This window comes from Trachurus trachurus (assembly GCF_905171665.1).
Source record: "Trachurus trachurus genome assembly, chromosome: 4".
NCBI lineage: Eukaryota > Metazoa > Chordata > Actinopteri > Carangiformes > Carangidae > Trachurus > Trachurus trachurus.
The window spans coordinates 14,884,757-15,000,857 of record NC_139898.1 but is presented as its reverse complement, the minus strand read 5'-3'; the positions used below and the strand labels follow the sequence as shown (position 1 = coordinate 15,000,857).

General features: G+C 41.3%; 6 protein-coding genes across 18 annotated transcripts; 2 read left to right on the top strand and 4 right to left on the bottom strand.

Annotated features, from left to right (window-relative positions):
- Positions 1-1,777: 1,777 nt before the first annotated feature.
- Positions 1,778-10,568, bottom strand: lmx1a (LIM homeobox transcription factor 1, alpha; the record flags this gene model as incomplete). The annotated part of the gene is made up of 7 exons (XM_083969798.1): positions 1,778-1,920; positions 2,447-2,629; positions 3,251-3,335; positions 3,720-3,797; positions 4,189-4,373; positions 5,026-5,246; positions 10,390-10,568. The coding sequence occupies 7 exons, from the start codon at positions 10,566-10,568 to the stop codon at positions 1,778-1,780; spliced, it is 1,074 nt and encodes a 357-aa protein (XP_083825924.1).
- A 9,961-nt stretch (positions 10,569-20,529) lies between these two features.
- rxrgb (retinoid X receptor, gamma b) lies at positions 20,530-43,837 on the bottom strand. Of its 2 annotated transcripts, XM_083970166.1 has the most exons (11): positions 43,650-43,837; positions 36,557-36,706; positions 27,854-28,089; positions 24,586-24,730; positions 24,094-24,273; positions 23,685-23,845; positions 22,911-23,040; positions 22,384-22,516; positions 21,677-21,768; positions 21,331-21,436; positions 20,530-21,064 (listed from the first exon to the last, which is right to left on the bottom strand). In XM_083970166.1, the coding sequence occupies exons 2-11, from the start codon at positions 36,621-36,623 to the stop codon at positions 20,917-20,919; spliced, it is 1,398 nt and encodes a 465-aa protein (XP_083826292.1). In that variant the 5' UTR covers positions 36,624-36,706; positions 43,650-43,837; the 3' UTR covers positions 20,530-20,916. The 2 variants fall into 2 exon arrangements, with proteins under 2 accessions (XP_083826292.1, XP_083826293.1); XM_083970167.1 differs by lacking the exon at positions 36,557-36,706 and having other exon boundaries at positions 43,650-43,804.
- A 6,697-nt stretch (positions 43,838-50,534) lies between these two features.
- On the top strand, positions 50,535-82,782 carry atf6 (activating transcription factor 6). The gene is made up of 16 exons (XM_083970014.1): positions 50,535-50,754; positions 52,307-52,383; positions 52,760-52,838; positions 53,292-53,389; positions 54,043-54,166; positions 54,499-54,702; positions 56,321-56,490; positions 63,492-63,677; positions 63,846-63,937; positions 65,457-65,576; positions 67,498-67,593; positions 67,738-67,840; positions 68,731-68,795; positions 69,740-69,851; positions 74,477-74,561; positions 80,825-82,782. The coding sequence occupies exons 1-16, from the start codon at positions 50,655-50,657 to the stop codon at positions 81,019-81,021; spliced, it is 1,908 nt and encodes a 635-aa protein (XP_083826140.1). The 5' UTR covers positions 50,535-50,654; the 3' UTR covers positions 81,022-82,782.
- A 377-nt stretch (positions 82,783-83,159) lies between these two features.
- Positions 83,160-91,402, bottom strand: olfml2ba (olfactomedin-like 2Ba). Its single transcript, XM_083970813.1, has 8 exons — positions 90,992-91,402; positions 90,599-90,862; positions 90,276-90,383; positions 88,903-89,064; positions 86,586-86,811; positions 85,290-86,285; positions 84,280-84,456; positions 83,160-84,188 (listed from the first exon to the last, which is right to left on the bottom strand). The coding sequence occupies exons 1-8, from the start codon at positions 91,157-91,159 to the stop codon at positions 83,572-83,574; spliced, it is 2,718 nt and encodes a 905-aa protein (XP_083826939.1). The 5' UTR covers positions 91,160-91,402; the 3' UTR covers positions 83,160-83,571.
- A 332-nt stretch (positions 91,403-91,734) lies between these two features.
- On the bottom strand, positions 91,735-98,396 carry LOC310984854 (uncharacterized protein). Of its 12 annotated transcripts, none has more exons than XM_083970193.1 (13): positions 98,280-98,396; positions 97,559-97,680; positions 96,890-97,021; positions 96,579-96,710; positions 96,285-96,416; positions 96,010-96,120; positions 95,461-95,592; positions 95,162-95,293; positions 94,904-95,014; positions 94,561-94,743; positions 93,603-93,734; positions 93,225-93,365; positions 91,735-93,028 (listed from the first exon to the last, which is right to left on the bottom strand). In XM_083970193.1, exons 2-13 carry the CDS (start codon positions 97,608-97,610, stop codon positions 92,256-92,258), a joined length of 2,163 nt encoding a protein of 720 aa, XP_083826319.1. In that variant the 5' UTR covers positions 97,611-97,680; positions 98,280-98,396; the 3' UTR covers positions 91,735-92,255. The 12 variants fall into 12 exon arrangements, with proteins under 12 accessions (XP_083826319.1, XP_083826323.1, XP_083826327.1 ...); XM_083970197.1 differs by having other exon boundaries at positions 97,559-97,641; positions 98,280-98,378; XM_083970201.1 differs by lacking the exon at positions 94,561-94,743.
- A 16-nt stretch (positions 98,397-98,412) lies between these two features.
- On the top strand, positions 98,413-104,220 carry LOC310984855 (uncharacterized protein). The gene is made up of 8 exons (XM_083970205.1): positions 98,413-98,605; positions 100,790-100,912; positions 101,027-101,200; positions 101,522-101,629; positions 101,720-101,854; positions 101,969-102,109; positions 102,196-102,249; positions 102,343-104,220. Exons 1-8 carry the CDS (start codon positions 98,533-98,535, stop codon positions 103,125-103,127), a joined length of 1,593 nt encoding a protein of 530 aa, XP_083826331.1. The 5' UTR covers positions 98,413-98,532; the 3' UTR covers positions 103,128-104,220.
- The last annotated feature ends 11,881 nt before the right edge of the window (positions 104,221-116,101 follow it).

Sequence of the window (116,101 nt, the reverse complement as noted above, 5' to 3'; positions counted from 1 at the left end):
CACATTTAGTCCTAAATTAATTATATGTATTGTATAATGTTAATTGTATACATTTAAGTTGCTGCTGTGCCAGAATTGCAGCAGAAATATGTGCAGCAAATGGCCAACGGAGCATCTTCAGCAAAGCGTGTGCATCTGTCTTGGCGCTGCAACAGCATGAAGCCAATTATAGCGGTTAAAAGACAGAGGGTTTGTGGCCTATGGCTGGCATTAGGGGTGCAATAAATAACCAAACTGTTGACAGGAAACTGTTTGGCTACCGTCAGAATAATAATGAGGTTATTGCTACCCGCTGCGACCGTATGATCACGTTTTGATTATTTTTCTCATCCCACCCACTGCTGCTGGCAGCCATATATATACATGCCAACTGTGCACAGACTCGCGCACAAGACGGGAAAAGGCCCTGCAGGTGACCACGTTGGCTTCGTTCCCTGATATTCAAGTCTGGCTTTTCTCTCCTCATCTACCTCTGAAGAAACAAGGAAATGCATTATGATACTTGGGTCCCTCCAACAAAGAGTGTTGTAGTCCTCCTAACACATGAGCACGCACACATGCACATGCCAGTGGACACTTAGAACAGATACAGACACAGATACAAAGACAGACTCAAAGAAACACACACACAGTATAGTCTGCTGCACACTTCTTTAGCTCTGGTTGGCAGTAGCATACCACGGTGACAGACAGTTAGATTGTTCCTGACCATTGACTTGCGCTCTCTGCTCTGCAAGGTCTGATTTCATAGTGGGATATATGAGATGGGTCCAGGAGCGGGTTCATGGCTGGGGCAAGGAGGCACTCCATACAGTGGGGCTTCATATCTCTGTGTCACCCTGGGCATTCTCCCCTGACACAGCTTTCAGCCCCTCCGTTGTCTGGAACCCCCTCCCTGGGTTTTCTCAACCTCTCTTTCCCCAGGATTGGTGCATTCCAGCTGGGCACAGTGCCTGGGTGGTCGCCTCCCCTCCACCCTTTCCCCTTCCAGTCCGCTTTGACTGGAGGAAGGAAAAGGCAGAAAAATGCAGCGAGGGCCTTTGACCGTGAGGAGCACAATGTGAGCGTTGATGATGGCGGCGTGGATGTGATGCTTACCTGCCACTGACCCATACTGCTGTCATAGCCCAGTATTTTACAATCTGATGATCCACCTAACAGCCAGGGGAAGATGCCTCGCTGACCTGTCACCTAGATCGGACCGATAAGCACTGAGGATGGACTGACCCGGCTCTAACCCTCAGCATGAATACCCCATCTTCATCCAAACAGATGAGCCTGTGCTTTATACTCACTGCGCCACAATTTGCACAGTATTTGAACATTATTTATTGATCATTGTTGGTTCATTCAAGGTGAACAGCATACACACAATTGTGAGAATAAATACAAATACACACCCAAAGAGCTATTTACATTAGTAGATACAGTTATAATCTCATAATCTAACATTCAAACATAGCAAGAGAGAGGTCTGACAGTGTCATGCATACACAGGAGAGTTTAAAGAGCCTGTTTTGTACAGTGGGATTGTAAAGCATACGAGGCAGTTGTGGAATTATGTTTATATGGAGGTGTACACGATACTGTATATCCACTCTCTAATAGCCTGATAACCACTGATTTAGAGTATATTGCATGGTGTCACAGTACGTCCCATTCGCGGTATTTTTACGGCCACCTTCCTGTGCATTGTCCAATGAGATAAATGATGAGACCAGAGAGCAATGCAGGGTGAGGGAGACAAACTAGTCTTTACTGAGTCCAATCTTCACTCTCAGGAGGTGAAGTAAGAGTCCTGCATGGAGTAGAGACGATCAATGGGAGTAAGTAAAGAAGAATCACCCAGGGAGAGACAGTCGGTGTCGGCCACATGACACAGAGGGTCTCTGTCCACGTCACCATACAGGCCCTTAAAGCCTAAAAAACAGACAACAACACTTTTTTTTATAAACAACTTGTATATAATCTAATCATTTATTAGTCTTTTTTTAGTTTTTTTCAGGATTGGAGGGGAGTTTGAAAGAATAACGCTAGTTCCCTTCACAATTATTTTGAACAGTTGTTTTGAAAATTGCCTGAATTCATAAATATGAAATATCTGCTATATCACAAATTTTAAAGTTGTAAAATATTTTTAGGAATGTTTGGTGCCGTCATTTAGAGAAAAATTAGACGCATGTAAACTCAGGTAAAACACTGGCCTAAAAGTAGCAGTATGAGGATGAAGAGCAGCACCTATTGCCACAATGCTGAAACTGACTGGGATCCAATCTTTCTAAAAAATAAAGGGACTATTATGCATTTTTAAAATATAAAATCTCATGACCTGGGTTAGACTATTGCAATAAAACCATGTGTGTTTTTTTTCTTGGTTTCTCTTATCTCATTCATCAGTGCTGTGAATATGTAGCTCTCCGCTGACAGCAACATTAGAGGACTTTACCGTAGGGGTGCATGTGATCCCCTGGCATCTGAGGTGGGGTCAGACCCTGTCTGAAGGGGTCCATGTCATAATCCTGCTGCTCCAGTGTGGTGAGCCCCATCTGCTGCTGCTGCTGCTGCTGAATGTGGGAATAAGAGGACCCCAGCCGCTCCATCTCAGAGGTCAACCCACCACGGGAGGGTGCTGTGGGACACACAGGCAGACATAGGCCTACAGTTCACTGTTTGTATGTCTATGACTTCTGATGAGCTTCTCCTGTCACTATCAATGAACTTTTGTGGCTTTAAGAGGTACTTGGCGGATGTCTGTCAGAAATCTTTTACAGCTTGTTTTATTGATTTTGTTACATACATACAGAGCCTTTGTCATGGCTGCCCAAACCCTCTGGAAGGCCCTCCCTCTAAAAATCCATAACTCAGACTCACTGACTCATTTAAAAATCAGCTCAAAACCCACATTTTCAAGAATTCTTACAAGTCCTGAGACATACTGCATCTCAATTGGAATTATTTGTACTTAATATTTGTAATTTGTTTTTTATTATGTAAAGCCTCTTTGAGTGCCTTAGAAAAACGCTATATAAATCTTATGAAATTAATCTGTTACAAGAAAGACCACCTATATTATCTAATATCTTGAAACAATTTTAATGCCTATGTTGCATCTTTTTTCACTTCATAAATCAATTCCTAAGCATTGAGAATGATGAAGTACATCAAGTGTAACTTTTTAACCTAACATTAACAGTGCAGATATCACAAATAATGTTCTGGTATTGAAACACATATTTCAGCAATTTAATACCTGTATGATGTGATGGGTGATCACGGTGTTCCTGAGTCTGCTGCTGCTCCTGTTGCTGCTGCTGTCTTCTGGCCAGTTTCTTCATCTAAAAACACGCATCATAGACATTACAGCTAACTGTGCAACCAGGTCTATTGTAAAAATCCCTCTCTCTCTCTGCAGTCCCTCTGCCACCCAGGCATACGAGTGTGTTTGCGCAATTGCAAAGTATTAACAGCGAGGTAAGAGACATCTTTCAGTGAAGGAGGGAAACCACACATGAGCCCACTTTGTGAGGAAATATGGGGTTTAATCTACAGCAATCTCGCAGTGAGATGTCATCAGTTTCCTGTATGAGGAGATAACCAGGCTGATTTCCACTCTGGCATACAAATACAGTGCAGAAAGAGTCCTTTTATTAGTAGCGCATATGACCGTGTGTGTGTGTGTGTGTGTGTGTGTGTGTGTGTGTGTGTGTACTTTGTATTACTTTGGCTCTTTGGTTCTGGAACCAGACCTGCACAACCCGGACACTCAGGCCGGTCTCTGCTGCCAAGGTCTCCCTTACCTTGGATTAAGATTCAGGGAGGGGGAGAGAGAAAGGAAGAGTAGATTTAAAAAGGAAAATAGAAAGAGAAAGGAGGTCGGTTGAAGGTTATAAACATCAGTATGATGTCACCTGTCAACCACAAACAAGGATAAAACATTAAAATGTATTGTTTGAAAAAAAATTGGGTAAATTGTGCAATTTCTGAACTTCATAAAAATAGATAAATCAATAATTCTTGTTTAACTAAAAAAAAGAAAAGAAAACAAAGGACACCTCCTGTGAAGTTTCCATTCCTTCTATGCTCATTTCTAAGATTTGTCCACATTTTGCACTCAATAAAATCACAAACTTCTCTTTGAATCCACAGTAGCTCTAGATGCACTGGGTAAACACAGAGTAATAACTTTACCTTTCGGCAAGGCTTAGATGACACCTCAAAAGAGGCTTTAAACGTCCGTCTTTGTTGAGTGGTCAAGATAGTGCGAGGTCTTTTAGGACGTTTGCTTTCCAGGTCTTCTGATCTAATTCGTCTGCCGGTAACTCTCCCAGTCTCCTCTTCCTCTTCTTCTTCTTCCTCCTCATCCTCACTTTTACCTAATGGAATCACATGATCAAGATGTTCATTTTACTACAAGTAAGTCACATTAAAAAAATACAAATATTGAGAGAGGTTTAAAGGAAATATAAGATACAGACAATACATCATTAGCACACAAACCATGATCATTATATTTTTCTATATATTTGCCTAATCTGTGCTTCAGTTGGTTTCCTACATTTCCTGGAATAAATTCAATAACCTTGAATATCCTTAAACAAATTGCATTCTTAATAGATAGGGAAATGCATATAGTTACAGTTTACAGTATTATTAAAAGCATATTAATATTTATATAAAGAGTCTTTAAATAGCACAAAAACGATGTATGTGTGTGTGTGTGTGTGTGTGTGTGTGTGTGTGTGTGTGTGTGTGTGTGTGTGTGTGTGTGTGTGCGTGTGTGTGCGTGTGTGTGTGTGTGTGTTTACTTAATTTGACCTTTTTTACTTCACTGCCACACCATTTTAATTTAAATAATCCAAATGTAATATGAAAAAAACAACGGCAAACACACATACTAACACTGCTACAATGAAAGCCATGGTCTTGCAAGTCTCCAATATTGTATTGGCACTGAATTTGTTCTGTATTGTACATACGCACGCATACACACACACAGGCACACACACAAACACATATTGCCAGTACCTGTGTCGGAGGAGGTTGGGCTGGCCAGACACTGGTGGTAGTCCTCTCTGGCACACAGTAACTGTCCCTCCCTGAGGACGCAGTGGTCTCCTGTCTGCAGGCGACAGGAACAAACACTGCAGGTGAAGCAGCGCAGGTGGAACACAGCGGCCCCTGCGCGCATCACCAGCTCAGCAGGCGAGATGGCCTCAGCGCAGCCCCCACAGCGCACTGCAAACAGACTGGAGAGACGGGAAAGGGGGTGAGAGCGGGGGTGTAACTATTGGAGGAAACAGAGAGAACTGTGAGAGCTTGGTAAATAAGAGAGAGTGATGCTTTTGTTTAGCCGACTGGAGTTAAAGTAAAGCTATGGGACACTTGAAGACCCTTCACACCTCAGTAAGAAGGGACTCCATGAGAAAAAAAACATGCTTGGTTGACTTGGGGAATGTTGCTGAGTCGAGCTGTCACTCAAAACAACTGCCAGGCTGACTTCTCCCCTCTCCCCTTCCTCCCCCTGCCCCGGACACTCAGACACATACCCTTAGCATGGCGGGTGTGCATCTTAGCGCCTGGCAACCAGGACCAGTGAGCTTAGCCTCAGAGACTGTTGCCGTGGCTCCGGCTGCCATGTCCGAGGCTGTGCTCCTGGGGAGGCAAGAGAAAAGCACTCTGCAGGCCATGGCTCCAGGCTGAGGGGGGGAATCAGCTCTCCCGGTGGGAGAGGCTGAGCCGCCGGTCCCAGGAATTATCTGCGGAATTATCCCTAAGTCTGCTTAACCAGAGTGGGACAAAGACAGAGCCAGCCCCCAAGCAGCAGGACCATTGTCCTCTGGCTGGCACCTCCGCATTTTGGGTCTGTCACGCAGGATGATGCGTCATCATTCTGGAGCTGGCGTTTGTCTCCAGACCTGACTGGGTCACCAGACCAGTCAGCACAGAGGCATGAGAAAGTGACAGCTTTTTTTCTCCCTGTTTTTGTTTTCAGATGAAAATACTGAATTCAAGTTTTTTCTTGCTACTGTGTATTGGGAAAAAAAACTTGCAGCAGAGGTGATTAGTGTAGGCTAAAGTAAAAAGAAGCTCAACTTAATGTGCAACTTCATGCAAATATCTAACATAAGGAATACAGTAATATTGGCCTATTATTTCTTTTAAAAGCCACCTATGATCCACTTTAGATACAATGAACCACAGTTATTGTGAGTGACAATATTCAAGTAAAAGAAAAACTTTGGAATAAACATATTAGCTAAACAGTTTCATGTTAAATAAAACAAATATGGCATTTGACCTTCTTTTATCTAAAACTGGAATTCAGTGAGAAAACAAAGACTCAGACTACACATAAAGCAAACACCCAGGTTGAGACATCCCTGTCAAAAGCTCAGGAGCTGCAACATCCTGAAGCCAAACATTGCTGGGACCTCTTACTGTTGCTGTGGGGTCGCTAGGGAAACGGTAAAGCCCATTCCCAGAAGCTCAGGAGGGTCAGTCGGGCTGCTTGACCCATCCGAGCCGTCTGCCCCACGGCCTCAATGGTATGCACTTTAATATGGCCAACATACCGTCTGTGGTATGTGGATGCCTGTGGCAACAAAAGATGCAAGGAATATTTTGTAAAGGAAGCATGGCAGAGGAAACACTCAGAATATTTCTGAGTGACACTACTTGATTTAATTCCTCAATATGACGCTAATGGTGGATGTCAGCGGAGAAGAAGCTACGGGCATTAATGTTGTGAGATCATTGGTGTTTCGAGAATCGCTTTTCCATTATACTCCTTGACCAGTTTGTCTTATTATCCCTCGAACTTTTAAGCGTTGTTAATGCAAAGGTAAGAGTACCTCCAATACTTATGGAGCAGCTCAAGGTGTTTAATATTTCAGAGTTTCCGCTGACATGATTGGGCCAGAGGCCCTGCCAGCAGAGCGGGAACACTCAGTCACGCTGGATTTAGACACGGCAATTAGTGACAAGATCATTACAAAGAAGTCAGCAAAATCCTGTGCTCCTCCATACTTACAGACACAGTCGCTCTCAAGGTATATGCACTTCACAACATGATGAGTGTTTTCGCAGAAATACACACACACACAACACACAGACACTTTTCCTCAAAACGCTCCTCTCTCATTGTTCCTGCCTTGACTTCAGCACTGACCTTTGGCAGTCAGACACACAGACTGCTGGTCTGCTGGACAAGCAGAGCAACAGATCCTGTTTCTGGATCAGGTTAACCTGGATCCTTTGCTGAGCACACACGCCGACAGAAGCTGTGTATCAGATACAGATCCGCGGGTCAAGTGCACCGCCGGTCACACCGCTGATCTGACGACCAAGCTGCTGTCCAGTGCACCAGTCCACTGAACCGTTCAGCCAATCTGAATCCACTGACAGTCTAACCAGCCTAAACATCACATTGTCGGACAGCAATTTGCATACTGCTTCATTAAATTACACTAATGGCTTGTGTACAGTACATATTATGTGTCCTGTGGGCTGCTACAGGTCAGAATAACTAACCATATAAATTATATGTACGACACAATGATGTCAGAGGGAAAATAGTGCCAGCAGTTAATTACCATAATCAGCAATGACCATCACTCTCCGAACACAAATATTGAAAGACCTGTGTATTAAGTCACTAGAAAATAAATTTGCTCCAGCAGTTATCCACAAATATCATGGTTTTAATGAAACCGTTGTCATCTTATCACTGAGATTAATCAAATGTCAATAAATCATAAGTTCATATAATAATAATAATAATCATATAATCATAAGATCATAAAATAAGATTACAAGAAAATCTCATTTCTGCATTGTGATGTGGTCAGGAAAATCATTTACTTTGAAAACCTGTATTTATTCTATATTTTGCTTTGTTGGTGTTTATCTTTTAATACGTCAACTAACTTGGAGTAAGTTTGTTTCCTTCCTGCCTTGACCATATCTTTTTCTTCTGGTAAAAATTTACACATTCACAATAAGTTGTAATAATAACAAATATGCACAAATGATTCCACATTCTGGTACTAATTTCCGCCTCTTGGCCTCAACACTGAGGAAAATGCTGGAAGTACTGTCTTTTGCTTCCATGAGAAAACAAAACCTGATGGTCTGTCTGGCACCGGACAGGAACAAACGATTCATAGAGAAGATGCAGCGTGGTGCTAAGAGACAAATGCTGTCACAGTATGGAATAATCATCAGTTTTGGGAGGAGTAGAACACAGTTTATCAAAGTGAGAGAAAAACACAGTGATGCTTAAAAAACAATGTGTGTTGTAGGGTGCCATAACGTCAGGCAGGGGCAGTGAGGAGCGGGGTGGGGTGATGGAGACGTGAGACCACAGAGGTGGAGCTTTGGCACCCGGCCTCCTGCTAATTGGTCAGGTCAGATATCTCACGGTCGGTTGGGCGTCGTCCCATTGCTCGACACAGGGGCTGCTGTGAGCAGAGCTTTCCAGATGCCACGGCACATAACGCCAGGGCTCATGGAGCGCACCGTCCCCCAAAATAAGTTCACACCATCCCCGCTATCTCCCTTGTAAAGATGCGCCAGACCTTCTGACATATGGCTCTACTCTCCTAATTACCTTTCAGTCCTGCTTATCTCTCTGCGCTTTGGCCAAGAGTTATTATCTGATCATGCCATAAACAAAGTCAATTTTGTCATATCAAAAGAATAAGGGACTAAAAACTGACTAAATTCAACCTGTCTGCCAACAAATACTGAATTTGCAGAAACACATGGGCCTGCAGCAACAATGCAATGTAATTTTGTTTAACTGGGAATGTGACAGTGGCAGCACTTTTTGGAACAGCGAGTGTACTAAAAAACTTCTTGTTTCCCTGTCGGCTTGGCAGAACCACCATCACTAAATTGTTCAGATAGTGTGAGCTGCTACCTTTTAGGTTGTACAGTTTTTGTCTTGGCTCTTGTTTAGGTGAGAGCATGTTTTGGAAGACGAATGAGGGGATGAGGTGATGGGCTCATATGAGGGAGTGAGGCAATGGGTGATGGTTGGAGTTTTGGAGGGGTGGGAGGGTGTGTGTGTGTGTGTGAGTGTGTGTGGGGGGGGCAACCTCGTGGACGAGACCATATGTTGTCCCCAGCTTGCAGTTGCCACGCCAGTGGGTCTCGAAATTTTAACACATTTTGACAATGTGTCAGTTGAGCTCTACCCCTAGTTGTGTGCTGTATGTGTGTGTGAAGGTGTGATTGTGTTGTTTTGTGAGCGTGTGTGTGTGTGTGTGTGTGTGTGTGTGTGTGTGTGTGTGTGTGTGTGTGTGTGTGTGTGTGTGTGTGTGTGTGTGTGTGTGTGTGTATGGATGTACAGTATGCAATAGTGTTCTCACATTCCAGCTCCCTCGCCACCCCTTCCTCCTACAGTCACCTTGTTCTTAGCGCACTGTGCCAATTTCCCTGGAAGTCAGCTCATAATATACGCAGGCACACATACAATGACACAATAATTCCTTCGTACACAACAAGTACAACCACAAGATGTAGCCATACATGTATACAGTATGCACCACAATGCAGAATATACACATAAAGCTAATAAGAGAAATCACTCAACTCTGTCGCTCTGTTCTCTCTCTCTCTCTCTCTCTCTCTCTCTCTCTCTCTCTCTCTCTCTCTCTCTCTCTCACACACACACACACACACACACACACACACACACACACACACACACACACACACACACACACACACACACACACACACACACACACACACACATTCTTAGTCAAGGTCAGATGTGGACAAGGGTTCTGTTGTGAAAATTGCCTTAATATCACAGAATCACAGAATCATTTTGGACAGGAGGCCAAAAAATAAAATGAAACGAATAATACAAGACAAAACAAAATGGAAAATCCAGCCTATGAACAAAATGAAAAGCACCTTGCCATGAGATGTTATTCCTATATCCCTAGTCACTGCGGTGGAACATTTCTTAGGATATAACTTCAAATGGACTTTAATGCAAAAATGGTAAAATGTAAGTGGAGGATGTTGCTTGTTCTACTCTATGTAAGAAAAAAGTACCATTAGATGTTTATACCTGTGTAATATAGTATTATCTAATTGCACCAAATCCTGGTAGCCTATATCTGCAATTTATGAGTCTGGAGTTTGAAAGAGGACATGGGATTATTGTGACATATTGTGGATATTGAATACATGCAGTATTGTCACAAACTATGATTAACAAAATGAATATATACCAAGATAAAATGTATTGTATTAAAATGTCTTCATCACTTGCAATATAGCCACAACGTCACATGACTTTGGTGAATGCCCATAAAACCACTACTCTGAAAGTTTTCGACCTTTAAACATATTTAGTTGGAGGTGAGCACTCACTCAGCATAGTCCCGTTTGCAGTAAAGTTTGCGGTCCCGCAGAAAACAGGAGTTCCTGAGCGCGTCCCCGCACGCTGCGCACCGCACACAGCCCTCATGCCAGAGGCCGTCAGTGACTCTGAGCAGGAATCTGTCTGTGATCAGTCGGTGGCATCCGGCGCACACTGCCCTCTGATCCATATCTGCAGTGATGGGAAATCCTCTCATTACAACACTTTTCCAATCAGCAGGATGAGGATGCGGACGAAATACAGTGCAGGCTAATTTGGGATGTGACAAACTGAATGAAAAGTTTAATGAAGACTCAAAACACGACCCACCTCTTTAAAAAGTTTAAATTACATTTCTGAAAAGTGTCACATATACTGAATCAATTATTTTAATCGTGATTTAAACTAATCAAAGATTGAATATGTGTGGTCACCATGAATGCCGCGAAAAATACAACATCTCGAGATTTAAAGTAAAAAAAAAAGTTTAAATAGCAGTCTAAGGGTGATATAATTATGTCATAAATTTACATCGATTTACCCTTGTAGCCTATAACCGCTACATTCTGGAGACATAGTGATTTTAAGTTAACTCAAGTAAAATAAACATAATCCTGTTTAAACATGAAATTAAACCCAAGTTTAAAATAAATAAATAAATAAAATCTTACCTGTAAAATCCGAGTTTCCTGACGGCAGCCAAGTGTTTTAGATTTTAACTTCCAGTTGCTCTCAGAGCATCTCCGGCGTTCAAAGTCCCGCTGCAACTTGCTGCTCCGAGACTCAGAGAGCAGCGCATCAAAGTTTCTCCTCAGAGCTTCCGACGACCTCGCTCCAGTCCAGAGTTATTGACTATTTAGGGCTATCTATCAATTATCCTATTAGGAGTGGACGGGAAGGAGAGAGAGAGAGAGAGAGAGAGAGAGAGAGAGAGAGAGAGAGAGAGAGAGAGAGAGAGAGAGACTTCCTCCATGTGCAGGTGCAGGTTACCTCTCTTTCCCCCCTCCCTCTGTCACTGTCTGTCTCTGTCTCTCCCTCCCCTCCCCACGCTGAATGCCAGAGTTACCACAGACTCACACATGAAAGGATTTTTCTTTCTTCCCTTTAGAGAACAATGATAGTGTTCAAGAAATACAGTGCAGGTTAAAGGGTCATATTCATCCTCATAGGTCTACAGTTATTAGGGCTCTGATTAGTCGGGCAACAGTGTCCTGTCTTGCTGCCACTCATCAGTCATGGTAAAAGTCTTGATAACGTTTGTTGGATGGATGGATGGATGGATGGATGGATGGATGGATGCCCAGCACAGGTGTTTAATGCTGAGCTATGTTGAAAGGATTCAAAGCAAAAATGTAGCTAATGTCACAGTGTTTTTTACAAATCAAGTTCAGTGCCTTTTACTATGAAACAAAAGACCGGGGGAGAGATAGCTAGTCTGTTTCAGGAGAAAAATATGTAGAGACAGTGCTATTCACAGAATGGGCTTTATTGTAGCTACTGATCCTAACCAGTGCCCCATCCCAGAATAAGAAATGGAGGATGTGATGGTGGAAGTAGAAAAACAATAAGGCAATTAACCGAAAAGGTACAAAAACTGATGTTTTTTTGTTTTGTTTTTTTACCTTAATCTTGCTTGTGTCAGTTTACGCTTCATGAACTCTTCCCTATAAGAAATTATTTGGTCACATTTGGTGTTGATTATTTTGTTCTTCGAGTCAATTAAAAACATTTTGCTGAAATGTTACAGAAGCAGTCTTTTATTTACTGTACTCTATTCTGACTTTGAGATGTTTTGTCAGAGGGCTCTTTAAAGCCTTCTGACTCTCTCTGAACCTGACCAATCAGAGTACAGCGTTCTGAGGCACTTCACTTTGGTTCAGCCCATCCTGTTACAGTAGCCTGGTCCTGCTATATCAGTGTGAGTCTGTGAAAATAAGATGATTGACCTGTTCCAGTTTCATAAGCGAGACTGTTGCAGGAGACTACTGCCAGAAGTATTCAACTGAAGTCTGCAGTGGACTTCAGTTGAATATCCATGACTTTGGACTTCTTTTATGAAAAGACCTTTTTTGATTTGTGGACACTTACGGACTAAAGGAATACAAATAACTGAGGTACTGATTGTCAATCTCACTCTGAAACACTTGAAAGGTAGTGAGTTACCTGCCATCCGATTGCTGGTTATATTTTTAATTAGGCATAATTAATTTTCTTTTGAAATTAATAATTATACTTAAAGTTTGTGAACCAGCAGCCACAAAGTAATTGGCACCTCCTTGACCATGGTGTTTTAGGTGCATTACTCAAATGTGTTGAGTTGATCAGTTTTACCAAAAATGCAACCATAGCTCTGATGCCCACATTCCCTGAATTCATTTGTAAAATTCTTCTTCTCTTTTCATTGCTCCAACTCTCATTTGGTTCCATGTTCCATTCATCTTGCCATTTCTTTACCATTTCATTTGATTATACTTTTGACTTAAGTCTCTCCATGATTTACTGCCATACTTAGCTCAGAGATTTCTTTTTCTTCTTCTTCATATTTTACTTCCAGTTTCTTTCCTAAAAGGGAAACCTTTTTCCTGCCCTTTGTTTTAATTTGTTGTTTGCTGTGCAGTTTCTACCATGCAGGTGGGGGACACTTGATGTCAAATGGTCGTAGGAGTAAGGCCTGAACGCCCCCAATGAGAAAAGTGAAAGATAGCCTAACCCTTATCCTGAACCTGACAGATTAAACCTAAAACAAATCCTGTGTCTGTATTCTGACAAGGCTACATTTGAGTGAATGGAAAAATATAAGAATTACTTTTAAAAAGGAGCATGCCAATTGAGAAGAAACATTGATTGGACAAGACAGGGCTGCATCCACGGCAAGAGTCATGCTGTTGCAGAAACCAGGAGTGACAGGGCCATTACATAGGGGTGAAAAGTGATGAATAGGGGTCCACAGCCCAGTAGCCCCCCCCCCCCCCAAAAAAAAACCCGGTAGCCTAATCTTTCTATGACTATTATTCTAAATATAACCCTAATGCTGCTCTATCAAAACAAAGCCACAAAACAAGCAATATGCATGGAATGCACTTTATCTGCTAACGGCTAGCTTCTCTAGTTGTAGCAACTTTAGCAAAGACCACACCATAACAAACACCGCAGTCTATTTCTACACGCGCAAACCGCGATCAAAAAGCCACTCAGCCACAAATAATGCTCAGAACAGCACCAAACGCCATCCACAGTACAAACAGGATAGATATACTTTCTATGACAAACAGGGTCCCAGCACATAATACGAGCATCAAACATCTGTTAGCTTTGCCTGTTTTTTTATTGAAAAGAGACGAAAACAACTCACCCACTCTCCTCCAGAGTCCAGTCCTACATTATGCAGCAACTCTCCGCGTCCAGCATAAGGCACTGGCAAAACACGTCCGAGGCCGACTGGCACTGTCTGCTTGTTACTGCTGTAGGTAATCCGCTGCGTGGAGGCGATTACCGAGGGAGGGCTCTACCGCAGCTCAAGGATGAAAATTTGTGATTATTACTCCATGCAATGCAGTCAAAGTTCCTATGTATCTTTCTTGCCTATCAGTTTATAAAAGTTATTATCGAGTGTTCACAGGGAAATAGATATTTGCGGGAGAAAATCACGTAAACAAGCGCGAGATCAGGGCGACGTTTGTTGCCGGAAGAGACTGCCTGTAAAGCAGACATCAACACGTAATACATCCATGCATCAACACAGCTGAATTTATACAGTTTGAGAACAACTACTACTGGTTTCATTTCGATGGGCGCTCCTATCACTTTGAGACCGAATTTACCGAAGACGAGCTGAAGGAAATGGAGGAGAAAAGTGAAAGAGCCGGAGTCTAGATGTGCTGGGCATGGGGGGTCTGGGGGGTTCGAGCCATAGACATATGAAGAGTGTGGTCACAGCCTGCCAGTGGCTGCTGAATGTTTTGTGCTGCCAGTCGGACTCGGACGTGTTTTGCCAGTGCCTGGACCCTGTACTGGATGCGGAAAGTTGCTGCATAATGTATAACTGAAGGAGAATGGGTGAGTTGTGTTTTGGTCTCTTTTCAACAGAAACCAGGCAAAGCTAACAGATGTTTTATGCCTCGTATTATGTTTGCGCGTGGAGAAATAGACTGCACTTTTTGTTATGGTGCGGTCATTGCTAAAGTTGCTAAGCTATAGCGGTTAGCAGACTTCATCTCTGTAGGGGGGGTCTAACTCGGCGTCACAGTGCGTTGGACCATGGGTTTAACTTATGCCGAAATATCCCTTTAAGATGTTCACAGGTAATGAACTATCCTTTTTACAAAATTATGTACAACCTGAAATTTCTTGAGAAAAATATGTGCAATTTTAACAACTGGGTTGGACCCTCTGGCAGGCTGGGACATCCCTGGTTTAAACGGGATCATCCCTATGTTCCCCAGGTCCTATGTTCCTCACTTTGTATGGGACCGGGGAACATAGAACCCTTTTTCTAAAAAAATGTTCCCCGCTTTTCCCCAAAAGGACCCAGAGAACATGCAATTTTTCTACCCATACCTGGAAGTGACTTAGAGTGGCATATTTTGCCTACTTTTGAGTGAGAAGTTGAGTTGTGACTTTGAGTGAGAAGTGTAATTGTCCCATTGGTTGGGTTGAGGCAATGACGAAAGGAGTTGGTTACGTTTAGTAAAAAGACCAGGTACAGGCTAGACAGGCCAGATAGAGAGAGTCCAGAGAGTCCATCGACCAGCAACAGCGGGGAACATAGGACCATTTTTCAGAAAAAGGGTCCTACGTTCCCCAGTATGTAATGCGATCGGGGAACATAGGACCCTTTTTGGGAAAAACTGGGAACATAGGACCCTTTTTCAAAAAGAGGGTCCTATGTTCCCCTGATCGGGGAAGATAGGACCCGGGGAACGCTCCCGTTTAGACCTTGTCCACAAGAAAAAAGGAGCTTCACCCAAAACGATCTTTTTCTTGTTCATTTTGAAAAAAATATGCGTAAACACGCCATCAAGAAATATCTGCGTACACACAAAACAAAACACTGTAGTAGGCCTATACCACGCCTGTGTGGAGCGTGTGGCACTGTAACGCTCCCACACAAACACCAAAAACAGAGAAGACGGAAAGCTCCCCTGCTCAATTAAAATTCAACACAGTATAAGTCGATTAAATGTTGAATGAGAGTCGTGTCAATGCAAATATGACGATTGGTGATTTAGCTGCAGTGTCCGAGGGAGCCGATGGTAGTCGGCCATTGTTTATGTTACGTCCATAGACGGGGGTATGACATCATCGTTTCAGAAAAAGTGGTGATGAAAAATCGGAGGGGGGCCACTTAGGTATTTTTTCCAGGGGCCCAGGATTTCTAGCAATGCCACTGAGGAGTGATACTGGAGGCTGCAGGGCCAGTTTCCTGCTGGCAAATGGTAAAGTTGTTGGGCAACATGTGGATCAAGTGTTCAGGAGCAAGCAATTTGTCACTTCCTGATACCAGATTCAACAACTGAAGAGGAATATGTCATTACCTCCACCAGTAACCAGCATAGGACTGGCGACGAGTGACGACTGGCACAGCACAGGTGGATGCCAAAGACCTGCCTGTTGTGTACAGTAACAAAGGGAGCAGTGCATCTGGTGCTACACCAACTGAAGAGTCAGTTCGATCACGAAGAAATAGGAGACCACCACAGGAGGTCACCAGACACAGAGATTATTGTTTACTTAAAGTAATGGGGTTGTTGTAAAGTAGATAGTTTAACCTGGGAAGCATTTCTTTATCCATGCTTTGTGGGGGATTATACTGCTGTTAACATGATTTCTTCAAATTTTGGGGTCTGTTTTTGGAATATAATGAAGTGACTGCATGCCATTTACCTGCAAGATCAATAACTGGCTGTTTGTTTAGTGGGATTAGGTTCAGTTATGTGCAGTATGTACCACTCAGAAGAAGCTGCACCTCCATATTAGTCATCTTAAAATGTTGCTACAATGTTTTAGGTAACAGTCATGCTTAAGACAAGTCACAGGGTTTTATAATGGGTACTAAGTATATAGTAAGGGCAATATATGAAAATCTGGGAACTAAATCCTTACCAAGAAATTTCTTCACAATTGTCTTTAGGAATGTGCGTAATATCATGTCTTAAAATGTTGAAATTCAACTCCCGTGGGAAACCCCCTAAAAAACTACTCAAAGTTGGGGTACCCGTAACTGGATTTTTGAACATTCCGTAATGTTAAATTTGGCCTTAAGTTACTTGTGAGGGGTCAAACTAGGGGTTTTTCCATGATTCTGAGTTGATCGCAAACATTAGTTTTACACCCAAAACACTCCTTGGTGGAGAAAAAAACAGCCACACCCACTTTTCTTGTTCATCGGAACCCCCACTACCACCAATAGAATGTATTGCAGAGAAGCCATTCCTTATCATTGCAGAGGTTGTGTTACATAATACTACTAAATACTCAATATAATATAACTTGTATTCTATAGCCTTTTTTCTATAGGACATTATACAGACCCTCCAGGATTTTATGATGTCACAATTGCAACTATTAAAGGATAATTTCCGTTTTTTACAACCTGGACCTTATTTCTAGCATAAAATACAATCATTTTACTCACCCAGAAACTTTGGTGTCATTTGGAGTTGTTTTGACGAAATTAGCCCCAGTGGAGCGGCGCGTATATCCGTATAATGCGAGAGCACGGGGCACCCAATGCAGCCTCTAAATATCACATTATCCGCCGCAAAACTCGTTCATTTCGCCAATATTTTGTTATGATACACTAGTGCTATTCCCCTCCGAGCCCGTGGTGGCATGTTATCAACATGCTGCGCCTGTAGGTTGACTACTAACCTCCGACCTGGATGATGTCATCTCCGACCGCTGCCCGGCTCATTCTGATAATAATCATTCTGCTTCGGCATTCGGGTCCATTTTTATCTCAACTAGCCGGAGCTTTAGTGAGTCCAGGTTGAGGAGAGGAAGCCTGTGGAAGCTGAACTTCATCCAGCTGCTCATTTTGTTCTGACAAGTCAGAAACACGCAGAAACTAACCATAGCATTAGCCGTAGCAAGTTAGCCGCGCCGGGCAGCGGTCGGAGATGACATCATCCAGGTCGGAGGTTAGTAGTCAACCTACAGGCGCAGCATGTTGATAACATGCCACCACGGGCTCGGAGGGGAATATCACTAGTGTATCATAACAAAATATTGGCGAAATGAACGAGTTTTGCAGCGGATAATGTGTTATTTAGAGGCTGCATTGCGTGCCCCGTGTTCTCGCATTATACGGATATACGCGCCGCTCCACTGGGGCTAATTTCGTCAAAACAACTCCAAATGACACCAAAGTTTCTGGGTGAGTAAAATGATCTTATTTTATGCTAGAAATAAGGTCCAGGTTGTAAAAAACGGAAATTATCCTTTAATGCAAATTCAATCATGAATTCTTTGGCCTTGCCACTGCAACTTTTCAGCAAATTTGCTATCATGGACCGCTGTGGCTAGCTGTTTTCAGCTGCCACAGTGTTTCCATTACGTTTTTTTTTTGCATGTCTGTGTTTTTATTACTAGTTATTGTTATTGATAACATGCATAAAAAAAAATTGTGGTAACACTTTATTTGATGCCTATCTCGATAATGCATTATTATCATACTTATAATGAGTTATAATGCAGTTATAGCACTGTATAACTATAGTTATAAACATTTATAATGCATTATAAATATAGTTATAATGTGTTACAATTGTCTTATAGTCGTGTATAACTATCATAATAAACACTCATAAATGATCATAAGGCTTTATAACAATAAGCATAACACATCATAGAGCATTATAACTCTATTATAATACTTTATAAAATGCTCTATAATGTGTTATGCTAAATGTTATAAAGCCATATGATAATTTATAAGTATTTATAATGATGGTTATACACTTTTATAAGCGAATTATAACACATTATAACTATATTTATAATGTATTATCGACGCGGGCATGGTCAGCGAGTTACTAACAATTATAATGTATTATAATACCTGACCTTATAAGTCACAATAAAATGTTTTATAGTGTGTTATGATTATTGTTATGAAGTATTGATTATTGTTATAAAATATTATGATCATTTATGAATGTTTATAATTGTAGTTATACAATTCTATAACCACATTAAACTCATTATAAGTATGGTTATAATGCATTATAGTGATAGGCGTCAAAGTCTTACCAAAATGGTTATTAGTTGGCTAACAGTAAATAATATGGTTAGTTAGCCAACTCCTATGTGCGACTGAATCTGATGACCATCTGACCATTTTATTTTCCTAAATGCTACCTGACTGCTCCATTAGCTATCAAACTAGGATAACATGGTGTAGGCCTATTGTCTTCACGAGGACTTTTGCAGTTAGGTTTAGGCGATGATCTACTATACTCAATAGAATACATTAGAGATACAGTAAGCTATTCCTGTGCATGACAGAGGTTTTCTTTAATGTCACAAAAAACTTCTACTATTACTACTGAATACTTAATATAACTTATATTCTACCTTTTTACATTGTTGGACATTAATCTAGCACACACGTCAATCTCATGTCAAAAATGGGGGCCAGATCTGTCCTGCGATACACTTTTATATGGCTTTCAAGAAAAATATTATGTTAATAATGGCCCACCAATATAGCATTCACATTACTCACATTACAAATCCCATAATACACTACCAGCTAACAGCTACCATACGGTCATGACCAGGCAATAGGCCCAAGCTGGAATGAACAAGTTTGTGACACACTGCAACATCAATCTTTTTCCATTCTTCAAAAACGACCTCTTAGAGCCTGGATGCTCAATGGAGATTGATGCTCAGTGTGTGTGCAGATTAACATTATCATGTTTGCAATCAATGTAGCACCACTGTGTATTTTTTGTGCTTTCCCTATCTTCATTTCGAACAAACTTGTTTCAGTTGTTGCTAGTATGTGAAATCTGGTGCATGTCCACTGTCTTTTCTCTCTCGCTGCTTGCTACCGATCCGCATAATAAATTACATTTATAATAACTTTTTGAATGAATTTAGCGACACCACAAAATCCTGGACGGTCTGTATAATGTCCTATAGAAAAAAGGGTAGAATAAAAGTTATATTATATTGAGTATTTAGTAGTATTATGTAACACAACCTCTGCAATGATAAGGAATGGCTTCTCTGCAATACATTCTATTGGTGGTAGTGGGGGTTCCGATGATCAAGAAAAGTGGGTGTGGCTGTTTTTTGGGCGTAAAACTAATGTTTGCGATCAACTCAGAATCATGAAAAACCCCTAGTTTGACCCCTCACAAGTTACTTAAGGCCAAATTTAACATTACGGAATGTTCAAAAATCCAGTTACGGGTACCCCAACTTTGAGTAGTTTTTTAGGGGGTTTCCCACGGGAGTTGAATTTCAACATTTTAAGACATGATATTACGCACGTTCCTAAAAACAACTGTGAAGAAATTTCTTGGTAAGGATTTAGTTCCCAGATTGGTCAAATATCTGCTAAAATGCCCTTACTAATACTGAAAGATAATGTGTGATTCTGAGTGTGTGTTGTGTTGTGTGCATGTATATATTTCTTTCTAAGGTTGTGGGGAAGAATTCAGATTTTAAACTTGGATTATTTTTGCAGATATTGTGATTGCAATCAGTTAAGATTTCAATTGGAAATATTATTTTTTGCATTTCATATTCACAGAAAAAAAGTAGGCCAGATTGTCTCTGCTGTCTCTGTTGCAACACATTTTACCGTTACCTTTGACACATTTGGATATTGCAGTTTATTTGTAATGGCTATGTTAAGAGAAAAGAGGCAACAGAAAACAGTATGTCAAGCAGCGTACTCACAGAATTAAACAAGAAATGGTGTCTGGCTGTGTATGCATATCATCATGTTTACGCCTCATGGATGCCATCTAGTGGCTAGAGCATGGAAATATAAGACATATATAGGAATAGTATTTTTTTTTAAGTGGGTAAAGTAGCAACCCACATTTTTTAAAATATTGGTGCTGCTGTGCAGTTTAAATATATATTATATACAACAACAAAATATGACAAAATAAACACAGATTAAAAACTTAGACTAGTTTTTAAATAACTTTATTCAGTAAGAATTCTCGTGTGTTTTAAGAAATGTAGGGATATTTTTATTCACTTCCTCTTTGAATAAAATATTATTCTTTTTTTTTTTTTAATTGCATTGGGTTGTTTTTAAAACGGACATCAGAAATTATCTATTTACAAAAGAAATCTGTTAACATTTGCATTAGAATTCATTCTGACAGTGAACTCAATCCTCCATTTCACCCTCCCAACACCCTCAAAATACTTTTTAAAATTTTAATTACAATGTTTTGCTTGGTACAAAATATGCTGTTTTACAATTAAAATCAAGTCTTTTCTTTTTAATTCCATCTTCATATCGCTGACAATGTGGGAGTATATACAGGGGGAAGGAGAGGGGACTGGTGTCATGTGATTTGATGTGGAGCCTCCAGCATCTCCATCAGGAAGGTGTCGATAGGTGTGTCCCCGATCAGCTTGAAGAAGAACAGATGCTCCAGACACTTGAGGCCAATGGAGCGCAGGGCGGGCAGGCGGAGCAGCAGTTTGGCAAACCTGGGTAAGAGGGAAAATATCGTCATCATTCAAAGCCTTTATCTTCATCTTACATTCACTGGCACCTGTGGCTCTTACACAGCTCCCAACAGCAGAATGAAAATCCTTTTCAACTGAATGCAGCAGGCACATCAAAGTGTTTTAGTTATGAATGAACTGTGCAGTACGTAATGTAATCTACAATCTTAATTGCTCCGAGCAAACCCAAGCAGCAATTATAACAATGGTGTATATTGATCGATCCTGTATTGTGATGCATTTCCTACCTGCCGGGCTGGTCTGGGTATTTCTGTTTCGTGTATGATTCCAACGAAGCGTACACTTTTTCCCTCAGCCCCTCAACCTCCGGTGGGTTTGAAAGACCTTTTGCGTCTGAAACCAGTACAAAGTCACAGTCACACAAAACCACATAAAAACCCCTCCGATCCACAAAACATCCACCTGCACCATCTGCATACTGAGAATGCACAAATTGAAGCCACTGTGTCACAGTGGCTTGTCCTGGATAAAAATACACAGTGAAGTCATTAAACACATTCTAATGCCTGGCATTAGGTTTGACCAACATCACTAGGCTACTTGTGTTGCTTTCTAGCATGTGATGTAACTGACCTGGGTTAAACAGGACGATGGCTCGCAGGCAGCCAAGCTCCGTCTTATCCATCTGCATATCTTTCATTTTAGATACCAGCTCTGTTAGGACTCTGCCAGGGATAAAGAGAAGATAAAATTAGAAAGTTACCACATAGACTATAAATCAGTTGATTGGTTTGAGGGGGCTGTTGGTTAAAACAATTGCCTCAACATTTACTTAATCAGCTCTTGTGGAAGTGTATTTCAGTTGCACTTCCCTCTTCATCAAACCTTTATTAATGTTTTATGTAATGATGTCGAGATACAGAGAAATACACCAATCAAACAAGAGATTAAAAAGCAAGTAAAACAGTAGAAAAAAATAGTCATTGCTCAGTAAAACAGTTGCACACTAAAGTGAGGTGGTTTGAGAGCCAAGTCCTGAAAAGTCCAGGAGAAGAGAGAGTGTCAATCTTGAGTATGTTTTAAAGGTAATTCCATCCGGTTGGTGCGCAAAAACTAAAAGCAGATGTTCCAAGTTCAGAATAAAAGCATGGGACTTGAGGCCTAAGACAGTTAGCAGAGCAGGTTTGCTAAGGTCCTGTGGTCCAGTCCAGCATGGGTGCTATAAAGTGGTGAAGGCTCTTACTAACAGGGGTTTGTACTACCAGCAATTAGCGATACAAGGCTGCTGTAATATTTGATCTAATGTTGTCAGGCCCATCGTGACCGAATGCACTACCTACCTATCAAAGATGGAGCCCACTCCAGCACTGTGGGCGCTGCTTCTGTGGACGTGGAGGCCCGTCGCCAACAGGATGCCATCTTTTACCGTGACTGAGCGATGCGAAAATGAGGCAATAAGCAGCTCATTCCAGCCTGGATGCAAAAAGAAAGCAGCTGTGACTTTCCCCATCTCTCTGTCATCCCTTTTCTTAAAGCTAAAATAATTCTTAGTAGGTCTGTTTTTAGACTTCTTGACTCTCTCATTCAGACCTGTGTGTGAAATCTGTCACCAGCAGAGGTCAGCCCTGGTACAGTTGCAATCTGCACTGCTGGGACTTGGCAAATAGTCCAGTTATATTTGGTTTCACTGCTCCATTAAACTAGATGGCAAATTTGTGCTCAGCAAATGTGGAAGACTCAAATAGACCTTCTGCCTGGAGATGAATAACTTCTGGTATGTAGAAAAGATTGTTTGCTGTTTGGTGAGGTACCTTTGCGTATCTTCACACGCAGGTTTGTGAATGCATGGGGCTGCATGTGCGCCTACCTGCTCGTAGTAGGATGACCTGATCATCGAGCGGGAGTTCGGAGAAGTGCGGGATCCTTTTGGCCCATTCAACTAGTGTGAAGAGTTGCTTGTCTGCTGCTTGGCAAATATTGGTGACAGGGTCATTGGTCTGGAGAAGAACAAGTGCAAAATTGCAACAAAAAAACAATAAAGTCAATAATGTTGCTGGTGAGCTTCCTGCTAAATTTATCTAACAGCAGTTAGAGCAGCTGCAGCTATATTGGGTGCTTTCTAAACCAACAAATTCCTCTCAAGACTTGTGAAAGTTTAAGAGGATGGTCTTTGAAATGATCACAGAGTTGAGTTACCAACGGCACACCGTCACCAGAGTTCAACATTATTAGATTTGGGTGGTAGGATTTATTGCAGGGCTGCATGAGATTGTACAGTGTCAGTGTCTACATTACTGTTAATTTGCTGACTTCTCAGAGCACAACAGACTTCAAAGTAGCTGTCAGCAGCTTGTCTGAAGAATGGAGTTATAGTAGAGCCTGGATTTAACACTATAAACTGCTCATCTTGTGTTAATGAGAACATTTGAGTTGTGGATCATGAACTGCTGTATCCGTGTTTTGGAGATCCCTTGCTGTTTTTATTTACCCTTGGGCTGATCATATTCCATCACTTCAGCTTAAAGATCACAAATATGTACATTTTGACAGACCACTACACATGAGGGCAACCTTTGCTGCATAGTAAACAGTCAGAGCTCACAGGTTTAGCCAAGTCCTGCTCACTGTGTGTGATTCTTACAGAGTTTCCGGGGCTGCCGTCGCTGTACGTCTCTGTTTTGGGTTCCACAGCGAGCTCAGCGTCCAGGATTTTGTCCACGGGCATCTCCTCATTGAAACTGCTGGTTGATTCCACCTCATTCTCCCCTCGCTCCTTTCCCCGCTGCCTCTCTTCCTGTACCGCTACAAAAACATACACATTTTCATTGATGCCACAATATACCATGCAAATATACAACATACTACTTTTGCATTTGAGATGTGGACCTTGAAAATATAGTTCTGCAGGGTTGAACAATTCATGTCTGTACAACATGCAGCTGTAGTGATGTTATCTCCAGGGTTCGACAAGATTAAAGAACACAGACCTTTAGCTCACATCAAAACCCATCCCTATTCATCTTACCGTACACATAAACACTCACACACACCTTCTCTCTTCATGCCCATGGCCAGGCACTTCTGGTAGCGACAGTACTGGCAGCGGTTTCGCTGGCGCTTGTCAATCAGGCACTCCTTGCTATCTCGACATGTGTATGTGAGGTCTTTTCGGACGGTCCTCTTGAAGAAGCCTTTGCATCCTTCACAGCTGTACACACCGTAGTGCTTTCCTGTGGAAGCAAAACTCACATCATCACACCAGCTTTGGGCCAACTATAACAAGGTGGACTGTAAACCTCACTCTGGACATGTTTGGAATCAGGATAGGAAGCATGCTGCCATTTACTAAATAGTTAACTGCTACATTTAGTGAATTACAGTACAAATACACATCTTAGCAGTAGGAAAAATAAACTGTTCTGACAAGATACCAACATGTCATCTTAAAACACCCCATCTGTCTCTGCTACCTTTCCTCCAGTTATCTGTGTGGCAATGTTTGTGGGAAGTGGGAGTGTACATTTCTCTCCCCCTAACATTACCTGAGGAGCGGTCCCCACAAATGGCACAGATGTGCTTTGACATTCCCCCGGGGCTTGTACACTGGTAGTTGATGTTCCCCAGATTCTGCAGGCCTGGTGGAGGCTTGATGTCCTCCGAGCTGCTGACACTGTTCATAGAGTTCATCTGAGGATGACAGGAAGACAGAAGAGAGAACAGAGACAGCGAGTCGAAGGTTAGGTGGCCAAGACTGATGAAAACTGAGCTAAGGAGGAAGCAGAGGAGAAACAAGAGTTAAAAGTGTTAGCCAGTCTCATGACACTCTCTCTCTTCCTCTATTTTTTTTTTTTTTTTACTTTGTTTTCCGTTCACCCATATTATTACTTTCTCTCCACCCACACACTTTATTGTGAAAGTGTCTCAGGGTGCGATCACATGCTCTGTCACTGGGAGGAGCTGAGCCTTCTGTCAGAGGCTTGTCATACAGGTTTTCTTTTTCTTTTTTTTTTTACTTGTTTGTTGACAGGGAGAGGCGTAGGAGTCACGTGTACAGACACTGCAGTTCTCAATCTTAAACAGCAGAGGGCGCTCCTGTGCAGGGTCTTCAAATTTCTTGGAATGAGTGAAATTGTATGATTAGTCTTATGATGTTGATGCCTCTAATCTCTGCACAATTTGTTTCTTCTGGTCAAATTTTAATTTTTGAGAATCAAAAGCTTCTTATTATGGTACCCCAGGTGGTTTCACAAAAATTCAAACCTTACTCAATGAAACTGGGGACTCTCACTGCAGTAAGAGGCCTAATGTGACCTTAAGAAGTGCATTGAGGTTAAAAGACGTGACGCTCTTGGTGTCCACAACACAACAGATATGTAATGAGCCCTAATTAAATGAGGCAACGCAACAAGTCTGACTCCTATTTCATCTATCTCCCTCTCTTTCTCTTATCGTCTCTTTGCCCTTTGATCCTCTCCTGCTGACAAGAGCCAGGTAGGATGCATGTGCTGCACTTTTCTGTTTGTTTAGTTGTTTATCTGCAAACATCTGTAATCCAACTGGAAACAACAAGGTTGACCTACATATGCCCTCCTGTCCTATATCTTTGATGCAGTATGACATATAGGACAGCCTCCTCACAGTCACCTCAGGCTCTTCCTATCACTTATTTACGAGGTGCACTTTCATCCGAATAAACTCTACGGCTGGGACCTCACAGCAGAGAGAGTGTACGAGATCTTCTCTCTGTCCTTCAGTTTTCCCGAAGCGCACTGGTTCTCTACACCGTCACTACCCCCTCGATTGTAGATGCCCCACAGGCACAGAGTCACACTTAAATGAGCATTCAGCCCCCCTATGTATTTGCTCATCGGTGAGTCAGTGGTACACAGATATTCCTCTTCTGCGCACTCTTCCACGCACTTTTCACAAATAATTAATTTTTACACACGTGTGGTTTGAAAAAAGAAGCCTTGCGGTGTATTCAAACAGTTGTTCAGACGCACATGCCGTTACAGACAGACAACATATTGGTGCAAAAAAGGGCTACAAGCGCTGCCCATGGATTATTGATTTCATCATACATTCTTTATATAACACATGGTATGAAGAACATACTGCATCATACATGTAAGTTTTACTTGGGCCTTTAATGGGCCAGACATATATACACTTTTCACCAAAAATCATGAATATCTAGAATAAACCTCTGAAATCTAAGAAAACTGATTCATTTTCAAATGGCAACTGTGCACATTCATTTTTTCATTCAGTTTTAAAGTCTCAAACAGTGATAAAAATGTGAATAGAAATGAAACCTCTCGTCAATGCATCAATAAATAGATCAATAGATAATTAGTCTGTCGAATCCCAAATTACTGTTTAAGTCTTCCATGATATTAAACTAAACAGGCAATCCTGGGGTTTAAGACAGATGCTTTTAAAAGCAGTTAGTTTCGGGAGAATGTCATGAATCACACATTTATCAGCTAATTAAAAAAAAAAAAAATCAGAAAAGAAAGATTTTTAGGTTACACTCTTTGATTATCTATGTAAACATAACTGTAGTTTATATGATCACAAAATAATGTGACAGCAGAAAATGTGAAAATAGATGTACAAGCATCATATTGAATTTTCTTGTGCTAAATGCTGTCAACCCTGACCTGCTCTTGAACTCCAGTTCACCAATGAAAACAGTATGAGATGTTACATGACACAATGACCTGACGGTGGCTTGGTCACTGGCTGTTGGCGAGCAGTGGAAAGATGGGTACACCATACAATCGTATTAACCCCTGACTGTCCCTAAAGGCACAGACCCATACTCTGATTGAAGCAACGTATACTATTGAATGCTGCACCCTGCAGCACTGGCCTGGATCCAGCCTCTGGAGCACAATGTGTGTGTATGCATGTGTTTATGCATGTGCAGTTGACAATCAAAGCTCTGGGCCTTGTGGGATTTGTAGTTCATTCAAAGGACCAGTGAAAAGAACGTACCAGCATTAGCTCTTATGCCAGAGAAAGAGGAGTCTTATGAGCGTGCTGTTTATTAAATCTGAAGAGATGCACCTCTCACAGAAGGGAGCTGTGTTTGCATCATAAGAGCTTATATAAATGAAAATTGAACTGAAAAATGAGACAAAGGCCAATCAGAGATAAAGTTAGAAAAACACAAAATGCCCCGAAAAAATATAAAACCAGGAAATATTGAGGCTACGCTCTCCCTCTGTCTTCTCCCTTTCTCCCTGTAATCCATTAAAGTGCTTGGACTGGATCTTAAGTCCCCTCGCATGACAGAGGTAACACAGAACCCAGTGGTGACCTTTTGGGGGGCGAGACGTTTAAAGGTCAATAGAAGGGTAGGGGAGAGAAGGAAAAGCTGAAGTGGGCCAGCCAAACACATTGGATATGGCTAACCTTCAACCTCCTTACCGCTGTCGGGGATTCCAAGAAGGAGAGCCACATGATCAACCAAGGAACAAGCTAGTTTCATGCAGACAAAGCTTGCCAAAAAAAAAGTCATTTGAAGAATATAAACCTCTGTTGATAAGAACACAGTGATGAATAGAAGTCCTTGTCTGCCTTAAACAACATCAAGTGGGTAACCCAAGAGGATGAATAACAATATTACATCTGGAATGCACTAGACTGAATGTATTGTTCATAAATCCTTTTAATTCTAAGCAGAAAGGTTATATTTACAGAAAAATATTTGGAATTTAACCCTCTCTGAAATAGAAGCATTTTATGACCCTGTCCATCGCTACCATCTACTACTACCATCAAATCAGCCACACGTTTTCTCACCTGGGGACTGCCGAGTGGTCCAAAGTTCATGTTGGGCGTGGACGGCAGCGATATAGAGGGTGAGCCCAGTGATGATGTTATGACGGGGTAGGGTGAGGCCAGGCCATTCATCGGTGAACCCAAGGTGGACATGGGGGACGGCAGGGGCCTGGAAGTGCTGATGACTGACGGGTGGCCCACCATGCCACCCATGGGAGGCGGATGGGTGTGGGCCGCGCTCATTGGCCCTGTGGAGTCTGGGGAGAAAAAAAAGGTGTGTTTAAGAACAAAAAAGTGTACAACAGTGCTTTTTCTGTCTGAGGTTTGATACTGAGTAGGTATTACCCCCCCCCCCCCCCCCCCCCCCCCCCCCCCCCCCCCCCCCATCTGCTAAAAACAGCTGCCTACTCTGAGTGCAAACAACACTAATGAGAGTGATGGGAGTGAACCAGGGGCATTAAACCAAAACCAAAACCAAAACAATGAGTTGGAAGACACAAAAACTCCCTGTAGAGCTCTTTGGGAAACTGCGATGACTCTCAGCACCTTTCACATTACACAGTTATTTGATTAATTACTGAAATAAACTAATTAACTATGACAGCTTTAAGATCCCACAGGAGTAAATACAACACAAAATCAGCCTTTAATATGTGTGGAGCAGCAGCTGACAAAAGCTTTTGCAAATTTCACCTCAATGATTATCCTACAAGCATAAAACAGACTGTGCATGGGGAAATGACAGTACCGTAGATGCACACATTGCTACAGTATGTTCATGTCCACATGAAAGGATCAAACGCTTTAGAATATTGTTGACCGACAGTGCAATATGTCTTCATGCAGTCAGTGATGTGTAAATATGGCTACGCAGAATGAAGTCTGTCTGATTTTGGTCACAGCGTGCTGATTTTGCTTTGCATCCATTGATGTAAACTGACAGGCTGGCATTTACATAGATGACCTACTTAGAAAAGCTGTCAGTCAACTGGGTAGCAGGGTGTGGTGTGGACCAACCAACATACACATAGTATGTACATAGAAAGACCAACATGTGCTGTAACCATAATTAATGATTATGTAATACATAGAAGAAATGAATATATACAGGCTGTCAAAGCGTGTTCTGGTACAGGCGGATAAACAATAAACAGGAGCCCTCTGGGCTAATAAGTGAGGGTTGTTGATTTTTTTGAAGGAAAATGTTACTGATGAAGAGTGACATACAGTACCACCCTAAGCACACGTGGATGTTTGGATTAATGTGAACGGCCAGAAAACACATAAGCTACTTCTTGCCAGTGCACCATCCCCCCATCCACCTTTACACACACACGCACACACGCACACACACACACACACACACACACACACACACACACACACACACACACACACACACACACACACACACACACACACACACACACACACACACACACACACACACACACACACACACACACAGTGTGATACTGGGCCCAATGCCACTGTTCTTAGTTAAATGTCACATTCCTTTGTTTGTGTGTGATTATGTGCATGTGTGTAAAGGTGGGCGTGGGTTTGATACACCAACACACAATGCAGAGCACCTGTGTTTTGGTCCCAGATCCATTTAAAACATCTACTCCATCATCTTGACCTCATCAACTTTAGTTTAATTTTAACATTTCCAAAGATGATTTTGTAAGACAGTTCAATTTGTCAGGAAAAACATTTTCCAATAGGCACTAATGCAATCCCTTGTCCCTTGAAAATATTAGGAAAGAGTTGTTGTGCCTTCTCAAAGCCAAAGACTGAGCTTCTGTACAATGTTGCTCCCCTATTTCTGCACCAGGGTAAATGTAAAAGAGACACTCTCCAGCATTGTATGGCAGCCATACTTTGCACAGAAGAACCCCCAGAGAGCTGCAATGTTTAACAAATTAATGAAGCAGGTATCAATAAGTAGTCATCATCAGCTATCAGTCCTTTTCTCTGGAACTGCTGTTTCCTGCTTTGTGACTGTGTCAGTCACAAATGAATAAATATTTTACAGTTGAAGATACAAAAGACTACATTGTCTCATTTCATCTAAGGGAAATGCTTAGTGCTGACACCATGAGAAAGATTGCTAAAAAATGTAACAGTTCTTTTTGCTCTCAGGCAGTAGATTTCAGCTCCCGTGTACACAAATATGTGCTTCTGTTTTTTGTTTTTTTTTGCCTCGTTCTGAGAAATAATTGCTTATGTTCACAATGTTTGGACTGTTCCTACCTGTCAAGTTTGCTGAAGTACCTTTAGTTTGCCGGCTTTTTGAAAGTTAAACAGAACTACTTGCTAAATACTTTGCAATGCTTTTGAAATATTGCTCTGATACTTAACCTCTGGCAGTGATTAAATGCACATTGGTTTCTTCTCCACTGGATGCGCGAAGAATAAACTCTAGTTAAAAGAAGTGGAAACTCTGAGTAATGTAAGACAGTTGCTTTCAGATGTCAAGGATTTGGGAAATAGAGAGGAATGTCACATTGTCTGCCTGGATGTAGCACGTTGTGCATGAAGACACACTCTGCAACACACAGCTGGCCATTCAGTCCCTCTCTGTATGCCAAGGAACAGATGTTGTGCAACTTCCTGTTTAGCAGTGAGGCTATAGCCTCCACCCCCTTTCTCACTCGCCCACTTTCTCCAGCCCTCCATGAGTGATCCCTGGCAGGCAAATATGTATTGGGGCCTCCCTCTCTCTCCCACGGAGCTAACTGGATACAAGAGATAAACTGCAGTACTGCACACTTTACAAGCAGTGCACTCTTTGTAGCGTATGCCGTGGCCTGCAATGAAATGAACTACCTACATTTACAGTAAATGTTACAGCGGCGGGTGTGTATTCCCAACTTTTTGAAGTGCATTTTCATCTAATCAACAAGCTTACGTAATGGATGAGCACAGGATGAGTACAGCATGTACTGTCTCAGTTTGTGCACTGACCCCTCTCTTTATGTACATGGCAAATTCCCTTCGTGGCTCATAAAGTTCTATTCTATTCTAGAAGTGCTGAGTACGAGATATAGTAACAGGGCGACCGTCGCTTCAGCCAACATGCCCTCATAGACACCACACCAACAAGTATCCAGGTGTAAAACATGACAGGACAGAGGGTGCTGGATGTTGGAACAGCAAAGCAACTTCAGGGCAATTTTTACTGTACATGATTTACAACATGAATTCTCCCGGCTTGAGTCAAGTCAAACCCCACACCAAGAAAATGCCCGATAAGTTTGAAATCAGAAATTTACATCCGGGGGCGGTATTTAGCTCAGTTGGTTGGTCCTCACGGCAGGCGGCCCCGGTTCGAATCCTGTGTCAAGCGGCCCTATCCTGCATGTCATCCCCCCCTCTCTGCCTCCCATTTCCTGTCTCTCTCTCAACTGTCCTGTCCATTACTGTAAAGGCCAAAAAGCCCCAAAAATATACTTTAAAAAGAAAAAAAAGAAATTCACATCCGTGTTTATAATCAATACTGTACACACATCAAAAATATAGAGGTGTTAGATTTAGGGATTAGGTGCTAGCAGCATTGGTTGATTGATTGATTTATTGATTTATTTATTAGTGTATTATTTTAACACTAATCAATTAATCAATAAATCAAGCCAGGTCAAGCAAAAAAAATGCTTGACCTGGCTTTGTTTTCAGGTTTCCAAATGTGACAACTTATGGCTGCTTTACTGTAAAGAGAACATATTTAGGTTTAAAATGTTATATGCACAAAGCAAGCAACTTGACAACATCATTGTGTGTGTGTGTGTGTGTGTGTGTGTGTGTGTGTGTGTGTGTGTGTGTGTGTGTGTGTGTGTGTGTGTGTGTGTGTGTGTGTGTGTGTGTGTGTGTGTGTGTGTGTGTGTGTGTGTGTGGAAGGAGGCCAAAATGTGCAGCAGAGGAAGCATAAATCGGCCCAGAGCGGCTCAAAGGGGCCTATCCTCGAATGACCCAACTCCGCCGGCTGTTCCATCTCCATTCTATGTAAATCACCTCCATACAAAGAAGCTTCTGGAATGCGCGTCGCTATCTGCTATCACATGTTACACATGGAGCAGAAAGAGGGACGCAGGCGCCACGAGGCTGCTCAGAAAGGCAACGTTCGCCATAAGAAACAAGCTGGATTCACACTGATTTAGCTCCAGTGCTTCCTGTCAGTCTCTGTTTAAGAGCATCTGTATGAGAGCAAACAAACAGACAGAGCAGCGAAGGGCACCTTTGACCGCTGGCGTCGCAAATCAAAGGTCGTCTGTTGCCAAACTTCTGAACCAAGTTTAAAAGAGTTTCCAGCACAGTCGCACCGATCATTCCCAGAAATGACTGCGGCAAGTGGACACAAAGCTTTCAGAATTATCCACAACTCACATTAAGATTACATCTGAATTACAAATGGTCATAATGATCTCACACTGTGACAAGCTGTCATTTCAATAACAATAAATGTGGCAATTACTAACATAAACAATGTCTTCAGAAAACCTTGTCAAATATAGATGATTGATTGTTTAAGTATTTTCTTAATCATACTACAAACTGTTCTCTGAAGATAAGGCCATACTATAATGCAGCTTACAACTCCTGATATAAACTGCTCATATTTATCACTGTGTGCATTCAAAAGGCAGTTCATAAAACACAACTACATTATGTTTTTAACATGACACTGGAATCACACTGGGTCAGTGTGTTTTTATACCACAGTGTGAACAAGTCATCTGAAACAGAGCTACAGTTAAACTATTTCAGATCCCGTTTGTCAAGATCCAAGGCCATATCATCATCATCATCACCAATCAGCTGCTGTATCGCTTCACATGATTATTTATTTGTAGTCTAGAAGAGAATAGCCAAAGCTACAAATATAGCCACAGATGTATCAACACTGATCTAATGATCAACAGGTTTAAAGAAACATCACAGACCACAAACCCTCTAAATCCCTCACTGTTAATTACTGGGTAGTGGCTGGATGGAGCACTCCACTGTGTGGTAATTCAATAAGCCCATGGCCCACTAACTAATAATATCTCCTGTCCGAAGAGCAGACCAGCCCTGGGTGTGTGTGTGTAGTGGAGGAGGGGAGTGGGCAGCGAGGGATAAGGGGGGAGTGGTGGGAGCAGCAGATCCACTCCTGAACAACAACACAAGCCTCAATGTCTACAAGATTAGCTCCGACGAAGAAGGATCCTCAGCATGTGCAGTGATCTGTTAAATGCCTTTAATGCCTTTTTTGTATATGCCTGCATGTGTCTCGCTTGTGTGTGTACGTACTGTAGAGCACGGCTCCATGCTCGTGTCTGTGGCTGACAGTGCTGTGACCAAATGACAGAGAGCAGAACGCATCCTAAAGTAATCAGACGGACAGCCTGCGGAGCTCATTAGATACAGCGCACATGTAATTAAGAAATCTCTTCACTGCCAATCCGGCTCACTAGTGCTGGCCATGAACCCTGACACACACACACAGCCACAAACACACACACACACACTCTCTCTCTTTGCATTGCACACACATTCGTTGTTGCGCATTAAGAGAGAAAAAGCATGCTAAATTTTCCATGCACACTCGCACAAAATCACCACCCTTTAAACATTCATTTCATCGCTAAATGAGGTTGATGTCTGATCAATTGTGTCAGTAAATCCTCTTATCCCTGGTAAGTATCTACAGCTCAGCAGGCCAGCTGTCAAGAAGGTGGGAGGCCGAGGAGGAGGGGACGGAGCCAGATTGGAAGGAAGGGAGCAATGGATGGATAGATGGATGGATGGGAGGATGGATGGGGGAGGGCACCGTGGCACTGGCAGGATGCCTCATCAACGCTCACATGATCCCACCACCACATACACCTAATCTCTCCGCCTGGCTGAGAACATTTAGATCATCAGTTGAAAAAAAAAGCCCCTTTTTTTTCTCTGCACAGCAGAGATTTAGGAAATAGAAATAGTTAATGGCCAGAGAAAATGAAGGTATTCTGTTACTGTTACATAAGCAACAAACTATCCTTAGCTGCCAAGGGACACCTGTTCCATTTTCTGAATACTTTGTTGGACAAACACATCTAAAATAAAGGTGTAAAGCCCAAAATATCAATGCTACAAGAATAGCACGTCTGTATCACTGCTCTCATGTTGAAATCTTCAGGAAACAGAAAAATGTTTTCCCCATTAAGCCATACGGCTGTGACAACATAACCACTTCAGCTAGTGAAGTTCTCTGACCCTAAATTCTGCCCTGTAGTGAACTCCCTGTTGAACTCAAACACACTATCCCTCAAAAGAAGATAAGTGAACTCTGCTTCCTTTCTTTCTCTCCCCCTTAAACTCCAGTTTCCCTGCTAGCGTAGCATTAATAAACAAAATAACCTGTCAGTCAGTCAAGCTAATGAACAAACACAACATACTGTATTTCACATATGTAGGCCATTGTTGCCAGGTTTCTATCCACAAACCTGCCTGTAACAACTTTTTTTACACGGAGGCAGAGAGGATCGATGAGGAGGCCAGGACTGAGATAGTCAGGGACAGGACAAAGATTGTTTTGCAAGTGATGAAAAAAAAGTTCAGAACCTAAACAAGAAGAGCTAACACGGGTCTGCTTACAAAGAGCAGAACAGAGCAGGCTGAACAAGCAGTAAATAAACATACAAGTGAACAAACACACACACACACACACACACAGGCCACATGCAAATAGGAGCATCCACCATTGTGGCTCCGTTTGGTGAGGTAACTTAAATTATATGTGCATCTCAATACATTAGAATATCATGGAAAAGTTTATTTATGTCAGTAATTCAATTTAAAATTGAAACAAATAAATTATATAGATCTATTACACACAGAATGAAGCATTTCAAGTCTTTATCTATTTGATGTCTTTTACTGTAATTGTAATGATTATGGATAACATGCATATTCAAAACATTTGAATATTATAAAAGATCAATTAAAAAAAACATTTTTAATATGGAAATGTTGACATTCTGAAAAGTATGTCCATGTATATGCACTCACTACTTGGTGGGGGCTATTTGACTTAAACTACTAGAAATTGACTAATTTATTGAGATGCACTTGTAATTCCTGGAAGTCTCTCGCTGCTTTAAAGGACTAATGGAGTTGTGTATATAGTGTCAATGGACACAGATAATACACACTAAACCACTGATCTCTTACTGTGACCCAGTGAGTGTGACCAGAGCGACCTGACCTCTGGTCTTGTGACCAGATCCTGGAAAGACAGCCAGACTCCACATCCCGCTTGTTGGCAACACTTAACCTGAGGTTAGACATTGAGTAACAGAGCATCTCAAAAAGAAAAAGAAAAACCAGAGGAAAAAAATGTTCTACATGGCCAGATGTAGACGACAGATGTTAGAAAACAGTTAACCAGGGGATGGTAAGGACTAAGCGACAATGCCTGCAGTAGTAATGGGACTAATGCATTGTAGTAATGGGACAGAAGGTTGTAGCAATTCCACATGTTTAAACCTTTTTAACTTTAAACTGTATATAGGTCTACTGATTTTATACTGTAGCTCAACATCATTCCCTAATGCATGTTATTGTTCTAAACTGGTTTTTCACAACATGTGAAAATCAAACCACAGAGAATCAAGATTTGCTTGAAACAAATGCAAAATTGCATTAATTGCTTGTTGTTTAGCTCTGTACTTTAAACTACAATGGTATAACCTGGCTTTGCTTTGAGAATGGGCTTTGTGTAAATTGTACCCAGTGTGTACTAAATGGCTGCATGACCACGTTCATACTTTTCACTAAGGAGGAACTACAGTCGTAAGCAGCAGTGTCACATGCTTCTTTCAAGGACACTAGAGAAAAGAATTGGTGCTATACTACCCACACATTATCCATACACACGTATACACAGTTAATAGGCCCAACTACAGCATGTATGAGGAGCGCATATCAACACCTCCCACGTCTCCTCTTACACAGGAAGGAGGACAAGAAAAATAACTCATCAGAGCGAGCGTTGATGGAAGGATGCAGGGTGACAGACAGCAGACACAAACAGAGAGAGAAAGGAGAATGGAGAGGGCTAATAGGAAGGGACAAGTGTTGAGGGATAAACAGATAGTGAAGGACGAGGCAAAGAGAGCTGGAGGCATCCTTTTAAGTTGAGTGGCATCCCCGCTGACAACATCTGAAACCTCAACTGAGACACAAGGTCTCGATTGTAACCCGCAACAGCATGGCCTGGTACCTGACACAACTGGTTAAAATAACCCAATCATTTCAAAGATAGAATCTGAGCCGTTGGGGAGGACAATAAGATCATGAAATCTGAATTTACATGCACAATCCCTGTCAAAATAAAGTCCTCAAAGCGCTGTAAGAATTTCATAACAATCTAGATCAAAGTGTATATTATTAAATGTAAATGTAAATGCAAAAATAAGTTCCACGGATGACTTTGTCCTGCTCGTGCCGACAAATTAAATACAATAACTTGTTCAAAGAGTAAACAGGAGTTAGAGGCATTACGATAATGCATCTGTGCAGTGTTAGCTTTTAGTGCACCAGCCTCACTCGTGAAAAACTGTGGAGCAACAGTGGTGCACACAGGTAACATCTTGCACCGATAGCAATCCCTGATTCTGAATAGTGCGTTTCCAACAATAGTCATATACACACACACTCACACACACACACACACACAAGCTGAACAAAACTACTCACAGTGACCATAACCTATCTCCCTCCCTGGGCTTCCTCCAGTTGCAGGTGATGCCACCGGGTGCCACATGCCTTGAGGTGCAAGTGTGGCACTGGCAGGATGCCAGTCACTCAGGACCAGGACTCAGACTCGAGTGTTGGCTCGTTGACAAGCTGAAAAATGACAAGTATAGTCAGCGAACGGAAGGGTCGGCGTGGAGAAGGGTGGGGGGGGGGGCATCAGTGAAGAGCAAAAGAGGCGGAGTCCACCAGTGCCGGTTATAGGATTACCCAGATTATCCTTCCCCAGAGATCAATCCCACAGGAACTGTTTGCTGCCTGACTGTCGCACAAATCAGCTCTTCTACCACCCACTCATCTCGTGTCTCTCTCCCTCTGACTGTTGGTAAAATTATCCGTGCAGAGACACCTGTTGTAGTGGCAGAACAGGGTGACTGGCACAGCGAGGGAGTCACACTCAAGAGTACAGTATAACCAGAAGTTTCCAATTACTCCGCCTAAAAAGGATCAGGACTCTGAGCATATGAAGACAGGGCGACACTGATGTTGCTCTTGTCTACAGAGGTTGTTAAGTGTCATTGACATTTCTTCATTTTGTTCCCCTTTTTTTCTGAATATTAGTCATGGTCACTGTGTATAACATATTGGTGGCACAAATGGGTTGAGAGTGGTGAGAAAGGAAGTGACAAGAAGTGGCTGGAGGCTAACGATTTCTCTTTTGTATCTCCATGAAACCTCTATAATTCGGCCTGATGCCAAGAAATAGCTGTGCCAGCATGCATGTTTAATGGTACCGTTATGACATGTGGAGTTGCTTGTGTGCTCATTGTCAGTGAGTTTGTGTGTTTAACAAGTGTTACAGCATTCCAGGAAGTCAGGAATTGTCTTTCTCAATGCTCTATGATGGTCAAGCAAACACACGGCAAAGCGAACACCCAGATGGAAACACAGGCCAAAAATATACCTTAAAAGCAGTGAGGAACAATACATGACAAACCCTCAGGGAATCCAAATAAACTGCGAAATGCATGCCGGGACAGTTTCAATCTTAAATCTTTGTTAGACTACAGTAATAGAATAGTTTTAATGAATCAAATATCACTAGATGAGTCTGCACGCAGTAGGAGTTAAGCTTGTTCAACAAAAACTGAGGCAGCACACATTCTTGACCATAGAACCATGCCATATCATGATCACCAGAAAATAGCTCTTGCCAATAAATGTGACATTGGCACTGATTTAAGTCTGCAGCTGCTCCTTTTCATTTATCCTGCCATCCTATCAAATGTTCGCCCTGCCTTGTTTCAAACATTAGTGTTGAGAGATAACATTGAAAACTTTGGAGGCCTTTGCCAGTCTGTGAGTGTGACTATTTTACTTACATGACTTAAGAGAGTTTGCTTGTGCAGTGCACCTGCATATGACTGGATCAAATGTCTATACAGTCAGTGCTCAAAGGATAGCCACTGGTAACCAGATCCCCTCCGTGACATTGACCTGGCTAGAGACTCTGACTTGGTTGGACATAAGAAAAGCAGACAAGGAGAAGAGACACTTGCTTCTCTTTCAGACTTAACAAATCCCACAGGGAGAAGCTAAAATAATACAGTCCTTCTTAAATGCATGCTGTTATAATAGTGCATCGTGGCCCACATAACAACTGTCAAATTAACCCTGAGAGCCATAATTAGCATTCATAGATGTATCACAGACTGTATCAAGACGGGGGTCGGGGGGTGACGGTTAACCCCCAATTTAGAGTAAACTCCTTATTGTTTAATTCTGAACTTTAAAAAAAAGTATACCTATGTCTACAAATAGTAAATCTTTAAAAACAAACCACAATCTGAGCGTGTGTGTGTGTGTGTGTTATTAAGTGCATGCTTTTGTGCCTGTGAGATGGGACTTGTGCACCAAAATGGCACTCTGAGCACTCAAAATAGCTTAGTGAGGTTTGCAGCATGTTATTCATGTCTCTCAATGGAGAGGTTTAATGAGATCTAATGTGCTTAGCTATTACCCGTTGCTGCCATTTGTGCTCCCGTGGGGCACACAGTGCCATGAAGAACACTTTGTCTGGTCAGTCAAATCAACTTGAACTGAGTCATAAATTTCCCCTCATCAATCCCAGGCCTGTTAATGGTAATAATGAGCTCAGTGGAGCTTAAACTTTCTAATCATTGGAGCTGACTCTGGGGTACAGGGGCTGCAACAAATGTTTCCCTTATTGATAAATCCATTGATTTGTTTTATGAGGAAGTGGCTAATGGTTTAAAATAGTGAAAAAGACCCATCACAAGATCCCTGAGCACATCCCTTCAAATTGTGTTTCTGCATAAATACTCTAATTTAAACTGATGAAAAGCTGAGAAATGCAGAGAAGCATTTGAGAAGCTGAAACCTGAGAATATTAACTATATTATAGATAATTATTAATCAATAAGCAAAATTATTAATTTATTAGATCAAAATCATGTCAGCATTATCTAGGTACATCAAAGACCACTATTTAACTATAAATGGTTGTGTAAAGCTAACTAAAACTCGAAACTATAGTTTATACTATCACATTTACTTAAAGCAGATATCAGTGGAATGTTTTTGTTAATATAAGTCCTAAATAGTCCTATTTTCCGTCAGCAATCACTTACATGAAGTATTTCAGCCTAAACACGAGTCTCTCCGTCACTCTGCTCTGCTGTAACCCGAGGAGAAAATTTTCCTTGTGGGATACAAGTGTTATCCAATGAGGAGAGAGAACGGCATGAAGGGCTGTGTGTGCAGCCAAGGGATGCGCGTGAATGTGGTGACGTAGCACGAGGACCAATTGATGCCTGACAAGGGCGGGGGCTGCTAACTCATGGTGCGTTCAAAGAAACTCGTACTTTGTGTTTTTCCTTCCTGTGAAGTCATACCAGTTCGATCTGGTACGAGTTCACGGGTCGGAAGTTACGAGTGGCCGTTATAGGGAACTTTCACAGACAACAGGATGGTAAAAACACGAGCTACGGGTTACCTGGAACGCTACCAAGTCGTAGTTGTGACTTGAAGCTGTAACTTACGGTTTCAAAAGCCTGCCTTGAACGCAGCATTAGCCGAAACGGCCGTGAAGCTGATATCTGCTTTAAGAATTGAGCTTTAGTACAATTTAGATTAGTTTCTGCGACTGTAGGTACTCTACATTTGACAGTTGTATAAATACATGGTTGCCCATAAAGTTGGAATAAAATGTACCTCTTCTTATGCAATGATTGTGACAATATGATTTATTCTTGATAGATACAGTTTATGTCTTCTCAAAACTTTACTGATTAATCTCTTCCAACATATCAATGTGAATATTAAACCACAATTAACCTTTATAATAAGAATAAAGAGAGGCATGTGTCTGAAACAAAATGATTCCAACTTTATGGGTAACCGTGAATATTAATGAATGTTATACAAATTCATTCATAAACTGCCCATGAGGAGAAGCAGTTAAATTTAGCTGCAACTAAATCAACAATGACATGTAAGCACCTTTTTTTTAAGCAGCAATAATAACAATTCAATAACATAACATGACATCAACAGGAGCCAGTCTACATAAGAACTTTTACTTTTGATACTTGTTACATTAACATGAATTAATGAATTAATGAATGGAGGACCTGCACTCAAACTTCATGTCAAACGCTATATCAAAGACCATACTTATACTCTTAACAGAGAACCAATGTTGTGTTTTCCAATCAAAAATTTGCAGCAGTGATGGCTGGTAATCTTGGTTTTACACATCAGCACCATGTGTGGGTGCAGGTACAAACTATCGCCTTTACTATGTCTGCACTCAGATAAACTTATGTTTTCAGTATTTTATGTAAAATGTAGCCCATCCTCAGATGTTACGCTTTGCATTTGCTGAATTAATTGAAAGCAAACATTCAACAGATCAGATGGTTAGAGTCAGAGGGATGAGTAATACACCCGTATATGTTCAGTGCATGAAAAAAAACGAGAGTTGGTGTGCGTCCATGTGTGATAGGTATGTTGTTATTGCATAATTAGGAAAGAAATAGCTTACTACATCTCATAACCAAACACTGCTGCAGCCCGCAGGCCTTTCAAGGTTCTCTGCTTGATTAAAGATGGAATTAAATCAAGGCTTTGACCTTCTTCACTAATGACTAATTAATGGCAATTAGCCCAGAGAATGGCCTCCTTACGCCCCTTCTTTTCCCTTCATCCTGTTCTCACAATTAGCACCCACTCACACACACCGAAGGCAAGCAGAGTCTTTTACGCTGCCACATAAATACACACACTCAATCAAAAGTGCCTAGGAATAAGCCCATGGTGTGCATTGTGTGCTAATGAATGTGACAGCACTGAAGCATTGCAGGTCTCTGGCTATTGAATCCTTGAGCAAATACCTGCAGATTGCCCCACCCTCTCCACCTGTGTGGTTCATTTAACTCTGAGGGAGTGGGTGGGTAATGCTCTGTGCAGGGATCGGCTGTCTCAGAGCAGGTTTTAATGCTGCCAGGACTCCACAGTCAGATACCAACACCCACATTCTTTAAGTCACATGATATCATGGTCACATTTTGCGGCACAATGAGCTGTGCATATAGGAAGTTCTGCATGTTTGCAGCCATGGAAGTCTAAGTATGAGTGTGTGTTTCTCTTTTCTGCCTTCATGTGTGTGTGTGTGTGTGTGTGTGTGTGTGTGTGTGTGTCCAGGGAGGTGAATCATTGACCTCTGGCAAGTGATGAGAGTTCACATCAACTGGGGTGACCTCTTTCTACACCTCCCCAACCCCCCCTCTACCCTTCACTTCCCCTTTTATTTTGCTCCATTCACTCTCCCATCCCGTTCTTCTTTCTGCCTCCACTTCCCTGATTGAGCTAAATTAAGTTCTCACTGTCAAAACTTGGGAGCGGGTGCTTGTCAGCGTGTCTAGAATCACTTCCACTGACGGAAAAATAAAAAATGCTGAGCGCGAAAAAATGCTGACTTTACTTAATGCCCGGGGCATGCCTGCATCAAACCTGCTGAAACACAACATGTCTGGGAAAGGCTGAGTGGATCGCGAAACAATCCGCACATAATCACCAGAATGTTTTTTTGACTTCACACTGCTTTGCCTTCGCTTCACACTCCTGGCAGATTCCAAAGGGGGATCATCTCTCATTCAAGAAATGACTACTGTTTATGGCCCTGTTTTCATATCTGTTTGGGTGTGTGGGCAGTTTGTGCAAAAATGCACGATAAATCATACTTGTGAGCCAAAACAGTGACAATACAAGACTTGGAATGATCTCTCAGTGGTTGTGGGTTTCACTGAGGAACAGATAAGTATCTTTCTGACGACTTTTTTTTAATGTTAATTACACTTACACTATGAACCATCCTCCGCTATTGAATGGTGGCCAGTACTCTTAGAAGTTGTGTTCATAGTTCATACTTTCTCTATACCAAAACTGCTATGGGATAATAGGGGTGCAACAACTTTAAGCAACTATAGTGAGAAAAACTCCACTGAAGCTGTGATCTATGACATTCTTGTGTTTATATGGCAGACTGGAACTTTCAATGAGAAATATGTCGGTCACAACCAATGGTAATCATTTGGGGTTCACGTAAAATGTGCCAAAAAAAATGATATTTACAATTTAATGGTGCTACAGAGATAAATAAAAACCAGGGGATAATAAGGGGGGAAACATGGCTGACCAATAGATCAATAACAGATGAACATATCTGCACTAAACCACACTGGTGTCCTAATCTGCATAAATCTTGGGATGCCTTCACTCTCTGATCAAAGTGAAGTCTTAAAAGACAGACAACAAAGACTGCATGGCCCAGGGGGGGCTGTTACTTCTGTACACTTTGGGCTTCCCTCTACATGCTCTCCCATCCAGATGTCTCACTCATTCCCCTGGGAGCGACATTCATTATGGAAACAATTTTCAGCCCCTCCAAATGGTGCCGAGATATCTGTGATAACATAAAGGGGCTGCCTGATTTCCGTCTTCAAAGACTGCTTGTATTTGTTTCCTTGTAATGCCACATTATTATCTTTCATTTTAAACCCCCCACACAATGGACAAAGGTTTAGAAGGCCCATGCCATATTTCTACTGCAGTGGTTTGACAGTGAGTGTGTCATTCAGGGAGAAAAAAACATCACATGATAAATGATGCATGTAGCCTAGTGTGTAACTCAGTGAAGGTTAAAACGCCTGAGATCCTCTCTCTCGTTCTCTCTCAACATGGAGTCTAATCTGAATATGTTCAGCTGATAAAAACACAGATGTAACACGAATTTGCCTTATACTGTAAGCAGACTATAGGCTACAGTGTGTATGGGCTCCATATGTTGCAAACTCCAAAGTAGAAACAGAGCCAATCCCATTTCCTTGTCTCTGTGGATTTTAGGTTGTCGCAAGAAAGTCCTGATAATAGAAAAAGAGCCATCAGCTGGGTCAAGGGCAAAGTCACAGGGTGAGATCAGAGTTCAGCTTTACGGTGCAAAATCACAACACGCTGTCATTCAGCTGAATAAAGCCACAGCGCTGACCAGGGCGCGTCTTCCACTACTGAGCTGCACTCCTGTTTACCACAAAAGTAGAAGTTTGTTTATCGGGAGTAATCCGCCGCTCCTTCGACGCTGTTACATGCATTTCTCTGTAGATCTGACGACCATCCCAGACCAATAAATTGTGTTTCTGTCTCAAACAGTTTAGCAAGAGACGCGCGACAAGCGCCATAAATTACATAAGCGCAATTAAAGTGCCAACCTCTGACCTTGCCTGACCGGCGCAACCGCGATCACCTGACTTTTGCAGTGGTCGCGGCTTTCGTTTCAGTTGCCTCACTTGCAAAAAAACCAAACGATTATTAACAAAGAGAGTAGCAGAGCAGCCAGATTCATAATCGGGAGTGGGTCGTTTAAAGTCCGCGGACGCTTTTCGCGCACGGCTCGCAGGCTGGAAAGAAGACGCCATGAAACAAACGCACCCCCTCTAAGTCAAAACGAAACGCAGCAGCTTCGTGTGGATCGCTACAGTCACACCGGGCTCTAGATAGATCGTTGAGGCGTACTTACTGAGGTGCAAATACGGATCATTACTGTCCATACTGTGCGAGTTGTTGCGTCGATTTCCTACAGTCGGTGCCGCTCCACATCCCAGCGCATTCCTCTCCCAGCGCGACTGAACTCTGCAAGGCGGCTCTACGCGGGGGCCCAGCGAGGGAGGGGGGGCGGCAAAACAGGGCTTCTCCCAATGACAGCCGTGGTCGATATCAGGATCCAACACGATCATGACGAAACGTCTCCCCCCTCAGTGACACCGTGTTGCAATATTATACACAGTAAAATGTTACTTAAATAACAGAAAGAAAATATGTCTTTCAACACAGTCTGCCCCCCCCTTTTCCCCCCTGGTCGCCCCTTTCCACACAATCTCTCCCAATTCTACTAATAACTGCAGCCAGTCAGTCTAATTACGTTAACAACATATTACTGATACCAGGAGATGATGATAGCACATGGCTACCAATTTTAGTTAAGATTAAACTGGTAACCAATATAAGCATTTTATTTTTATTTATTTGTGGATATGTTTACAGGCGTGTGCATACTTTACACTGACAGATGACCCACTATGCAGTCTACTCTGTATTATTTACATTTGTTGTAAATGTCTTGCAGTTTAACAAACATAAAGCAATCCAGCTCCCAAATGGTCCATGTTAATTTAAACCCATACCCATTTATAATAGGCGTATATCTTGCTTAAAGTCTATTTAATCTATAAGGTTGTGCTTATTTTAAATGCAAAACATTGTTTTTAATCTCCTGCAGAGGGGATCTCTAGTGTTTACCTATTGCCTATAGTGTGAGTCCTGGTCTGGGTACCCCCCGGAGTCCCCCCACACCCCTGTTCAGAGTGCGGGGTCATGTAGGGGTGAAGCTCGCGGTACCTCAGAAGGTTATTCAGGAGTCAAGCCGCACTGTGGCATTCAGAGTCTTGAACTGCGGAGCGGGCAGACGCTCCGTCAACGCCGGCCCGCTGACCACTCAGCGAGCCTCTGGGCGGCCCCGCTAATGGGACAAGCACCCCCGGGCTCCACCGTACTTGTAACAGCGACCCATAAAAGAGCACAGGAGGATGCTAACCAAGATGAATGGCATTTTTTTCTCAGCTCATTCTACACTAATCAGAGCTTTTCATTTGTTATGGCCTTGCGCCAGCCCCTCCACCACAGCCTCCATTAGGGCCAGATAACGTATAAATTCATTAAAGTCAAAGAGAGACATTAAAATGGTCATTTGTCAGATCTCTCTTTGTGTGTCCCTAATGGTGGCACATGGTTCGAGGCATTGAGATGATTTTGGTAGGGCTTTTTCTCTCCAGAGCATTAGGAGAGGGACGTGGGAACTGGGAAAGACCTGTGTGTTTTTCTGTTTTTTATGAATGGAGGCTCTTTGAATTTTCTAAATTCAGCATAGGGCAATTTGTTGATTAGTCTGTTTTAATGTTTTCTTTTTAAAAAATAGAGGCTCAGCGTCACGGATCATTGTTGCCTAAAACCATGTTATTTTGTGCTTATTTTCTCAAATTGTTTTCTTTTTTCATCTAATTGGCCAATTTAATTAATTTGCATAATTATAGCAAATGTTTTATTTTGGTTCCTATCCAATGCGTCCATCAACTTCAGATTTCCACCCCCCTCAGCACACCCCACCCTCCAACATATACATACAAACTCTCAGCCAATGAAGCAACCCTTCGCACTAATCCCTTTATATTCACAGCACTATTCCCACCAAACAATGTCCTAAAGCCTAATCCCAAACCGAGCTCAACAAACCTGGGCCCCCTGCTGACAAGTCACAGTGCAACTAACAGACCAGCACAAAACTGAGCAACAAACCTTCTGTTTTAAGTCACCTTGAGACATCACTTCAAATGCATGAAGTGAATACAAGCATTTGCATGGACTGACAGACACATGCATCCCAACACACACAACTAATCTTTTCTTTTTCACTCTTTCTCTCTCTTGTTGGCCCCCTTCCTTGATTCCTCTCCTTCCCTCTCTGTGTCCGTCCCTCTCTGGCTTCAGGATGGAGGTTCTGGCTGCGTCGTCATGGGAGATGGCTCTCTCCATCTGCCTCTGCTGTCATTAACCCATCTCCATCAGGCTTTATCAAGGAGGGGAGGGGGGACCCCACCTCCCCACCACCCTCCTGGACCCTCTTCACCATTCTGACAACCCCTGCCCCCTGCTCTATACATAAGCCTGAGATGATAAGTGTTCTCCCTCTTTGTGTCGACCAGGATAAGACAATGCCACACAGCACTACAGAACATCATCCATCTCATCGGTCATCAATCTGGCACACAAAAGATGAAATGTAGCTCGAACTCTCCCTTGCAAAAGGGGGTTTCTCTTTGCTTAGAAGCTCGTCCTCCACCTCTGTTGCTCCTTTTCAATGCCGGGTTAGTGGTTCACCAACAAATACTTCTCTTTTACATGGCCACGTGGGAGGAAAAGTGCTCAATGCAAGTCCAGCTATTTTAAGTATTTCTTAATGACACCAATACACAGTTGCTGTTGCACAAAAATAAACCAAATCCAGACATTATTTCAACATTTACAGAGAGAAATCGCCTCTAGAGTCTTTTAGACACAGAAAAACCTGATTGAAAACATATTGTGGATCCACCAAATGACATATTAACAGGCCTCTGCCAGATTTCCATGATTTTTTTTGTGATAAATACTAATTAAAAGCCCTTTGTCACATAAATAACCCCATCCACCTTTTGTTTCTCCTCCTCTCTGCCTAATTGGGTTCACATTGTCTGGTCACAAGTGTGGGCCTTTTTGTCTTTGGTCATTATCTGTGACAGCATTGTCTCTGTTGAGTTCTTCATTTTATTCATACATTTTCTTTTAACAACACATTCACAACAAGATAAGCCACTGAGATGAGAATTGCTTTTCCAGAAAGGCCAAAAACATCTAAGTTACAGACATATTCAATTCGCTAGATCCTCTCAGACATAAAATAAAAGTCATAATAATGGTAATTACTAAGATGCATGACAGTTTTATGACACTTTGCTCATCAGCAACTCTGGTGTTATGATGCAGCTGTCATTTGTACTGTTTTAACAAATGCAATATTACGTAAAGTTATTATAGGCACTTGCTGCAAACCAGCCCTTTTAGTTTTTGCGGCAGCCACACAGGCACTAACTGTTGTATGGAAGAGACAGGATTTGTGAGCAAATGCAGTTTTGTTTATACCATAATGGATTCTAGTGGATGATGTTGTTCTGTTTTGTCTCCGCACTTCTTGACTCTCTAATGTGCAGGTAAAGTTTTATCATCTTCAGCCATCATGACTACAGGTAACGATAGGTAGATAATAGCCCCCCTTGTGTTAAATGCTGTGGTTGGGTTAAAATTTAATGAGCCTGCATTGTTAGAGATCTGACGACTTGTCAGCTAACAACCATCTCATCATGAGTACACAAAGCTGGATAATATACTAAAATTACATAACAAGAAATCTTGGATTTCGGATGGAGTTTGGATTATAACATTGTCACATGGTTTGAATGAAATCTGGAAAAGGGTCCAGTTGTTTTAATATATCTAACTGCTGATTGTCACATTTTCCACATTGTGCCTAAGAGTAAAAGCTTTAATGGTGCAAAATTATTGTCACCATTTTTGTATTAATTCAAAAATATTATCATTATGATTTGTTAATATAATTGTTTTAATTCTGCTTCATTATCCACATTTTGATTTTTCAAGGTGAGTCAAATGCATTCTCAGTTGAAGAGAAAATCCTAATCTAAATGTTAACTATTTTTGGGGAAGAAAAAACATTAACCATCCTCCAGACAAAAGAAAAGAAACTATAGCGATTTCCACAAGCTATATGACGAAAGCCCTTAATCTATTTCACGCAAATGTTGGGTTGAAGCATTCTGCAAACATATCAGGTTAACCTGTTAATCTGCTGTCTGCATCTAGGTCTGAGGAGCTTTACACACAATCAATATGATGAGCCCTGAAGACACCATCCATGCCATTACCACACCACTCCAATCAGACATGCTTGCATTATCATTACCGCCAGGACACATGATGTAAGGCTGACACGTGGCTCACATTTTTCAGACCTGTGGAGAAGCGTTTGACACTTTGACTTTGAGGTAACGGTAACATCAGACAGTCACACAGTCACATTAGGAATAAAGGCAATATAAACAATACTATACCAAACTCACCAGTGATTCGTGAAATAAGATTGCTTACATTAGTTGATTAGGTTTTATGTTACAGGTGGACTGGAGACTTTTGGCAGATGGTTGACCTCTGTTAGTCTTTGGCTTGCTATAATAAGTTAAAACAGACTGGGGGCTTGTTCTCTCAAAACAGAGCTAAACCAATCCAGCAGGGAATCAACTAGACCACCTCAGGTTAATCTCACTGACCTGAAATGTCCATGAAGGATTAGGCCCAGTGTACACCTGCTACTGATTTTTAGCACACAATGTCTCTGCTTACTACTGTGACTGTGCCATTTCAAAATCACAAACAGGAGTAGGGGAATAAGACCAGGCTTATTTCCTTAGATTCATAACATTTCTGTGTGAGGAGGGTCTGCTCACAGATTCATCGGATAAAACACAGCTTTTTGGAACAGCTTTGGTACAGATGTGCAATGCACATGTCTAATATGTTTTGGTTGTTTACATGAGACCTCTACATGTGACCATCAGTCACAGTGAATCATAAATATTTTCTTCTTCTTATGAGCTCAGGCAGTCGCATACAGAACCAGACCAGATTGTAGGTGCACTGACATTTGTAAATGAAGTGCTTCATGAACTGATTTAGTTTATTAGGACTGGTTCACCAAACATGAAAAACAAATCATCACTTTTAATGATTTTTGTAAAATGACAAACAGAGATTCCCTGTGTTTTTTGTTTTGATGAATATTACATGCAGATCTCCAGCCCTAGCTTACCCCAACAATACATAACATCTTTCATTATCGACTGTCCTTGCTTGTTAAAATATGAAATAAATAATGATAATTAGATCTATTACATTTTTTTTATTTTACGGATAGAGCATAACTTGAGCCACAAAGGACATTACCCAACATTATTTGCATTTCATAATTATTTTAGCCTAAAATATATATTTTTTGCTTCTGTGTGTCTTTTTAAAAAAGTTACCTGCCTTTCTTTTTCCTCCCCTTCTTTTGAACAGCTTTAACTTGTTTACTCATAGACCTCATAGCAGAGCCTTCCGCCTGTGACAGGCTCTATAGGCTTAAATGGGTCCAAAGCCAGATGCTTACCCTCCCTGGCGTGACACTAAAGTACAGCAGTGGAAGGGATACATCAGCGGAACTTAAGTCCTATGGAAACATCCATCTACCAAGTCCGGATGACTGCGGCTGTCACTGTTCACTGTCCTGTTTTCAGCACTTCAGCTACAGTACATTATCTTCATTAGGCTGACTAGACTAAGAATTAAAAAAACAAAAACAAAAACATTCCAAACCAATTAAACTAAATACATTTTAATTGGAATACATTAAAGTTAAGTATATTTTAGGCTATTTATTTGTTTCCCAACAAAATGTTTAATACTGATTCACAAACGGATAATTTAGTGTTTAACAAATACATGACAGATGGGAAGCACCAGTGGAAATTGAACAGTTGGAGAACGTGCACCAACCAAGCCTATGGACCGAACATCAATTATTCTAGGAACACCACCTTTTTGTGGGTATCCAGTTTTAGTCCCCTCTGAACAGGTAGCCTAGACCTAGATCAGACACACTGTCACCTATTCCCAGATGGTTGAATATCATTTCACACATTGATTTATGTGACTCTGACAGCTCTCACATGACTGCCATGAGGCTTTAATGACTCGTGTGACATTATAGTGTGAATGACCCAAGGAGTGTTTGAATGCTTGGGGCTCCCAAAGAGTCAGCGGAGCTGGCAAAGGCTCTTGGGTGAGTGTCAGTATCTCTATAAGTAGGCTGCGATCCAGTGGATGATTTCATTTTGACATGACAATTTTCACTCTGGATCAAAGATAGGAATACATTCAGCGGCCACACTAATCAGTGTAAGCAAGAGTGTCAGCTCATTATGAACTGTGACTGACTGTGTTATCGTACTGTAGATTTAATTATTTATTTGATTAAACCGACACCTCCTAGTAGCCTACTTTGCTACCTTTTGTCCACCATACAGTAATCATTAAAAACAATTCCAATTTAAGGTTTCACTATGAATTAAATAAAAGAATATCAAGGACTGTCAGTAGCCTACTGTCCTCTGTTTTCTCTTTGTGTCGCTTTGTGGGGGCTTGTTTTTATGTCAGTGGTGACACAGGCCTAAACAGGCACACTCACCCATGGGTATTCGTCAATGGGGACCAAAATTGAAGCTCCCAGAGGTCTAGATTGCTTGACTTGGTTTTAGTGTGTGTGTGTGTGTGTGTGTGTGTGTGTGTGTGTGTGTGTGTGTGTGTGTGTGTGTGTGTGTGTGTGTGTGTGTGTGTGTGTGTGTGTGTGTGTGTGTTTGCCTACCTGTCTGTGTCTGTCTGTCTATGTGTAGCCTAGTGTAGGCTATGTGGTATTTAAAAACACAAAATTAAACTGTTATGAACAAAATCCCCAAATAATAATTAAAATCATTAGAGAGACTTCCTCTCTCTGTCATGAACTCAGTGCCATTACGAAAAGGTCAAGTCTGTGGAGCACACACTCACCATACAGAGACTGCAGTACTATCACTCCGCCTCGCGGTTTGTTTGAGCAGCACCAGCTGCGCAGTTCAACATCCTGCTGGAAATGCTGTTTCCGCTGTTTGACACATTTGTCCCTCGGCAGCACCCGTAGATTTACCGTAAGTCAGACGTGTATCTTTGCGTCAGGCGGAAGTTGTCCTACTACCCAAACAAGCAGAACATGAACAGCCGTGTGAGACACCGCTTGGTTCAAACTTGTCACAGTGGGATTATCTACTGATGAATTCAAACGAGGATGTCGTCCGCATTAACGTTAGACTTCGAAAACCATCAGCTATCTCCGGAGATGGATAGCGAGGCTGGCATCATCTCCATCGACCACGGAGGAGAGTGGGGTGAGTGTCGGCTAACTGCACTTTCTAGAAACCACACACATACGGTAGTTCAGTGGAGACAGATACTGTCTAATTGTTTATAGCCTAACTGATCAAATTTAGCCTCAAAATACAGATTGTGACAGTGTTGTTGTTTCGGAAAGTCTGGTATCGATATGGTGAGTTAGCAGTCAGTTAGCATGGGCTGATGTAACCTGCGTGTAATATGTAAATTATTATGTCTCAGTTATATGGCAACGGGTGGTCTCCATAAAGTGAGCGCACAGTGTATGAGAAGTGTTGCCGAAGATGGAGAATAACTCCTTTCACTGTTTGAGTACAACATTCATGTCAGGAAGAAGCTGAGGGAGCGACTCAACAACAGTAGCAGCAACAGCAACAACAACAAATCACACTGACAACATCATCATCAGTTACAACTTTGCCCCTGGCTGTTCCCGCTGAATCAAGTCTGTGTTTGATGTTTTGATGCTGTGGCAGTGTTTTCCTGTGGTGTTGTTGTAGTTGTCTATACATGGACACATGGTTCATTGTTTGTGTACTACTATTTTGGTACTTGACAGTCAACTTTGAGTGGTAGGTCTCTTAGTACACATTAAGGTAATTAAACACCCATTTTCAGCTTGAGCACAGTTTTGCAGTATCTATACTCAAATTCATATTTGTCAATTTCCATTTTCTTTTACAGTTTTAAACTTCAGTGATACCATTTTTATTTGACAGCTTTGTTTACTCGTTACTAAGACAGAGATTTTAGACAATTAATTTATATACCAAGGCTTTAAATGAGTTCACACTGTTAAATATGAGGTTCTGAGGTCTTACGTGCAGCAGTGTGTAGTTGGGGTTGCATTCAGTCTATTTCCCCTAACACCGCACATGATTGGAAAAAATGTCCAATATAACAATGAGTGAAAAAGTACAAAAACTGAACATAGATTAATGCTTCATAACTTTGCCTTTGCTTCTTTCCTCTCCCATTAATCACCTCACAACCTCTCAGATTTATCGGGTGTTCCTGTGTTTAGCTCAGCTGGTAGAGCACCCACCCCATGTGTTGAGGCTATAGTCCTATAGTCCTATAGTCCTCACTGCAGGCGGCCCCGGTTCGAATCCCGCATCGAGCGGTCTTATCCTGCGTATCATTCCCCCCTCTCTACCTCCCATTTCCTGTCTCTCTCTCAACTGTCCTGTCCATTAAAGGCAAAAAAGCCCCCACAAATAAAATGTATGTCAAACTAGCTCCACTCCAGCTATAATAATAACATGGTGTGAATAATATTCATATATAGAATCATATATGTATAGCCTATATCATATGATGATTAGGGAAAAAAAAGAAAAACAAAAGAAAAATTGTCCTCCATGATTTCACATATATAACTTTACAGCTGCACATGACTGTTTACTGGAAGATGTACTAATGTATTTATTTAATTATTCTTATTCCACAATTTCTCTTAGTTTCAACAGGCATATTTGTCATCTCTCTTGAATAAACTCTGCAACTGACTAAGAGCTTTTTGTGGCTTGTTTGCCTGTCGTTACACAGACATAAGCCTGTTCGATGAGCTGGAAAGCCTGGGAGATGCAGATGAGCTGCTTGAGGCCCTGGGGAATTCTTGTTATGTGAGTAACTCTATGAGAGTTATGCAAATTGTCAACTGAAATGTTGTTTAAAGTGAAAGAGAAAGAACACAATTTGAAAACAAAAGCAATCTGCTTGTTAACAGTGGTGCTGAGCTGCTGGTGCAACATAATAGTATATCATTATGTAAGGAGAGGCCATACCATGTATAGGTGTCAGGTATTAACAAGAGTTTTATTGACTGGTTTGGGTTTTCTGCAGACTGTATTTGACACATCAGCAGTTTCCTGTACACCTGCTGTAGCAGAAACACCTTAAACAAAAGGATAATATAACTATATGTCTACTGCTTGCACTGTTTCAAATTTGTGTGCTGATGACGTTTGCTGATTAAAAACCATGTGTTTGAATTCTCAGGCCAGTGTAGGTCCAGGTCTGGACTTTGATATTGACATACCCCCATGGAACGAAGTGGACACAAGCAGCACTTGCACAGGTACAACAACAACACAGGCTGATATCTCTGGCAAACATGGTTATCACATTTCAACATGAAATGACAGAAATCTCAGCAGAACTTAAAGAGAAACCAGTGTTCATTTGTACAATGTAATCCACGTTTGCTTTTGCACAGTGTGGTAAGTTTATTGCCAGCATGTTTTTGAAGTCTCCCATCAGTCAAAACATTGGCTGTTGTAGTGGTGCAATGTTTCTTTATATGGTATCATTTGAAAATCATTTATTTGCATGGTTACTTTCTGATTTTAAATATTAATCAGCGGGTGTAGTTTATTGATTAGATCCACAGTTGCAGGACACTGGCATTTCCTGAATTAGAAAAAGGGTATATAAAGGCTGTTTTGTCTTAAATTAATGTGCGATAGTAAATCACACTGTCCCATGCTGATTAGCTACACTTTTGTCTGTGCCTTTGTCCTTGTGTATCCAGATGGTGAGGTGAGCGTGGACTCTCTGTCACCTGCCCACACTCTGGGCTCTGTCCCCTCTCCTGCCTCTGAGGAAGCGCTCTCTCCTTATTCCATACAAGTAAGTCACTGTCTTCAACTCTTTGTCCTTCTCAGGTTTTTGGGGGGATTTGACTCGCATTTCCAATGCAAATTTTACCTTTGTTCTTGGTCGTGAGTATTTACATATGCACCCATCTCGGTGCATGGTTGGAAATAATAAAATCTTCATCCAGATGGTGTCCAAAAACTGACAGATGCTCTCTGCTTTTGGATAGACACACACATACGCACACTTGAGACACTTATTAACAAAAGCCTTAAACACCTTGTCAAACTAATAATTTGCTGTCACTGTGAGCTGTGCCCCGCCCCCTCGTTAGATAAAAGGTGCTGACAACTTCAGCCAAATTAGCATAATTTAGCAGACAGATGTTTTCACAGCGTGTCAAAACAAGGACAAGGGTTACATTTTTGTCTGGCCCCAACACAATCTGCACGTATTTGTCCGCTCACCTTGTTTTTATTCAAGGACACATTTGTTTACTAGAGTCTTTGAATATTTACACTTAAGGACACTTGGTTCATATTTGACCGGATGTGTCTGAAGTACATGCATTACAGAAGGGCTTCTTAATGGCTGGTCTGTTTAGCAGCAGGAGTAAAGAATAGGTATCACTGTGCGACTACAGGCTCTAGATACAAAAACTAAGTCTTCTCTGCCTCCCTGTCCAGGATGAAGCCCTGTCGCCACAGTCGCAGCCCTCTCCCGTTTCAGTCTGCTCCGAGTCCAGTGGCTTTTCTGAAATCTCTTCCCCGGTTAAGACGGCTCCAAAGAGGACCAATCAGACCACACGAGGTGAGGCAGCATCCACCGCCACACATCTGCTCTGTCAGCTGTCATCTATATTTGTTCTCTTTGTTCAAAAACCTGGGGAAATTCTGCACCACAGTCTGGGTTTGCAGGATTACAGGATTAGGAAAACAAACAGAGATAAAAGTGTGCTTTCATCTGAAAATCAGTGGGTGTATTTGTTGAAAACATGACATCTTAAAAAATTCCTTGTAAAGTGTAAATTAGAATTTCTTCACTGGAGCTCAGAATCAGCCTGTCTTTGTATGAACGTAAATTCTGTTTTCTTATCTCACTCCTTCCATCCCAATCCCATGACATGCATCCACACATGCCAGCCAAACCAGCTCAGCCAATCAAGAGGCCAATTCAGATCGGCCCTAAAGTTTCCATCCAGCCCAAGCCGCTCATTACAGCTGTGCCGTTGGCCCCTGCAGCAGCTCCCCTGCAGGCCAAGACCATCATCATCCAGCCCCTGCAGACCACTGTGCTGCCTGTGGTCAAATCGTCTCCGGTCAGCATCCAGCCAGCGCCCCCTCCAGGTCAGAGCGCAAAATGCATTACATGAAAATACATTGCCTCACATTACAGTACAATCACTTGCCTGAAATCGTTGCACTTCACTGTATGATGTTTTTTCCCCATCATATTTGATCAATTTGCATAGTAGTGTTTGTTGTTTGTAATGAATGTGGTTGGTGTTCTTGCTTAGATCAGTTATTTTCTTGGCCAGCAGAGGGCGCTTTAGTCCAAGTTTTCACACATTGGTGAATTCATTTCATACCAAAATATTCCCCTTGATGGTCAAATAACAATAGTTAAACAGTCATTAAGATGATATATGTTAATTATCTTTGTAACTAAAACATTTGGACAACAACAATTTGGACTTGAAACTCCAACTTTGACAATCAGCCATTATAAATGTACATACACAAACATTTTGTTACAGCTCACATGTAAACTGAAGGACCAAAGTCCATAAATAGACCTTGTTCCTTCAGCTGCTGTGTGGTTTGTGCATTGAAGTCATTATTGCTCTTGTTTTGTGATCCAGACCTCCTGGTTTACCAATCGGGTGCTCTGTGTGTGTGTTATTTTTGTGCATGCATGCATGTGTGTGTGTGTGTGTGTGTTACATCAACAGCACCAAAGCCAATGTAAATACTTATGTCATTGCCTTGGACCCTTGTGGGTGGAGTATCTGACCTCTCTCGACTTGAATTTGAACTTGGCACTTCTGTCTGTCTGGTAATGGCCAAGTTGGCTGATGGCTAAGGTCATGACATCCTAATTTGGGACCTCAGATAGAAGTCAAGTCTGCAGAGAGCACTGCATCACAGTGAAAGAAGGAAGTTAGAGATATTTACCGATATACTACAGTTGTGTACAGAATATTCAAAGAACAAACAGGCAGACTGGTTCCCAAGGCTTTAAAATTTCCCTTAACTTTCAGCTTCTTGAATTGCTTTTACAGATGGTGAAGTTAGGCACAAGGCAGAGTGCTGGCACCATGCACGTTCATTAGCAGGGCCGGCTAACACTTCTGCACTATTAGCACTGACAGGTTGTTTAGTGAGAGAGATGAAGGTTGTTGGGTTGGTTTTGAGGAATGGCTCCTGGCACAGCCACACTGGGAGGGGTGGGCTGAATTGCGGGAGACTCCCGCAGTTTTTGCTGTTTTTTTGTCTTTTGAGACCATAATGCATTAAATGTGGTTGCACATGCATGTCTATGTGTGTTCATGCACATAAAATTTCACGCAGCTTTTGGTTAGGAATGTTAGAGTTAAAAGACCACAGGTCAAGATGGTAAACACATCCTCTCCACCTGTACTTTAAAAGCATAGAGCCCCATTAAAGACAAGAGGTTAATGTAGGTCACAGTAGGTGAGGGGCTACAAGGAACTGGACTGTACCATCTGCCAGAGGAGGTCATTTAAACAGGAAACAGCCTGTATAAAATACGAGCATGAACGTTTTTGTCATGAAGAAGGAAAAATGTGTCAACAGAACATGTACACATACAACTGCACAAACTGACACCCACATATAATCACAGCAAGTGTTAATCAATATTGATTATACAGTAGAGATATGACAGAGTATAGCTAAACCCTGTAATTGAAGAGTGCCTGTGTATTGTGTCTCTTTCTCTCAGGTCGTCCTATAGTGCTGTCTCAGGCAAGCCAAGTGCTGCAGATCCAGACAGCACAGACCATCACCGGCAATGTGGTCACCATGCCAACACTCACCCAGGACAGGCCCGTCCCCGTTGCTGCTCCATCTGTGGTGTCTGTCGCACTCCGTACCCCTTCCTCAGATGATGATGTGAGTCACTTGTGTTTTTTAAATTATTAACATAATTTTTTAGAGGAAAAGTTAAAGACAAATACAAAATAGAAAGTCGGTTATATCCTCATTGTCCACTTTGTCCTGATTGGTTGATGGTAGCTGCCGACCAAACAACACACTTAACAAACACTGCTTGTATATTGATACAAATACAAATTTGATCTCAAATGGCTATGAGTCTGGGTCAGTTTGGTGCAACACTTTAGTGAGACTGTTTACTTTATGGTTACAAAATGTTGTGAAATCCAGACAGTGAGATTAAAGACAGTTTATGTGAAGTAAAGTTGCGTCATGGACATCTGATTACCCAAACAAACTGTCAACCAGTGTTTGACAAAGATGTCAAACTTTCTAGCAGCACACATACCACCACCACACCAACACAGTGATAGGTGTGCTCCTCTTTCTCTCCCTTTATTTGTCGCTGACCAATCTGTTGAATTTTTGGTTCATAAACAAACCTGACAATTTGCCACCAAACTAAATTTGTGTACTAAATGTATTACACAGAGCATTCTCATTGGAATAAATAGCGCCTTCAGTAGTTGTGTTTTTGTATGCATGGACATGCAAAGACTTGCCCATAGGCACTTGCATGCAGCTGCATGCTAATAACAAGCTACATGGGCGTGCATGTACTTGCCCACTTTGTAACTATGATGGCGTGGTTGCCATGTTCACACATGAGCTGGATCTTATCCAACATAAACGCTCTCACGTTAACTATTTTTAGTATTTATTTTGATTTCACAAGCCATTAAGTTTCATTTCTGGCACTAAAATGAAAATAAAATGCTGAAGTAAAAAGTTTATACCCTTTTTTTTTATTATTGTTGATGAATGTATTTTTCCACATTGAGGGAAAAATCATTACATTGTATGGACCATGTCAACCTGAGACAAACATGTGTTGTGTCGAAAGTGAACAAATAGCAGACCAAAGTGAATGATTCACTCAGCAATTGAAAGACAGCTCCTCATAACTTGGTAAGAAAAACAGCGACGTGTGCAGATGATGTCATTCTAGGTTTTAAACATGCAAAAAGAAAAACAAGATGTTTGTTGTAAGTTAGGTTTTCTTTTATTTGTTATGACCCTTAGAAAAGAAGCTTCTTCTACTGACCAGCTGCTTTTGATAAAAAAAAAAACAATCTTATCACATGTCATCTTTTTTAATGTTTATAATTGCTAACAGAGTGAATCCTGAACACAATCACGGAGCAACAAACACCCGATAGATGATTATTGGCCTCGGCATTGTTTGCACCTGTGGGATTTATTGGAAAGATAGACATGTTACGCAATTTCAGTTCAGACAGTGTGAACAGTGTCACAGCAGGACATCACTCTCCGTGTGGATGACAGATCCCGTTGTGTGTTGCATTCAGGGGTGATGTCAGGACAGCTGCAGTGGACAGAATAAACTCACAAAAACTTGCATACTGAACACACACACAGTCACACACACACACACACACCCAAACACAGTCTCCTGACCTTCAGTCGCTCTCCTCACACATTCATTTCTTGTAGGTCTGCATAATGACAGCACAGGGCGGTACAGAGCTTTCAGGGAATTGTATAAGGTGCTATTAAATGCAGCAGGGACTGCCACAGAGATTTAAAAGTTAAAAAAGAAAACTCAATTATAGTATATTTTGTTTATGGTTAAAACTTGTGGTCTTTCAATAAAAGCTCCCATCTTTTGTGCGCACTGCTCTTATTGTGGGTGGGAGAGTCTGTCATATTCTTTTAAAGGCTTGAGGTTGGTTTGTTCTTCTGATTTCCTTCTCTTTGTTGCTTGAGTAAACTGGAAATGCCTCTTCTTCTTGTCTGAGCTGTCAGCCTCCGCGAAGCAGGCAGGGAGATGTCGTGACTTTCGGCAACTTCTGTGTTGTTTCAGGCTTCGGTCTCCAGCGCAACCGTTCCTGATGGCTTGCTCTTGTCTGACCTTTTAGTGAGTTGAGAAACATGTTCTCCCTTTCACTTCTGTTTGTCTTGGTCTTTTTCTGGGGGGTGGAGCAGGACTTCCACATTCACAGTGTTTCCTGTTTGCCATCTTAACTCATGCTGGTGTGGCAGCGAGGCTGCAAGGAGGCATCATTTGGATTTTTTTAATTATGGAGAACCAGATGTGTCACATTTGTGTCACATAAATCATCTGTAGTTATTTCTGTGATGACAGGGGGTGGGTGGGTGGGTGGGGCAGAAAATGGATCCAGCGTTCAGCTATTATCTTATAGGTCACTGTGTGGCCCTGATGCATTACTCATGAACCCCCAAAAACATTAGTCAAAATGCTCTGTTTTACAAATATGCTTAATTTATCTCGACATTAATGATGTTTTCCATCTGGCTTTTTTTTTAATGATTAACCTCAAATGAAATTTCACAAGTGGTTGTTGTTTTATGAATGGTAATGGTTGACCTCTGGCTGTAAAAACAGTCACCTCTTCAGAAGGGCTCAGAGGAACTTGTCCAATTATCATGGGCACAATTAAAGCAGAACAATGCAGGATTTCGGCTGTAATTATTGTGGCTCAGAGTGACTGTGATGGTAGAGTGACCTATTATGAGGTGAATGGGGTCTAGGCCAATGCGCTCACCCCCCCCACTGGCTGAAAACCGCACTTGCAAGATCAGTCCTCCGTCTCGGTGTATCTCATCAATGGATAGAACTATCGCGAGAAACTGCCTTACGGCAGTACGAGATAAGAACGCAGATGACGTCATGCATGTCATGAATCGTGATTGGTTTGAGTTCGGAAAGTCGGAGGAAACCATGGAAACATGTTTGTACTGATGAAGTTCGGCTTGTGGCTAACACGGAGCTAATGCTAACAGACACACACACACCATGGATCTTTTATAAGATAATGTAATACATCATGACACACACACACACGCCTTCGCGTTTTGGAACCTTTATTCATGTGTGTGTGTATGTCTGTGTCTTTGTGTCTTTGTCTGTGTGTGGCCGTATTAGCGTTAGCTCCGTGTTAGCATTAGCTCCCTGTTAGCGTTAGCTCCCTGTTAGCGTTAGCTCCGTGTTAGCATTAGCTCCGTGCTTAGCAAACACCGCTCTCTACCTTCAGCAGTAAACACAAGCACGTGTAGGGAGGGGGTGGAGGAGGTGGGGCGGCGAGTTTTTTTTTTACGACAGTGACATGTGCCTCCCAGAACTGTGGGGGAGCCCCAGAGAGGGAAAAAAGAGAAACCAACGAAGGAGCGAGCTATTTCCGGCCAAGTTGCATAGTTCTGCTTTAAGTCTGGAGGAGCTCTTTTTGTGCCAGACCTCGAGAGAAACGTCAAGGAATTCCAAATCCCAGAGGCCAAAACAAATATGTCTCTGAGCCACTTGTAAAGCAAACCAAGTCAATAAAGTTTACAATAGGTGATAAAGGGGCAGGGACTGTTCACATTAATTGTGAGAGGGTATAGTAGACTGCAGAGCAGTGAGAGGATGGTATAGTTAGTGGATCCTAAAGGACAAATAAAGGATTTTTTTTCAGGTAAAATATATACATTTTAGAAAACAGGAACCAGTTGTGCAGTGAATCAAACGGACCTCGGAGTTGTTTCCGCGGCCCACAGACAAGCTCTTGAGCCGTGTCATGCTGTGTATGTCTCCCACAGCTGTGTTCACTTTATAACCTCACTGTGGTTTAGCTGCTGCACAGTGGTGCACTTGGTCAGCGGGGGGATGTGTAAAATGGCTGTTAAAGATGGCCTGCTTGTGCCAGGTGTTGCTGCGTGCTGTATGTACAGTATATCTGTGTGTGTGTGTGTGTGTGTGTGTGTGTCATTGGTTACTCATGGTAATGTATTTCGGCCTATAGTTAGCCCATATAAGCCTGGGTGTTAAACGGCTGCTAACGATTACATGCTCCAGACAGGTGTTGTGCAGGACCAAGCTTTTTGCGACAGCTGTAAACAGCCATCAGGGATCGTGCCACTGTAAAGTAATGGGCTCCTACACAGCCGGAGATTTACCTTTGTCTGTGTGTGTGTGTGTCTGTGTGTGTGTTAGACTGAAAAACAGCCCACTCTGGAATTGCAGGCCTCAACAAATCGTCCCATTAGTTGGAATGAGAGAGATTTACTGGAGGGGGACCCCGGGAAGGCATGCTGTGAATTTGGTTATAGAAGGGTCTCACACATTGAGCTAAGAAGTTGATGCTTTTATTCCTTTCATTTTGTTTTACCACAGTGTGTTTTCAAATTAGAGTTCACAGTTGAGTCAGAGGAAAATAATAGTCACCTTGAAGTATTTCCTGGACTGCCACAAGTGAGGTTGATTAGAAACATTACAGCTATCTGAAAGGTTACATCAGACTGTTCTGGGTTCTTCTCTGAATTTTCACTTTTATTTCTCATGATCCAACACAAATACAGAAACAGATTTCTCATAGCTGCCAGGGGCGTAACAGCATTACATCTTATTGTTGTTCACCCATTTGAATTGCAATTCAATTGGTTGAAAATATGTTGAATATTTTAGCTCAAAGGATTTTGAGTTCATGTTTTTGTCACCACATCTGCTCATGTTTTCATGTGTAAAGCCTGGTTTTGTGGATACTAAACTTTCACCAAGTTTGAGTTTTATGCTTATGGGCAGTGCAAGGCAAGAAGGTAATCCCCTCTTTCTGAATATAATAGGAATTTTATTAATTCTTTCATCTAAAAAACTTTTCTTTTTTTTTTTTTACATGTGAATACTGTATCACGGTGTAAATAAATAAAAAAAAACCTCAGGCTCTGTATTTGTAACATATCTATAAAACTTATAGTCAGTATTATAATTTCTCAGATGCAGACTGTATTGAATTGAGTACCTAAAAATGAAAAGTCTAAGAAAGAATCAAATCTCACAGGTTGACAGTTATTCCACCTGTGGAGCGGATGCCTCAGGTCTTGGTGCTTTATGACCTACAGTAAAAAAATTGGGTGACATTTTCACCCCGACTTGTTAAACGAAAGTCCTTCCCCTTCGAGGAGCTAACCCTTTGGATGCTGAATAGAAAAGAAGGAAAGAGTAAACCCTCGGCAGATCCTGCTGCTTTCACTACTCGGAAGCAGATCAGCAGAGATTCTTCCTCTCAGCAACACCCTGCAACACAATCATCAAATAACACATTAACACCCAGGGCTGCTCATCGTGCCAACAGCTGTCTGCAGCTGGGCACCATGCAGTTCTATAGGAGCAGCTGGGCTGATGTGCCGTCCTAATGGGCATCTTAGTGATTTCTGTTTTCTCACTGACTTTTCCCACCAACTGTTCAGTACTTTTTGAGTTATACGCAGAATTAGAGTTAGCCTCCTCCCACCCATTCACTTGGCTTTTATTGAGAAATGCCACACGTTTCCCTCCTCAGCCTCATTGTGGTGCCGATGTGAAGTCCCCCTCGCTCTCCACTCCCTGGTAACTGCTTACTTGCTGCGTTCCCAGGCTCAGGCTAGTGGCACAGCTCCCAGATCTCGGCTGGGAGACAGAGGGGTTTCTCAGGAGACAGAACACAAATACAGGGATCCAAATAACTTAATCACCAGCGGGGCTATTAGGCCCAGGATCTTAGAGGCTTACCCCAGGGAGGGTGTTTGTGTTTGGAGAAGGGCAGCGAAGGGGTAGCTGGGGACTGCGTGGACAATGAAGGTGTCCAGGTGATCACAGCGATCGGTTGTGTTAATTTGCGACAGGTCGTGTCGAGATGTGCCGTTTGTGTTAGCGTGCAGCACTGTGATCTCACGTCTCAGCTCACTGACCTCTGGTGGAAATTAATCCCACTGCTTGTGCTCTCTGGAAGCAAACTTCAAACTGCTCTTATTTATTTATATAATCGTTAATTTGTTTATTTTCACGTTTATATTTTAACATTTTTTGGTTTAGACAGAGATGATTTGAAAGGAAGCCTTACATAGACACATCCAGGGAATCTAAACAGAAAAAAATACCATCTGTTTATTTGCAGTTCAACTTGAGCATGTAAGTCTAATTATAGCAATTAAAGCTGACTATAGTGGGCCTTTTTTTTTTTTTAAAGATCCAGTCCCATAGCATACTGCCCCAGTGTTTACGTGTTTCCAACGTGAACCCATTTCTCAAAGAGTGACACTCTCCGTAAACACATCCCTCTTCACATATAGAACAGAGGTATTGCATGAGACCTCTTGACCTCCCGGAGGATGTGAGTGTAAATATTTTCAAGCAGAAGCTTGATCGTATGCACTTAAAGGCTCCTCAGAGCGATGTTAAAGCCATGATTTGTTGCAGAGGTGTCATTAACCTCACGACACATCTTGAACATGTCTATTTATTATTCTGTCACCGTAGTAAACTGGGGCATCAGCAGCCGGGGAGTTCTCCTGGTGAGAATAACAACGTCACCCCTGGCTTTTATGTCACGCTTCCCTTCCTTTCTTCCATTTACTTTCTCACTAGGCCATCTGTCTTTTTATAGGTTGTTTCTCTCTCATGCAAGCGTCCCCATCGCAGACGTCTCATTTCTTCTTTTACTTCTTGTTTTAAGGAGTTCGTTCAGGGCACTACATCCTGAGTAGGCATGACATGGTGATGTTACAGCCCTTGTATGGAATCAGCAGCATATGTAACTAACATACCTTAGATTGACTGTAATGTGTTGTTTCACATGCCACATGTGCACATGTCAATTTTTCCTAACGATCCTCATGACTCTAAATAGATGCTTTCACAGAGAGATTGTGTTCACATGAGTGAAAAGCAGTTTTAACCAAATTCTCTGGAGTGCATAGATAAACATTATGTCACAGCATAGTGAGAGGAACCTGTGATCTATGGCCCAACAGGTGGCTCAGTCATTTCACTGCTTTCTCACAATAACCGCCCCCTTTCCTGTTTGGATAGGTGTCCAGTGGATGAAAGATGAAATGGACGTCTTGACATGAGCAATAACCTTTGCAAAATGCTATTCTTGTTTCTGTCTCCCTCTCCCCTCCAGTCGAAGCTGTCCCAGAGGCAGCAGCGCATGATAAAGAACCGCGAGTCAGCATCCCTATCGCGGAAGAAGAAGAAAGAGTATCTGCTCTCGCTGGAGGCTCGCCTGCAAGTGGCGTTGTCTGAGAATGAGGTGCTCAAGTGTGAGAATGGCAACCTCAAGAGACAGCTGGAGGGCCTGCTGACTGAGGTGAGAAGCTAGGAGCTACAGCTTTGCAAACTCTTCCACACAGTCTACACTTGTGCACAGACAAGGCTGCCTGTGCGCGGTCAAAACACTTCAAGGCTTAAAAGTGCATCCATTATACCTGTGAGTTGTATTTTCTGGTTTAATCTGGTTCCTTCATCTTCCCTGCAGAACGGAGTACTCAAAACAACAGCACCCAAGAGGAGAGCCGTGTGTCTCATGGCGGTTTTGGTGTTCCTGGTGCTTAATGTTGGACCAACGAGGTGAGCCATGTGACGGTGAATGTCTGCGTTGCCTTTGAGTGCCACAACACAATCACTAGATTTAATCCAGTTCAAACCAACAGAAGATGATTTGAAGGCGAGCACTGTGGCTCTAATTGTGAAAGCACAAGTATTTGATTACTGGAGGAAAACAAATGGGAAGCCCCCATGACTCATTGTGGGGAAACACGCCTCACATTGCACAAAAAAGTTAATTGAAAACATTGCAGAACGTTTCCCATTGAGGCAATATGTTCGTTTTATCATCAGAACCTACTTCATCCATAACACTGTTGACACGGTTATTAGCATGTTGGCCCTGAACATATAAGTTGACAAATAATGCTCCATTTCTTTTTCCCGCCAACTTGCTTGTTAATGTTATTATTATTGTTAAAGAAATAAAATTGATGTGTACTTTGTTCCCTTTGGTACAATCCATAATAGTGTAGCAGTAATGCACATGTACAAGTCCACACTCCGCACTGTCTGACCGAGAGTGATGCAACTGTTAAAACAACCCACAATTAATAGCTCATCCCTGTCATATTGCTCATGTGTGTATACTGCAGTCCTCTGATGTTGCTGCCAGAGTTTAGAGGACTTGGTGACTAATGAATGAATAAATCTGGAAACAACCTGCTGAGATGTGGGGTGGAGTTGTAAACATTTACCACCTCCAAATGCAGGAAGAAAACAATTTCAGGCTACAAAAGGAGTTTAAAACTAAACTAAAGACAGTTTTTCTTATCTCAGCTTGAAATATTACCAATCTTGACAAATTAAGATGAGTTATATAAAACTACACTGGGGAGGGAGAGCTCGAGTCCACCCAGCTAGCAGATGGAGGGATTGTGTAAGGCCTGACAGTCCACCTCTAACTGTAACCACTGATTCTCTGTTCTCATGTTGTAAAAATGTTTGTTTTCTCCTGCGAGTAAGTTTCTCTGCAAGGACGCACACATCTACTTGTTGGACTTGATAACAAGAGTGCACTCTGTGCTGGGAACGAGCTCTTTCAGTTATTTTCTAGAGCTGAAACATAAAAAAAGGACCCATGAATGAGTTGGTTTTGTGACCAGAGCGGAAATCACAGTAGCTAAACTATGTGTGTGTGTGTGTGTGTGTGTCAGTACCTGTGATCACATCCTTGTGTTTTGTGTTCAGGCTCTCCTTTGGAATGTAAAATATGTCCGCTTTTGAGGTCAGATCCTTTTGAAATGAAAATGCCACCCAGCGCAGTAGTGCTGTTGAAAGAGACTGTGTGTGTTTTTGCTTGTGTGTGTACCGCGGCGTGCTTTGGGTTGCAGTCTAGATCAGAGTTCATATTCTGCTGCTTGGCTAAAAAACCAAAAAGCCCTCCTGTGCGCAGGATGTGGGCCACATGGAATTCGCTGGTCATTTCAGTCCAGTACCAACTTCTTCTTCTCTTCACTTTGTTTCCTCCAGTCAAAGTGTCCTGATTGTTTAACCTCACCTGTCTCCGTGCGCTCCCCTCACCCGTCTTGTGTGTCATCAGTCTTTTTCAGGGTGGGCCCGGTTCCAAGCTGGAAGTCTATTCCTCGCAGCACAGCGGCAGACACCTGCTGGAGATGGGCCCCGAGCCCCTCGGCAGCGGCCCCTCTGACGTTGCCGGCAGGTAATGAGCTCAACCCACCACTCCCCCCACAACACCTTTCACAACACTGTATTTAACCATCGTGTCAGTGTACCAGGATGCACCTGTGCCTGGGCTCAGTCTGGGCTGGTACAGCTCATTACGGCACGTGTAAACACATGCGCCAGCAGATTACCAACTCTGTCCAAACGAATGCTTTTAAAACGCCTCCAGGCCCCGGGCTAGTTGGCCGGCAGTTGTGCTTTGAGTAACAAGGTGGGAAATTGGGGTCAGACCTTGTTTGACATCCAGCTTTATATTGCTGGTAACAGTTTATTTTTCTAAAGGGTTATATGTTTTTCTTTCTTTTTTTAAAATGCACTAGAGGCCCCAGCAGTCTCATTTGTAAATTGCATAAATAACATTCTTGTTGGGTGCGTTACCTGCACCCCCATCTCCTGAAAACGATGTTTTGCAAGGTGGTCAGAACATCTGATGTCTGCATGGCATTGCTAGCCTGTGTAGTGTCAGATCTCTGCGTAGGGTATGTCACATGTTAATACAAACCATTCATCTGCGGTATCAGGTTCCCCGGCTGTGCAGTCAGGAAGGAACACATTAGCTTTTACAAAAGGGGTGACAGCACCAAATACAGCGGAGGAGGAGGAGGAGGAGGATGATGGGGGAGATATGCAACCTAATCTTGGGGTTCCACTGAACAGGAAGGTGTGGCTGTGTGTGTGTGTGTGTGTGTGTGTGTGTGTGTGTGTGTGTGTGAGGGAGAGAGAGAGAGAGAGAGAAAGAGAGAGAGAGGAGGTTAATATGGGCCCCTCAGTTAGAGTTATGAGAGTTATGATCAGCCCGCCGTGGTCTGACATGTTGTCTCGCAGAACCATTTCCAGGACGTTTAGAGAGGGGAACGCGAGGCGGAGGAGTCGATGTTTTGGTGCAGATCATGGAGGCCCTTGGGGGGGAGGGGGGGGATTACATCAATGGCAGACATTTTTCTTAACAAGCCCCCTGCAGGTGGGCACGGACTGTGGACAGTCTACATCAGCACCTCAAGCAGCATAATCATTCACTTGCAGAGAGGTGTAACAGTTGCAATTACAGTCAGGGTGATATCCGAGCAGAAATGTCATGTGATATGCTGCTACTAACCCATAATGTATTTAAACCCACCTTACGGTACCAACGGAGGCTTTTGATGGGTCGCTCTCCAAAGTCAGACAGAGCGGACCTGCTCAGTTCTCTGTCATGTGTTTATGATCACTCTGAGCAGTATTTATAGCAGCATGTGGACATACCACACACAACTTTGTACATTCAGTGTGTGATGCTGTGCCACAGCAGCACATGTCAAGTAAAAATAAAAGTCATTAGTATAATATGTCTATTGCAGTTAAATGCAATAGGCATATTACTGCCCACACTTTGAAGCTATGCTTGTTTCTTTATGGCACTATCCATTAGCAAATTCACTGTGGGTGTTGAATCTCTGTTTGAGGTCAAGCAGCCTTGCTGGGTTTTTACAAGTTTATTTGAAATTGTTACATTGATTTCAGATCCAAACATCCTTGTAAATGTAATGCCATTCTCTATGTGTAAGTCTCTATTGGCCTCTGTGCCCTTTTATGTTTTAGGTCGTACATCTGTCTGTACATATGTATGCAATGTGCTGAATGTGATATCACAGTAATGCCTGCAGGGCATTTTTTCAAATTTGGCACAAACCTTCACAAGGGTTAACTCAGAAGATTATTGTAATCAAAGGTCAAAGATGAAAATCATGTCACCTCACAAAACATATTTGTGACCAGAATTTAAAAATCCATACTCTAAACTATGACACAGATACACACACAACTCAGTAGCAGAAGTGAAGATAGTGACCATATTCTTTCAAGTTTACCTTAATGACAGAGGTTTATAACATGTTAACTCTAGTTGTTCTGTGTTTTAGCTCCGAGGACAAGGCCCTGATGGTGGTGAAGGATCCCATCTTCCTCAGACCCCCTCCCCCCTGCCAGCCTCCTGTTAACACAACCAAGTGCATAGAGTAAGCTATGAACTCTTTAATGTGTTTATGTGTTTCCTAGGTGTAGCCCCCCTCCTTTTTTTTTTTTTTTTACATAAGACCACAAATTCCACCCAGACTTGATGGTAATATATGAAAATGCGCTGTGTTAACTTTGAATGGCAGGTTGGCCCATGATTTGAGGGGCTGGGTCCACCGTCATGAAGTGCAGCAGACCAAATCCAGGCGCATGACTAACAGCAATCATAAGCCCACCAGGACCATTCTGGTAAGTCACAGCAGCGTTTATTGGGAAAACAGGATAACCTATCTAACAGTGCATGCAGAAAATATACACAATGCTCATGCTGGCATTAAAGCGTACAAACCAAACTTCTCTTGTATTTCTGGCCTTTACGTTTCAGTCTAAATTGGGGGGATTTTGGAAAAAAAAAAAACTTATCTTGCACCACTGATTCACCTCTACTCACACCTTCCCTTTTTCTGCCTCTCATTTCTCTCTATTGGGCTGAGTTTAATCCGGCAGCCCTGAGAAAGTAAACACAACACTTGGAGGGGAGCTGTAGGATTAGTGCCCCCTGCTCTTTTTTTCCATGATTTTTTCTTTCAACCTCTGTCACAGTAAGGCCAATCTGTCAAGAGCTGCTCAGTTAGTATACAGCCATTCTTTATATTACTATAAACTGAAAGGTAGATGTGTTAGTTCCTCACCTGTGTTTAGCTTCTTTTTTTAGCATCACACTTTTACTTTAAAAACATATCTTAGCATATGAATTTATACAAACCATGTGATTGACACATCAGTTTTAAGGGTTAGGGATTAGTTGTATTCCTGCTCATTTGAATGACTCTTCATACCCCAGTTTGGCCAGTTTTCACAAATAAAGTTGACGTAATGTGAACAGGGAATGTTAAATAAAAACCTTAATATTTGTGAACTACATGCAATGTAATAGGTTAAAAATTCAGAGCTAGATTGCGTGTGTGTGTGTGTGTTGTTTTGATATAATGATAGTCACTTGTAATGTTTTGAGTGGAGCCTGTGTTTATGTGTTATACAGTGTTGCCAACATCTTATCCTGTTCCCCTCCCTCTAATGGTTACTTGATGTGATTATAAAGAGATTATAGTTAATGCTCTCTCTTTTTCTCCTTACAGAAAACAGAGGAGAAAGACGCTGCTCAGATTTTACCTGTCCAATACACTGAAACCACTCAAGAAAAGTGAGTGAAATCCCGTTACAGTGCATTTTATGTCACATTCAAACACTCAAGTCATTTTTCAGTGCTTGTTTTTTCTTTAATGAACAGTTCTCATTTGTTTTTAAAGCTGCATTACAACAGGGTAGACCATACTGTAGATAAAGGAACCAACACAGTAATGACTACTTGTGTGGTAAACCACCTCTTGTGTGGCAAACTAAAACAGTGAGTTGAAACCTGAGTTGCAGACAGGCATGTTTATTGTTAGCAGTACAGGATTTGTGTTTTTGCCCATCCATTATGTCGAGCAACTGCAGACATAACAAACTGGTATGTTTCATTGTTTTAAAGTTGAACATGACATCAGCGGCTCTTTAAAATGGAACATTTCTGGTTTTATTTCCACATTTTTTGGAGCTTATCCTCTTGTGGTTTTAGAATTTATGATAAAGAGTTTTTTTTTCTTTCGTTTTTTTGTATGGATGACCCACATACATTGCTATAGACATTTGGCAGCCAGTGAGAACCTCTTCTGTTGGACTACTCTGTGTGGTTTAGATCAGACGGATGGAGTCATTTGTTTTTTATGGCCACCTACTGTTTTTTGTCCTAGTTGTTTCTTGCTCTGAAACATCCAGACCAACAAGATGATACCTCCCAAAAAAATCACATTAAACAATTGACCTCTTGTGTGGCCACCCGTTTGCCAGAATGAAATTGCAATTTATAGCATGACAGAGTTTTGCTTTTCATCCTCATATCTGTCATGTTTTCACTGTATACATCTGTTTAGAAGCGTTCATGCTGAGTCTGACCTCACCACAGCTTCTAGTTTCTAGTCTGTAGAAAGTGTTATGTCTGAATTGGAGTTTAATGGACAGAGATATAAAAAAAAAAATTATTCTTTTTTTTCATCGTTCTGCATACATCTCTGCAATCTTCTGTAATTCTTCATCTTTTCACAGGAACCCTGGCAGTGAGCTACAAGTGTACTACGCCCCTCATCACACCTATAGCAACTTCTTTGATGAGCTCAACCGTCGCGGCGACACCTTCTACGTAGTATCTTTCCGCAGAGTAAGTTTAAACCTCGTCAGGGGCGTGACACTGATTTGAGAAGAGAAAACAGTCGCTTGTCTCCACACTAAATCCAAGTGGTTGATTGATCACATGGAGCTATGTTAGAGGAGATTTCAGGGGAAGTTTTCACAGCTTAACACACTCATCATCACATTTCTCCATTTATCTCTGTCATGAGCTTTCCCTTTCCCCAAACCGACAATAAAATGTGTGTCATTAATTATGGTAAAAGTAACATATGAATCATATATCATTTGTAATAGGTCTTTTCCTCACCGGGGTAGGTTGATTTGAGAAGGAAGTAGGGGGAGGGGGAGGGGGTGAAATGCACATGCCCAAAGGGTGTAACGACCCCTTTTCCAGTCCAATGTGCAATCATCAAAACCACATTTTAGGTTTTTGGGGCATGACCATTTGTCACTGTTAATCTGTTGGGTCTTTATTCATTTTTCCACATTTGAAACCACAAATCTGTTTTAAATTCTCTCTCTTGATATAATTAATTCACATACAACTCATTCAAAAAGAGTTCTTTGATTAGTTTGGGCTTGTTTACGTTCTTCCAAAAAATATGTCTTTTTAGGAGCTCTCCTGCTTGCATCCTGTTGTTCTCTAATGCTAACCGAACGAAAAGAAAACAACTTTGCGAGGGGAAACCTTTCCCTTCCAGTCTTGTGTTTTTCATCATTGAATGAACTTGTTGCCGCATCTATTCCTTCTGAACTGTGCCAAAAAACACACATTTACTGCCAAAATGTATCCAGAAAGTATTAGCTGACAAACAGCCTCGTAAACCTGAGTTTCATGTTGCTGATAACACGTAAGATGTGTTTACTATTGAAAATGCCTTTGGTCATTGTTTAAAAGACTTGCATTACGTTTTATACCACATTTAGACTCTCTGGATACTCTGGGTGATGTTAAGCTTTTTAATCCTCAGGATTACTCAGTGGGGTGGGCGTTTTTCAAGCATGTGGTCAAAGATCAAGACCCCTTGTCACCAAGCAAGTGACAAAGGTCTTAGGTCTGAGTCGGCATGGTGACAGCAGGGACAATGGGAGCAATGGTGTACCCGATCCGAGGGCCTCTACAGGTCAAGTAGCTGTCCTTCAGTTTCTAGCAGCTTTGTGTTGTGGAGGAAAGTGAGTACAATAGTTTAACCAAAATAAAAGTAGTATTAAACGTTGTATTTAGTGAAGTGAGTGAAAAATATGAACCTTTGACACATAATTCAATAATCATAACACTCAAACTAAATGTTATTCTTACTGAAGCTGTTAACAAACAGAAAGGACAGCAAGCTTTATAATAATTTCCGATTAGGTTTAAAGCTGCAACTAATGATTATTTGTTACTAGGGATGCACTATTACTTTGTTTTGAAACCGATAACCGATAACTTTCTGCTTCCAAAGGCCGATACCAATAATCGATAACATACCTGGAGATAAGAAAGACTAGTGAGCAACAGTGGACCAAAGATATATCATGACAACAATATGATAAACAAAACCAAAAACAGTTTTGACTCCTTAAATGAAGATAATCTATTAGCAAACATTTGCTAAAACAAAACTATTTGAACATCTATTTAAATAAGGTGCATTAGTTATTGATATAAATATCTAGAACTGATGCAAATATTTTTTTAATATTTATACCGACGCCACTTGAACGCAGCATTCACTGCAGGCCATTCAGGTCTCATGTAGGAGTGGGAGCGCTTGATAAAAAAAACGACCCACACCACAGCGCTTACAAAAAAGTATACTGGGTATTAGCCTATATTTTATCTGGGCTATTCGTTATGATATTGGACTTATCGGAATTACGTCATAATTTCCTGATATCGGGTCAATAATTATCGTGCACCACCCCTATTTATGACTTTATCTACCAGTCTTTTTCTTAATTAACTAATAATTCCTAAGCCAAAGTTAATAGTCTTCTAACTACAGATTTACTGTGGCCAGACAACCCAAAGTTACTCAGTTTACACTTAAAATTGTCACAACTGAGAACACAACTGCAACCACACAATGTTTGTCATTTGTGCTTCAAGAAAATTACATGAAACTTATATTACTGTAACAAATTAATTTTCTTAAGTTGGTTGGATTATCAATTGTCCTGAGTTCTATGGAGACATATGAAGATATATTGATCTACATCGTTCTGTCTTTCTAATGCAAGCCATCTTTTTCTGGATGTAGATTTTTACAGTAAATAAGTGCCTAAGTGGACTTATCCTTACTTAAAACAGGAAAGAGTTAGAGTAATCACATGTATTACTGGGCATGACCAAAACATTTACAGTAAAACACACAGTGCATGTGAAGACTGTAGATTTTAGACTTGTTACTTAGTGATTTTTACAGACGTTCATTAACTTTATTTGCTTGTGTTTTGTTTCCTGGGTTTCAGGATGTGTGTGTGTGTCTGCACAAAATCAAATGTGCGTGTCTTTTCTTGTTCCAGTCAGTATATTATTACAAGACTGCCAAATCTCTGGATTAAATTTGGATTTTGTTTAGATTTTAAAGCCAGTTTCTGCCAATTTTGATTTGTGTCCCCTTAGGAGTTTCTTTTTAAATACATTTTTTATTAAAGTTCATCATGGTCTGTTTTGCACTGACCAGGAGTTGACGTTTGTCTCTGCAGGATGTTGCTCACTCAGGCATGGTCACGCTTAGGTCAAGGTTACTCTAAGCCCTCTGCAGATACATTACCACCTGTGGCTTTGTTTAAGTGTGAAATGAGGTGAGGTGATGGAAAACTGTGGAACTGCTCTCACTCTGCAGTCATTTTGTGGTCTTGCTTCACTTCTTGTGCTATTTTAGCACCTGTGGATTTATGTAAGTGTGCACTGAGGGGTGGTGGTGGTGGAAATACTGGTTTCTTTCACTGTGGCCTGTGTCCATTAAGGATCAAGGAAAATTCACCTGTTGTCATGGCAGCTACAGCTGTTACATTCGCCTGACAAGCTCATGTGTCTCCTGATGAGAAGTAATGCGGTCTGTGTTTTCCTACCCCCCACTTCTCTCCAGGCGCAGTCATGGCACCCTGTCCGCTACAAACAAGCTTGAAATATAGACTTATTTAATTTTAATAAAATAGAGCTGAAAAACGAAACAATGACTCAGTTTTGCACCAGTCTGTGGAAACAGCCGTAAGTGAATGAATGAGAATGTATCATTGAACTACTGGAAGATAAAAGTAATGACTACATGACTTTCCGTTGTTGTTGAGGCATATTTACCATTTTAACTCTGTTTTAATTCATTGTTAAACCACAGTGGAGCTTAAATACAAGTTTGATGTGAAACAGTTATTTATTTATTTATTAAATAAAGTATAGCCTAATGAATTTAGAAGCACATGTTTTTTTCTTCTTCTTAAATCGTGGTATCAAATAAGTATCGAAATTCGTGGAAATTTACTAGTATTGGTATCAGTATATAAGAAAGCTCCAGCCTCAATGGCGAGGCCGCAGGAATTGGCTGGGATATGTTCTTTTTCGTTATTATGGGGATTGATACCATTGATACCTGACATTGCCCTGGGCCAGTGGTTAGAATGGTGGGGCCAGTGATCTTCAAAATTTCCTTTATTGTCTACCCCTGACCCAGCCTTCGAAACGTGTACCACAGGTTTAACGTTCGTTGCAAAATGTCTCAATTAAAATCAGTAATAATAATGATAATGCAGAGAAAAATAACTTTTGGTAATAGTACCCGCAAGAATTTAAAACTACTTTCACCCCTGCGGCCAAGTGTGATAGAGTTAACCAGTTTGCAGATGTTCTCTTGGAAGTTTGAAAACCAAAAAACGCTCCATTCTTGTAGATGATGGAGACCAAACTTCACACCCAAAGAACAGTATCTTCTGGTGTCCCATCTCTTCTAAATCTCATTCAGTCCAAGCTGCAATTTAATCAGTCCTGTGAGTTCGTGCAGAAATGTCCTCATGCTGGGTTCATTAATTGGTCGTGGTAAAGTATATGGGCCTTTTAAGATGCTTTGTTTTTACTAGTTTTGTTCGCCTGTTGTGTTGCCTCGAAACGTGCAATTAATGCACTCCTTCATTTTCCGATACAGCAGGATTTCATTCACTGATCTTAGCCTTACCGTTTGTGTATGTGGGTCACATTAGTTTTCCTCTTCCTCCAAGAGGATGTGTCTCAGTAAAAGTTTTCCTCCCATGGTCTTATAAGTTGAAAAAAGCTATTTTTAATAGCGCCAGTAACTGAAGTACTTTGCTGGTAAATTCCATTTTGATCTCTGACTTGTAGGGGATTAACAAGTACAATAAGTGCTTCAAAATGGCTCAGGGTGAAGGCAGTGGAACTGGAGTGGTTCTAATTATTTTGGTGATGTGAGGAGGCATGAAAAAAGTGTTATGTGATGAGAGAGAGCTCAGACCTTTTGACCTTTCCAGATGACCCTTACAGCTTTGTTAAACTGTATTTGTGCATACACTGTCTTCACTAGGTGTGCTGTAAAGAGTTATAACTTCAACTCATAATCTTTGTCTATAACTTGCAGACAGACACAGCCAACCATTTAATTTGCTTCCAGATTAGTTGTATTTTCCTCTTGATGACCTTCTCCTGCTTCCTCTTAGGACCATCTTCTACTTCCTGCCACCAACCACAATAACAGAAGCCGACCCAAGATGTCTGTGGTGCTGCCAGCCATGAACATAAATGGTAAGTTCTGCAGCACAGACACAACAGTTGGGGAGTTTAGTCAGTCAACAAAGTGGAACAGATGAAAGGCAAGCGGGGAGCAGAGTCAGAAACACGTCTCCACACAAGAATGCATTACTTGTGGCCTAAGACACTTGTAAGGAAAAACCTTGAGGACCAAAATAGAAGCACTTTTGCTTTTTGAGCCTATTAAGGTGGTACTGATCCCTTTTCTTCTTTAATGGTGTTTAGATTTTTAGACTCCACCTTCCACGAACTGGAGGTAATGTTGCCTTTTTAACTTAAATTAAATTTACTTTGCCAAAAAGTTACTTTGACATCTGGCGCCTTGGTAGTGGATGATGTTTTCTCCTTCCCTCCCTCAGTAAGGCTTTGTGGTGTCTGTTATGTCCTTCATCCTCTTACTATATCTCTGCTTTATTTAGCAGTGCTGTAAAGTGTCTGCACAGCCACTGACTGAACCACACACAGAAAAACAAACATAAAAATGTGGTCATTTCCTGTTTTTCCTTAATTTTGGGGTTACAATAATGAAATTGAGGTTAAGACAGCAACTTGAATTCCGTTAGATGTGCTGCTATAAAAACGTGTGAAATATATATTTATTATAATTTTACAAAATAGAGTGTTTGTTGGAAAAAAATGCTCTCATGCTAGCCTGAAATCCATCCTCTAATCATCAGTTTTTATTTCCAAGGACAACCAATTCTATTAGTACAAAGCACATGAAAAACAAATCCAGACCTGCTGTTTAGTCCAAACTGTGCCACCTACAGGTGAGGAAAGTCATGGCTCGTGCAGCTGTCACACATCCACCACATGCAAGGATGACAGAAAATCTAAGCACTTTTGTTTTTGAGCAGACCAGACAGACCATTCTCTGTCATTGTTGCACACAACAGCTGCCTGCTGGTGATGAAGAAGTCAGATTACCTTCGAGTAAATACAGGACCCCATTTTAGATTGTAGAGCAGAGACATTGCTCATCTAGACTGGTGTGCTTCCTTTTAAAGAGCACTAGTGCTGTCCACAGCTAGTCAGTGTGGGTGGCAATCAGTGTTCCTTTGGGGGGGTTTAGACTGGCCCATTTGAAAAGCAATCACCCATTTATTTGACTGTCCGCCCTCAAAAACAAACCCAAACATTTTAACACCACCATAGACGAAGCTTGCCGCAGTATCTCAACACTTGATCAGCAAAAATCCGGGACCGCCATTGGCGCCTTTGATGCCAAAGTGTTTTCTATGAATCATCAAAGTTGTACACATGTTCTCGATTAGAATGAGCTCATCATAACTTGTCTCCATGGCCCCTCAGATCTGCACAGATTATCAATGCAGCATTTCAGAGTCAGGTCATCGGAGGTTACAGTGGAAAGAAAGACTTATATGTCCAAATACTGCAGTTAATTATCAGGTGGCTTCATTTTCACAATGCCTGCAGGACAGTGAACTCAAAGGAAACATATCCAAGAGGAACCGTTTATGTAGGGTGTGAGCAATTAGGAGAACAGCCAGTTGTTGTTGGCTATTTAACTGGCTTTTTTTTTTTTAATCAGAAATCCTCTTGTTCCTCTGATATTTCCCTTCTCCGCTTGGCAAAGCACCAGCAACAGATTTGATTAGTGTTTCAACCAACTCTGCAGTGGAGTGAGTCAGTGGAATATGAGCCTCTTACTCAGCATGGAAGACATGGCCATTGTGTAATAACTTCTTTTTTTCTGGGAGGTGGAGGGGTGTGTTAGAGATGAAGATTGATGAAGGTAAACATTGTTCTTGGTTGGTCTTGTCAGGGAGGAATGTTAAGGTCTGTGCCGGTCAGATGGCCCATTGAAACAGCAGCAAATAGTGAAATCCAAGACCTGCCCTTCAGCTAATTGTTGAAATGGCCAAACAAAGGTGGCATTCAGGGAGTGATATCAGGTCTGGAAAGAATCTCAAAGAAAGAGGTCTTCGATTTGCATGATCTGTCACTGATGCATACCATTTGCCACAATTTCAAAACATTTTCTTCTTTTGTGCTTTTTTTCTGCTCGTTTTATGCATTAGTGTGTTTGTGTCTAATATGCTGGCGAGATCATGTGGTGTCTTTTAGAGAGAAGCCTGACACCAGTTTTATATTAGCACACATGCAAAGGTTCAGTAGCTTATGTTTCAGATGCCACATCTTCTCCTCTGGATAGATCCTCATTGACCTGATGGAGAGGACTGGAGTTTAAAAAAAAAAAAAAAAAAGAAACACAAGCTGACAAAGGGTGACAAAGAGTGACAAAGGATGGTGGTGATTCTGTAGTAATGTGTCCCCCAGATGACAGCCTTCAAGTAGCATTTTAGATGTACTGTTGTCTTTGTTTGAAGCTGTGAAGTGATTAAATGCAAATGTGCTTATTCAGATGGATGAGACCCTCAGGAAAGCAGAAACATCGTCCTCTTTCTGGAGCATGAACGCTCAAGAGCGGAGGATAATTCTTTCCAGCTTCCTTCTCGCTGCACTCCTTTAGGAATGCCTTCCTTCTCCAGTCACTAAATGGTTTTCATCTGGAGGAGGTGAACAGACTTCTGCTAATCCGAAGTGATCACTTGGTCTGTCTCGGTCAATAATCGAACGTCGAAGATTGAGACTTTGATGTGAGCCGTCGTCTGTTTCTGTCTAGCTGCGTGTCCACGGTTCAGGGGTTCTGTTAAAGTTACTTGACCTTGACCTCCTTGATTCTCTCTGGAAAACATATCTGGCTGAGCGGTGGCTCCTTATAAGGGCCGAAGGGTGTGTTTATTTAATGATTCTCTGAGTTTGAAAGTAGCTCAATCAAGTGGAAGTGACATGTTTGGAGGAGAGGAATGTTTTGCAGATGACATCATTTACAGGTGGATCGACCGCCGGTCTGCAGTCTATTTGCGCTGCTCTGATATTGTGCATGTGCATGTGCAGTGCAGCTAACAGGCAGCTTTCACCGGGGGTTCAAGGTAGAGCTCCACACACCACTGAAGGAGCTGGGGATCAGATTTTCCTACTCCTCTAATCTAAACAGAAAATCCACACCAGTCCAGAGTGTGCACTCACCAATGCAAATGTTTAACCCCTTGCCATCCTTAAATACCCTAAATAAGATTTTCCTGCAGTAGCCTATGTCATTTTTCCCATTTTCAGGTTATGACCAGTTACCTCCAAAATGAATGGCATTCCCATCAACCTTAGCTGTGCTTCATGTTCTTTGCCAATACATAAATGTTAGTATGCTCACAGTCTTTGCTAAGATTGTGAATTTGTCAGTCTTTGATATGATGTAAATATTAGCATTAGCACTTAGCCCAAAGCTTTGATGTGCCTATGTACTCTTTTATTTGGGGCATTGACAGTGAGACTCTGGACTACGTTTTTAGTGGTTTCCTTGTGTGGTTGTTCATTGTAAAATATTCCACTCATTCATAATTCATATAAAAAAGTATCCTGTCATCTTGTAAATAAAAATGAGTATATTAGAGGAATTTTCCAAAGAAAAATGTTCAGGAAATTGGATGGATTAGTTGGGTTTGCAAACGTCTAAATCACCAATTGGCATCTTATTAGACCTCAGTGTATTTTTATTGAGCCAAATCATGTCTTGTACTTTTGTAATTATATTTGATGATGAACTGCTTCCTTTCTCATTTAAGGAGACTGAGACAAAAAAAAAAATCTTTCCTCGTGTGTCCTCACAGTCTGTGCCAGTCTGGCAGCCACCATCCTCCCTAGATGCGCTCTCAGATTTCCGTAGATGCATCTCTGCCAGACATCGGGCCTTTATCAGCACACACCAGCTCACTGTGTCGCTGAAACTTTCTGGAACTTCTCCAGATGGCACCAGTAAAAGGGGGGAAGGAGACCATGCAGAGCAGGACGGTAGATTTGGCAGCCTCTTCAAAGAGCTGCTGTTTGAAGTTGGGCCTCGTGGCTGTGTGTTTGTGTGCTTCCTCTTCCAGTGTTCAGACCTCTCAAGCAGTTAGCTGAAGAGAAGTTAGACAGTCTGGTAATTTGGTGAAAGATGGATGTAAACAGTGCGAGGGTCTTGGATAATAGTTGAATTGAGGCCCACAATTTACAATGTGCTTATTTTGTAATTTTGGTGCACTTCCAAATTATCTTGGAGTGCAGCAACCACTCTGATGTGTTATCTCACTGAGTTTCAGAACAAAGTTAATGTCAACCTGCAGTAATTGAGGTCCAGCATTCACTTCACAACATTGTGCCTGATTTGCAGATATAGCACCTTTTTATGCTCTTAAATTGGTCAAATATAGTTGTGAGTGTTTGATTGTTTTAATCATAGTAATTATGAGCTAAGAACAAGATGTGTGGGTTGTGTTGTTCTCTCAGCAAAAACTGCAAAGCCACACAGATTCTGCAAAATAGAATAAAGCTAACTATGAAGGGACTGGTAAACTCCACAAGGTGCTATCACCCTCCACACTGTTGCATCTTGTCTCACTTTTTATCATTACTATGGTATTTTAAAATATATTTTTAAAAGTACCTTAGTGATAAAGCAAAGTATTTCATAAATATACATTTAGTTTAACTTTTATTCAAAGACAAAGAATTTTGTTGTTTTGTGCATTTTTTTTTTTTTTGCACCAATACAAATGGCTAATGCTTTGCACTTCTTATATTAGTGGAATTATTAAAGTGGTGGGAATGTCAGACAGGCTTGTTTTGCAGTGAATAGAATCTGCACAGGGTGAACAGTGCAGCAATAGCCTTTCAACTGAGGAAGAAGTACATCTGTTGTGTTCTCATAAAGCCATACGGAGATACACAGGGAATAACTTTTCCAGCTCGTCTTCAGACAAAAGCCTGATTTAACGTCGACGTAGCGTGACAAAGAGTTAAATCTAAACCCAGAGGAGGATTTCCAGAGACGTCTGCTGAGACACTGAAGCCGTTTGAAAAGCTCCAGTTTCTATACAAAGATGCAAAGGAGGAAGCTGAGCCGTAGATGAAGTCATGCTCAGCATTACGTCCACCAGCCGTCTTAATGATATGAACACCGGTGGAATCTTCCTGGCTGCGGAAGGAGCCATTGTATAGTCTCTGTACAATCTGATAAACTCTCTCTGTCTACCATGGAAACACCGCGGAAAAGGCAGACGTAGCTGATGTCTTGCACAGGTGTCTCCGGAAAAAAAAAAAGTGCAGCTTTAAAACAACTTCCAGTGCTCTCAGGCATTTTTAAAGACGCCTACAGCTCCATATCTGGGTCATATAACGGTGCACTAAAACTGACTTAGGTGCGTTTGGCTTGTCTGTGCACCACATGGAGAATGTTGCTAATTCTGGGTTACTAAAGAAGCCACGAGTTTTCAAGTTGACAGCTAATGTAAATACATGAGGGAACCATCAGCATCCTGTTAATAGCTTTTCCTTTAAATGATTTGTCAAGAGTGTCCTCTATAAAGGATCTTCTTCCTCCAGGGCTGAGTAAAGTTAGGCTGTGGGAAACCGCAAACCACTGACCATGTAGTTGTCTCAAGGCCAGCATCTTTTCCCAAAGTCGAAGTTCCCAAGATAAAGCCAGAGTACGGTAATTGCTCATCTGTAGGTCAAACCACAGGATGACCTTGAAAACAAAGATGCATTTAATCTGTGACAACAATCTTTGTGTTCATCATCCATACACCATCTGCACTCTCCGGGGTTTCTTCAAACACAATAGTCTGACTCATCAACATCAATCTCTTACAGTTTTCACTTTTCTTCTGTGAGCCGAACAAGACGCCTGAATGGTCCTGACTCATCATCACTGATAGCTCTCTCTGTCTGTCTCTCTGTCTTTCTTTCCCTCCCACACTTTTGCCAGGCGTTCTTCTCTCTGATGTGGATGTCCTGCTCTTGTTTAGAGCTGTTTTGTTTATCTCCATGTAGGAGAACTCCAGCATGTGACTCACCTCTGGACTCCATCTGTAACCAAGTGTCCGCCTTTACTCACTGCCATTCTCTGTCCACCCTAAAACTGCCTCAAACAATACTCCTTTATACTCCCAAAATACTCTTATCACATCTCTCTACAGCGAGCACGGCCAAAAGAAACTTGCCAGTAATAATGATGATGTGGAATCGTGTTTGCCAAGTGCTGTTTTTGCTTTGCATTGAAGTTTGTGCCGTGCTGCAGATACTCAGTTGATGGAGCGTGTACAGAATGCAGATTAAACTGGAATACCTCCTTAATTTATACACTGATTGCCCCGTCAGTGAGTAATAACCCCTCTCCTCCTCTCCTGCCCGTACAGACAGCGTCATCAGAGGCAAAGAGTTTGAGGTGATGATGCAGATCGACTGTGAAGTAACAGACACCAGGATCCTCCACATCAGGTCTTCCACCATCCCACCTTTGCTCCGAGTCAACCGCACAGACACATTTTACCAGCACTCCGCGACCGACGGCCAGGCCGTGCCTCCTGTCGGCGTGTTAATGGGGTCGGCCTAAGATCACCATCAGCACCTGTGTTATTTCTAAGTCTTCAAAAGAACACATGAAGGCAAACACAGGATAACGTCTCAGCTTGGGCCGCTTTTATTTTTGGTTCATGAATTCTAAAGCAATTGTGCCTCCCTCTTACTTTATGTCCGTGAAGGTTCTCAGTCATCCAGGTCATCCTATTCTTGTGGAGTTGTAGTAAAAAAGCAAGGACCTCTTACTTTATGTTTAGACGTGAATTGATGTGCTCTGTAGAAATCCTTAGGCGTTATACAGAGGTCGCTCGAAGCTTGTCAGCACCCGTCAGCCACGTTCTGCGTCAGGGCTGATATCCGGAGGTAGTCTGTGATAGGGTCCGAGCAGACGTATGCTCCTTGTGTGGCAAAACTGACTTCTCCCTGTGACCCCAGACGCCACACATAAGGGTAATTGCTTCACGGCAGGGGGCAGATCATTGAACCCTGAGTCACCCCGTCATAACACAAATACTTTTACCCCATAGCGGCTCTCCTCAAGCCTGCTCTTTTATTCCCTATTATTTTCTGGGCAGAGCTATGAAAACAAATTGCTTTAAACCCAAGATTTACTACTTCAAACCTCAGTTAAATACAGACAAAATACATTAGTGTTATCAATGTTTAGAATGACAACAATTTCTGTGTTTGTACCTTAGCTCAAAAATGGAAGTGCTATAATTGTTTCTCATTCTCAGTTTGTCTTTTTTGACTAATTCTTTTATTAGTGAAACAGTAAGAGATGCCAAGTTAATTACATGAGACATTCAGTAAACTCAGGAAGTCAGGTGATCTGTGAAAGCTAACAGGCTACACGCTATGTTTTGGGTTGGTTTCCACTAGGTCCTCTCTTTTTTTCTATTTTTTGGGTCTTTGCACTTTGCTTCACTTATGAACAGGTTTCTGTACATATTTATTTCTTTTACAGCTATGGAAATTTGTGTGATGTGGTGCAATTTGCTCATTTCTACTACTTCTGCCACAATTTATTGATTTTTATTATTTTCTTCTGATTATATTTGGTGGGTTTTTATTCCAATTAACCACAGAAAACTAAAAAAAACATATCGTTGGTAGAACATAACATGTCGTAAGTGTCAGTGGGTGAACTTGTAAAATTTTTATTTTGAAAGAATCTCAAATAAGAAATGTCCAGAAAACCACTAGTGAAAAACCGTTTGAGTCCTGAATTTGCCCTCCAAGGGTTGAATTGTACTTTTATTTGGTGCACTGAACCAGTTATTAGGATTGCAAACGACTGGAAATTCTTACTTTAATAGGTAGATTTTAGCAAACATTTGCACTATAAATGCAGAATCTGGGAAGTTCTGGCTTTAAATGCCTTATTTTTATGTGTCTCTAAACCTATTTTGATTTGGGGTAAAATTAATATAAAAAAAAGAAATTATACATCATCAGAATTACTAACTTTTTCCTTGTAACTGGTCACTTATTGTACATGTGGATAAACTTCTCTATTTTTGCTGTCTATGTGAACAGATGGTTATGTTTTAACGCAACACATGCCCATAAAACATTCAGAAAAAAAAAACTTGTATTGTTTGAACCCAGGCTTTCTGTGTGTGTAACCTTTTCCCCATTTGGTTTTAGAGATATATTTCATTCTCCACATCGTGTTCACTGCATCCAACTGTAGCTGGGACAAGACAAGAGTACAATTAAAAACTTGTGAGGTTTTTTTGTATTTGTGTTCTGTTATATGCATAAACCAAAATAAACACTGGATTTTCTCTAACTGTGCATCCTTTTGGCTTTTGGGAGAAATCCTATGATTGCATTTTTGTATTTTTTGTTCAGCAAGTACAATAGATGAACTGTTCCTATGTATTTTTTTCCACTGCTGCTCAATTGCAACAGTAAATTACAGGTTTTTACACTCCTGTCTTTTTTCCTGCCTGGTTTCCCTGAGTCTATCCTCAGTCTTCCAGTTGGATTAACACTCACAAGCTATAATTAAAGCCACTTTAACATCAACAATGGCTCGCCAAACAAAGAACACATTTTCCATTAGTATTTCCAAAGTTTATTGTGGTCTCCTCAAAGCAGTCTGATATGGAGCGAGTAAGTGCTTTCACAAGACAAAAGACCTGTGGTATATGATGCAAAGAAAAATGTAATATAAAATAAAGTGTATAAAACAGAAAAATTGAATTTTTCACAAAATTTTAGGAATATATTCATAGAGAGCTTTTATGAATTCTTTTTTTGCTGTGAATTGCTTTGACCCAAACCACTGATTCATTCTCTACATTCAGTTATCTCATAAGGCTTTTTTTTGTTTGTTTTTTACAGTATTACAATATATACAGTACAACTTGATGTGTTGACTGAGGAATCAGGCTCATTTTTTCACTTATTTCAGGTTAAACCTAAAACATTTTTGATAATAACAAAGCATATAGGCTACTGAAGTTTATATGTACATTTGGCCCCCATTGGTCTCCATACTGACGGCCATATGTGGACTGATCTACAATCCATTCAAATCATAGAAATAACTTTTAAAATTACTACTGTCAGATCCTTACTTAGGGTCTACATAGGCAAACTTAATGTTGTATGTGACTTGGTGTCCATTGTCCCACGCATACAACACTCCCTCCCTGGGATTGTAATCAATCTGCGTAGTGTAGGTGTAGTTGTTGGTGAAGGGCATTCTGGGAATCATCTGAGTGTTTGTGTGCGTGTCAAAGGCGTATTCCAGGTTGGCGTCCTTTTGGTTGTTGCTGTCAACAGCGTAAAGGACACCGCACACGATAAAGCAGTTTCCGTAGTGGTTCCTCCTGAGCCCAGTTCTCCAGGTAGTCTCCCTCTGCATGCTCAGGTCTGAGGGGTCCAGGCGACTCAGAACAATCACTTCCTGTAAGAAGCCTTCGTCATCCAGCGCTGGGTAGATGATCCACAGGCCGCTCTCATCCACTGCAAAGTCGATGTCGGAGTGACTACGCCACTCCCATGGAGATGACGACTCTTCGAAGAGGGCGTCATGCAGCATTGTCCACGAGGCCACGTAACGCTGGCGGAGGTCATACTTGATGATATCGCGGGAGAAAGCACGGTTGTAGTAGAAGGCCCCATCGTAGACCACGTGGCCTGTGCCAATCCAGTTGTAAGGCAGCTTGTAAGAGTTAGTAAAACGGCCTGGAAAAGATAAAGAGGAATGGAGAAGCATGAGATTCATCAAAGGAAAACAAAATATAACTGAGGGAAAACTTGGACTACTGGTTTTTACCTTGTTTGAAAACTTCTAGGTTGCGAAACTCAAGTAGGTTGTTTCCATAATAAGAGTTTGTGACATAAATTTTGTCATTATCAGACTTTGGATCCTTCATCCACGCTCCTTCATTCCTGCCATAGGTGTTGTGAGTTACTGGCTCAGAGATTGTTGCCAAAGTGTCCTTACACTCCCCTGTAAAAAAAAAAAAAAAAAAGACACAGAGAGCTGAGTGAGGCTTTAGCAACAGTTTAACATCATCCAGGCCTACGTCAAGGAGTCTGAAAATAATTAGAGGCTTTTGTTGTAACCAGCTTGAATCATGGAAAGTAGGTTGCCACATAAACGGAAGATATACACAGAACAATTTCTTGATTACTCTCAAATGACACTTTGAAAACTGTGAAGGTATGATTCAGCAAATCACAGGTTCTGTCTTGGCACCATCTATGTTGCTATAAGATCTTGTACTTTGGTAGCAGTGTTGCTAGTGATCAGCTTGTCAACTGTTTGATTTCAACAACTATTGGATAAATAACAACCACTAACAGTTGAGACGTCCATAGTCCCAGAGGATGAAGCCGGCTGACACTGTTGAACTGGGTTAAATTATCTGTAGGCTACAATGTTCTCATTAGCCACTGTATTTTTTTTTTGTTAAATGTTGGCATACTAACACCAAACTATGAGTGTGACTACAATAAATTATAGAAATTCTTATTAGAATTGTCATTGCTAGCAGGTTAGCCTGTTGATGGTATGCCAACTTGCTAACAGTAGCATTCAGCTCAAAGCACCCACTGTGCACACGGAGCTGCTTGCATGGCTGTAGGCCGTTAAGTCTAGTTTCAATACATTTCTGGTTAGCAAATCAATGTCTGACACTATATCATCATCTTTTTTCCCTGTTCCTCTACTCTCTGAGGAACAGAAAGTCGTCCAATCTAAGGGAGAGAGCTGCAAATTTAGAAGTGCCAATTACATTTCCTATGGATAGCAAAACAGACAATTTATTGTCTGTTATTTACCTGTTTTTTGTGAAGTAGTTTCTTCCTGTCTTTGCATTGGCTCGTCCAATTCCAGGTGTTCTTCCTCCCCCTCATCCTCTTCGAAGCTGATTTTGTATTTCTTTTTGACCTGGGCTGGGTGCCTGGTGGTAGTAGTGGTGGTAGTAGTGGTAGTGGTGGTGGTGGTGTCTGTAGAAGAGGTAGCCTCAGGTGTGGTGAAAGGCAAAGTGGTCGGTTTCTGCGTGGTAGGAGGCAAAGTTGAAGCTGAAGATACGATGGACTCAGTTTCTTCCTCTGGAGTTGTGGCAGTAGCCTGTGTAGTGGTGGCTGCTGTGGAAGCTGTGGTGGGGTTTACTGGTGCTGAGGTCAGGGCAGCGTGGGTTGTGATGGGCACAGTGGAAGCTAAGCTGGTAGTTGAAGCCTCTGTGATTGGATTTGGTGCAAGTGTGCTTTGATCGGCTGCAGTACTGCCTGGTGTGGTTTGCATAGGAGTTGATGTTTCCATCATGGTGGTTGGTGTGTTTCTTACTGTGAATGCCGTTGGAAATGTCTCTGTAAATACAGGGGGGTGGGTTGTGTTCATTGTATTTTTGGTTGCTTCCTTGGTAGTGACACTTGAGGGGGCACTAACTGGTTGATCCATTAAGGGCAACTCAGTGATTCCAACGGTTACTCTAGCGTGAGATGCAGAGTCTGTGGTTCTGTTTTTTTGTGTAGTAGTGGTTGTTTCAAAGGTGACATTTCCCATTATGGATGTGTTACTCTGTGACACACCAGCCGAAGTGGTCTCAATGCTGGCACTGATGGATCCATGATGAGTTTCTGAGGTGGACTGAGTTTCTTTCAGTTTTGTTGATTGGCTGGTTTTCTTGGAACTGTGCAACAGAGCTGTTGTCTTTGGTCGAAAAGATCTCGGCCCCGCCCTTGTCCTGGGACGAGGGACTCTGTGCTGGAGAAGATTCTCCTCAATCAAGAGGTTGATCGGGCCATCACCACTGAATCCATGATACTCAAAAACTGAACAGACAAAGAAAAACGTTTTGTCAGGTAATCTGAAATGGGCAATTGTGAGTTAATGTGATTAGACAGTGCAGTAACATAACATGTGTGGAGTTAGTCATCTCTGACCATGCAAATTACAGGGCTGGAAGTGTTGTTACAAATGGCTTTGTAAAGACACTATTTAAGTTGCCACCGCAGCTCACAGCAGCTCACAGATGCAGCTTTCACTTTCAACAATAAAACCACCGGTGAGTGAAATAGACCATAGCTGTAAAACATTTTGTTGAACCTTCTTGAGACAATGCTTGCTCTTACAGTTTTCTCCAGGCTCGCCGTCGTCTGCTACCATTGGATCTGGCTCAGATTTATAAAAAGTCATTCCTCTGATGATCATGCCGTTGGGGCCGGTCTTTGGCACCTGAGAAGTCTGTTTGTTAGCCGTGTGTTCGGGCAAATGAGGTTTGCCCTCTGTGGTCTCGGTAGACACATCGGTCTGCAGGAAGGACAAATTTTCCCCTATAAACTTCTCCTCATATTTTCCCTGTTTGTGGACAGATGGAAACAAAAATATACAGTGTATAAACATATCACAAACTACGCTGATACCAGCAGCACAAAATTATACAACTACTTCACTAACACCCATCTTTGACTCTGGAACACTAAGAGAAACCCTATCAGAGTAAAATGTTTTACTTCAGAGGAGATATTAATCTTTTGTCTTGGTTAGTGAGCTTCTGGATAAGCTATGACATCACTGCAACAAATGAAAAGAAAGAAGCTAGTGTTAGACAATCAGATGGACAGTAAACAAACTAACTCATTATAACTTCAATTGAATGTAAAACTAAGTGTTAGCACATGAAAACAGTAGATAATTCTTCCCTAGCAAGATATGCGCATAATAGGGCTGTTGCAATTATTACATAACTGTCTGATCACAATTATTTTGCATAATCGTTAAAATCATTGACAGCCATCTGCATAACATCTTTCCATCACTGTTTCATCATTGTCTTCCACAGTTTGAAGTTTGAATGGTGCCCTTTTAATGACATCATCACATTGCGCCCCCTTCGTCTTCTATGGTTTAATCGGTGGAGCGCCACAAACTGTCTATCATAGATTTAGTTGCATAGCCTAAAGGCAAACAGAAATGTAGTTTTTACTTTAATCTTCCAATGTGTAATGCCAGTAAATGGCTCTTCTTCTTTATAAGGTGTATGTACATTATAAAACTATGCATTAAATTGTTAAACTATTTGTATGGCAATTAATCATTAATCATTAACTAAAATGTCATGATGTGACAGCCCTGTGCTGCAGCAAGAGCAGCTGGTCTACAAACTGGAAATAATGTTTACATTTGACATATTGGGTCACACTTTTATTCCTTCAAATGAGTTTGTTACGTTGGATCATCTGATTGTTTACATTCATGTAAAACAAAGTGCAACCCAAGTTGGAATAAACCTGAATAATCCTTTAACAAAAATGAAACTTTTAACACAAAATCATTCATTTTAGTTTAAGTTTTGATTAATGACATTTTTTTATGCTTCACAGGCTCTCTTGAGAAACATATTAACCTCGTGAATCACTTGCATGAGAAGCAAAGGTCCACCCAACACTGCTGGACATGCTCTCCATTTTATACTTCAGTTGCCATGGATCAGCGCCCAGTGGTCCAGTTACTGGTCTGAGATCTGCTATTGTCCACTGGCACTGCCAAACTTTACAATTACCTCAGCAACTCTTTCACACATTCTTGGTCCTTAATCACAGAGACAGTGATTTTTATGAAGTAGGTGGTGGAAAGAACACATAATTGTTCCTTTTGTTTTGAAGGAAAAAAAGACACAACGAAATGTTTTACCGGCCTGAGCAGCAACATGTGAATTCAATCACTTTACTTGTTCCTTTCCTAAATTTAATTCAGTCAGCCATTGTCTGACTTAAATAAATTAAACCTGACACAAATCTCTTCAAGGATTACATTACAATAACATACTGGTGTGAATAATTGTTTATACTGTAAAGCTTTGCAACTGACATAAAATAAGGTGGTAGAACTTCACTATGTAGCACAATAAATCGATACTTTGACTAACTGAGTAAATCTGTCCCACTTACTAACAGTAATTATTTCATATTTACTTGTTGAACATAAAAATGTATCTATTAGATTAGATGTATCTATTAGATAGATGCATTTAATTGTTTAGAATTACAAAAAAAATGTATGTATAAATATTTGTTCAATTGGGCTAATTGCTGTATAATTTGTTATCATACTACTGTGTAATAATAGTCTCGTCTGAGATTGTAATATACATTCATTTTTAGGTGGTCATTAACTTTTTATACAAGGGCTATAGGATATTTATTGGTGTTACTTGGAGCAATTTAAGTTATGTGTTATGTCATCAAGTCAGTTATGTGTTATGTCATCAAGTCCTAACTGCTAAACTCCTAAAGTACAGAAGGCGTGTTTTAGTTAAGTTGTTACTTGTATGTTATTATAATTGAGTAAACTATAGACTTACTGGTATCACAGACTTGATACCTGACCACCCATCTTTCCCTCTATACTAACCCCGTTAGTAAACCCTGAAATATATGTCACACTTACATCCGGGTTCTGATAAACTGCTGCCCCGCTGATCTCACTGAGCCTCTTCTGGTCCGGATACCGGAGGGGCTGAGTGGTGGGTGGGCTCTCAGTCACCTCAGCCTGAGTAGGAGGGCTCTCCTGGGGCTTCACCTCATTTGTGGTGCTGTTCAGAGACACCACCTTCATGCAGCCGCGGGCAAATCGAGACATTGTTCATGTGTTTAATGGAAAATAGGCTGCATTCATCCACAGTAATAATCACAAACAGAAGGGAGAAAAGTCAAGTGGAGTCTTTTCACTGCAGATCATTTGACTTGTCTTAGCAGGAAAAGACATGTCACCAATAACATGGACAATCACTGTGCTCTCTTCGAGTGTCCTCGTAAACCATGACAGTGAGCCAGCGTGCACAACACCAGGACACCGACACTGAAGCAGCTGAACGGAATTCAGTCGTCATTGACTTAATTGTTAACACCTGCGCTTTCCCTCCTGTGTCATGTCAGAATGTCCTCGGTGATAAAGTCTGTTTGGATGCACAGGATCTCTGCTGCACTCAGCCAGAGTTCACCATCTTTTGTTCTCACTTCCCTTTCTTTTCCACATATACCCCCTAGAATAGGCACAGCTAAAGATAATGACATAAATAATGGATGCATTTCATTTGGTCACAACTGAAGCTGTGTTTTTCTGTGTCAAGATTACGCTGGAAAGGAGCAGCTTCGGAAGAAATTGCTCCACCCTACAGTTTGTAAATCACAGATTGCTTTGCTGGAAACCAATCAGTGTTTTTAATCCAATCAAAATGCACAAAGATGTTTTGTTTTTTTTTGTTCTGAGCTAGTTTTGGAAGTCACAAATGATTGGACTCAGTATGATGGAGCCAGTTGCTGTAAGTGATAAGGACCATTGTCATTTTTCTGTCTTCAAATCAAATTATCGGCTGTTATTTTGGTCTGGAGATTTTAGAACACGGTTTTAAAATTTACTGATTAACAGTGAGCCCATGGCATACACTTCTCTGTGTGGGGAGGTAACGTGTTTGGGCAGGACAACTTTATTTGTGTATACAGGGCCTGGTTACACTAGAAAAACTGCATCACAAATCCACCTGAGGGGACCTGATCTGTCAAAAGTAATGTACTAATGTAACTATGGAAAAGTAAACAGAGACACTACTTATTTGTTCCATTACAGCAGGCCATTGTTTAAATGGGAAATAGAGCTTGCATGGGCACTTTTTACTGCAGGTCCTGTCCATAACAAATCTGAAAACTGATTATTGTCAGATTGTTTTACTGGACACAGTGAACCCAGCACAGCCACCACCACCACCAAGTTTATGCACGTCATGACAACATATTTGCCTTCCTCTTGCACTGGTACTGTACCTTCTCAATGTGATCCACTCGGTCCAGGAGTTTACTGGTGATGGAGTGCAGCTTCAGTAGATCCATGCCATAGAAGGAGCCCTCCAGCAGCTCAAGGATGGTAGACAGCTAAAATGATCAAGTGGATTCCGTCAAAAAGGGGTTTACCAAGACATAGCCTACCATGCGTAAAATAGGCCCATCCCAACTCTGAGTCTGTGTTATGAATTAAATGAGGGGTTATCCTTCATTGAATGTGATAAATCGTGATATCCACGCCTCCAGCGATCCAAGGCTCTCTGGGCCCTGGTGCATATGAAAAAATGGACAGGATGACACTTCACCTTGACATTCTCTTCTCCAGCTTCCCTAAGTTTTTTCAGCCTGAACTCTCCCTCGCAGGGGTTGACCGCGGACGGAGGAGCGATGCAGGCGCACTTGCACTCGGGTCCAGATGTGATAGTCTCCACAGTGTAGAAGTCCTGTGCTGTGGCGCTGCCTTCTTCTATCCGCCGACAGGCGCTCCTGCTCAGGGGTCTGACAACACATTTACACCGACAGTCAGAGCCTTCCGAGAGGGCTTTCACTTTGTCATAATCACCCAGCAGCTACAAAGAGAAGAGGACGGATGTAGTTTCCATCATGCATAATAAGAAACGTTTGAATTTGAACAAATGTTTAAATGTCCATAAAGGACATTGTGTAAAGAAGTAAAGAAGGTGGGCATGTCCTCCTACCTTAGAGAGGATGCTCTCCTGGCCATCCACCTCCTCCTGCAGTCTGTCGTTTTGCTCTGCATTGCTCGCAAGTTGTGCCCTGGAATCTGCAGCCAGGGCCATAGGCGCTGCAAAGCCCCGCGGATAAAACGCACAGCACGTTACGATGAAAATGCATAATTTATACATGTTGTGAAGCTCACAGAGCACCGAGGGTAGAGTGAAGGTATGCTCAGCAGGCACAGCCTGTCACCAGTTCATGTAGGTCCTAAGAAAACTTCATAGCCCACGTCTGGCTCCGGATTCAGAGAGGTGCATCCAAAACGTCATCAGATCTGGGGCTTTACGCATTACAGCGCCATGTCATCTTCTTCATAGTCGCAGTGAATGCGGGACGATGAGTCCAGAGAGAGCATGCACTCTGAGAGAGAACAGCCGGCATCTGCTGCAGCAGCAGCGCTGACAAGAGGCGGACCTGCTCAGACTGGCAAGGAGGAGCTGAACTGCTCCACAAGACATGTCACAGGGCCAGCAGCAGCTTATTAATAGTTATCGTAAGCAGGAATAGCACTGCAACTTTAAATATAATCTTCATTTGTCTCATATTTACCTTGCAGTTGAAATGCATATTTCAAGATAATAATAATAAAAAGAAACAACCTGTTGCATTGAATTGATTCTCCTCTGCAGCTCAGTCTCAGCTGAGGTTGTGCTGCCCTCTATCTGCAACATGGTGCAACAAAAGGTGAAACTACAAATTTTAACATGGACGTTTATTTGCAATGTAAGGCACATAGTATATCATTGTGTACTTATTTCCCTCCATCAAACTTCTGTCAAGAGTGTCGCATTGAGCATATGTATATAGAAAATGGTACATGAGATGCTGAGTTAAGGTAATTAAGGAATAGTGCCTATGCAAGTTTGAGAATCACAAAGAAATATCATAAAAATGAATAAACTGTGTTGTGAAGCCAAAAGAACAAATATACCAAGTAACATCCTTCTGATTATTCCCCATAACAGAATAATATTCTGAAATTAAATAAGTGCCACAGACTTTGTCAAACATTTTTCATGTAATTGAAAAAATATTCCATAATATACGTAATTTATCTTAAGTTCTTATTTTTATTTGATGCCTTCATCTGCAGTGAGCTTCAATATATTAAGAAACATTCGGGTCTTGTCTCTCCCAGAATTGTCCCAGATCATCAAGTGAGAGATTTGATAGAAAAGGTGCTAGTTCAGTAATTAAACAGAAAGTTCAAGCGAGAGTGAATATCTATGTGTCCTGGCACCCTGCGTGTTCAATCCTTTCATCTGCTGCCACAGGAAGGATGAGGTGAGAAATACGGCTCCAAAGTCCACCATACTTGTCAAGGTCCATTCTGTCGTAAGACACAGGGCTGCTATCAGAGAGGAACTTCTTCTTAAGGTAGTCATCCACCATCTCCTCCAGCGCACTCAAACGGATGTTGGCAGTGATCTCCTCTTCTTCCTCCAGCAGCACTGTGAAGATCAGAAAAGTCTCCTTGTAGGCCGCGTTCTCATGGTCACAGTAGCGATAGAAAATGAGCGTGGAGCCTGGAGGCAGCTCCTCGAATCGGTGAATGACAGCCGTGCGTTTGCCTCCCTCGAAAGCTCTTTGCAACTTGCCGTCAATGTCCAGTTTGACTTGGTCGCTGTCCTGGCTGGCTTTACTGGCTCCATCAATGTGGAGGGAGGAAGAATTATAGGCGGAGGAGAAGGCGGAGGCCAGGCCCCGAGCCAGGCAATCCAACGTCTTCTCAGCTCTGAGGCCGGCGGTCAAAATGACGCTCACTGGCTCTGTGGGCTGGGCCGTTTGGAGGTGCCTCTGCAGGTGGATCCTGGTCCTTCTCCAAAACTCAGGCTCCTGGTTGCGGAACTGATTCTGCACTTTATCCATCCGTCTGGAGAATTTGATGCTTACATCGTCTCTCTCGGGTGGGGAGTCAGACTGGTGGAATTTAAAATTGTAGGCTACGCCCAAGACGCCCAATGCCAGGAAGATTATTAACAGGAATAATCCAGTTCCTACGGAGAAATGAAACATGTTTTATTTTACCTGGAACATAAAAGAGTAATTCTTAAGTTTTGGTATGATCGCTGTGTATCAGGTAAAACATAGGATACAATGTCAGGAAAATATATATTTTTTTGATAATCACTGAGGTATGATTGTAAACATCACAACACTAAAAACAACACAGGTAAAAAATAAGAAGATTACCTTTTTGACTAGTACTCTGTGGCACTGTGGGTTCAGTAGTCTCCTGTGTTGTACGGCCAATGTTTTCAATCTCATTTTTCTGTTCATCTTTTTTCTGTGACCGTGCTTTACGTTGGCGGGTCGTGTCTTGACAAGTTTCAGCTAGACAGTGGAGGAACAAACAGATAAACATAAACCTCTAAAACATGAAAAAAAACAAAAAAAACAGGCTGCTCCATGATCAAGTGGTTAGAGCACAACCCATGTTGCCGCTGCCCAAAGCACTGATCGCTGTTTCAAATCTGGACCGTGATGATCTTTACTATACATGTCATTCCTGTTTTACTGTCTCTCATCAGTGTTTCAATAAACATTGAAATGAAGGAACATCAGACTCACCATCTCCTGCTCCAGTGTGTCTAAGTTCAGAGGATCCAACAGATTCAGCTTTGGATTCGTCCTTTTTGTCTTCCGCGGTTGATGCAGAGGTTGTTTGAGGTTCTCTCTGATCCTTCCCAGAGTGGTCCTCCCCTGATAAAATAAGAACAATTAACAATCACATTTTAATGGTATTTAAAAACAGCTGGCGTCAAAAGACTTGCAGTTTTAAATTGTACTGTATTAGAGAACAGGTTCACAGCAGTCAATCAGTACGTTTACATGACACTTGAAAAAACCGAATTATTGCCTTAATCCGACTATAACTGGACAACTGAAGTGCATGTAAACACCTTAGTCCGACTGAAATCGGAGTTGAGAACTCCGATTAAGACACCCAGATAATGCGATTGGAATTCGATTTTCTCCGTCATGTATACACCTTAATCAGAGTATAACTGGACAATGCATGTGCGCATGCTCCACAACAGTAGAGACGGCACAAAGTGGAGCAGAGAAGCCGGCCAAACCCGGCAAAGTAAAGAAAAAAACCCAACATCAGCGCCGATTCAATGCATTTCACACATACACAGCGCAACCAGCCAGATTGTTTTATTAGAGAGAGAGAGAGAGAGAGAGAGAGAGAGAGAGAGAGAGAGAGAGAGAGAGAGAGAGAGAGAGAGAGAGAGAGAGAGAGAGAGAGAGAGAGAGAGAGAGAGAGAGAGAGAGAGAGAGAGAGAGAGAGAGAGAGAGAGAGAGAGAGACAACAGGACAGGTGGTGTATTAACCTGCTGAAACAACAGGTGACGGCGCATGAGGGGGCGGACCCCGTCAGTTATTCGATTTTCTCAGTTGCATGTATATTGAGACAAGGACAGAAGTCCGACTTGACGCCAAAATCGAATTTTGAGCATAGCTCGATTAAGCTCTGCATGTAAACGTACTGACTGAAATTTCAGAACAGACAGATCGGACTCACCGTCTCCTGCCCCGGTGTTTGTGTGTTGAAAGGATCCAACAGATTCAGCTTTGAATTCATCTTTTTGGTCAGACTCACTCTGCCCAGCTCTAACGTCAGCTTCAGCTTTGAGATTTTTCATATCCAGGCATGGTCCATCGGTTGTTTCTAACTCTTCCTGATTCCCACGAGTGAAGTCCTCCCCTGATAAAATAAGAAAAATAAAACTTCTTAAATATGGTCTAAAACTGCTGCTGCTTCAAGAGTTCCACTATTAATCTCACAGTATCAGAGAACAGGTTCACAGCTCAACGGTTAAAAAGAGGCAGCGACTGAAACTTCAGAACAGACAGATCGGACTCACCATCTCCTGCCCCGGTGTTTGTGTGTGGATAGGAGTCAGTGTTGGATTCGTCCTTTTTGTCTTCCTGGCTTGTTTCAGGTTCTTTCTGATTCTTCTCAGTGTGGTCCTCCCCTGATAAAATAAATACAATTAAACTTCCACGACTGCTCACTCATCAGTATCTTAACACTTTTTAAATGGTGTTTAAAATTGCTAAGGCAACAAAAGTTCCATTATCAATCTCATAGTTAGAGAACAGAACAGAAACATCAGACTCACCGTCTCCTGCTCCGGTGTTTGTGTGTTGAGAGGATCCATCAGATTCCGCTTTAGTTTCATCTTTTTTGTCTTCCGCGGTTGATGCAGAGGTTGTTTGAGGTTCTCTCTGATCCTTCCCAGAATGGTCCTCCCCTGATAAAATAAGAACAATTAACAATCACATTTTAATGGGGTTTAATAACAGCTGGCGTAAAAAGACTTGCAGTTTTAAATTTCACAGTATCAGAAAACAGGTTCACAGCTCAACGGTTAAAAAGGAGGCATCGACTGAAACTTCAGAACAGATAGATCGGACTCACCATCTCCTGCTCCGGTGTTTGTGTGTTGAGGGGATCCAACAGAGTCCGCTTTAGTTTCATCTTTTTTGTCTTCCGGGGTTGGTGCAGAGGTTGTTTGAGGTTCTCTCTGATCCTTCCCAGAGTGGTCCTCCCCTGATAAAATAAGAACAATTCATCTTCCAAAACAGCTCACTCATCAGTGTTTAAACACTCACTTTTTTTTTTTTTTTTTTAAGTATATTTTTTGGCTTTTTTGCCTTTATTTGATAGTACATAGTGAGATAGACAGGAAATGAGGAGGCAGAGAGAGGGGGAATGACATGCAGGAAAGGGCTGCCCGATGCGGGATTCGAAACGGGGCCGCCTGCGTTGAGGACTGTAGCCTCTACATGGGGCGGCCGCTCTAACCACTGCGCCACGCACCGCCCCAAACACTCACATTTTAATGCGGTTTAAAAAAGACTGGTGTAAAAAAAAGTTTTTTAATCTCATTATTATAGAACAAGTTCACAGCAGAAAGTTAAAAAGGAGGCAGCGACTGAAACTTCAGAACAGATAGATCGGACTCACCATCTCCTGCTCCGGTGTTTGTGTGTGGATAGGAGTCAGTGTTGGATTCGTCCTTTTTGTCTTCCTGGCTTGTTTCAGGTTCTTTCTGATTCTTCTCAGTGTGGTCCTCCCCTGATAAAATAAATACAATTAAACTTCCACGACTGCTCACTCATCAGTATCTTAACACATTTTAAATGGGGTTTAAAATTGCTAAGGCAACAAAAGTTCCATTATCAATCTCATAGTATTAGAGAACACAGGGAAAGTTCACAGAACAGAAACATCAGACTCACCGTCTCCTGCTCCGGTGTTTGTGTGTTGAGAGGATCCATCAGATTCCGCTTTAGTTTCATCTTTTTTGTCTTCTGCGGTTGATGCAGAGGTTGTTTGAGGTTCTCTCTGATCCTTCCCAGAGTGGTCCTCCCCTGATAAGATAAGAACAATTAACAATCACATTTTAATGGGGTTTAAAAACGGCTGGCATAAAAAGACTTACTTTCACTGTATCAGAGAACAGGTTCACAGCTCAACGGTTAAAAAGCAGCCAGGCATCGACTGAAACTTCAGAACAGATAGATCGGACTCACCATCTCCTGCCCCGGTGTTTGTGTGTTGAGGGGATCCATCAGATTCAGTGTTGGATTCGTCCTTTTTGTCTTCCAGGGTTGATGCAGAGATTGTTTCAGGTTCTTTCTGATTCTTCTCTGTGTGGTCCTCCCCTGATAAAATAAATACAATTACCTTCCATTAACTTTCACAACTGCTCACTCATCAGTATCTTCACACATTTTAAATGAGGTTTAAAATTGCTAGGGCAACAAAAGTTCCATTGTCAATCTCACAGTATTAGAGAACACAGGGAAAGTTCACAGTCACAGAACAGAAACATCAGACTCACCGTCTCCTGCTCCGGTGTTTGTGTGTTGAGAGGATCCATCAGATTCCGTGTTGAATTCATCTTTTTTGTCTTCCGGGGTTGGTGCAGAGGTTGTTTGAGGTTCTCTCTGATCCTTCCCAGAGTGGTCCTCCCCTGATAAAATAAGAACAATTAAACTTCCACAACTGTTCACTCATCAGTGTCTACACTACTCCCACTTTTGAATGGGGTTTAATCATGGTTGGTGTAAAAAGATTTACAGCCTACAGTGATCCCAACTTGGCACATTTATAAATTTTCAGACAAGATTACAGTGCTGTTGGCTTAGGGCTATTCTAAGCTGCAGGACTTTCACCACATTGAGGCTTGCTTACATCATTAAGACTACTTTCATCTGAATATTGAATTTTTGTAGAATATCCTGATGTCACCATTTTTATTTAAAGTATCCTTATTTCATTGAATAGCTTTGAGTTGTGTCATAATTTCTGTATGAATTTGTGTGTTATGGTCCAAAATATATCTGGCGAGGTCACAGCGGCCCTGACCTTTGACGTGGGAAGTAAGTGAGCAGTTGTGCTAGATTTAATGCAATCATCACAAGGTGTTCCTGATATGTCATGATCACAAGAACGACACCACATCCAAGAAGCCAAAAACGTTTCGTGAGGTGAATTTGACATTACTTACCTTTAGCAAGCTCCGTGGTTTCAATATTTTTCGGGGATTCAGATGAAGACATTTTTCAGAAGATGTGTGCCTTTGGGTGATACCTGTGTTTCAATCAAAATGGATCGCGGGATTCTTGAAAGCTGCATAAAACAAACGGAAACTTGATTCTACAGCACGACATGATAGCTTTGACTTTCTATTTCTCTCTAATGAGTCTCGTCACATGTTCAGAGTCCAAATCGATGTTGTAAAACTGAATGTAACCGTGAACTGGTAGCCTAAGGGCTGAAAAGCATTTTCATATGACTCAAAATTCCCAAAGTTATCAACGAAAGACTAATAAAGAAAAATTAACATTAAGGCCTGCAAACTTACAAAATAATTCATTCTCAAGCTCAAAGCTGATATCATTGTTTTGGTGTCTTCTGTATGATGTTTTGGAGACTTAAGTTAAGTTATTTACGACTGAATTAGCTTTGCGATGAGCCAGTAAATACCCTGAAGAAGAAAGTTGTTAGCTATGATTAGTTTGTGGGAAGCCCTGCCTATCAATAACCGAAATGATGATCATACGTAATATCTGAACGGTGAGCTAATCGGCTAGCAGGTTAACTGACAGTTCAGCAAACCAGTTAGCCAGCAACACACGGCTCCAGTCTGCGGTAAGTTAACAGCCTTCGTTCAACTTTTACTGTGCCCTTTTAAGAGAAGAAACTTTTCTCTGAACTCTCATTCTTACCAGATGTTCCGGCGATCACATCGTAATTGAAACGACCCGTGTAATGTTTCCTTATCTTGAGAGTACCATGGACTGTGGCAAGCGGAACCTATCAGCCCAGCAGCGTTTATTTCCGGGGACATCATTTCCGGAACACGGCGGCGCACGGTCTTAAAAAATGTCCCTCTTAACAATCGAGGGAAAAACATTTTGTCCGCGTTTGTAACTATAACTGAGGTTTTTTGTTTTTGTTTGGTTGAGGTGTTGTAATAAAATGGACCCCAGAGCTTCTAAAGATAAGGAGTCCGTCCCCCCGAGGCGATCGACAAGGCAGTCCACCGGGAAAGGTGAGTGAGTAACAGTTACGTTAACGTTAGGCCGTGATTATGACAGGTGGTCAACGTTAGCTCTCGGAGCTAGCCGACTTTACCCCACACAAAGTTTAACAACAATATTCATTCAGTTTTTGCTTCGCATAACGTTAGCTAACTACATTGGTGTAGACTTGGCGCTCTTTTGCATTTTATTGTTATCTGCGGCGGTTCGTGTTACTTTCACTTCTCATTTCCTTGTTCTTCTCATCGTATCGAGCGTGGAGCCAAACTTGTAACGTAACGTTAGCGTAGATGTGACATGTTAGTTACCGTAGCTAAGTAATTAGTCAGTTGGTTGGCTGGCAGACAACGTGAGCCGCCAGTTACCAAAGCAATACATAAGTTCAGTCCATGTTAAATGATCCCGTGCCGTTTCACTAACTTTTCTGAGTTTATGTGTAACACCTAAAGCAAAGTCTCTGCCTAAAGTGCATCTGATCAGGATGGTCAGTCCCTGCCTTGTTTCAATAGAGATCATTTCCGGTAACCACAACAACCAGTGACCCAAACCAGAATGATTACAGGACATGCCCACAGACTGGACACTCCTGATATATTTTGTAGCCCTTCATTTTGCTATGGTCCGCGATGCTGTTTCGATTTGCACCTTTTAATGTTATTATTGTATGTGTAACATTCAAAGTAAGACTGACGCTTTTCCAGTACGGTAAAGAGAGAGACTTTACAACACAATTTCTGATTTGTAAAACCTTCAAAAATGCAAAATGCAAAAAGGGACATTACACCTATTTTTTTTTTATATCCATCAGGTCCTGAAAAAACCCACAAGACTTAAGCTTGTAAAATGTGGTATATGATCCCACAGAGGATAAATACCGGTCGTCATAAATGCTGATGAAAACAAACCCATAAACTTAACTTGTCTGCTTGTTATTGATGGTCATTTAGGTCCCTCTGAGGGAGAGAGGAAGGAGATATGGTCCATTATTCAACTGGATTCAAGGGCGACATCTACTGCTGAAGTTGATGACATGCAGCCAGATAGTTTGCAATCTTAATCAGATTATAAACAGTATGGCCCTGCTGACTCATTAGGGTGATAAAGTAACAATAGTTTATCTTCAACAACAGCTCAATCAACTTAAGTCTGTCTAAAAAATAATGATCACTTGACTTCAGGCAATGGCGTTGTTCTTGTTCTGTCCACAATAACTTTTATAGTCCAGTTTAAGATAAAATGAGGCTTCAGCAGTCTGAGTTGGTTTAATCACACAAAGGGAGGCTTTTTAAGGAGGAAATATGAAAAAAGAAAATATTAATTTGAAGACAGACTTGGGGAATAATGTAAACCTTCTATTTACATTTAGAAGAAAAACACTGAAGGAAGATGAATATAACAGGAAGATTGTTATATTCAACACTATTAAACAGAATACAGCACTCCAGAGAAATGTAAATGTGTGTGATGCAAGAGCCATGACACCTAATCATAACCTGTGGGTCAGAAAATGCTGGATATATTTTTAGATGGTAGTAAACAAGGCTTGTGACCAACAGGATTTCTCTTGAAGTAACTGGAAACAAAAAAGTTTGTTCCTGTTCTGTAATCACGGAACTGTGGGTGTGGCAGTCTACGTGCCAGAAGGATTAATGTTGATGTAAATCATTAAACATTTATGAAGGGAGGTTGATAAATGAATGACAGAGTGACATTTATGTTGGATAGTTTTTTTTTATTGTTGTTTTTTTTAAATCAAAAGTTTCGTCACGGTGTCTAACTTGAGTCTAGCAGTGACACAGTGCTGTGTTAATGCAGCTGCACACACACAGTACTATTTATTAATAATACAATCCTCTGCTAAACTTCAGGACAAACTCTGACAGACTGACAGTGTGCAAGACAAGCTGTCCCCCATATGGTTTAGAACGCTTTTATCCAGAAACAAGCATTCAAAACAAAGTGGTCACATGCTTTTCTGCAAAAACTCATACAAGCCTCAAAGCGTGGTTTCATCTGGTATCTCTGCCTGTACTTGGTGTGCTACAAATGTTCTACAAATGTCAACCACCAATGTCACTCGGTGGGGTTTAAGTGATAATTGGATTTTTAATAATAAGATTTCTGGGTTTTTTGGCTGACTTTATTGCTGTAGACTTGGACCACTTAGAGATATTTGCCATTTATTTGATCTCTAGCAGTGAGCTATGAGCCGACCCGCAGGAGCCCTCTGAGGAGAACCAAAAGGAGCTTCCCAAAACCACCTCCTGCTGAAGCTGTGAACGGCTCTAGAGATAAGGAGAATGGCTCTGAGGATGAAGGTGGGATGCGTCACATTACAATATTTTCTCTAATTATAACAACAGTTGACTCTCGGCCTGCTGCGTTCAGATGTTCTGATGTGATCGTTTGTGAATTTTTATTTCCTACTTCAGAGCCCCCCAAGAAGATCCACCGGGAGACTGGAGAAGCGGCGGGCGGCAGTGATGATGAAATTGAGATGGATGACCTGGAGTCAGCTGAAGATGAGGGGGACAATCAAGAGCAGGAAATGCATATGGAGAGACAGGAGCCCTCTCATATCACTTCTCATCATAGAGCATTACAAGGTTAGGACTGTGTGTTACTGTTGTAATCACTGCTTAAAAAAAGGTGAGAAATTAGACACTAGGGTGACCCAGTGCCTGAGTGGTTAGGATGTATATTATGTAAGTGGTAAACTTGAAGAAAAAAAAAGACCTTGAGATAAAAGTTTCTTAAATAGCAATCAGCTAATATTTGATTTTTTTGCTTGATGAATGACTAATAAGGAGGTTACATTTCATGTGTTGTTTTCCTTTTACAGTCATTAGACCCACAAGCATCTGACCTAGTCAAGAGGCAGTTAAGTGGTTTTTATTTCAATGACTTTTTCCCTCTGTTTAAACCAGATGCCAGTGGAGATGTGAATCTAAGCCCCTATGTAGTGCTCCGCGAACGCTGCAAATCTGGACATTCTGTAAATGAAGTTGCAGATTGGAGAAAAACAGAAAAGACAGGTATGAGATTTCTGCTCATTGATTCTGCATGGTAATGATTACATTGAAAGAGGATACACTATTACCATAATGTGGTCTCTATCTTTCCAGTGAAACAATCAGCCAAAGAGCCTGCAACCCCCACCAAGTCCGCCGTGCAAAGTAAAGGACCTGCAAAGACACATGTGCTCAAGACCGACATAGCTGAGTACCAGAGGAAGATGAAGGCCAAAGCTAATAGTGCAGGTATTGTAGACAATTTTTATCCAGACAGATTTATGCGAAGAAAATAGCTTTAAGCACCTCATAAAAGTGACAATTCTTCTAATTATCTATGGATAAATTGTGTTTCTTCCGCAGCATTAGATAGAGCTAACTACTCCACCTCCAGGATAGGCTCATCCCCCCAGCATGTACATGGCACAAAGAGATCCTCAGAGAGAGTCGACCCAAAGCAACATTTTAATAACATTCAAAAAGAAAGTGTTAAAAAAAAACAAGGTATTGCAACTTCAGTTGAATTTTTCCATGAGCAACCGCTAATAACATTTTCAACATTATTTTAATGAGTTGATTTCCTCTTGTAGACAAAGAAATGAAGAAAACTACCAGCATCAAGAAAAGCTCTGGATATTTGAAAGGTAAGCTTCAAGCATTTTAACTAATTACCTTTACACTAGAAGATAGTTGTTGTACATTATTTGCTTGATTACTTTTGACTTTTGTCCTTTCAGGATTTCTAAGAGTCTTATTGTACTTGGCTTTCCTGGTGATGCTCGGCGTTGCTGGTGTCATGGTATACAAAGAAATCCCGGTACTCCAAAGGATCGTAGATGGTGCGGAGCAGGGTTCCAGTTCTGGGAAGCCAGAAATGTTTGTAGATGGGTTGTCCGTTCTAATGGCTCAGTTCCCCAGTCAGCGGCCTGAGTTGTGGAGGAGAAGCAAGATACACCTGGAGAGGCACCTCAGAACCGACCAGCCCACAGAGCCGGTGAGTCTGATCTTCACCGCTGGCAGCAAGGCTGACCAGACGCTGCGCTGCCTGGCTCAGGGCCTGGCCTCCACCTTCTCGTCTGCCCTGAATGGCTCTGTCCTCCACATCGACGGAGCCAGCATCGCCGGCCAGGACAGCGATGCCGTGAAGCTGGACATTGACAGCCAACTGAGGGCAGCTTTTGAAGGCGATAAGCCCGTGGCGGTTATTCATCGCCTAGAGGAGCTGCCTCCAGGCTCTACTCTCATTTTTTATCGCTACTGTGACCACGAGAGCGCTGCATACAAGAGGGTGTTCTTGTTGTTTACTGTGCTGCTGCCTCAAGATGAGATCAGTGGTGACAAGTCTCTCAAGGATGTGGAGGAGATGGTACAAGACTATGTTAAAGAGAAGCTAGTGGACTCCCGCAGCCATACCTCCTTCAATGAGATGGACATCGACAAGTACGGAGGGCTGTGGAGCCGCATCTCCCACCTTATCTTGCCCGTGGTGTCTGAGAAGGAAATAGAGCAGAGAGGATGCTAATGAACAATTTTGTCATCCCAGAATTAGCCAGGATACCACTTTGGACCAGCCTGAGCCTTCTTGTCACGTGCAGGACCTACAAAACAGTGAAGTAATATGAAAGTAACGTGTGTGCTGTGATATTTCACATAGAGACTTGATTTCAAATGTTTGGAAATTGTATTAATTTCACTCTGTCAGGGATGATTCTCAAGCTGCAGTCCAATGTCTGATTCAGTTTAACTACTAAAGTTGTTCATTTTTAAACACATATACATGTAAAGGCTGTGCATGAGCATATTAAAATAGTGTTGCATCATCATTCCACTTCCCAAGAAGGATATTCAGTTATATTCTTATGCAGATTCAACATAAAAAAATATGAGATTGAGAGCACTGCGTTCAGCTGCGTTTTAATGGATATTTCCAATCTCCAAGAAAAAGCTCTTGCTTAATGATGAGCACGGTTTACACTGGGTCCTTCTTTGGAACTAAATATTAAAGAAATGTTTCCATGTTTCCTGTAAAACCTAGCCATGTACCAAATTTCTGAGACCACTGATAGCGTGCGTTATTCTTCTGTATATTGTCCCCACCTGTCATTTAATTTAATTATTTTGTGTACACAATTGAATTGGATTTTGCACTAAAAAATGTTAGATTTTTCATTAACCAGTCATCTTATCAAGAGCACTGGTTTTTTAAATGATAAATATTTTATATTCTTTTGAGAATGTGTATATTTGGGATATGTTGTCTTTTTCCTGGACTGGAATATATTTTGATATCTGTGTATATATTTTGGATATGAAGAGGTTTGTTTATGACTGAAATGTACTTAAGATGCTGTCAACTTAAAATCACACAGGTTCTCATAAAGTGATTTGAGTCTATACAATATTTTTACTAAACATTATTACAAAATGTGCCTTTAAACACACACGGGGAAGATGAAAACTACCGAAGCACTTAACAGTCATTTCGTATTGTGTTTTGACGGCAAGCTTTCTCGCTGAAAATTTTGATTTTATAAAGTGTTCTTTTGCAATATTATTCATTCCTCTTATGGTATTATTATTATTCCAAGATTAATTTGTGTTGCTAATATGAAGACCTAAATATTTTCAATAAAAATTATTTTGATACCTATAAGAATTAAGTGTCTAATCCACAGTTGTTCTTAGTGTCTCTATGTCTTACAAATTAGAGTACAAAAGACTTCTACTTGTGATACATTAGCACCAGAACTTTTCTCTGTGTAATTGAGCATCATTTCATGATAGTTTTCTACTGAAACCCTCTAACTTATACAGCTGGTCTCTCCATGATATTTAAATGCTGGTCTGAGATCAGCTGTGTAAAACAACTACAATGTTGTTGACTAGCAGAACATATCACTGGAACCAACAAATTCACAGCAACTTCAGCTCCTCGGTTAACAGGTTGCCCTCATTTCAGCAGAGGTTTAATGGCAGGGTGAGTCACCAGTCTAAGGGTTGGCCATTTCAAAAGAATCATAAAACATAAGAATGATTAACAATAGCAAGACTATAACGATAAAAAACCAAATTGTAGGTTACAGTATGTCAATACCTGTAACAAAAAGAGTGTGGAATTATCTTGTGACTGAACACAACATTAATACATTCATTGTTCACATAGATTACATAGAAAACACACAACTGTAATATGTAACAATAACATCCTGCTGCAAACACTGTATTTTCTTTGCTTCACTCTAATAAGAGTTGATATGAACTTCCTTGGAACATGAAAAACAAACAGTACTAATTTTAAATCAACGTGTATTTACAGCTCATGAGGCACCAGGGAAACACAGTTTCATATTTACATTACACTTTACATTTTTATAACCTACACAAACGCTACAATTTGTCATGAAATTGCATTAAAACTCATGAATAACTTGACAAATATGTGACAAAATATCTACAAGACAGAAAGTACCACGAGAGTCCACAATTTCAGTCTTTTTGCAGTTTAATTTATGCAACGATCCAAGATGACCACATCCAGACGCATTAACTACTGTATGACATCTACCCCTCCACAACCTTTACCGTATTTATAAGAAGAGCAAGGTGGCTGTTGGGCGTGATAGTAGGCTACAGTTGCTGATAAGAGGCAGGGTTACTTTACATTTTTATAACCTACATAAAAGCTACAATTTGTAATGAAATTGAATTCATACTTACTTGATCAAATATCTATGAGAGAAACAACTATGAAATACATTGTAACAGAGTACTGTACCATCACATTTTGATGAATCTGGGTGCACTAGCCGACGATTTCTAACTCCTATATATCCCAACAATGATGGCCACAGTGAAAGATGGGGCTACAATGCTGACGATGGCGGAAGTAGTAATGAGAACAATCAGTAATTCTGTTGTGCTGAGCATGTCCTGAAATCCACAGATACAGTGCTGAAAAACAGACATGGACATTTTTAGTAAATTGCTGGACATCTTATGGTAGTCATGATCAATAAAAATCAAAACATGTTATATTGCCATGATGCAAACAGAGACTCACCTTTCGTCTCCGACGACTCCATTTTGCATTATGTATGGTTTTTTTGAGAGAATAGCTTATGAAAACCCAAATGACAAACAGGAAAATCCAAACAGCGTAAGAGATCAGTACTATCCGAAACCAAAGCTCTGTCACTGTCTTTTTGTGATCACCTATCTTCCAAACACCAACGAAGATGATGGCAACTGTGTGTAAAACAGATATGGAAATAAAAATTAGAGAAATAAACAGGAAAAGGAGAAGAGATGGTGTGAACTGGGACACTGGTTAGTCTGCATCCAATGTTTGATAACAATAGCACCACATGTAGGGAACTGAGCTTTTTTCCAAGAGTTAGATGAGAGGATGTCCACCACCCCACATCTGTGCACAGCAGCCAGTTAGATTAGCATTGGAATAAAAATGGGGGAAATGAGAAAACAGTCTGCTAACAGTCTGCTCTCATTTGTTTAATCAGCACCAAACTTTAAGTGTATGTCAGGTTGCAGTGATTGTGTCCTGGCTGGAACATTTAAAAACCATTCTTTGCTCTCATCTAGGTGAATCATGCTGGCCGTAGTGATTTAGTTACCGGATAGAATCTCATCTCCTTCTCATCAAACCCCCAGCAAGGATCGAGTACATGGAACAGTTTGCAGTCAGAGCTCAAACTCCAAAGTCTGGTATCTCTGAATGTATTCAAGTCCATGATAAATTCCATTACATCCAGGCTTCAGGAGTGCAAATGTTTTATTTGAGTGCAAATGTTTGACTAATCTTGTAAATTCTTTTAACTAATTTTGAAAATTCAATTGTCATTGTATTCTATTTGTTTGTTTCTTTGTGACGATGTGTTGAAACTTTATGTGCTGTCATTCTTGGCCAGGTCTCTCTTGCAAAAGAGATCTTGGATCTCAATGGGACAAACCTGGTTAAATAAAGCTTATAATAATAATAAAAGGATGGAAATGCAGATCTCACAAAAAATACCCCACTATTGCTTCAGATGCACTAAACAACAAGTCTTCTTAGAGAGCAAAGTGTATGAACTAAAGTTTAAAGTCAGTAAGGTTTCCTTACCTGCAAAAATCTCATGAATGACAAAACACACGTTGTCAGCAAGGTCACAGATGTCCTTTCTTGAATAGAAAAAGAGAAACAAAACAGAAATGTGAGTTAAGGGTCAAAGCAAGTCTTCAGACAGAAGTGGTGTTGAACTTACAGTTCATGAGAAGGTCCAAATGGCAGAGCATTGATTAGCAGCTGTATGAAGTCAAAGACTATCACCACAAAAATAAGGGCTGCAAGCCAAACCTATACATACACACACAGAGGGAGATATCCATATAGACATACACACACAAATTAGAAATAAGAACATTTTGAAAATTTTAACGAATGGTGCATACTGTTCATTAGTACTCACTTCGCAATGCCCCACATATAATAGAATTATAGCCAATGTTTCAATTGCTGCACAAAGTACACAGCACGATATCCTTAACCCCTACAGCAAAAGAAATAACACACACTTTAAAATAGTTTAATTAACTTGAATGATTAATGTCAATTTAATGTTTTTAAAGATTTACTCAATGAATTAAGCACAAGCTACTGACTGAGCATACACAATTGTACATGTAGCATTTATAAACTGCCAATTCCATTACAAAAAGATATTGGAAAAAAATTTGAGAAAAATGTTTGCACACAGAATGTAACCTAGAAAATGAAGAACATCATGCACGTAATTTAGTAATGATCTATACAGTGGTTTTTTTTTTGTTAGCATGAGCATCCACCATTTAACATCTTTGCAGTTCAATATACACAAGGATGCATGACCACATCCAAAAGCATTACAATCACAATAACCCCACAGTAGTAACCCCACAACCTTTACTTTACCTTATTTAGATGATGAGGAAGGTTGTTGAGGATGACAGTGCCTGACTGTTGCTGATAAGAGAAAGGGTCAGAGAGTGATTCATCGTCATCATGTAGATTTTTTTTTCTTACCATACTACAAGTTTATAAATACAATACCATACCCATTGCTTAATACAACTGCAGACAATTATCAAAATAATGTGTTTCTGTGGATAAAACAAAGACAAGCAGTTACTCACATTATGTCAGAAGCTTGTCAATACACTGAATGTAATATTTGAAATAGGAAATGGTCATACTTACCAGTGGACACGTATTAGTAGTATTTGTAGTAGTGGGCTCTGTAGTACTTATAGTAGTGGGCTCTGTAGTATTTGTAGTAGTGGACTCTGTAGTACTTGTAGTAGTGGGCTCTGTAGTACTTGTAGTAGTGGACTCTGTAGTACTTGTAGTAGTGGGCTCTGTAGTAGTTGTAGTAGTGGGCTCTGTAGCACTTGTAGTAGTGGGCTCTGTAGTACTTGTAGTAGTGGGCTCTGTAGTAGTTGTAGTAGTGGGCTCTGTAGCACTTGTAGTAGTGGGCTCTGTAGTACTTGTAGTAGTGGGCTCTGTAGTAGTTGTAGTAGTGGGCGCTGTAGTACTTGTAGTAGTGGGCTCTGTAGTACTTGTAGTAGTGGGCTCTGTAGTACTTGTAGTAGTGGGCTCTGTAGCACTTGTAGTAGTGGGCTCTGTAGTACTTGTAGTAGTGGGCTCTGTAGTACTTGTAGTAGTGGGCTCTGTAGCACTTGTAGTAGTGGGCTCTGTAGTACTTGTAGTAGTGGGCTCTGTAGTAGTTGTAGTAGTGGGCTCTGTAGTACTTGTAGTAGTGGGCTCTGTAGTACTTGTAGTAGTGGGCTCTGTAGTACTTGTAGTAGTGGGCTCTGTAGTACTTGTAGTAGTGGGCTCTGTAGTAGTTGTAGTAGTGGGCTCTGTAGTAGTTGTAGTAGTGGGCTCTGTAGTACTTGTAGTAGTGGGCTCTGTAGTACTTGTAGTAGTGGGCTCTGTAGTAGTTGTAGTAGTGGGCTCTGTAGCACTTGTAGTAGTGGGCTCTGTAGTAGTTGTAGTAGTGGGCTCTGTAGTAGTTGTAGTAGTGGGCTCTGTAGTAGTTGTAGTAGTGGGCTCTGTAGTACTTGTAGTAGTGGGCTCTGTAGTAGTTGTAGTAGTGGGCGCTGTAGTACTTGTAGTAGTGGGCTCTGTAGTACTTGTAGTAGTGGGCTCTGTAGTAGTTGTAGTAGTGGGCTCTGTAGTAGTTGAAGTAGTGGACTCTGTAGTACTTGTAGTAGTGGGCTCTGTAGTAGTTGTAGTAGTGGGCTCTGTAGTAGTTGAAGTAGTGGACTCTGTAGTACTTGTAGTAGTGGGCTTTGTAGTACTTGTAGTAGTGGGCTCTGTAGTAGTTGTAGTAGTGGGCTTTGTAGTACTTGTAGTAGCGGGCTCAGTAGTAGTTGTTGTGGGAGTAAAAGTGAGCTCCTTACTCACTCCCACCCAGTAGAAAGTACGAGTCGCAACAAATGTGGCTCTGAAACAAATCAAACAGGAACAGATGTGAATGGAAATCCTACAGGTAAAACTGAAGCTGCTCGCTCTGTTCTTCAGCTTTAGACATTTAGTCAAAGTGTATAAATACTTGAAAAGAAACCTGAAAGTGATATGATGTATGTCTGCTGGTGCCGTCCAGTTAACCTGCACAGAATTCTTCAGCCAATTATTTACTTGACGAACAGCTGAATACTAAGGAGACACACACACAAAAAACACAACAACACTCAAGTGTCATGACTTTGACTATGAATTCACACTCAATTTGTAAATTGAATCCAATGCTTTTACTTCAGTGGCTTTAATGATGATGGAAGGGATAGGTACTCACTGGTGATCCACTGCATTCCTCGTATTTAGTAGTTTCCGGGTCAATCAAGATAAATTGTCCAACAGGAGGACCAGTGTCTCCTTCTCGAGCCTCCAACATAAACCCACGGAATGATCTGACGTTGTTTCCTAGAATAACTGAAAAATAGTTGGATGGTTTGTCAGGGAGAAGATGGAGGAACAGAATAATGAAACCTTTGCTAAAATGAGGGTGTGTCTTTACCTGTGACTGGCTCTGTCTGTTTCCCATGTTTTAAAGTGATCTCAAAGGGAGACGGATGGGGTTGGGGAGAAGCAGGCTGATCATTAGTAAAGTGATGCACGGGTGACATTGATTCACATGCCGTTGGGAAGGGTGCCTCTGCATATCCATGCACCTTTGTGATAAGCTTCAGGCCAATCAAGATCCACAACCACATCTAGAAAACAGGGGTGTGATATCATCAGAAGATAAATAAACTTAGCTTGAAACACAGTGATAATCTGAGTTGCCACACAGACTTACTTCAGAAGTCAATCAAAATGTGAAATGTTTGTGATTATTTCTGTTGTATAATAGAAACAACAACAACAACAAAAAGAGAAAAAAAGAAATATATTTAACTAAATTTGTGGGGCTTTTTGCCTTTAATTGACATATTAGTTGAGAGACAGGAAATGGAAGCAGAGAGAGGGGAAATGACACACAGCAAAGGGCCACCCAAAGCGGGATTCGAACTGGGGCCGGCCGCAGAGAGGGCTGTAGTTTCTGCACATGGAGCACCTGTGCCACTGAGCTAATCGGCACTACAGAAATTTGTCTTTAAAACTGTCTCCAAAAGGCATCAAAACACAATTAAAATCCACACCCTGATAAATAACTAACATTTTTAGAGATCCATCCAACAGTTTCATTCAAATTCAAACTTTTTAAACTCTTATGTAAGTAGCAAATGATCAAATATACAATGATAGGAATGACTCTACTCTTACCTCAAAATACTTTTTTACAACGTCCAGAAACTTGAACTCTCGATGAAAAGAAGGAAGAATTTCTGTTTCTCAGTTTTTTGTGATTTCTGTCATAAGAAATCCTGTGACTCTCTCAGCAGATAGGACCGCTCCTTCCAGGACAGTTAGGTATATAATTTGCACTAGAGAATAACTCCTTGCTGAATGAGGAAGTCAGACGGGGCTGAACCTATCTACACGCTTCAGTGAAATGATTAACAAAACAGTTTCCTTTTACCTCTGATCAAACCAACTAAGATTTGTTGCTGGTTTTCAACAGTATTGCTTCCTTATTTCCAGTCTTTCTCAAGAAAGATTATTTTCAGTGTGTGTGTGTGTGTGTGTGTGTGTGTGTGTGTGTGTGTGTGTGTGTGTGTGTGTGTGTGTGTGTTGCCATCACCTGTACAACATAACTCACAAAGTGCGTTGCCTTATGTCAACATGAACACCTTTTATCTTTTTATTTATTTATGACTGTGTGATTTGCCTGAGTCACATTTTCTGGCACACACATGATTTCTATGTCGATCAAAGAGGAACACACACACACACAAACACACACACACACATACACACACACACACACACACACACACACACACACACACACACACACACACACACACACACACACACACACACACACACACACACACACACACACACACACACACACACACAAACTCAACTCAAGTCCCCGATGAATAACTCATGTATTTTATAACTGTCTCAAGAACTTCAAAACCAAACCATTGTGACCTCATGCTTCATTAAATGAGGTGTTTTAGCTGTGTTTTTGGGGGGAGTTATTTTTACTACATAGTTTTATGACGGGAACATCCCACAAACAAGTTGTTAGGGTAACGACTCACTAATGTCTCTCCCCCTCTCAATAAAACTAACATCAGGACATGATGGGAGAACTTCAGGGCCACTGGTTAAACACTTGAGACTCCCTAATTTTTTAGAACTTAAGAAGCCTTTTGGATGAAAGGTTAAACATATTCAAGCAACCAAGAAAGAAGTCCAGTTGCCTCCAGTTGCCTTTAATAAATTTAGCAGTTAAAGAATACGACCATCCTTTTGGTTTATCCCTTTTGTGTATCATACTTACCTTGTTGATGTGTTTGGTTTACAGCCTTTTGCATTCTTTTTTAATTCATAAAACATATTTATTGCTGCAGGAACTGTCCCCATGTCCTTTGGTTGCTGCCCTATCGAGTCTGGTTTAGTGTAGCTAAGGGTCTGTAACAGCGACTTAAGAGAGACATCAAAAACAAACTTGTTCACACAGTTTAGATAAATGATACAATTGAAGAAAGGTTGCAGCAACAATGAGTTAAGTGATGTCATGCACCTTTGTGGTTCACTCAAGATTTGTACACATGTAAATTACAGGTAGACAGCCATTTGTATGGACTGTAGCTTCAGGTGGGGGACTTATATGCTCACCTATAGGAATCAAAGCCAGAGCCTTCTTGCTGAGGGCGAAAGTGCTAACCACTGCCACTCTATTCTAGTCTATTCAATTCTATTTGCTGTGCCTGGGACAAGAAAATACATAACTCAGCCTGCAAACACTGTATTTGCTTTGCTTTGTTTCACTCTGATAAGTGTGGATATGAACTTCCTTGGAACATGAAAAACAAACACAGTAAGACTGTTCACCTAACATGTTGTACCTACTTGTATCTACTGATTTGGTGATTTTATTATTATTTTTGAATTAACAAGTGTATTTTACAGCTCAAGTCACGAGGCACCAGGGAAACAGTTTCACATTTACATTACATTTTTATAACCTACACAAAATCTGCAAATTGTAATGAAATTGACTTTATACTTGTTAATAATTCGACAAATGTGTGACAAAATATCTATAAGACAGAGAAAAATGTACGAAAGTTGTTTAATATTACACTTATTATTACACTTGATGATTAATAGAGCTGCTGACACTTGTCAGAATAATGACTGCCTATGGAAAAAACAAAGAAAAGCAGTTACTTATTTTCTTTCAGAAGCTCATCTATTACACTGAATTTTAAATTTTAAATAGGAAATGGTCATACTTGCCTTTACTGTAGATCCTTTGGAGGAATTGGAGAAGGTTGGTATAGTTGGCTTGGTATACTTAGTTGTGGGCTTTGAAGTACATTTAGTGCTGGGCTTTGTAGTACTAGTTATAGTACTTGGATTGGTAGTAATGCTGATACTAAAATCAGCAAAGACACATATGAACATAAGGATTACATGAAAAAAATATTTTATTTCATTTTAACATATCCTGATCCATGCAGATTGCTGGTAATACATATTGCTGTTTATGGACATAATGTCAAGGCTCCTGACTGTCAGAATTAGTTGATGTTATTGCATAAAGAGACTAAGAAATGCAGCTCATCCATTGTGACAACTTGACATGATTGTTTTGAATCTACTTATACACCAGCTGAATTTTAGAACTGAACATAAAGTAAACATGAGGCTCTGACTAAACAAACAACATACATAATAAAATTATGAAAACATAAGCAAACTGTATTTAGTTATTCTGTGTGATGAAACATTCTATGGAATTTACAGAACAAAAATTAAAGCAAGTGATAAATTAATAAGTGAAAAGTCATTTTGAATTTTAATTAAACATCATTACCAATGTGAGCATATATGGCTCCGCTTAATATTTTCACATCATCATGAAAAATATGACATGACATTAGAGTCACATTTTACTTTGCAATAATGAACCAAGTGGATCCTAACCAACATAAACTGTAGTAGTAGGCTGTGTAGTAGTTGTAGTTGTAGTAGTAGTGGACTCTGTAGTAGTTGTAGTAGTGGACTTTGTAGTAGTTGTAGTAGTGGACCCTGTAGTAGTTGTAGTAGTGGACTTTGTAGTAGTTGTAGTAGTGGACTCTGTAGTAGTTGTAGTAGTGGGCTTTGTAGTAGGCTCTGTAGTTGTAGTAGTGGGCTCTGTAGTTGTAGTAGTAGGCTCTGTAGTTGTAGTAGTGGGCTCTGTAGTTGTAGTAGTAGGCTCTGTAGTTGTAGTAGTGGGCTTTGTAGTAGTTGTTGTGGGAGTAAAAGTGAGCTCCTTACTCACTCCCACCCAGTAGAAAGTACGAGACTGAACAAATGTGGCGCTGAAACAAATCAAACAAGAACAGATGTGAATGGAAATCCTACAGGTAAAACTGAAGCTGCTCGCTCTGTTCTTCAGCTTTAGACATTAGTCAAAGTGTATAAATACTTGAAAAGAAACCTGAAAGTGATATGATGTATGTCTGCTGGTGCCGTCCAGTTAACCTGCACAGAATTCTTCCGCCAATTATTTACCTGACGAACAGCTGAATACTAAGGAGACACACACACACAAAAAAAACACAACAACATTCAAGTGTCATGACTTTGACTATGAATTCACACTCAATTTGTAAATTGAATCCAATGCTTTTACTTCAGTGGCTTTAATGATGATGGAAGGGATAGGTACTCACTGGTGATCCACTGCATTCCTCGTATTTAGTAGTTTCCGGCTCAATCAAGATAAATTGTCCAACAGGAGGACCAGTGTCTCCTTCTCGAGCCTCCAACATAAACCCACGGAATGATCTGACGTTGTTTCCTAGAATAACTGAAAAATGGTTGGATGGTTTGTCAGGGAGAAGATGGAGGAACAGAATAATGAAACCTTTGCTAAAATGAGGGTGTGTCTTTACCTGTGACTGGCTCTGTCTGTTTCCCATGTTTTAAAGTGATCTCAAAGGGAGACGGAGTCTGTTGGGGAGTAGCAAGCTGACCAATAGAGGTGTGATGCACGGGTGACATTGATTCACATGCCGTTGGGAAGGGTGCCTCTGCATATCCATGCACCTTTGTGATAAGGTTCAGGCCAATCAAGATCCACAACCACATCTAGAAAACCACATAGAATTCAGAAGTCAATCAAAATGTGAAATGTTTGTGATTATTTCTGTTGTATAATAGAAACAACAACAACAACAACAACAACAAAAAGAAAAAAAACAGAAATTTGTGGGGCTATTTGCCTTGACAGATTAGTTGAGAGAGACAGGAAATGGAGGCAGAGAGAGGGAAAATGACACGCAGCAAAGGGCCACCGAATGCGGGGCCGCCCGCAGAGAGGGCAATAGCATGGAACACCTGTGCTACCCACTGAGCTAATCCGCACCACAGAAATTTGTCTTTTAAAATGTCTCCAAAAGGCATCAAAACACAATTAAAATCCACACCCTGATAAATAACTTAATTTTTTAGAGATCCATCCAACAGTTTCGGAGTTAGCAGCCCCCGCCCTCGTCATAGATCTATTGGTCCTCGTCCCTACGTCACCACATTCACGCACATCCCTTGGCTGCACACACAGCCCTTCATGCCGTTCTCTCTCCTCATTGGATAAAGTTTGTAGGATACAAGAAAAGTTTTCTCCTCGGCTCAGAGCAGAGCAGAGTGACTGACAGACCCGTGTTTCAGACCAAACACTCTATGTTAGTGATTGCCGTCGGAAGATATAACTACTTATATTAACACAAAAATATCGCTTAGGCTACTTCTGCTTTCAGTGGCAAATTATCAAGTAGTGATAGGAATGACTCTACTCTATATATAACTAACTAACATTTTAGAGATCCATCCAACAGTTTCATTCAAATTCAAACTTTTTAAACTCTTTAAGACTTAAGTGGCAAATGATCAAGATACAATGATAGGAATGACTCTACTCTTACCTCAAAATACTTTTTTACAATGTCCAGAAACTTGAACTCTCGATGAAAAGAAGGAAGAATTTCTGTTTCTCAGTTTTTTGTGATTTCTGTCATAAGAAATCCTGTGACTCTCTCAGCAGATAGGACCGCTCCTTCCAGGACAGTTAGGTATGTAATGTGCACTAGAGAATAACTCCTTGCCGAATGAGGATCAGACGGGGCTGAACCTATCTACACGCTTCAGTGAAATGATTAACAAAACAGTTTCCCTTGACCTCTGATCAAAGATCTGTCACATACTTTGTGACTTTGTTTTTATGAGTATATTTTGGGGGCTTTTATTGCCTTTAATTGATAGCAGTGGAGAAAGAGAGACAGGAAATGGGGAGGCAGAGAGGGGGAATGACATTCAGGAAAGGGCTGCCCGATGCGGGATTCGAACCAGGGCTGCCTGCAGTGAAGACTGTAGCTTCAACATGGGGCGGCAGCTCTACCGGGTGAGCTAAACACCGCCCAGTTTGTTGGTTTTCAACAGTATTGCTTCCTTATTTCCAGTCTTTCTCAAGAAAGATTATTTTCAGTTTGTGCCTGTGGTGTGTGTGTGTGTGTGTGTGTGTGTGTGTGTGTGTGTGTGTGTGTGTGTGTGTGTGTGTGTGTGTGTGTGTGTGTGTGTGTGTAGGGGGAGTGTCTTTTTACAGTAATGCTAAAATCAGCAAAGACACATGAACATAAAGATTACATATGAAAAAAACATTTTATTTAATTTTAACATATAATAATAATAATACATTTTTTTATTTATACAGTGCTTTTACAGCTCTCAAGGACACTTTACATAAAACCAAATACAGAGGAAATAAAATACAACAAAAAAAATACATAAGTGCTCAGTGCAGAGAGGAAGAAAGAGATATAAATTAAAAGTACATAGAATGACAACATGATCCA

Excerpts from the sequence above, each read along its gene's own strand:
- rxrgb (XM_083970166.1), bottom strand. The coding sequence starts at position 36,623 with ATGTGGCACCCGGTGGCATCACCTGCAACTGGAGGAAGCCCAGGGAGG. Across the intron at positions 28,090-36,556 it reads GGAGATAGGTTATGGTCACT|ACTCCACAGGGCCAATGAGC; the intron begins GTGAGTAGTTTT and ends TTTTCTCCCCAG. Across the intron at positions 24,731-27,853 it reads GACCACTCGGCAGTCCCCAG|ATGAACTCTATGAACAGTGT; the intron begins GTGAGAAAACGT and ends TGTCATCCTCAG.
- atf6 (XM_083970014.1), top strand. The coding sequence starts at position 50,655 with ATGTCGTCCGCATTAACGTTAGACTTCGAAAACCATCAGCTATCTCCG. Across the intron at positions 54,167-54,498 it reads GACCAATCAGACCACACGAG|CCAAACCAGCTCAGCCAATC; the intron begins GTGAGGCAGCAT and ends CACACATGCCAG. Across the intron at positions 74,562-80,824 it reads GCCAGCCATGAACATAAATG|ACAGCGTCATCAGAGGCAAA; the intron begins GTAAGTTCTGCA and ends CTGCCCGTACAG.
- olfml2ba (XM_083970813.1), bottom strand. The coding sequence starts at position 91,159 with ATGTATAAATTATGCATTTTCATCGTAACGTGCTGTGCGTTTTATCCG. Across the intron at positions 89,065-90,275 it reads GAGTGGATCACATTGAGAAG|GTGGTGTCTCTGAACAGCAC; the intron begins GTACAGTACCAG and ends GGCTGCATGAAG. Across the intron at positions 86,812-88,902 it reads CAGTTTATCAGAACCCGGAT|GGAAAATATGAGGAGAAGTT; the intron begins GTAAGTGTGACA and ends GTCCACAAACAG.
- LOC310984854 (XM_083970193.1), bottom strand. The coding sequence starts at position 97,610 with ATGTCTTCATCTGAATCCCCGAAAAATATTGAAACCACGGAGCTTGCT. Across the intron at positions 96,417-96,578 it reads AAACACCGGGGCAGGAGATG|GGGAGGACCACTCTGGGAAG; the intron begins GTGAGTCCGATC and ends TTATCTTATCAG. Across the intron at positions 93,029-93,224 it reads ACAGAGTACTAGTCAAAAAG|GAACTGGATTATTCCTGTTA; the intron begins GTAATCTTCTTA and ends ATTTCTCCGTAG.
- LOC310984855 (XM_083970205.1), top strand. The coding sequence starts at position 98,533 with ATGGACCCCAGAGCTTCTAAAGATAAGGAGTCCGTCCCCCCGAGGCGA. Across the intron at positions 101,630-101,719 it reads GAGAAAAACAGAAAAGACAG|TGAAACAATCAGCCAAAGAG; the intron begins GTATGAGATTTC and ends CTATCTTTCCAG. Across the intron at positions 101,855-101,968 it reads GGCCAAAGCTAATAGTGCAG|CATTAGATAGAGCTAACTAC; the intron begins GTATTGTAGACA and ends TTTCTTCCGCAG.